General features: G+C 37.0%; 3 protein-coding genes and 1 long non-coding RNA gene across 12 annotated transcripts in view; 1 reads left to right on the top strand and 3 right to left on the bottom strand.

Moving 5' to 3' along the window:
- The window catches only part of SLC9B2 (solute carrier family 9 member B2), a 54246-nt gene extending 51378 nt beyond the window's left edge, over positions 1-2868 (bottom strand). For all 7 annotated transcript variants that reach the window (XM_082728986.1, XM_082728990.1, XM_082728991.1 and 4 more), the window contains exon 1: positions 2744-2868. The gene's annotated coding sequence lies outside the window, so the exon portion shown is untranslated. The remainder of the gene's footprint in view (positions 1-2743) is intronic.
- A 1950-nt stretch (positions 2869-4818) lies between these two features.
- On the bottom strand, positions 4819-27087 carry BDH2 (3-hydroxybutyrate dehydrogenase 2). Its single transcript, XM_082728998.1, has 10 exons — positions 26911-27087; positions 23902-23993; positions 22927-23005; positions 20685-20781; positions 19001-19109; positions 13019-13079; positions 11948-12061; positions 8604-8662; positions 7966-8058; positions 4819-5940 (listed from the first exon to the last, which is right to left on the bottom strand). Exons 2-10 carry the CDS (start codon positions 23971-23973, stop codon positions 5887-5889), a joined length of 738 nt encoding a protein of 245 aa, XP_082585124.1. The 5' UTR covers positions 23974-23993; positions 26911-27087; the 3' UTR covers positions 4819-5886.
- A 4818-nt stretch (positions 27088-31905) lies between these two features.
- CENPE (centromere protein E) lies at positions 31906-108922 on the bottom strand. 3 transcript variants are annotated; one of them, XM_082728971.1, is made up of 51 exons: positions 108768-108922; positions 107182-107273; positions 104819-104908; positions 104587-104705; positions 103568-103687; positions 103072-103153; positions 102847-102914; positions 102709-102774; positions 99057-99108; positions 96963-97050; positions 96499-96628; positions 95316-95435; positions 94176-94334; positions 90914-91058; positions 90192-90280; positions 89350-89517; positions 85305-85379; positions 84740-84859; positions 82480-82602; positions 82231-82396; positions 81702-81856; positions 79656-79970; positions 79269-79541; positions 78951-79115; positions 74705-74908; positions 72949-73107; positions 69022-69312; positions 68739-68897; positions 67203-67493; positions 65551-65793; positions 65231-65389; positions 64523-64810; positions 64268-64372; positions 63801-64088; positions 63064-63222; positions 62615-62896; positions 61783-61941; positions 60468-60737; positions 59654-59812; positions 59185-59475; positions 57620-57724; positions 55072-55290; positions 52783-52980; positions 51920-52123; positions 49868-50080; positions 47679-47864; positions 40439-40551; positions 38282-38379; positions 36015-36198; positions 34791-35077; positions 31906-32469 (listed from the first exon to the last, which is right to left on the bottom strand). In XM_082728971.1, exons 1-51 carry the CDS (start codon positions 108821-108823, stop codon positions 32375-32377), a joined length of 8445 nt encoding a protein of 2814 aa, XP_082585097.1. In that variant the 5' UTR covers positions 108824-108922; the 3' UTR covers positions 31906-32374. The 3 variants fall into 3 exon arrangements, with proteins under 3 accessions (XP_082585097.1, XP_082585099.1, XP_082585098.1); XM_082728973.1 differs by lacking the exon at positions 59185-59475; XM_082728972.1 differs by lacking the exon at positions 85305-85379 and having other exon boundaries at positions 108768-108911.
- Positions 108923-109066: 144 nt separating this feature from the next.
- LOC309863829 lies at positions 109067-118297 on the top strand. Its single transcript, XR_014311287.1, has 3 exons — positions 109067-109355; positions 114708-114876; positions 118249-118297. It is a non-coding gene; the product is annotated as an uncharacterized lncRNA (long non-coding RNA).
- The last annotated feature ends 25882 nt before the right edge of the window (positions 118298-144179 follow it).

Below are 144179 nucleotides of genomic sequence, written 5' to 3'. Positions count from 1 at the left end.
CCTCTGTCACAGAAAATCCTAATACAGTATTAATAGAGTACTCCCCGTGCTTTATTTTCCTTTCATAAGATTTTCCTTGAGAAAAAAAGCATATACTGTACTGAAAAGCACAGATAAGAGTGCCAAATTCAAGCCTTTTAATCTAAACTAAATAAATAAAAATCAATAAAATAAACAATAAATAAAAATAAATTTAAAAATAAATTAAGTAAAATAGAAAATAAATAAAATAGATTTCTAAAAAAGGTAAAGAGATTTTATTATATGGATAAGAGACACTCAATGACTTTAGAAGGCTGTTAAAAACTCTTTAAAATTTCTCATAATTGTACTCTTAACATGTGTGACACATAACTACAAAACACTTAGAACACTCCCTCATTACACAAGTGCATATATAGGTAGCTCTGTTTTCCCATATATAATGTTCTGAGGCTTTGTGTAGAAAAAGCTATAAATCCTTTTCTCTCAGAGGAACGATGTGTTCTATCATTAGTGTTTGTGTGCTGACCAAGATTCGCTGGCCTACCAGTTATCAACAAGGCTAGAAAATACTAAATAGATATTCAACAATCCTTTGTTATGGAACATACTCTGTAGAAGTTTTAAGTGAAGCATTTTATGTTACATTTGTAGAGCAGGAGAATTCAGAGTTAACCTAGTCAGAGGGTAACAAACTCAAATACCTTCAGGGGCCAAACTCAAATGTGTGGGGGTCGTCTGTGGCAACTGCAGAGGGTGGAGCCCAACTGAGGGCATTCACATCACTGCAAGCACCTGAATTAATCTCATGGTTTCATTTCCCATCTAAAGAAATGGGAGAGAGGGGTGCCTGGGTGGCTCAGTGGGTTAAAGCCTCTGCCTTGGCAAGGTCATGGTTCCAGAGTCCTGGGATCGCCTGCATCTGGCTTCCTTTCCTCTCTGCCTGCCTCTCTGCCTACTTGTGTTCTCTGTCTGTCAAATAAATAAATAAATAAAAATCTTAAAAAAAAAAAAAACACACAAAGAAATGGAAGAGATAGGCTATGTGACAGAAGCCACATAGCAAACATATTAATCAGTCAGTACAGGAAATTGAAGCCACTTCAGGTATTTTAAACAGGAAGAGGATTTACACAGGGAATTAAGTGAATTATTTAAAGGCTAGAGAATGTTGAAAGGGCTAGAAGTGCAGGTTCTAGACTGGGCCTCCAGGGATGACATCTAGAACACTAACCAATGAGCCACTGAAGAATTTACTATTTTTGCTACAATCTGAAGGGCTGGCAAGGATTATGGAGTTCAAGAACACCACTGTAGCTCTTACTCCAAGGAGCTGGGATCTGGAAGCTGCCTGGACAAGGAACATAAGGTTCACCACTTCCCTCAACTGCTTCTTGACAGCCACAGAGTTGGTGATATGACATGACAATGCTGAGTCTGGTTGTCACTGCTGCTGTTCAGTCTCTCCCCATACCCACAGTTCTGAAGACAAGGACTGGCATTTCCTGGACCTTCCCTGCCAATAGCAAACAGCCAAAAATAGCAGGGAGCTTGCTTGTACCTCACCTCTGCTTTTGAAATTTCAGACAAGTTCATCTACTTGCCAGACCCTAATTTTACACCTAGAGCTCTAGCTGGAATGGAGTCTAGGAAGTGTTTTTAGTTTTCCAGTTTGTTGTGTACATGAAGGCATACTAGATGCAGGTAGGAATGGATGTGAATGCCAACCCTCTATATGCAGCACAGCAATTTTTAGAGTAGCTCCAGACAGACCTACATCACAGACTTTTTCCCACTTCTATAGAAATCCTTAAAAAAAAAAAAAAGCAAAACTCTAGTCAATAGGGTTATAATTCGAAAGATATTAATATTCTAGAAAATATATTATGTGAATCAGCCACTTTGCTCACATCAATAGTATAGCACAAATCACAGTACCTAATCACTTAAGTATATTCTGATTCACTGGATTTTGAGGTGCCGAATGGCAGAAACAAATAATTCATATTTGTATTTCTTGTTCCTATGTCTGCTTGGCCCAGAGAAGATACGCAGGTATTTGCTAAAGCAAAATGTTTCAAGAGCGCCTGGGTGGTTGGTTAAGCATCTGCCTTAGGCTCAGGTCATGATCCCATGCTCCTGGGATCAAGCCCACACAGGGCTCCCTGCTCAGCGGGGAGTCGGCTTCTCCCTCTCCCTCTGCCTGCTGCTCCACCTGCTTGTGCGCGTGCTCTGTCAAATAAATAAATAAATAAAGTCTTAAAAAAAAAAATAGAGTGAAATATTTCATTCTTAGAAACAGTAAGCCAGAACTTTATGACAGCAGTTTTCAGCAGCAATAACGTCAGGTGGAGTTCCCCTTATAGAGTGGAGGAGTGGGGTGTCAGTCTTCCAATGAAAACAGAGGTTAACCAGGCTAAGGAAGGTAGTTGTCTTCTCTCTGTCCACTGGTGTCCGTTTCTTGACAGAAGGCTAAAGGAAATGGTGGCTTTCTGATATTAATCTTTTAGGGCAACAAATCACCAGAGTGGAGGGCGAGATAACAAGCCGATGGCTGATAAGTTTTTTAAAAAGCCACAGGCAGTGTGCACTTTGAGCAGGCGGTTGTATTTTCCACTCAGTAGGATCTGGTGGTTCTCAGCTTTTCGCGATGCTAACGAAGCCCACAGTAGCAACACCCTCCAGTTCTTTTGAGAACTAGAACACAAACAAACAACAAAAACTCGCTCTGGGCCCTTAGCATCCTCTGAGGGCTACTCACCTCGCGGTCTCCAGCGCAGGAAGGGTGGGAAACAGGGTAAAATGTCTGCGGAGAAGCCCGGTCCAGCCAGGCGCGCAGGGTCTCCAGACAGAGCATCTCCCCAGGCGGAGCCCGAGGCTGCGAAATATGCAAATATCCGGGCGCTGGGCGTGCCGGGGGCTTCCGCACGCGCGGAGCGGCCCGGCGGAAAGAGGTCTGGCCAGGTGGCGCGGGAGGGATTCCTCCGGGCCCAGCGCGGCCGCCCCAGGCGCCCTCTGCCTTTCCAGGCCGGGAAGCCTGGCGGACCGTTGGCCCCCTTCCCGAGACCTCGGTGCGGCCCCGCTATGTTTCAGTCGTGGGTTCTGGCCTGGCGGACCGCGGGTGCCCGGACCAGCGCGTCCCCAGGAAAGGTCGCCCCGCGAGCTCGGACCGCGGCGACGACGAGACCCTGGCGAGTGCACGCAGCGCTGGCTCTCCCAGAGCCAGGGGTGGAGGCCGGACAGCCACTTAACGACGTTTAACGTTCCCTAAAACGACTTCTACATTTTGGGTTTTAGCTCCACCTTTCAGATGTGCTTTTTAGAAGTGTCTTCGCAGGAGCGGTGGGAAGACAGGATTCTTTGGGTGATCCAATTAGGTGGGATGAAGGACTCCCCCCCCCCCGCTTCTTTATTGCTTTTTTAACACCAGCCCGTCTTACTGTATCATTTCAGATTTTAACCTTCCCGTCAGCAGTTTCTTTTTTCCTTTAAAATTCCTTCCAGGGGCACCTGGGTGGCTTAGTTGGTTAAGCGCCAGCCTTCGGCTCAAGTCGTGATCCTGGAGTCCCGGGATCCAGCCCGGCATTGGGCTCCTTGCTCAGCAGGGAGTCTGCTTCTCCTCTGATCTCTCCCCTCTCATGCTGCCTCTCTCATTCTTTCTCTCTCAAATAAAGAAATTAAATCTTTTTTTTTTTTTTAATTCCCTTCCATTTCTGTCTTCCTTTATATTTCCGCTTTTCAAGTGAGTGTGTGTATATGCACATGTCTCTTTCGGGGTAATTTTCATTTCCTTCAGGAATAAAAATCATCTTACCTGTTTTTCACTCGTTGGGTCAGTTTTAATCACCACTTTTCAAGCAAGAAGGACAACATCAAGGCGATGTCTCCACCTGATAGAAACCACTCACTCTCAGGCCCTCCTTTGTGAGTCGTGTGGGTTCATGAACCCACCTCCATCTAATAATGTTCAGGGCATCTAAAGTGATTACTGTATTTTCCTGAACTGCTCTTCCTCTCCTAAAGCTTGCAGAAATTTCTGGAGGTATCCAGCTTCCTCTTACCACAGGAATGAAATATATTTTTCCTTTTCTTTCAGTCATGTGCTCTTCATTGACACATCACCCCATTTGATTAACATGACTTTGGAGAACATTGAACTTTTTGGTGATATGTTACCTCTGCTCTTATTTATAATGTTTTATTGTTTATAGTTAGCTGAGAGAACTCTGAGAAAGCCTTTTTTTTTTTTAAATGTTAGAATTCATTTTGCAGAATTCATTGTGTGCTTATTTAGAATTCATTTGTCATAGCTATACATACTCATGTATACTGGCTCACAGCAGAAAGTACCTCATAATACACTTAAAAGCTTCAGTCTTCCATCACTTCACCTGATGAGAAGTTACAGCATTTTGATTATGATAATATTATTAATAAACTAAGTGCTCATTTATTATCTATATGTGCATAATACCATTTAGTCTTCTGAAGTAGCAACAAAAGACAAACATAAAATGCTAAAACTAAAAGAATATGAAAAAATTTCTTCCCAATAATCTCTTATCAAATTATCATTCATGAATTTGCTTACGCTTTTTCTTTTCTATTCTTTTCTTTTTTAAAGATTTTATTTATTTGACAGAGAGAGAGAGAGCGAGGATAAGCAAAGGGAGCAGCATAGTGAGAAGGAAAAGCAGGTTTCCTACTGAGCAGGGAGCCCAATTTAGGGCTCCATCCCTGGACCCCGGGATCATGACTAAAGCTGAAGGCAGACTCCTAACAGCCATCCAGGTGCCCCGCTTAAGCTTTTTCTTGGAAAAAAAAAACAAACCCAAAAACTTTGTAACCATATTTTAATTGAATTATAATTAATGTACGATGCTGTATTAAGTTCAGGTGTACAACTATTGCGTCAATAGTTCTATACATTATTCAATGCTTACCATGGTAAGTATAGTCACCATACAATGTTATTACAATACTATCAACTATATTCCCTATGTTGTACTTTTCATCTTTGTGACTTATTTAAAACTGGAAGTTTGTTTTCCTTAATTCTCTTTATCTATTTCACCTATCCCTTGAAAATTTTATTTTCTTTAATTTTGTTTCCTGTTATATGAATCACTTACATTTATTTATCCAGAGACTGTTTCTAAATTTCATGTCCTTTTACTATTAACTAGGAATTTGGTGAAAAAAAATCTACACTTAACCTAAAAAATATCACTCAAATTGATAATATTGCTAGTTCATCATAAGTTTCTTAGGCTCATACTAATTATCATTGCTTATTTTAAGAAAGATTTTTTTACTTAAGCTAAGAAAACAGTACTAAATTTTGAGTGATAACATCCATTAAGCATAAACACTTGATGATTATTTTCTTTTATATAACAGATCAATAGTATAGTTCTGAATCTAAACTCCTTTTAATGTAAGTTACTGAAGCTGACTGAATTCCTTCCTACTTTGTATTCATTATAATGGTGAAAATTTTAAAATTAGTATCCATGTACAGACCAATGCAGAATTGTACAAAATAGTTGAATAGTTTGAGATAGAAGTAAAATACAAATTAATACCTTTTTCTTAAAAACCTTCCATTTTACATATTCACATTTTCATTTTATATGCTTGCAAATTGTCATTTATTTTAAAACTATTCATTTGAAATGAGTTCATTATCCTTTATGTCATCTCTCTACAATGATTTCAGAAGAGGTTAGAAAAAGATTAATATATTTAAAGAATGTGACTCCCGTGAACAATGACATCATTAAAAAGGGGTTGTTTTCATTAATATGCCATTAATAGGAAAGACATGATGGGTGAATTTTCTTCATAACCAGGTTCACTGTGGACAGGAAGGGCCTGCCTTCCTTCCCAGCAAGGAGATCAAAATCACAAGCTCCAGCCTCCATCAATGATGACAGGATTACCTGTTACATAGGCAGACTGCAGTGATAAACACAAGGAGAAAGAATAATTACTAGGTTTAACACACGTTGTGTTTTTTCCAATTTCCCCATGACTGAGATAGCTAAACAATGTATTCATAGTAATAGGCATACTCACCTAACAAACATTTTAGGAAAATGTCAATTAAGTTTTGGATGATTTGAAACAGCTGCATGTTCTTGAGATCTGGAGTTAACTGGCCTCTGGCTAGTGTTTTAGCACATGTCACATTCTAAGCAGGTATTTGGTCTCAGAATCAGAAAATTAAGTTTAGAGATATGCAGCCACTCCCTAAATTAGGATAAAGTATAGGCTAAAATAGCACATTTTCATTTTAAAATTCAGAACTATTCTAAAGTAGCTGAGTTTTATTACATTAATAAATTTTTGAACATCATCATCAGTCATAAAGTGATCGTGTCAATTACCAAACAGAATTTTTTATATAAAATACTGTATATTTAGTTGATCAAAATAGATAGGTATTTCCAAAATAGATATGTATCTCCTAAAGCACACTAAATGTGTTTTCAAATTTATATGAATAATATTATTATAGCTATTAAAATATGAAAAAATATTCTACACTAGTTTCAGATATTTAAATCTGTACAAAACTAAGGGAATTTTAAAAATTGCTTTTTTTCCATAAAATCTTTCATTTTCCCAAGAAATAAAGCTGAAATGATCATTGTGGTAGGGGTTTCAAAATCGTTTAACTTAAGCATGGATGTTAAATTTCTTTTCTTACTTTTAAATTTATCTAAAGTCTGAGACAATGGAAGAGACAGGAAGGAAAGACTTCATAGTATGAGAACAGAAATTTTTAAACCTATGAAAACTGATAAAATATTATAGATAAATTAAGGGGTTATCAGGCACTTTACCAAGAAATGACCCCAAATCCTCAAAGTGTTTTTTTAAAAAGTAAGCTTTCTGATACATACTTTTAGAGGAATCCTCTGGGTTCCTCTAAAAGTCCAAAGATCTTTTTATTGCACATTTCAAGCCAGAACATTTCCAAGTATTTGGTAACCTAAGATCTGACTAAACAAGGGCATTTTCCTCAGCAGCACCCCAAATCAAACAAGCCTTTCTGTAGATACAGAGTCAAAGAGACCACAAAGGCCCATGAACTTGTTCCATTAGTAATTTGTTTAGCAATTCCCGCAGCTACGAAAAACTGTAGTTAACAAATCTGAGAAGTGGTAGCTTCTGCCAGTAACACATTTCAGCCACTGTATTTGTCACATTCACCAAACGCCTGGTGTGTACCAAGTTACGTAAAGAAGAGCTCATGCATCAATAACACACCTCCTTATTCCCGCCTGGGTCCCTTTCTTCCTCTCTCCTCATACACGGCGGTTCCCTGGTCATGTCATACGCAAACATAAAACAGAGGGGGATTCTCTTGTGCTCTATGCCTTATAAATGTAGTTTCTGCTTTCGTAGTTCTGTGCCATTTAAGAATATATACAATAGCTATTAAGGGAGAAACTGGTTATGAAATAAATGCAAAGTGGAAAGAGCTAGAAATAGGAATTCCCATATGTGATGACAAACAAGAATTCATAGGAAAAAAGAGCCAGTAGGAGTCTCCTAAACTAAAAATACCAGATGCCAATCCTGGGTCTTCTAGAGACAATTACATCTGTTGAACTCTCTCCCCATTTCCCCTAAAGCTCTCATAATTTTGGAGGTTCATTGCTTGACTTACGTTTAATCAGGCTTTCCCCAATTACAATATTTGAAAGCAATTGTTTCTCATAAAATTGAGCAATTTAATTTTTTCTATCCTCCCCATCATTTGCTACAAGATTTAGTGACATGTAGAGTTGAATGAGGAAGAATTGGTGGCTCTGATCACATGGTCTTTCTTTGAGCAAATTAAATCACAACTGATCCCTAGCTTGTAAGCGCAACCTCTTAGTGTATGTTGCAACTCTCTAATGTGACCTTATTTTGATAAGCCAATCATGGCCAAGTGAGGATAATGAACTCCCTGGGAAGAAGAGTGCTTACTTCATCAGAAGCCAAATACACACACAGTAGAGCTATTTCTTCTGCGGTTGCAAATCTTCCAGTCTTCTGTCTCTTCAGGAAATCGTTCCGTGCCTAAGACCAGAAACATACCAGGTATCGGTGACATGAGGTGTAGTGAGAACTCTGAAGGTCAAAGGCAAGAAGAGTCTATAGAGGTACCAGTGGTGTGCTACCTTGAGTAATCATGTATTATAATGAGAATATCATTAATTTCATTCATTATGGGCCAAGTAGGACTAAGTGACTTCCAAGGTACTCAAACTATGTGTTATGCTTAAACCTACAGACACTATATCAGATCAGTTAAAGAAGTGGGTTTTTTTTTTTAATTTTTGAAACTGTGGTAAAATACACATAGTATGTTACTTACCATCTTAACCATTTTTAAGTGTAGAGTTCAGTAGTGTTAAGTACATTCACATTATCATGCAACAGATCTCTAGAACTATTTTCATCTTGCAAAATGGAAACTCTATACCGATTAATCAATAGCTCCCCCTTCTCTCCTCCACCACCTCCTGGCAGCCACTCTTCTGTCTCTACGAATTTGTCTACTCTAGGTAAGGAAGAGGACATTTTTCAACCAGATGATATAAACACATTTAAAATAGATATACCTCTTTGGGATTTGGTCTGGCTTGTATTCTTTCTTGCAGAGATGGGGTATCAACCGTTCCTAAATCAAAGGGGGACATTCAGCTTGGTTAATTACTCAAACTGAAAAAGACATTGACAAACTTTAAACTTCCTTTACATATGATACAACAATCGGTGAAACCCTTTTCCATGAATATGAATGATAGTTTCACCTCCATTTTCTATGATATTTAAAAATACAGATCATAATTCCTTGTGACATGAGGCAAGGATTCTGGAAGAAATGCCCAGCATTCCCAAGACATATTTTAGTCACAGCACACTGACCTGACACTTTAAGGATTTTAGTCACTTTTACATGTATTATCTCAGTTACGTCTCAGAACAACCCTGAGATGTCCACACATCCATATAAGTGCTTCACAGTACAAGAGAACAGGATGACTTCATGATCTCAAAGCCATTCTTTGCTGTCAGGTTCACTCTGGGGATTCCTGGGGACAGTGCCATGTCTGTTGTGGTCCTCAGTAATTAAGATGGTTCTACATTTTCCTGATTATCTTGCCTATATTCACCGGTTTCAAATTCCTATATTTAAACATAGTTTCATGTTTCTCGTAAAAAATATAATTTGAAATCATTTCATTTAAAAAAAAGTAAGAATGACGCTAAAATTTAAGAAATCCCACTCAGTTCAGGCTCCCACAGAGCAAGTTGCCCAAATTTTTTTCTTAATTTATGTAATCTACAAATTGTCTTCAGAAGGCCTTTTTTTGTGGTGGGCTGACCACATGATACATGTAAGGTTATAACAAGTTATTTTAGAGTCATACCCTCTGGTCCTGAGAGTGCCATTGGGTTTTACCAGGAAACTGTTTCTCAATTTTAGCATCATTTGTCATTTCCCTGGAGAAGGTGGGAATCTTCATTCAGGAAGTTCTATCTAGCTCCTTTGTGTTTAACACCCTTTCTTTAGGTTACCTGTCTCCTCTCACATTCTGCCAGAAGCGGGCAGCCCTTTCGACCTCAGGGTGGAAAACTGCCTTTAGTGGGTCACCTGGTTCATTAGGAACATTTTCTAGGGGCGCCTGGGTGGCTCAGTGGGTTAAAGCCTCTGCCTTCGGCTCGGATCATGATCCCAGGGTCCTGGGATCGAGCCCCACATCGGGCTCTCTGCTCTGCGGGGAGCCTGCTTCCTCCTCTCTCTGCCTGCCTCTGCCTACTTGTGATCTCTGTCTGTCAAATAAATAAATAAAATCTTAAAAAAAAAAAAAGGAACATTTTCTACCTTCCATATCACTGCAGGCAATAGTGCTGATAAACGTTCTAGAGCCACATAAAAAGATTCCGCATCCAATAATATTTTCCTCACTTCTCTCATCCATAGCCTCCTAACAGTCCAAGATCCTACCAACAGTATGCTTAAGACACCCGAAGCCTTCACTAAACAATATCATTATCCTCAAAATCCAGTTTTAAAATGCAACTTTGGTACCTTCCCCCCTGCTCAGACAAGTGAGCATCATCTCTTTCATACGGCTGCTCTTAATGGCTATTAAATGGAACCACAGAGCCAGCTTTCTACTTAATTCCATTGTGCTGAGTCTCCTGTGTCACGGCACAGACTGACATGGCGTGCGCCAGTCTACACGAACCTGGTGGAAGAGTTGTGACTCTACCGCTGTTGGCGCCACCCCAGACACACTCATCCCTTGTCAGGTTTTCTTCTGTGACTGGCTCTTGAGTCACAGCTAGTTCCTTGTTCCAGACAGTTTGATAATATATTTTCCAGTCTTCTGAAAAGTCCAGCTGCTCAAACAACCACATTTTCCAAGTCATTTTGCCATTTATTCCACTGGGTAAATGGCACCCAAAATAGCTAGAGCCAAGTGTCACCAGTGGTATGTTAAAACCCAGTGAAACCGGCTTGACTATATCCTCCTTTTTCTTGGTGTTACCTAGGTTTACTTTTCTAGTCCAAGAAAAATCAAACAGAGCACTTTAACTGGAAATTCTGTAGCTTGAAGGGTGTTTTGTATTCCTCTTTCAAACTGATAAATCAGTGGTTTTTCACTTGAGGGGAGAGCATGGTGGAATATGTAAAAAGCTGGTATGAACTTTCCAAATGACAAAAATTTTCCTCATCCACTCTTTCCCCCAATTCTGGCATGCATTTTAGGTTTCAAAAAATTCCACAAATAAGCGTGAAATCCTGAACTCCCCAATACCAGCTGTAAACCCGAGGGTCGCTTTGATCCTGGAGATGTGATATTTAATTCCTTTTCAGAGAAGAAGTTAGTAATTCTTCTTAGGCTCCCTGTATTCATTTATGTCAGTGGAACCAGTGGAAGGGCCTATCTACTTCCTAGACAACACACAGTTATTACGAAAGTAAGTTATTCCTATGAAGTAAGTTACAGAATGCATTTGTTTGGAGAGATTGAACATCTTATCTAGTAAGTTCTGCTTTTCTTCTTTCTTTTCAATGGGAGGTCAGCCTACATTTTGATAAAAAGCCAGATAGGGAATAATTTTGCTTTGAGAACCATTTATTTGGTCCTTTGAAGCAGGAACATGGTCATAGACAATATGTATGCAAACTCAATGGGACGTCTCAGACTATGACTGTCTTTACTCCACAGGAGGTGGGCCAGATTCCTCCTGCAGGCCACAGTGTGCTGATCCTCTTTTGATAGCATCAAGGAAGGTGTTAATCTCTCCTTTTTATTTATGGCTCGCCCCAGGTGATTGACAAGACTCAGTAGCTCCCTGTGTCCTGGGAGGATGCTCTTTCTTCCTGTGGTCCTGCGAGCATGGTCTACTTTTTGGCTTCCCCTTGACAAGGTCATCTCTGGTCTGCTTGCAGAACAAGAAGCTCTGGCCAGTTACGTGTCTTGGCCATGAGATTTGGAATTGTTCTACACACATGAATACCACTTAAACCCCTTGCATCTATGGTACAGTCCGACTAAGTATCTCATTCCCAACCCACTGTTGGACTCTTATCTATTTTTTTAAAAGATGTTATTTCATTTGAGAGAGAGAGAAAGAGAGCACCAGAGCGGGGAGGGGCAAAGGGAGAGGGAGAAGCAGACTCTCCACTGAGCAGGGAGCCTGTCCTGTGGCTCAATTCCAGAACTCTGGGATCATGACTTGAGCTGAAGGCAGATGCTTAACTGACTGAGCCACCCAGGCAGTCCTGTTGGACTGTTACCTTAATAAGCCTAAACCCTTTTCCATTTGAGCTTTTCCTCAATGACAGGATACAATATAACATGGTATACAAGCTTCCATGGATAGGTTTCACAGTGGCAGCCAGGGTGTCAGGAAGGACAGGTGTGCCGTCCTGTGGTGCCCACCTCACCTGGACACACGCAGTTGCACCTGATCCCCTGCTGGATGAAGTCTGCAGCCAAGGACTTTGTGAGGCCAATCACAGCTGCCTTGCTTGTGCTGTACACACATCTGTTCACAACTCCTGAGGGTGAAAGGAAGGCAACAATGGAAAGAACAAAACAACCGTCCCCTTGAGAAAGGGAACATAAATAACTGTCCCCAGTAGCCCCTGTCATGCTTCTTCCCATTCCCATTTAAAAATTTGGTATCAGATTTTCTCCCTGAAGAGGGCTGGTTTCTGGAATTTCTGGGAAAATAGTATCATTCTTGGCACAACTCGGTCGAGACTGAAGTGTTGAGAACCCACACGTAGGGGACAGCAGTGGTCTTAGGTTTTCATCATTGGTGGGCAGTACTCTTGGGCAGATTCCAAAAGAGAATCCGGGGAAAGAACAACAGAACAAACCGGTCCAAAAAATCTAGAGGCCCACCCTTTCTTTGCCTTCCTGTCTTGGGCGGGCTTCCCGTGCATTCTTGTGCAGAGAAGGGACGCTACCTCAGCAGTAGTGCTTTCATTTGAAACTCGCAAATCATCTGCCAGACTGTGACGTCATTTCTACTTGGCACCACAGTTCTGGCTCATGGACTTGACTTGTTTAGGGCCCAGATCAGCTGACTTTGTAAAGGACTCCCCCGTATCGTGCCAGCACTTTGCACAAACCCGTGTGGTAATACTATCACACTACAGAAGACATGCATTTGCCTGACTCTCCCCCTTTTGGACCATGAGGTGCACATAGTGTTCAATACATTTTTTTGGTTAATTAAATGGACAAATATTTCTTTCTTCCAGCTTGATTTTCATTTCCATATCCATTAGAAGGAATACAAAGAAGAGCAAATAAAACAAATTCATTTTTTACGATTGGCTTACAGTGAAAGCAAAAAGGATTGACAGTAAGGAACATAATACCAATTTTTAAAAAAGTGGTTTTGAAATTATGTGTGGGCTTTATAATCAATGCTATTTGTGAAAATCCATAGATCGTGAAGTTATGGGAGTCTGTGCATCGTGATTCCCAGAGGAAGACAGACCTACCTTTGATGCTAGAAGCCACAGACGACATGTTGATAATGTTGCCAGATTTCTGTGCAAGCATCTGCCAAAACAAAACAAATTAAAAAAAAATGCTACTCTGCAAGATAAAAATATGACCTCTTTAAAAGATTTGCATTTACTTATGGTTTGCAGAAGCATCTTATTAGCTATTAACATGAAGTGCTCTTAAGCAGTCTTAACAGTGCCACCCAGTCATTACTGGGAGAGGGTGGCATGCTCACGCACTCACTGGCAGGAACATTTCCCAGGGGGATTACCGCCTTCCTTTGGCACAAGAGCGTCGGCAAGACCAAGGAGCTCTGAGCTAAATGGAAAGTTAATGAACATTAATCATTACTTTGTATTCTTGTTGTTGGAAAACTCTTACCTTGACACATGTTTGTTGAAGACCTACTATGATCAGATATGTGCTAGTTCCAGGAGTTTGGAAGATAAACCACACACTCCCTGCTTGTAGACAGCTGCCTGCAGACTGGAGGGGTTGACACAACCACTATCAGGCAACAGACAGCAGAGGCCTCCACAGAGGGGGATTAGGGGGGTGGGGAGAGACCAATCCAGGTTGCGGGACACTCAGAGGAGGAATCCAAAAGAGGAAAGAGGTGGCCTGAGTTTTGAAAACCAGGGCATTAGTCAGAAAAATAAAAGAGAAATGTGTTTTAAGGAGGAAGAACCACATGTATAAAGGCTGTATCATGGAGCTGGGACGAAGGGATGGGTCTGGTTGGAATGTCGAGCATGGGAGGAATGAGGCTGCTGAGGCCGTTGGGGACTAAATTTAGGAATTTGGGCCTTACCTTGAAGGCAGTGTGGTGGTGACAATGAGGGGTTTAATGCAGAGCAGAGGCATGTTTGCATTTGGGGAATACTAAGACTACTGTGGCACTACGTCAAGGAGACCCACTGGAAGCTGACAGAGATGCAGAAATGTCTGTGGGCAACAGAGGTGGAGAGAGCTGAGGTAGTAAGTGCAGGATATGGTGAAGGGTTACACACAGTGAGGCCTGCCTCCCTCAATGAAGGAGTGTTTCCTAAGAACACCTCCCTCAGAATTGTCTCCTCAACAGCCTCGTCTGTTTCATCAGAAATTACCATCTCTCAACACAGGACTGCCCGTATCCTTGCCTTCCAAGGATACGGTCCCTTAAATCTAGTTGATGATGATCTCTAGGATACCTCTGCCAATCATCAAGAGGGGGGATATGAGGTGGATAGAGACCCCCGGGCCTCAGCCCCTTACTGTCCACTGCTCTCCATTGCTCCTGCTGAGACAGAAAAAGACCAAATGGCTGCCCTGCTTAGTTAAGAAAAGAAAACAAGTCCCCTGGGATGATTTAGCACTCTCCTGAGATGCTTCCATATAGATTATACTTCCACATAAAGGGGGCCAATTGGCCCTGAGAGACTGTGAAAAACGTCCTGTTACCATCCCCCATCACTGGTAACCATATAAACTCACCCCTAACCCTGCTGGGTGCTCCGTCTTTGGGAAACAATCCCACTGAGCCCACCAGTGAAAATAAAGGTCTGAAGGGGAGGGTCTGCGGCTGTTTTGTCCTCCTAGATGTGGTATACAGTAGGTGGTCCTTACACTGGGATGAATTAGAATCTCTTGGGGTGGAAGCTTCTTTTTAAAATTAATTAATTTAGAGAGCTCATGGGTAGGGGAAGCGTAGAAGGAGGGAGAGAATCTTAAGCTTAAGACTCTCTGCTGAGTGCAGAGCCCTACAAGAGACTGGATCTCGAAACATTGAGATCATGCCCTGAGCTGAAATCAGACACTTGGCCGACTGTGCCATGCAGGCACTCTGGGATGCTAGTGTAAAGTGCAGGTTGCTGGACTCTGCCCCAGACCTAAAGGAATAATATAATGAATGAAAAAAAATTGCTATGAATTAACAATGTTTTCAGATGAATTTATACTTAAGTATAACATGTATGTGTGTTTTCCAGGGCATGTAGGGATGTCTGGGGGCATGTGGACCCATGAATGCTTTGGGGGAAGAAGCAAGAGCTGGAGAGAATCCCTGCCCAATGGGCGTTACCTTCTCATTGAAATCAGAGGCTTGGAGGATGACCATAAAGAACAAGAAGGGATGGTGGACACTGAGAGTGGTAAAGGGGAAAAACAGCTGGTCAGAGGGAATGGAAGACCACTCCAGAGAACAGAGGAAGGAAAATTGGGACACGATGGGCCATCAGAGTCAAGGAAACAGTTTCTAAAAAGAAAGTGTCTCAGCCGTCAGTGTAGAGAGAGAAGTTGCTTTTGCTGGGGTGAGTTGCTCTAGCAGCTTTCAGACACAGAGGTGCAGGAATGGAGGTGAGTAACTGAGTGGTCCAGAATGAGCTTCCTCCGGGGACCAGAGGTCTCCCCATAGTATTCTCCTCCCTTCTGTTTTGATACTTAGTTACCATTTGCACTCTGGAGCAGAGAGTCTAAAACAAGCTAAGGCATTGTGTTGGATTAAAGGGTGGAAGGGGGGGCTGAGGCGACCCATCCAGGTCAGAGACAGCAGTAGCCATGAAAATATTGAACCCAACTTGCTTAGTTATGTGATAAAGAGGATCATAATGAAATGGGGTCCTCATAAAAAAGACCAGGAGAATAAGTGCAGGCTTGAAAACAAAGCCTTATTATTCTTTAGTATCCAACTTTGCAAATAACCCATTTTTACATTTTTTAATTTTTTTTTCATTTTACTGAGCTATCGTTGTCATATGTAACCCATTTTTAATGCCTATAGGACACATAGACTCCAACTGGATGTATAAAGATGAACTATTAAATAAGTTCAGCCTCTCATCTTCTGAAATGCAGCAGTTCCTCAGGCAAAACTTTAGAATAGAGTCACCTAGGAGATCTTAGTGCTGCCCCAACACTTGTGCCATCCATTCAACCAGGTCTGTCTGCTGGTTCTCGAGCCCCGTCCTCGCCTCCTTCCATGCAGTCTTCTCAACGCTGGCTCAGTGTCTACTGGTAGAATGTGGTGCTCTTCCTTGCTCCCCACTCGACAGCCCTCTCTGGCAAATACGACTTGTATAAAGTGAAATGCCTCCTATGTGGGAATCCTCTGTAGGATTCACCTCCCAGAAACTCAGGCAGAGGCTGGGAAGAGCTCTGAAAATTCCCTCGAACTGTACATCAACTAGATCAACTAGTCCTACCCTGACCCAGCTTTTTGTCCCCACTGACCTCAGCTCCTAAACCTGGGTCTTTGGTGAGTCCATGTCTGACCTTTTCCTGGACTGACAACCTAGATTGATTGATTGATTCAACAAATACTTGACGAAGCACTTCTATGTGCTAAGAGTCTTCTAAGATACAACAAAGGAGAGAAACCTTCACATAGCCAAGATTTCCCTGACTTTGGATTTTGCACTGACCTCTTCTTAGAGTATTTTAAAATTGTTCTTTGCCTCTTGACTCATATTCCAGTTCTGGAATGATTTTCAGTACGTCTACCCATGAACAAAAATTTCCAAAAGTGTTTCTTTGTTCTGACCACCTGACTTTTCAGATCTGCCTGGACTCTAAATACTGGCTTCCCCTGGAAAGTCTTTTTTTTGTTTTTTTGGTTAAAGATTTTATTTATTTATTTGACAGAGAGAGAGAGAGAGAGAGATCACAAGTAGGCAGAGAGGCAGGCAGAGAGAGGGGGAAGCAGGCTCCCTGATGAGCAGAGAGCCCGATGTGGGGTTCGATCCCAGGACCCTGAGATCGTGACTGAGCTGAAGGCAGAGGCTTAACCCACTGAGCCACCCAGGCGCCACCCCCCCGCCACCTGAAAGTTCTAACCTGGAAATGTGCATCATAGTAATTGAACCCAGAGGATCCCAGACCATTGGAGCTGGAAGGGATCATGTAATTACTCACTCTCATTTTATTTTATTTTTTTAATTAAAAAAAAATTTTTTTTAAAAGACTGTATTTATTTATTTGAGAGAGAGACAGTGAGAGAGAGCATGAGCGAGGAGAAGGTCAGAGGGAGAAGCCGACTCCCCATGGAGCTGGGAGCCCGATGTGGGACTCGATCCCGGGACTCCAGGATCATGACCTGAGCTGAAGGCAGTCGTCCAACCAACTAAGCCACCCAGGCGCCCTCACTCTCATTTTAAATAGAGAACAAGTGCCATCTCCCAAGGCACACAGTGAAGGAGGGGCAGAGTTCAGGCTGTGATGCCAGAGTCCGAAATCTGGGGTCAGGTTGGTTACTGTCACTTTCATCCTGCCTATCCTAGTCATTAATATCTCTTGGGACTTTTTAAAATAAATGGGTGTTACTGCTTATATAGATTACTGTTAAGATGCTTTCAATCATAGGTAAACTCACAAATTTGCAAGTTAGTGTTTGCTATTTCAAAAGTTAACACTTACTGACAAGTATACATTTTAGCTCCATGGGACCATACCTCACCCTTGCTGCCTTCACTCATATTTGTAAAGCATTCCAGACATGAAGGAGGCTGGTTATGTTGGTGTGACTGTGACCTAAGCTTTCTCCTTTTACTATAGCCTCTGCTTCTTTCCCATATCTTAGAATCAGTCTTCAAAAAATAATCCATGTTCCAAATAGCATATTCTCATGAACTCTAAGTAAGTAGAAAAAATGAGATTTATATTAAAAAAAAATTGCTAGTCAACATCCTATGGACCCACTGAGAGATCCTTTTTAGGTGCTAAACAAGCAGATTAAAACAAATTTCTTTGTTTCTAAGTCAATTTTTCCTAACTTCCCTTTTAATGTTCATCTGCATCCTTCTTAATTAACATTAGGTTGAATGTTCAGAGCAAAGCATCAGCCCTGCCTTGCCATTAAAAAAGCTCTTCTCTGTGCTGGGCTGGCAGCATTCAGCATGTTTGTCATCTAATCCGGCTGGGCTGAAAGACAAGAATGGCTCCTCTGTATTTCACTAGGGTTCTGTTGGCAATCTTGGACTGAACTGGTTCTGTTCTGAGTCTGCCCCTTCATCGTCTGAGCTTGTGCAGTTGGCTTACTACTGGCTTGTAAGGTCATTTGAACTCATTGTTTTTCCTATTTACTCTTCCCTCCCCCCAGAACACCTAGTGTGTGCTTTATATCAAAAGGCATTTAACACTTGTTTCTAAAATAAAATGAAAAACATTGATGAGTTGTGTGAAGGCTGTGGAATTCTAGGGCAGCAGACCCAGGAGGAATGCTCTCTCTTTAGCATATACTGTCTCTCACCTCTCTGGTGCCTCTGTGCCTCACCTAAAAACAAGAAGAATATTCAGAGAACAGAAAAGCAATGGTGGTACGTCCACCTTGAGAGCATGTGCCTGGACACTGAAATCTGAAAAGGGGCCTAACTTCCAGGGTTCAGATCCTGCTCTAACCACTTGCTAGTTATGTGACCTTGGGCAAGTTATCTCACTGCCCAGTTTTATCCTTTGTACTGTGGATGTGATAAAGTAGCACTTACCTCATCACATTCTTCTGGTCCTGCATGCCTCTTTGCTGTCCCTCTCCCTGGGGCCCTCTTCCTCACATGCCTGAATGGCTAGCACCCTCATTTCAGTTGGAACTCTATGAAAATTCCAGCTTCTCAGAGAGGCCCTCCTGGACTTTCCTGAGATCCTAGCTTCTTCTTCATATTACTTCTAATCACTCTCCAAGCTATATGTCTCATACCCATTATCCTGTCTCACTCCTCAAAAATAGGATCTCTCTTAGAGAACGGACTTTGTTTAGTTTTCTGATGGATCTTCTGCACCTAGAATGGAGACCTGCAAATAGAAAGTGCTTAATATTTCTTGACCATTTCTTAACTGGAAGGTTAAATGAGTTAATTCATATTAAATGCTTGATATAAGTGTTCAGTACAGGTTAGTCATTATGATAGCTACTGCCACTGCTTGGCATATGCGAGGACCCTTTCTGGGTGCCCGGTGTGGAGGCCTACTTATCCAGTGGTGCTTATCCTAGTGGTGGTGGTCCTTACTTTAGGAAGAAATGCCTTGATCATCAAGTACATGCTGCGGACATTGAGATTCATCGAGAAGTCCCAGTCTTTCTCCTCGCAGTCCAGTATGGTTCCATGATGGACAAAACTGGAAGAAGGATTGATCAATGGGGAAAAGTGATCATTTAAGAAGATCTGTATTCCATTTCCTTACCATATTTTACTGTCATATATTGACTCAGGCCATTGACCTTCCCTTTTGAAGATTTTTAACAATTTGGAATATGACTTAGTACATTAGGTTAATGAGTATCCAACTTAATCTAAATAAATTTATTGGAAAACATCTTTCTTTTAAAAAAGAAAGGCAGAGGTTTGGGGCCACCAAACATAAGCTGGACAGCAACTGCACAGGAAATAATGATAAACAAACGTGAGACTAGAACGCCAGCCCTGACTCCTATGTCAAGAGCAACAGTGCCCTCTGGTGACACAGATTTAGTGTTTTCAAAGGGAAATCAAATTGCAAGGAAAACCAGTGTCTCCAAATCTCAGGGCTGCAAAGTAATATTGCTATCATACAGTTCTAACATATTAAGTAAACAAAGCAGAAAAAGCCCAAACTCTTCAAGCAGCCTTTACTCCTTTTCCAGTCACACTCGTAAATAACCTGCTCATCTTTCATATGATAGCAAGAACCACACGCTCTATTTCTATACCTCTTACCTTGCTGAAAATTTAATATATAGATGTTCAAAACCTAATTTTCCTGGTTTTCTTTTTGTGATAGCTCTCAGTATATTCTCATATAAAGAATGAGCAGTTTATAAAATAGATTATCATAAATTTTTTTTGACTTAATTTCCACACATTGTAACGTATGACAAACTACAAATGGACTTTTTTTTTTTTTCACTGAAACATGATTAGCAAGAAGAACAAAAATATATTAGAAGGCTCTGGAATTTTTCTGTCAATGCGGCAGTACAAATACAACACAACATAAGAAAAGTGGAATGTCACTTAGTTCCTGTGTAAACGTCTGTTGGGCTCACCTCTACTAGGCTACGTCTGAGTAGCGAAATAGTAGCACTGCCTGTCCTCGGTGTGGCTGCTTCAGTTCCAGTCTCCTCTCATTCACACATGGTTCAGAACTGTTGGTACCACCCTAATAAGTTCAATTAAGCCATTCTCTTTGCACTCTATGCAGAAGTGCAACACGGAAACTTCTTTTGCTGGGTGGGGCTCATTGTTCCAGTAAGAAACCCTGAGCTTGGGCAGTGTAGAGGACTGGCTGGAAGGTTGTGCCAAAAAACGGGGAACACCTGCATTTCAATAGGCTGAGTACTTGGTTTGTGGTAAATATACTTGTTTTAAAGACATCTACTGGAAAACAGTTTTTCATTTTATCTTATACGTCTTAGTGGAACATCCATAACCCGTCCAGTGTGAGGCATTACCAGCCTTAAGAATGTCAACAGGTTTGGATTACTACCAGTTCTCTTGAGCAGACCTTAATTCCCCTTAGGACTCAGCCCATGTCCACTTCTCTGGCTTGGTCCACTTGCTGAATCTTGGAATAAAAATTCTGTCTAAACTCTAGCTGTATTTCCTAAGAAATATATTATGGTTCATGATGACTCATTTCACCATAGTACCAAATGTCATTAAGTAAAAGAGAAAACTTTCTGTAAGGACAGTGAAATTAAAGTGTGTGCATTACCCAGCAACATTAAAGAGAACATCAAGTCTCTCAATTTCACTGGCAAACTGGTCAATTTGTTTCTTCTTTGTGACATCAAGGGTCCTAATTTGAATACCTGAAAAATAAAACAAAAGACACGATTTACCTTTACTCATAAAAATGTTAGCTTTGAAGATTTCGCTGTTTTGAAGTGTAAAGACTATAATATTTGTCCAGTTAGGCTTCACAGGATTGTTGGCCATTAGTAGGGTCTTAGGAATCTCAGAATCTTACAGTCCTCCCCATCTAGAGCTCTGTATCAGATGCCTCTGTAAGCCAGCAGTAACATCTGGAAGTGGGTCCATTCCAGCCCTTCCTTTCCCCAGAGGTTGAATCACTGCTACAGTGATCCTGAATTCTGTCTCCAGCGGAAGGACAGGGGTGGTGGGAGAAGTGATTGTTTCTGTTTGTGCCCTTTACCTTTATGTCAGTTCTTCTATTTACTAGAAATGACTTTGTCGGTCATGGGTACCATCACTTATTTCTGGACTGAATTGCAAGAAGAAACATGAGGCCAGAAGAAGAGATGGAAACACTAACCATGAGAGATCTGGCATGGGGTCTGAGAAAGACATGTTGTACTAGCTACTAAAATAAAACCAAAAAAACAAACAACCCCCCCCCCAACCTAAACCAACAAATATGCTTCAATGAAAGAAGCAGTTACTTTCACGATTTTAAAACTATATGGTTTATTTTATTCTTCCGTTTTGGATATAGAAAAGAAGGATTATAAATGAAGAAAGGGAAAACTAAAACTGAGTTTCAGAAGAACTTTCTTTGCTTCTTGCTTTTCTAGGACAGCAGCTTCCCTTAGACTTGTTGAAATGGTAACTCAACACGGTCTAATTCAGTTAACTAATTCAGTGGACTAAGTTGTATCTGATCATGTAACCAGTTCTACTTTGCTGAAACAGCTTTCAAATGAGTTCTACGTCCTGATTTCTTTCTACGTCCTGATTTCTTTCTGAGTAACGCCACTAGAAGACCTCTGATGCTGGGATTAGGTTCAGTGTGGTACGGTGAGGGGCAATACGCACCCAGACAACTTAATCTTTTACAGTTTCTCATCATGACACGTGATTTTACGGCTGAGCTATCTCCAGTATGGTAGCCACTAGCCACTTGTGGCTACTGAGCATCTGAAGTGCAGATAGTCTGAACTGAAATGTACTGGAAGTGTAAAGTACACGTACATTTCAAAGATTTGGTATAAAAATGTAAAGTATTCCATTGGTAACTTTTTTATACTGTGTATGTAAAAATTATAATATTTTAGATATATTGAATTAAGTAAATCTATTGTTATTACTATTATTTTAAGATTTATTTATTTATTTATTTGACAAGGGGAGAGAGAGAGAGCACAAGCAGGGGGAGTGGAAGAGGGAGAAGCAGGCTCCCTGCTGTGCAGGGTGGCAGATGCGGGACTCAATCCGAGAACTCCAGGATCATGATCCAAGCTGAAGGCAGATACCCAACCAACTGAGCCACTAAGGAGCCCCTAAGAAATATATTATTAAAATTAATGTCCCTTGTGTCTTTTTACTTTTTAAATGTAGCCACTACAAAAATTGACAGTCATCATTGACATCAACATTGACATCATGTTTCTATTGGACAGTGCTTCCCTCACAGAGAGGCACTCAAATGGAAAGTCATCATTAAATGTTAACAGTAAGGGATGCTTGGGTGGCTCAGTTGCTAAAGCGTCTGCCTTTGGCTCAGGTCATGATCCCAGGGTTCTGAGATTGAGTCCAGCATTGGGCTCCTTGCTCAGCAGGGAGCCTGCTTCTACCTTTCCCCCTACTTGTGCCCTCACTCTGAGAAATAAATAAATAAAATCATTTTAAAAAAAGCTAACATTAACAGGGGCACTTGACTGGCTCAGTTGGTAGAACGTGCAACTCTTGACTTCAAGATCATGAGTTCAAGCTCCATGTTGGGCTAGAGTTTACTTAAAAAAAGTTAGCAACTGTTAAATTTTCGTGTTATTTTGTCACTGAGTACTGAATCTTTCAACATGTTTCAGAAAAAAATATTTTAGGTATACATCTCAAAATGTTGCTTATACATTTAAATATATAGATTTTTGTGGGTTCGCACAGTATGGATTGGATATCAGGGAATCAGGCTCTGAAGAGAAGGCCAGTGTAACTAAGTAGCTAAGGAATTTTCTTTCAGCACCTGAATCCCAAGTTCACACTGTCAACTTGCTTACCGGGGCACTCTTCAAGTTCCTGAAGTTTGGACTCATTGATATCCGTGGCGATGACTTTGGCACCTTCTCTTGCAAAAGCCTGGGAGACACAATGTGCAAGTAAATTCTTTGTTTATTTGATTTGATTCCATTCTTGTGAGTAGAAAGTCAGTTAGCCTTTCCCTCTTCATCTTATTTTCATTGTTTTCCTTATAAAATAGGTGGAATTTCAAGCTCTCTATTCTCACTTCACCTTTCCCATTGTTACTGTTTTTATCATTAATTAGAACAACATGACATACATTGTGCTTGTCAGTTGGCTTTTCCCTTTAAGCATTATCAAATAAAATCGTGTTTTTAAAAACTAGGACTCTGTTACTGACACCTTTCAAAATACTATTCTGTGATGTGATAGCCTGTACTTCATTTCTGAGCAAGTTCTTACTATTTTCCATTTCCTATTATATTCCAAGTAATAAGAGAAAACGGGTTATTTCAATACTTTTTCACCTAAGAGTATACTACTGTTTTCATAAATGTCAAACCATACCTAATACGACTATACCATAAGTGCATTAATTAGCTCAGGTGGGGGTTATAATGTGCAAGAAGTTGACATAAATTGGAAGGTAAAGGTAATCTGGTAGTCTTGTAATTCTAGAGTCCTGTACTTGAACTGCCATAATTTCAGAAAGCTATGCATTCTGGTAGGGCCCCTGCAGCAAATATATCATAATGCACAGAAACTGAGCACAGAAAGAAGTCTCTCAGAGTCAAAAGGTACCAGTAATGTCACATAATAAACATGTGACGTGTTCATTCCTTCATCTGCCCAGGGTGAGGGATAGCGACTTTTCTTTTTGTAACTTAGGACAACAGAAACACAAAATTGAAAAAAAGAAAAAAAAAAGTAGAGCAGAATTAAATAGCTACAGGATCTGTCCACATAATTCAATACCTCAAAAGCTAGTAAGCAAACAACAGATAATAACTTACTAAGGCGGCTGCCCGGCCAATCCCCTGAGCGGCGGCTGTCACGACGATGACCTTCCCATCAAGGCGACCCATAACGGAGCCTGCAGTTTAAGCTAGACACATGTGTGTAATGGCTTAGTATATAGTCCTGTGCAGTGACTTCTAGATTCAACAGTTCGATGAACTCTTTAAGAACGTAATGACCTGTCATCTGAATTCTCCATGAATGCTGACTCTAGATACCTAGCTTAGTATATAGAAAACATTTAGCATAACCCATTGAAGTGATAACTGATATTGGACTTTAATCCACCATTTGGTTTCTTGAGGACTTAGAGAAGACAGCATCTGATACTGACATAGCAGAGGCAGGGTCCTTCCCCTCACTAGCATCACCATTGTCCCCACCGTCCCTATACAAACTGCTATGGTGTTATATGTGTCCTTGCTAGTGGGGGCTGCTTCTCAATTTCTCTGCTGTATCTTTTCTTGGGGTTTGCACTATCAGTTGTCTCTGGCTTTTCCTTGTCACTGGAAAGATTTCATGGTTGGCCTCAGAGAGTCATTGAACAAAAGAGCTGGAAAATCAAATCATGTCCAATATTCCTATTTTATAGATGAGAAAACTGATTTGACTTCCTAAGGTCGCAGACCCAGTTAATGACAGAGTGAGAACTAAACTCAGGCCTCCTGACTCCTTTGCTATGTAAGATTTCACCCCACAACGCTGCTGATCCTCTCTTAAAGTTTAAGCATTTACTTGAATTTTAATAGATACCAGCAGTAATTTTCAGAACAGAGGACTGAGGAATTCTGACCTGGGGAAATAAGATACGCATAAGGTATTTGGTTCTTGGGATGCCTGGGTGGTTCAGTCAACTGGTTAAGTGTCTGCTGTCAGCTCAGGTCATGTTCCCAGGGCCCTGGGATCCAGCCCCTCATAGGGCTCCCTGCTGATAGGGGAGCCTGCTTTTCTCCCTCTTTCTCTGCCTGCAGCTCCCCCACTGTTTGTGCCCTCTTGTGCTTGCTCTCTCTGTCTGCCAAATAAATAAAATCTGAAAAAAAGAAAGATATTTGGATCTTGGACGGTAGCTTTTCAGGATGAGAGGAATGCCTCATGATGAGGTTGGGGTAGTTAAGGTCAAATGATGATCAACTCAGGGTTTCTTCAAGGAACTGAGTACATTTTCTCACCCCACTATCCTTAATGGGTTCCTATGATCTCACAACAAGTCACACAATGGCTGCTTTGTCCCAAGTCATCACATCCCCATTCCAGGAAAAAAAAAAAAAAGGTGGAAACTAAAAGCCTTCCAGAGGAGTCCTCACTTTCTATTCAAGAAGGAAGCCCTCCTTAGAAATTCCAACCCTCATTTCACAGGCCAGCTCTAGCAGCAGAGGCAAGGAATTTGAGAGTTTTGTTTTCTATTCTCTAAAAAGAGAAAAGCTGGTGGGGGGGGGAGCGAGCCCCCTTAAATGGGCCATGTAAGATAACCTACACAATCACCCTGCTCAATTACCTGCCTGATAAAGAACAGATAGGTAGCTGGTCTTGCCTAGAGAACTCACATGATCCAGTCCTTTCTTTTTGAACCCATGTCTGTTCTCCCCAGCCAACCTTGGCTTTCTGCTGTAACCAAGCCTCCATGCTTTATCTAAGCTCGGAATGCCGAGGCGCCAGTTACTCTTGTCGGCAATGGGATTAAAGGAATGATGGAAAGAGTGTGACACGAACTGACACGTATTTTAGAAAGACCACTGTGGGGCAGACCCCGGGGACGGGTGGTTTCCTTGGGAGCTTGTGCTGTGGCCTGAAGGGCGGGTGAAAATCGCAGGGAGGAAGGAGACGGAGAGCGGGCTGGGCGACAGCCGTGTTTCAGGTGGAGACTGAGTCCGGTCACCCGTGCACTACCTTCAGAAGGATTAAGTGGTCTTCCCCTTGTCTCCGGGCTGTGAATTCAAACCTAGCCCTCCGGGTTGCACGTGCAAGAGAAGACCTCGCGGGTCGCACGCCCTCCCGCGCTCTAGGTCCGCACGCGGCCGCGCGGAGGCCAGGGCGCGAGTTCCAGGACCCCTTCTGCGCGACACAGAGACCTCGGGGACCCTCCCGCCCCTGCGCCGCCCAGCCAGCGGCCCTCGCTCCCAGCCGCGCGGTGCGTGGTCCTGCCTCGGGATCCCACGGCCGGGTCTCTCGTTTCCTCCCACCCTAGCCTCTCCTCTCGTAACGCGGGGCGAGCTTAATCGGGGGTTGGAGTTTTGCTTCCCAGAGGGCCCCACCAGCAAGCGGCTCCGGGGACCTGCTTGCAGCTTCCCCGAAGTCCTCGGAGTGAGTCTGCGCTCGTGAGGTGCCCGGGAGGCCGACGTTTACAGAGCCCGGGAGGATGCCAGGGAGTCCCGCTGTTTTTTCGCTTTTCTTTATTCTTACGCGAGTGACCCATTTGCACTGTAAACACGCCGAGAGCTGAGGGATAGAAGAGACTCCGATACCCACCGGCCCGCCCGCGCCCCGATCGAGGGCATGGTGGGCACGGTGTCTCAGGAAGCTCTTGTTTCGCACCCCGTCACCGCCGGCCGGAGGCGCCCGACACAGAAGGCGCGCACCGGAGGTTCCCCCACAAATCTGGGGCGCCCGGAGACGCGCTTGCTGAACCACCGTTCCAGCACGGAGCGGCCGCCTCGCTCGCTCTGAGACCTCTCCCTCGCCGGCCTTGCCTCTCGGGAACCAAATTTTGGGGACAAATCCTTACTGTTACAAGAGACGATACTATCGAACTAAAATGAATTTGGGAAAGTGAGTGCAGACGCGACCTGAAACGGTAAAATGAGGCAACTCTCCATAAATCCCACGTGAAAGCCACATTGAGAAACTTAGCTATACCAGAGTTTCAAACTTGTCAAAAACACACCCTTATCTTGATCTAACTGCTAAGATTAATCTTGAAATAGGGACCCTGCAGAGCAAAGCAAATCGAAGCCCCCCCCCCCCCCCCCAGTCTGAAGTGTAACTTAAAAAATATTAGGAAATCTTACTTTAGAGCAGCAAGTGGATGTCGTCCTCCGGATCCCTGGGCCAGCCACAGACTTGATGAGACCTTTGTGCAGAAGCAAGTCAGGCTCATCATGCACGCCGGGATTTGTAGTTTCCTTCAGTTTTAAGAAAAGGAGGCTCACGTTTGTTTACTATACGTGTGTGTGCTGCCATCTAGTGGACCTCTGGTAGAACGGCCGACTCCAAGGAGAAGGTGAAAAATGGAAGCGCCCCTCAGGGGCTTACTTAGGAAATGGGAATAATTTACGTCACTTTAATCCAAGTCTTTGTTGTTTGTTCGTGCCTACTCTGTGCTGTTCTAGGATATTAAAAACTTAATGAGTCAGAAACATCATTTGGAAGACAGCAGGTCAGTGACATAGAAGGACCCTAGGTCATTTAAGATAGTGGAGCCTTCCTTCCTGGCCCTTCACCAAGATTGTTTTGAGGGAGAGAAATAAAAATTCCCTTCTGTTTAAGGTATAGTTATGGTTGTTTTGTCACACTCTTTGTCTTCTAATACTTGTTCATATTTGCTGGCGGGGTGCAGGCACTGTGAGTACATGGAGGGGCAGGGTCCAGGTAACGCTGAGATTTACAACGTGGAGGCCTGAAAGGGAACATGTTGGGTAAGAGCAACAAATCAAGTTTAGTCGAAAAGAACGGACAGTACAGATTGAAAAAAACTAGGTCATGTGTACTAGGCTTATTAAGTCATACTATAGCAGGTGTATAATTGAGCAGAGTGGTTGCGTAGGTTATTTTGTACATGTATTGTTTTCGTTGGTTCACTCAACATCTACCCACCACACTTTCCCCTGTCTTTTATTTTATAAAGACCAGAAAACAAAAAAACTCTCACATTCCTAGCCTTCTTTGTTGCTAGAGCTGGCCAATGAAATGCTAGTTGTGGAGGATTTCCTTTTGGATAGAAAGGTAGAGCTCCTTTTAAAGATTTCCCTTCTTTTTTCCTGGAATGTGGATCTGTCTTGGGACATGGCAGCAATTGTGTGACTTGGCAGGAGGTCAGAGGCACCTATCAAGGACAGAGCAGGATAAGGAAAGGAACCTGATTCCTTGAAGACAGCCTCTGTGCCACAGCCTTAGACTAACTCCTCTGGGATTCTTCTTCTTTTTTTTTTTTTTTTTAGATTTTATTTATTTACTTGAGAGAGTAAGAGAGAGAACAAGCAGTGGGTGGGGGTGCAGAGGAGGAGAAGCAGACTCCCTGATGAGCAGGGAGCCTGCCGTGGGCCTTGATCCCAGGATATGGAACCATGACCTGAGCTGAAGGCAGAAGCTTAATCCACTGAACCACTCAGGCATGTCCCCCATTGGAATTCTTAGGTGAGAAAAAGTAACTTCTTTGGATTACATTTTCCCCAAGTTTTTTGTCTTTGGAGCGAAGTATACTCATAACAGGCATGGTGGTTCAGAAGAAACGCTGTGCAGTAAGATAAGTCCCCCATTCTTCACTAGCTCAGTAAATCATTTAACTCTCCAAGGCCCAGTTTCCTTTTCTGTAAAGAAGGTAAACATAGCACCTGGCTCAGGCATGTGAGGAGAAATGACCAGGCACTCACAACTACCAGCACACCATTTGTTACATTTGTACTTAATAAGTGTTAATGATGACTATAATTACAGCAGATGGCAAAAATGGATTGAAAAAAACCTCTGATCTAATTTCTGCATCTATAAGCATATGCACATAAAGTCTTTGGTAAGACGGTCTCTCATTGCCCAGGGTAGCTTCTAATGGAGTCTAATGATCTCTAAAAATACTCAGCTGTGGGACGCCTGGGTGGCTCAGTTGGTTAAACAGCTGCCTTCGGCTCAGGTCATGATCCCAGCGTCCTGGGATCGAGTCCCACATCGGGCTCCTTGCTCCGCAGGGAGCCTGCTTCTCCCTCTGACTCTGCCTGCCACTCTGTCTGCCTGTGCTTGCACTCTCTCTCTCTCTGACAAATAAATAAATAAAATCTTTATAAAAAAAAAATACTCAGCTGTGCTCCTTGCTTTAGTAACAATGTCTTTAACTTCTGAGGGTTTTAGAATACATTTTTTATGGATATGAGGATTCTCTAATCAAGGCCAAGTCTAACACTTCTTTCTTTGTGCAGCTTTCTTGAGCCTCCCTTTGTCCTGATTTCCAACAATAATGCTGACTCTCTGACAGACTAAGTAACGTGGTGTTGCAAAAATTTTCTTACCCATGTGTATTTTCCATGGACTAAATTTCTTCAAGGTTAGGGACCATATCTTTTTCGTCCTTATGTTGCAGTCAGCACATATTATGAGATGTTTGTTTTCCAACTAAATATGTTTGCAAAGGCAGTAACTTTTGGTGCCTAGCTCAGTGACTGGCACACAATAAACAGCAGTTAAATATTTGCTGAGTATAAATGGTAGGCTTTTACTAGGTTTTCTGGATATAATTTTGTCAGGCTCTCCAGAAAATGTTTCCTACGATTAATGATCTATTTGTCTTCTTTGGTCTTGACTTTACTTTCCAGACCATTTTAGTGTCTGACTACATTACTGCTTTTTAACCTTTTTGCATGTTTCATTGTTGACTTTCACAGACATTTATCACGATATTGAAACCCAGATCATAAGAGTTAAGCAACATTCTGAGGGAGATGTTGACAACACAGAGGACTAGAAAGCTCTACCTCTATTTCTCTCACAGAGACACCAACTTAAAACAATATACAGACTAAAATAGCTTTATGAGAACTCAAGTCAGTTAAGAAGCTGCAGTACCCCAGGTCAGGGGAGAGCTGAGAACAGCTGCATTGAAATGGGCAAGAAGGGTCATTTCCCTTTACCTCTTGTTCCACCGACCCCACCCTTTGCCCAAGCCATCACAGCTCAGCCTCTGGCTCCTGGTTTCTCCAGGAGAGTAGTGGGAAAGAGAAGGGTGGAAAACTAACCCAGAGTTCTGGCCTTTTGTAGGGAAGCCCAAGGGTTTCTGTCTTGCCTGACTTGGAGTGCTGATGGTACTGGCAACAGTTGGCACTATAGGGCTTACAGTGCCCCAGATGGAGGCTGGAATGGTTCATCACGGTTGGGAGAGAGTGAGAAGAGTGGAGTATGTTCTTTGTGTTCCAACTTTTTGCAGGGCTGTCGAAGACTGATATTTGTCTTGGCTACCTGGGATGCTATTGGGGAGCTGAAAGACGGGATTCCTGGGGGCCAATGAGAAGAAAGGAGCAGGGAACATGCTGTACTGCAGACAGACACCAGAGGGAGCAAGAGATCCAGCTCCTAGAAGAGAAATTCGTAAACTTCTCTAATTGGCAAATTATACTCACAGCCCAGAAGTCACACCCCCTAAAAAGGTTTCAGAGATCCCCAGAATCTCTGTAGACTAGAATAGGTGGCTGCTTTTCCAAATGCATAAAACTCTGCAAAAACTCAGAAGGTGCGCGCACACACACACACACGAAACATGACCCAAAGGACGAAATAAATTTCCAGAAATCAACTTCAAAGATACAGTGATCTATGAATTACCAAAGAATTCAGAATGATGGTTTTTAAGAAGCTCAATGACCTACAAGAGAATGCAAATAGGCACCTAAATGAAATCAGGAAAATGAGGTATGAACAAAATGACGTTATTAACAAAGATAAAAACTATTACGAAGAACTAAACAGAAATTCTGGACCTGAAGAATACAGTGACTGAATTAAAAATATTTACTAGTGGGGTTCAATAGCAGACCTGATCAAGCAGCAGGAAGAATCAAAGAAGAAGGGAAGAAATTTAAAAAAAAAAAAAAAGCAGAAAGAAAAGTGGAGAAATACTGAGGTACTTATGGGACATCAGCAAATGAACGGATGTATGCATTATGGTACTTCTAGTAGAGAAAAAAAGGACAAAAAACTTATTTGAAGAAATAATGGCTCAAAACTTCCCAAAGCTGAGGAAGAATATGGACATCCAAATTTTAGAGTTAAGCAACATTATGAAACGGACTGGACGGATACTTGATGACTGATTATACTTTTAGTGGCCTTAGTTTTATATTCAGGTGAAATTACTACTTTGAATTACTTTTATTCAGCAGAGGAGCAGACATGGTAAAGAATCACATCTATAGCTCTGTCATAGTATCTTATTTGCCGAAGAGTGAAAAGGAGAAACAAGACTCTGAAGAGACATGCAGGCTTGGGGGAGAGAATTAAAGGAAGGGACACCTTCCCCTTACCCCTGTTGAATTCCTATGATAGTATATTAAGGGAAAATATCCATCCATGGATTGTAAAATGATGGCTATGATGTAATTCATAATCTTTTTCTTTGAATGAATCTTACCAAAGAGCCAAGAATGAGTTGAAATCACTAACTCTGTTCTAGACCTTATGCAACTTGCTGTTTTATATGGTTTTTCAACATCTTATGATACAAAATTAATATTATAAAACCTCCCTAAAACCACAGTTCTTAACCTCCCCTTTAATAACAAGATAAAAGTATGGATCCAAGTATCCTAGAAAAATGACAAAATTATCAAATTAACATAAAATTTCCCAGGTTTTACAGACTGCATGAAGCCCATCCATAGATGCCTTATATATCTGTGGGGACTCTCAGTTTAGAAGACTTTCTACTTCGATAGAAACTCTGGTGCTGTTTCCTCATGCCTGAAATAAAAGGGTAGACTACATGGTCCATAAAGTTCTTCCAGCTGGGAGTAAAATGCAGTAGACTACAAAATCTGGTAACAAACCAATTTAGAGTGCTTGTCTAGGGGGCTAGTGGATGACAGAAAAGTGAGAGAGAATTTTTGTATTTATTATAGCAAAAGAAAGATTAGCCTAGAAAATGAAGAGGTCATAGCACTTTGCTATCCCTTAGCCACTTAAATCCCGAAAGCATGTATATATTCTCATAGCAAAATTCTGAGATTCTGAAAAATTCAACAAACAAGTGGAGCCAAATATACCCTGAGTACCCCACCAAGAAACCATTAAACCATTATAGGGAGTTGTGATTCAGAACCACTAATTAAACATTTATTGAATGTTCAAGGTACTTAAAAAGGAGCTTATAATTCTGTTAATTAAATGACACTTTAATGTATGCATCATGCCTTGGAATTATCTAAGTCATATGTGGATAACATTACATTAATAAAAATGAATACATTTTATGTATACATGGAAAGACTGGAACATTCCTTCAATAATTTTATTCTTTACAAAATATATAAATAAATACAACATTTCAACTTCTAAAGTATTACCACATTCAAGAAGATATTGCTATCACCATTCTAAATTACTGGAAGGCATTAATCTCTATTCCTTCATCTTCGATTTCAAGTGGCAAAAAGAAAACTGAATTGAGATTAAGTTGTGCTGTGATAACATTGCCAGGGACAGGCACATGAAGGAATAAACAGTCATGTCCAAGCAGGGAATGCTGGGGCCCCAGAAAAGCAATAGGAAAGGAGTCTACTGTGTCTTGCACTCGGGTGCATCTTTTCCTGAGGAGGTGTGCCACGGAGCTGGCTGAGGACCCACACTCTCTGCTCCAGCAGTTTGTTCTTCTGAGAAAAGACAAGAAAATCCAAAAGTAATCTTATTAAAAACCACACACACACACACACACACACACACACACGCACACAGACACAGTTTGAATACAACTGGAAATGGAAACGATTTTAAGACAGTAGAGATATAAAGCATGAAAAATGACAATATGGTCATTAATGTCCTCATGTTTGGTCATTAAAAAGGTGAATGTCACTTCATCTGAGGTGGAGAAGTTTACTGTTTACTGTCTATTTTCTCATAAAATCAACTGTTACAGAACTGTTATAACCCTAACCCGTTTTGTATATAAAGCCAAGAAGTAATAAAGTGTCACTTAAGTTTGAGATTAAAAGTGAATCAAACACAGATTGAGTCTAATTTTCCTTGGCCCTAAATTTAGGGGGGGGGGGAAGCTGTGTTAAGCAAATAGTATATATTTTGGAGAATATTTAGTCATTCTTTGAACACTCTGAGGTTTTAAAAAGCACTTCAACGGTATTTTTGTTTATAAGCAATATTCATTTTCAAATGATTAATTAAAATAAATCTCACATACCTGGTCTTTGCAATTATCTCAAGTTGTTGAGAAAATTTATCTTTTTATAATTCAAATTAAAAACTAACATTAAAATTCTTTTTGAATGGTATTTTACTAATTCAGGCTGGGACTATATCCTTTAATTCTGAAAAAAATTTTTTTTTTTAAGATTTTATTTATTTGACAGACAGAGAGAGAAGAGTGTGCACAAGCAGGGGGAGCAGCAGGCAGAGAGAGAAGGAGAAGCAGGCTCTCTGCTCAGCGGGGAGTCTGATATGGGGCTTGATTCTAGGACTTGGACCATGATCTGAGCTGAAAGCAGACGCTCAACTGAGTCACCCAAGCACCCCTGAATTGGTCAGTTTTTGATTCATATATTCTTCTAGCTTACTCTTTTATTTACGTCAGTTAAAAACAGTACCAGAGTGATGCATATATTGATAAAAAGACTCAAGCATTTTTATTTGTGGTTGAATTAATTCATATCAGTCTATGTCCCTTGCACTATCAGATGAAATCAAAAGGTGATTAAAAGTTTCTCAGTTTTTCAGGGCACCATAGTAGGACAGAGCACTCTGCCAATCCTCCATCCACCCCTCTGTGTCTGGCACCTGGGCTGAGGTGGGGGTGACCCTTGACACGGCCTCCCTCCAACCAGTCAGGAGCCTAGCACTGCTGATTTTACTCCCAAATCTCTCCCATCCATCCATTTCTCTCTATCTCCCTTGAGCCTGCTCAAGTCCCCGCTACTATCACACCTCTTGCTTGGACAACTGTCATCAACTCTTGCTCCTATTAGTTGTTGGTCACCATAGAGCTAAGGTTCTGTGTTCAAAATTTATAACTCATTGTGATTCCCCCCATCATGTTGTTTAAAATCTTTAAAAGTCTTTGTCTATATGTTTTCAGGAAAAAGTAAAAATTCCTTTATACAATCGACAAATTGCTACACACCTGGCTCTTCTGTTTGGTGGCACTGCCTCCACCCCCAGCAGCTTGGGTTCACTGTGCTCTGGCCAGTTTGCTTTCTTTCAGCCCCGACCCTGATTACAGTCTGTCCTACCCTGGGGATGTCACTGTTCTATCTGCCTGAAATACGTCTTCCTCCTCTCTTTGTTAAACTGACTCACATTAACCTTTTAGATCTCAGCGTCCTTCTTCAAGGAAGACTTCCTTACTCTTCCTGAAACAAAAGCCTATTATATGCCTCACAGCCTTTTATGCTTTAGAATTTTACCTATTTTTATTTTTATTTTTGATTACTTGATTACTGTATCTCTCAGCAGGACTGTAAACTTCTGTAGGGTGGGGACCATGTCTGGCTTAGCTTATTAATGTACCATCAGGGTCTCATCTCTGACACATAGTTGGAGACCAAAATTTTTTGCTGATTGTATAAATTAATAAGTAAATGAAACAAGTCTATGATCTCGCTTGTGTAAAATGAGGATAATGCTATTGGAAATACTGGCCCACTGCATTGATAAGAAAGGCTTCTTCACTGAAAGTTTTGTTTATAGGGTAGTGTCTTCATATTTTTAATAGAGTTTCTGATATCTTAGGGAAAAGTTGAAGGTTTAAGAGGTGGAATAAAGACTCAGTTTGGGGTAAAAAATGATGGACATCAGTGCTGTGCTTTGGAGAAACTTTCTTACAACAGAAATGCCAAATGAAGTCTGTGCACTGTAGCTTGTTCAACTATATCCTGTCTAACCTTGCCCTTCAGGGCCACAAATTAAAGATAAGTTCTGACAGTTATCCCCTGATTTCCAAAGAACCAGTATATTTACGTACCTGGGCAAAGGCCTAAACCAGAGTTATCAAAATAACGAACTGGATGAGGCGTTGGTAAAGACTTCGATCGGCTGTCAAAAAACCACGACTTTGGTGATTCCCTTGGCACAGGATCTTGTAAATTCCGTTCCTTGCATTGAGAAGGTGTATGTGGCCTCTTTTTGGTAGGTGTTCTAGTCACTTTAGGAGACTGTGGAGAATTCTCACAACTAACTTCTCTTTGAGTCTCTCTCTTAAGGATTCTTGCCTTCCATGTTTTGACCTCATTGGAAAGATGATGATTATTGCTTGAACAGAGGAGAAAAAAAAGAGAGAGAGAGAGAAAAAAAAAGAAAGACTGTAAGTCTGTACAATTCCTGCATTTATTCACCTGGTACATTCGTTCTCTATCCCCTGGCCACATTCTGTGTCTTTCAGTTCCACTAACTGGTTATTTTTTGTGACCAAAAGCCTGTGCACTTATTGCCTGCTGCCTAAAAGGCTTTCCAGTCTCTCCTTTCATCTGGCCTAACTGTTGCCCTTTTCCACAGCTACTCTTTTATCAGTTTCTTCACCATCACCCCTCCCCACATTTAGAAAAGGTCCTAGTTGTAGTTTTCTGTTCTTGCTGTTCAATAGCACTCACTGCAAAAAATTAGTTGTACAGTTATTTGTTTACTACCTATTGTTCTTCTATTGTATCATTGATAAAGTGCTTGGCACAAGATTCTAATTGTTGATAAAAGCCAAATATTAAATTTGTTAGAATTGTTTATAAAATAAAAAGAAAATAGGCTACAATAATAATGGACTCCATGAGTTCTCCTTTGACTTGGGTATGCAGACTTGCGGTCTATTTAAGTGGCTCTCTGCTCAGCAGGGACCCTGCTTCCCCCTCTCTCTGCCTGCCTCTCTGCCTATTTGTGACCTCTCTCTGTCAAATAAATAAATAAAATCTTAAAAAAAAAAAAAGGAAGAATTTAAGTTGCCCCTTAAAGATTTTTCTTAACTTCCTGTTTCTGGCTTTGTTAAAAATAGGTCAATTGACAGATAGCAAACATCTGGAATGGGCGTAGTACAGTCTTATTCCTTTTAAAAAACATTTATTACATATATTCTAAAAGTTACTTCCCCATATGCGTGAAGGGTTGCCAACTGCAAAAACTTGTATGAAGGTGTATATACCAAACTCCCCACATGTAATAGCCAGAAGCATACTTTCAATATCACGTAAGCATATCTTACCTTAATAGTTCATTCTTTTGCTTTATTAGCTGTTCGTTTTGCTGCTTTAACTTTGAGACTTCTTTTTCTAGCCGTATATATTCGCTTTTTAAAATAAGAGCTTTTGTGCTCTGTACAATGCCACTACCACCTCCACAAGTTAAAGGTTTATTTGAAGGCTGAGAGTCCGTACATTCTGACACAACTGTGAGGGGGGCAAATACACCAATAGGGCATCATTTTCATTATCTCCAAAGTTTAAAATAGAGGAAATACTACGAACAGCCATTAAGTCACTGCAAAAACCAGACTATCTCAATCACCAGGTCCCTAGAAGCCATCCTTCCTTCCTCCTTTTACCTCCTCTGCTAAGCCTGCTTGATCAACACTTCTAATTGTCCCTAGAATCCTCCCGCTTCTCTCCAGCCACCAGTTCCATCAGCACAACACTGCTGGCTGGAAGCTTCCACTATGAGGGCAGCAGCGGGCCCCACCCCCCCATTAGTGTTGTCCTTCCCTGCTCTCTCCTCTGCATCAGTGGACACCCTGGAGGAGCTTCTCAGAGCACAGAATGTGTGTGTGGGGTCCACCACCAGTCATTCAGTGCGCTCTAAATTCTCAAGACATAGTTGTAACTAAATAAAATTCAGAATGATACAAAAGCATATATTATTAAGTATTCTACACTATATGTGTGAAAAAAAGGTAAGGACATGTTTTGTAAATTTTAAAATTTAAAGGCATTTAAAAATTTAGGCATTTAGGGCGCCTGGGTGGCTCAGTGGGTTAAAGCCGCTGCCTTCAGCTCAGTCATGATCTCAGGGTCCTGGGATCGAGTCCTGCATCGGGCTCTCTGCTCAGCGGGGAGCCTGCTTCCTCCTCTCTCTCTGCCTGCCTCTCTGCCTACTTATGATCTCTCTCTGTCAAATAAAATAAAATCTTTAAAAAAAAATTTAGGCATTTAAAAATGTCTAAAAATTTAAGGCACTTATAGAGTAGAACAAGCCACCACTTAACTGACAATTTACAAAAGAGGGTGAGGTGTGTGGGGATAAGATACTCAAAGTCCATTTTCTTTCAAATTACTCTGAGTTCAGATATAATATGTACCGGGGAAAGAAACAATTACAACAAATCATGCTTGTTTCTAGTTCTGTCTCTTAAAGTTTTCCAGGTAGGGGTGAACTTCTCCAGCAACAGACACTAGAGAAGTTCAGGCCAAACATGTATGAGACAACATCTTTAAAACTATCTCATTTTTAAAAAAAATGTGTGGATAATAATACACACAAGTATTACCTTATGTTGGACTGACATTCAGAATTTTCAGTGTGCTTTTACACATAACTTTCAGTTTGAGCCTTACAATACATATATATGTATTATAATATATAATATATTTACATATATACACACATATATATACACAATATAATATGTAAAAATACATAACACATATATACAATATGTAAAAATATAAATGTATATATGTAATATGTATATACATGCAAAAATATATATGTATACATATACAATATAATATGTAAACTATATATAGTTTATATATATCACATATATATATAAATATATATATGGAGGTCAGGTATCATCCCCTTGATTTCATAAAGCCATCAAATGAGGACTGGTCCTGACTTAGTTCACTGCTTGTTTACTACACAAAGCTGTCCCAAGTACTGTTCAACATCCTCTCTTTTCAAATGAAACAAAGAGATAGTTATATGGAAAAAGGTACATGTTGAGGAATGCACATGCAGAAATTTGATCATTAGACTTGAAAACTGTATTGAAAAGATAAATTTGAATGACTTTGCAAGTAAGCATTAACTCTATTTTCAGTACGAAGAACATGTAGGATATTATTTCCTTTTTTCCACGGTGTGCTGATTGAGTTTTTGCTGTGCATATGGTTAAAGTCTATTACAATATGGTTGTATCTTTATTGGGAAGGTTACTTTTACCTTGCTAGTTACATCATTCTTTTATAGTACCGAAGATATATTCACCCACATGTAAAGATCTGATAACGCAAAGGTAAAACTCTTATTTTTTTAGAATCTATAATGGATAAATAGTTGAGATTACAGGAAACTAAGGAGATATGACAGGATAAATATGATCCCAATAAATTCATTTCAAAAATAGTTTTTTCTAACTGAGTCATTAACAGTTTATTCTTGACTGTCACAAATATAACAGTCTTCAAAAGGTCTAAGTATATTGAGAAATAAGATGGAAAGGATCTGGCAGTACCAGTATTTTCTCCTTACTTGAGGTATCTTGGGCTTGTTGATTTCTTCTCAGATTTTCTCTCAATACCCTTATAACTTCTTTTTGATATTCTACAGTGGCTTTTGTAGAAGTAATTCTAAAAAGAACAACAGAAACATGTAAAAGCTTTGTAACTAATTTTTCATGGAAGAATAAACAGAACTACTATCAATAAGTTATATCACATTGACATAAAACCCATAAATGGCAGTAGGGTATCAAGTATTTTATAGGTGTAATGCCATCAAATTGGAAATATTCTATTTGGTTGCAGGAGTAATTTTTAAAATTCTTTTTAAAATTTCTGGAAGCCCAATAGCTTTGTTAATCAGATACAATTACCAGAGCATAAAAGTGAAAAGAACTTTTACCTATTTCAACACTGTCAGGGAAGCAAACCCTGACTGCAGCTCTAGTCTAATGTGATACAAAGGTCAAATTCTGCTCACTGTTCCCTAGTAGAAAGTGACATTTTAGGAATTGTTGGCCTAAGTGTTAATCAGCAGTGTTAAATCATGAGACTTTCTGCTTTTAGAGACTCCGAAAGTATCTGCTGATTCTATTCTATATGTAAAATTGCCTTTTTAAAAAAGATTTATTTATTTGAGAGAGAGAGAGACATTTATTTATATGAGAGAGAGAACGTGCGAGAGGGAGAGGGAGAGAAAAAAGCAAATAGACTCTGTGTGGAGCTGAATACAGAACTCGATCTCAGGACCCTGAGATAATGACTTGAGCTGAAACCAAGAGTTAGATGTTTAACTGACTGCATCACCCAGGTACCCCTGAAATTGCTTTTTTGTAATGAGGAAACTGATAGGTGTAAATTTCACTAAAACCCATAGTCTTATCAGTGGAAGGCTGGTTAGAATGCATGAAGCTTCAGAGTGTTACTTTTTGGGCAAATTTGGTATCATTGTTAAATATTTAGAGGAAGAACAAAAAGCATTAGGAGTCAGAAGGAGTCTTAAGAAATCATCTAATACAAACCTGTACTTACTGATTATGAATACAAAGGCCAGAGAGATTAAACAGCTTATATGTAAGGTGATATAATAATAAGTGGCAATATTATATTTCCAATTCACTGTCTCTGACTGTTTAATGTTCATTATGTTATATCATTAAGAATCTCAGGCATGCCATTATATATAGTACATATAAATAAAAAGAACTCAGTCATGCTCTTTGGGTACTAGGTACCAGAATTTAAAATGATATACAATTTTACACAAAAACACAATAGGAAGAGCAAGTTAAAATAAGAGAACCAACAGAAACCTTGGTCAAACTGCTAAATACACAAAGATACACATATATTTAGGTTCTTAACATTCAATTTCAAGCATATAAAGACCGTTTTTTATGCTGTTTATTTAAGATAGCAAGAAGCATCAAAAGACATAGTGTGTTAGTAATTGATCATTTGATTATTTTTAATCAAATGATCATTGATTATTTTTAAAAAATTTTGCTGATGTAATGAGAATTTAGCAAATTTAAAATCTGTGGATGTTTGTATTTATTTTAAAAAGCAGTAATAGGGGCGCCTGGGTGGCTCAGTTGGTTAAAAAGCAGTAATAATACTTTCATATATTTTAAAAAGTTAACTTTTTAATGCAAAAACATTTAGATGGGAAAATTAACTTTTATTCCTTTTAAAGATTTATTTATTTATTTGACAGAGAGAGAGAGCAAGAGAGTGAGAGAGCACAAGCAGGAGGAGCAGCAGGCAGAGGCAGAGGGAAAAGCAGGCTCCTTGCTAAGCAAGGAGCCCAATGTGGGGCTCAATCTTAGGACCCTGGGATCATGACCTGAGCCGAAGGCAGATGCTTAAGTAACTGAGCCACCAGGGTTCCCGAAACTTAAACTATTAAAGTCATGTTCAGTTAAGGCAAAGACATACTTTTTTTCTTTTTTTTAATGATAATTATGAGTATTTATTTGGCATTTTCAAAACATGATATGCTAACTAATAACTGTCTAAAAAAGACAGAAAAACTCACAGATTTTAAAACATTTCAAATAAGTACTTATATCCAACTACAGGTAAAAGAAATATGTAATAATACAGAAGGTTTCCATAATACAAGAAAAAAATACCTATTTCAACAGTATGGTAAGCAACCTGAAAAAGATAAGAAATTCTGACATACTCTTTTTCAAACTCTTTAGCATTTTTCATCTTCTCTAGGTCTATTTTCACCAGCTTCATTTTGAGATCTTCAATTTCTTCTTTATAGGGCTTAGCTCCTAAAGCAACTTTGTCCTAATTTTTTTAGAGAAGAGAAAAATAATTTCAGAGCAGTTTTAAAGAGCTGTAGGATTTGGCAGGAACATTTTAAAACAGTAAACTCCAAATACATGAAAAGTGAAAAGCACAGAATTTAACCCTAAAATGAACAACATGTACATATTTGATGTGAAGTATACATGAAATTATTGGAAGCTAACAGGGAATTAAGAACACATGACTTCCACTTTTTAAAAAATTTTATTCATTTGAGAGGGAGAGTGAGAGAGAGCATGAGCAGGGTGAGGGGCAGATGGAGAGGGAGAAGTAGACTCCTCACTGAATAGGGAACCTGACAAGGGGCTTGATCCTGGGACTCCTGGATTATGACCTGAGCCAAAGGTAGGCACTTAACCTACTGAGCCACCCAGGTGCCCCTTCATTTCCTAAAACAAATTTTTCTTCATTTAAAAATGATAGAAACAAAATGAAACAGAAAGGTTGAAAATAATGGGTAAACAAAGGTAAATCAGGAAAATGAAATAAAAAGATGTCAGAATGGCAATATAAATATCAAACTAGAATTGAATTCAAGGTACAAAGTACTATAAAATGTTGGGATATTTGTACTCAAAGATGGTTCATTCCAGTGCTGAAAATACATCTACTTTCTACTCAGAGAAAAAACATCATATGTAAATACATACATATATTTAAACTTTTTTATAAATAGACTTTTATTTTTAGAGCAACTTTAGGTTTATAGAAAAATTGAGCGGAGAGCACAGAGTTCCTATATATCCTTGTCATGCTCCATCTCCCTCCTCATGTTGTCCATTTCCCCTATTATTAACATCACATTTTAGTGATGGGCCAATATTGATACATTCCAGGCTGCGTTCGGGTTTATTGTTTGTATCGTATAGTTTATGGGTTTTGACAAATGTACAAAGACACATGTTCTTTAGTACGGTATCATACAGAATACATTCACTATCTTAAAAACCCCATGTTCCACCTATTCGTCCTTCCCTCCCTTACCCCTTCTGGACCATTGGCAATCATTGATCTTTTTACTGTCTCCCTGGTTTTTTCTTTTCCAGAATATCATATAGTTGGAATCACTTTTCAGTTTGGCTTCTTTTAATGAACAGTGTGCATTTAAGGTCCATCCATGTCTTTGTGGCTCAATAGCTTATTTCTTATTACTGCTGAATAAATCACTCATTTCTTTTTAGCACCATACCACAGCCATAGATATTGAACAAAAAATAAAATCCATTTAAATAGGGACCTAGAGGGGCACCTGGGTGGCTCAGAGGGTTAATTAAGCCTCTGCCTTTGGCTCAGGTCATGATCTCAGGGTTCTGGGATTGAGCTCCACATCGGGCTCTCTGCTCTGCCCCCACCTGCCTGCCTCTCTGCCTACTTGTCATCTCACTCTCTCTGTCAAATAAATAAATAAAATCTTTAAACAAAAATAAATAAATAGGGACCTAGAGAGCTCTCTTTATTCCTCTAGGCTTTCCCAACCCAACGCCCAGAGAAACGTTTACACGCATACCATGGCTAGCAAAGACGAAAAAGATGCAAAACCTCCGGGCGCCTGGGTGGCTCAGTGGGTTAAGCCGCTGCCTTCGGCTCGGGTCATGATCTCAGGGTCCTGGGATTGAGTCCCGCATCGGGCTCTCTGCTAAGCAGGGAGCCTGCTTCCTCCTCTCTCTCTCTCTCTGCCCGCCTCTATGCCTACGTGTAATCTCTGTCAAATAAAATAAATAAAATCTTTAAAAAAAAAATGCAAAACCTCCAAAAATGAAAGATGATCAGCTTAAGGAGGTGGATGACAGCATAAGATAAGCTCGTTCTTGGAGGAGCCCAGTGTTTGCTGCATCCCAGCACCAGTTCAATACCCCACCTTCTGAGTCAGATGCTGATGTCAGTGCCTCCCTGAGCATGTGACTGGCTGGAGTGTGGGCAATTTTGTAAGAAACTGCTGAACTCTCTTTCAAATGGACTGTCCCAGTTGCTGTCCTACAACAATGGATTCTTACTGTTCTACATCCTCACCAGCATTTTTAGTGTGGCGCATGGGATTTTGGCCATGATGGCATTTTGAGATACCATAGTTGTGCAGTGGTATTTTGTAATTCTCTAATGACATACCATGCTGAGAATCTTTTCATATGCTTATTTGTCACACATATATCTTCTTAGATGGAGTGCCTGCTCAGAACTGTTGTCTTTTCTTTTTTTTTTTAAGATTTTATTTATTTATTTGAAAGAGTGAGAGAGATCACAAGTAGGCAGAGAGGTAGGCACAGAGAGAGGGGGAAGCAGGCTCTCCGCCGGTAGAGAGCCCGATGCAGGGCTAGATACCAACCAGGACCCTGAGATCATGACCTGAGCCAAAGGCAGAGGCTTTAACCCACTGAGCCACCCAGGCGCCCCTGTTGTCTGTTTTTTAATTGACTTTTTAAAAAAAAAGATTTTATTTATTTTAATCGACTTTCTTTTTTATGATCAAGTTTTAAAAGTTCTTCGCATATTTAGGACAACAGCTCTTTATCAGATATGTGTTTTGCAGAATTTTTTCCTTTGGTCTGTGACTTGTCCTTTTATTTTCTTAACTGTCTTTCACGGAGCAGATATTTTTAATTTAAACGGAGTCCAACTTAAAAATTTTTTCTTTAATGGATCATGTTTTTGATGTTGTATCTAAAAAGACACCATCAAACCCAGTCACTTGGGTTTTTTATTTTATGTTCTGAGGGTTTTTTAGTTTTGTCTTTTACATTTAGATTTTTTTTTTTTTTTTTAATTACTTAGAGAGAGCACAAGGCAGCGGGGGAGAGGGAGAAGCAGGGAGCCTGACACGGGACTCGATCCCAGGATCCCGGGATCATGACCTGAGCTGAAGGCAGATGCTTAATGACTGAGCCACCAGGTGCCCCTACATTTGGATTTTTGATCAACTGAGTTAATCCTTTTGGAAGATAGAAGGTCTGTGTTAAGATTTGTTTTTCTGTTTGTGGAAGTCCAGTTGTTCTAGCATCATTAGTTGCTAAGACGAAACTTCTCCACTGACTTGCCTTTGTTCTCCTGTCAAGGATCCAGTGGCTGCGTTTGTGTTGGTCTATATCTAAGCTCTCTATTCTCTTCCATTGATTTAATTTTCTTTTAAAAGTTTAAAGAACTCTTAAAAAAAGGTATTCATTTATGACACTAGAAAGAAAATTTCAATATATTTGAGAAATGCAGAAATTAGTTTTTTGCCACAATATAATGAAATAAATTAGTCATATATAACATTATTTAAAACATTCTCACGTAAAAGAAATCAAAACTGAAAATACTGAATTAGAAATGAAAGATAACAGAATTCCATATTTCAGACATATAGTATGTGACCAAAGCTGCACTCAAGAAATACTGATGGTCTTAGATTTACTGAATAAATGGAAAAGACTGAAAATATAAAGTTCATGGTTAACAACACCTATTTATCATTTGTATTTTTAGAGAGTTTCAGTTGAGAAACTCTAGTGGCTCTATCTAAAAAAGAATTCCTTTGAAATTCTGATTTGAATTACATGAAATTTAGGAATTAATTTGGGAAAAATTTAGGATTGTATAGTATTTAGGTTCCAATCTAGGAAATGGTGTGTTTCTTATAAACCACATGCTCCTCTATATTTCGTTTTAAAGTTTTATTTTTCTTTTCATATATGTTGCCCTCATTTTGTTAAGGTTAGTCATTCAATCATCTTATTTTAGATTTTGTGGCCATTATAAATAAGATCTTTTTTTTTTCCCCTCATGCAGGATGTCCATAAAGTTCTACTACAGTTTAAATTTTTGATCCATTCACTGCTACTTGACATAAACAATTTGTAATGATGTAACAGAGGAAATGTATCAAGATTTAAACAAAATTTTCAATGATTCATTTGTTCAAATTACTTTCTTCTCTATTCAATTAACAAACCCTACATTATTATAAATGTTTATTATTATAAAACATCTATATCTAAGATGTTTTAAAATAGTGGTGAATAGGTTAAAAGTGTTTTCTTATGCCAAGTCTTGAGTTAAAAACATTGTTGCATTTTATAGAATGTTTATATAATACCAAAAAAAAAAAAAAAAAAACTATATGAAGATTTTATGAAAGTCTTGTGTTCTTTCTTTCCCTGTAGGTAATATACAATGCCATACCCCAGAAATAGTTATTTCTGGTAAGCAGGAAAGATGTTTATCTCTCCATAGATGTCTGTATCAATTTACACAGAATGTGGAGAAATTTGTTGCTTACTTCCTATCTTGATCCACTTCCTTCACTTCTGTGCAGAGACTGAAACCGCTATCTGCACTGTGTTGTTACCGCCCCCCACCCCCACTCCCAATCAACTAACTGGCTGCTCCATCTTGGTATCTTTTGGTTACTCCTTATTTCTTAACCATTATGCTCATGGCTTTGTCCAGTCTCATGACTTTTATATGCTGACAATTCCCCAAACTCACACGTCAAGTCTATGTGTATACATACATACATAGATTTGTGTATACATATGACTGCTTCAGTCATATCTCAAGTTGGGAGTCCCCAATAGCCATTTCAAATTCAATGTGTCCAAAACTTAGTTTTGATTTAGCTCCCACGGTTTCAGACTTGCTCTTCTGACAGTCTTTCCCTTCTCCATAGATGGCAAGTCCATCCTTCTAGTTGTTCAAGCCAAAAAATCTGGAATCATCTCTGACTCCAAGAAATATGAGGAAAGAGTATGTACCACTTCTGGGTCAGGGCCTTTAAGAGTAGAGATTTTAAGACAATTTTAGCTTTTCCATCTGTCCCTTTCCTGTGAACCCAGGCACGGACAGTTTACAACTTGGCTTTAACCATACACATAAAAACAGCCCCTGAGGGGGTGGTGGAGAAACAGGATGGGAGAGAAGTAAGCCTCTGAATGATCACGTGGAAGGAAGCTAGAATTCACATGGAATTCACACTTTTGTATAGGACAGAGAAATAAGATTCCCTTTTGTTGGAGTTGCTATAGTTTGGGTCCCTTTGTTGTAGTAGTTGGTATGTCACATTAACAAACACGCCCTCCTGGACTTTATTTTCAAAGAGCAGGCTTTAAAAAATTACATCAGACCATTATATCCTTTTGCCAAAATCCTCTGATGACTTCCCATCTCACTCAAAATAAAAACCAAAGTTCTTATAATAGATTGCAAGACCTTTTATGATTTGACTCTCTGCTACTTCTCACCTTATTTCCCATCTCTTCCCTTTGCTCATTCTGCTCAGGAGAATGTTTCTTAAACATACATACTTGTTTTGTACGTTTTCTTTTTTCTTTCTTTTTTCTTTTTTTTTTTGCACATTTTAATTAATTTTTTTTAAATAAACATATAATGTGTTTTTATCCCCAGGGATACAGGTCTGTGAATCGCCAGGTTTACACACTTCACAGCACTCATCATAGTATATACCCTCCCCAATGTCCATAATCCCCGCCCCAACCTGCCTCCCCCCAGCAACCCTCAGTTTGTTTTGTGAGATTAAGAGTCACTTATGGTTTATCACTTTCTTGCTTCTTAAACATACATACACTATTTGTGATCTCCTTTGCTTGGAAGACCCTTCCCCACCACATAGCTCACCCATCCCCTCAAGTCTGCATAGCGGTACAGCTCTCCTCAGCTCAACCCTTTGTAAGATCATATCTGCTTCCCTCATGCCCCCACTCTCACCTAGTACCCACACACTCCTTGTCTAGTCTGGCTTAATTTTTTCCTACCATACTTTTTACCATCTGACACACATATATAGTTTCTTATTTTCTCTCTTCCTGAACCAGAATGTAAGTTCCTTGAAAGAAACGAGGGGCTGTTATTTCTTTCCACTGCTGTGCACATGACATCCAGAGCAAAAACCAACATATACCGGATACTGAACAAATCTATCTTGATTAAGTAAAAATGTGATTTGACATATTAAATAATTACTCTTAAAAATTATAAAGCTTTACGATTGATGTTCTTATTTTTTTTAGCTTTACATTTAATAAGATTGAGACTGTTTTTTATTGCCTCTTCTATTTCATGTCTTATTGAATGAACCAGAACTTCTAAAACAGTGTTAAAATGATGAAAGGAGCAGACATTCTTGACTTGCTCCTGATTTTAACTGAAATGAAGAGATAGCAAACTTAAGTGCCTATTAGGGTCAAACTCAAGCAAAAGAAGCAGGAGAAGGGTAGGAACTAAAACAAAAAGGAGTGGTGAAGATGTGATGAATGAAGGTACGACTTGTGTAATGGCATTCACAGTCAAGACAATTTACTATGCTTCCTTTTTTCCCTTTCACTTACTTAATTTTTTTTTTTTTTTAAGATTTTATTTATTTATTTGACAGAGATCACAAGCAGGCAGAGAGGGAGGCAAAGAGAGAGAAGAGGAAGCAGGCTCCCTGCTGAGCAGAGAACCCGATGCGGGCCTCGATCCTAGGACCCCGAGATCATGACCCAAGCCGAAGGCAGAGGCTTTAACCCACCGAGCCACCCAGGCACTCCTCATTTACTTAATTTATCTATCTGAGAGAGAGAGAGAGAGAGAGAGAGAGAGGAAGAAGCAAACTTCCCACAGAGCGGAAAGCCTGATGTGGGGTTGGATCCCAGGACCCTGGAATCATGACCTGAGCAGAATCTACTGAGCCACCCAGGCATCCCAGGACAAATTACTGTTCTTTCTAAAGTAAACAGATCAGATTCAGCCCAGAGGCAACCACGTGGGGCTCAATAATGAGATTAAATTAAAAAAAAAAAAAATTTTAAAATACACTTATCTAATAAAGAGTAAATATTTAGATGAGCTTTATTTTCTGAAAAATAAAAATACACATCTTAAATTATAAAGAATATATGTCTTTAAAAAACATATTTTCTAGTAGTATAGAAAATAATCATTATCTTACAAGAAAATCTACTCTTGCATTTCATTTCTAAATTTCCACTTGCTTTTTTAAGCTTGAGTACTGAACTTTAGATGTTACATAAGTAACAGGAAGTTCAAAAGATTGGAGTTCCAAATTATCCTCCAAATTCAAAAGTAAAAGAAAAAAAAAACCCATTTATTAGAAAATGAGTTAGTTAAGTTACCTGAAGTACTTGGATCATTTCTTTTGTTTTTTCAAGGCATTTATTTGATTCATTAACTTGTGCTTGAAGTTTCGCTATTATGTCATTAGTCATCTCAAGTTCTTCCTGCATCTTTATAATCTTGCTTTCCTTGTACTTAGCACTTTCCTTAGCTTCACGCAGTGAAGTTTCCAGCTCCTGAATTTTCTGTTAGAAAAAGTCCACATATGAGATGTGCCATGCAGGCAGAATCACAGTATGTAAGTGTAAGACAAATATGGTTATATATAGGTATTAATGTTTCAGGTTGCATTAACAAAGGATAGAAGAGAAACCAAATGTCACTCAATTTATACATGTATTGTTTTCTTTATTTAGAAGCTGATGATTCTTGGATTAAAAAGACCCAAATTTTATATTATAAGGGTTAGTGTTATTTTATTTACTGGTTAGTATTGTGCTAAGCATATTAAACACACTCACATTTTAAATTAACACCACTTAAAGGAAATACACTCATTAACTGACTCTCTAAGTAATGCATATAACATATCTTTTCCTTTATTTTTATTACCTAGTTTTAAAATTAAAAAATACAGGTATGTGGAAAAATTTGAAGGCATGTAATGAAGGGTTAAGTTTCCCTGTCTCAGAACCCTAGCTGACCCAGCAGCAACCACTACTGAACTCTTTCAAGTGTATCCTTCCAAAAATTTTCTATGTCTATCTGAGCATTTGTGAATATATAGCTATAAAAATGGTCAGTCATACATACAGTAAAAACATACTGAATATATAGTTTTGTTTTTTTTTTCAACCTGACAATGTATTTCCATTATCAACACATACAGATCTCTCCACGTTTTGTTTTCATGGATACATACATCCTGTTTCTTAGAGGTACTATAAATTAGTTAACCCATAACCTGCCAGTGAATATCTAGGTTATTTCCAGTTTTTTACAAGTAAAAAATACCTGAATTTAAATACCTGAATTTGTCCATATTTATAAGATTGTTCACCTACAGGTTTTTCTAGAAAATATCTGTTTCTTCTTGCCCCATCCAGAATTTATTTTTGTTTGAGTGAGGTAGAAACCCAGATTTTTTTCTTCCCAGGTGGCTAGCTGGTTGTCAGAATCAAACATTAATTAAATCATCTTTTCCCCACCGAGTAGGCTACTGCCATTATCAAACACTGAATTCTCCTCCCTGAGTAATATGCTGCTAAACTCTCTACTTGGGTCCACTGCTCTATTTGTCTATTTCTGTATCATTACCAAACTATTCTATGATACTCTAATTTGTCATAATTACCAAAGTAATAGCAGATAATAATGATCTGATAGAGTATTTCCTGGGATTACTGAAGATGGAATTTCCTTCTGCTTCTTTATTGCTTTGGTAGATGGGGTTAATATTTCTGCTATTTTTGACTCTACTAGCTACTGAAGTCTGTAGGGATGAGCAAATCAATAAACTGTACTAGTGATCTTCTAGTTTCTACCAGTAATTGATCATTAAACTAGTGGCTGATATTTTAAGTATTTATTTTAAGTATTTATTTTGGTAAAAATGACAAATTACAAATTACTTTTGGGTCCTTCACTAAGTCATTTTGTGAGCTAACAAAATAAAATAGCATGTTTGCTTCACAGATTTCCAAGTTAAGGCTAGTTAATAAAATAACTAAATCATTCAAATAATGTATTGATTCTTAGATCCAGGTAAATCTGCACTAAGACATCTGTTATATTTTTAGTCTCTTCCATTTTAATTTTGATATAATATTAACCAATACTAAGGCTTTGATGATATTTAGATAAAACCTGAATTGCCCTTTCCCTCTAAGCTAGTTCTATCAATAGACACAGATTATAGTTCAATAAAAAGTTACATGATTGAAAAAATTTATAATGTACAGTAATGGCACTTTAAGAGGTATATATACCTCTTAATCAAATTAAGCTATGAGTTACTTCTGTTTTATAATTCAAAGGGAAGATTTCATATAATATATATAGCTCTGTAGTTATTTGAGTGATTAGGCACAATAGAATTCAATTTAAAAAGGAAACCCATCACATCACAAACATGGTTCATGTTGTCTAATACATTTGATACTATAATTTTGCTCTGAAATGTTATATAAAATATAGTTTTAACTAATCAAATTGCAAATTGAAAAATATCTTATAAGAAATCATATACCTCTGCGTGTGTGGCTCTTGCTGTAACATGAAGATTCTTATTGTCTTCTGTAGCAGAATGAACAAGGATACCAGACGGCAGGGACATCTTCAAAGTTTGGTAGTTTTTGAATAGTTGTTCATTTTTCTCTTTCACTGATTTCAGGTCATGTTCCCATTCTCTGGCTATAGCAGCATTTCTTTCCTCAAACTCTGTAGATTCATTCATTATAGCCTATTTAATAGTAAAACACCATTATAACTCTAAAATGAATTACGTATAAAAAACACTATGAAAACTACTAGAATTCTAGGACAAGGCATATGCTGAAATTCATTATTTAGAACATCCTAGAACCGTACTTTATAAGAATGTGACCATTTGTGGTTTGCCTCAGTTCCTGGAATTTCAGAAGGCATTGGATATTGATGATGAGAATAAAAGAAGAATAAGGACTTGGAGAGGATTTGTATGGATTTGCAAGATGATTAAATCTCACTTTATTGGATCAGTGCTAACATATGAAGCAGAAATCTACAGAACCGTGTTGGTTAAAGTCATTATGTTATGACATTTATGATGTCATATATGAACATTAACTGACAAATAATGGCAGAGTATATCCAGTAAATTTAACAGCAATCTATTTTCCTGTTTCATTTTAAACCTCAGTGTTTAGAGGGAAAAGAATTCACTGACTTTTGGTAATTAATCTGAAAATCTTGTATTTCTGTTCATGGAATAACAATCACTACCTTCCTTTACACTGAAGGCTATCTCTGAAATTACTCATATTATCGTTTTATTTCCTAATTCTTATGGGATATACTTTTTGTTCTCATCATTAATGCCTTATTGGTTTTTATCTATATCTTTAAGGCACTTCTATCAGACTTGGATGCTAAATTAGTTGTGTTCTTGCTGGGATACTGGACTCTTCTTGGTTCTGGACTACTGGCTTCATACCAATAAATGTATCAAATCCTACATTCAAGGTGCTAGAAGAAGCTACATCTCTATGCTCATTCAGATGGTAGGAATCCTACCTTCTATTCACAAGTAGGTCGTCAATATTACAAGAAAAGCACTAAATTTTATGGGGATTATCTTATTCACATATGGGTTTTTATGCTTTTCCTCTGCTGTGAACTTTTTTTTTTTAGGAGGTAGGTCATTTACTGTTTTGATAGCTTGAGGTATACAACAAATGGGAATATCCACAGGAAAGCATATTTTAAAAACATTATCTATATTTCAGTGTGATTTAAGTATAGTTTTCAGATGAAATTAAAGTGTCAAACAAGATCTACACAAACATATGAGATGTAAAACCAATTTTAGAGGTTTTAATATTAATCTAGCTCCCTTTGCTCCCGCCACATATACAACAAGTAGCTTTCTGACTACTGCATATTTTACCAGGTATATGAGATAGGGATTACTTGAGAGCAGAATGAATATTCTGATCGGTGGAAAGCAAAACAAATTAACAAGCTGGTCTTAAGCCATATTGGTTCTTGTGAATCTGTACACTAGAGCCAGTTGCTTTGGGAACAAAGATATACACCACATCTCTGAACCTCAGAGCTGAAGGATCAGGGCATAAGGCAGTGATAACCACCAAGATGAAAAGCACATCTTTGTGACGTCGCTGCACAAACTTGTTTCTGGCACGGCCACAGCTGCTGCCTGTAGCTCTGAAAGAGGCTCAAGTCTCACTTTGTCTGAGACTACTTGGGGGAAAGCTCAATTCCTCCAGAGGCAGTGAGAAGTGAGAAAGGAAAGAGCATTCAAGATTCCCTAAGTGGAAATTGATTATTACACCCCAAGATTTTATCTTCTTTACAAGTGTAAGTGGTTATTTTTATTATCTTAATAAGGAAGCATATATAACATGTTAGAGGAAGAACATGTTTACACATTTTTTTTCAAACAAAAAATAAAGTATATACAAATAAATTAAAGAAGTACACCTAAGATTAAATTGCTCTTCTAAGTCTTTTTTAAGAAAAAGGTACAAATTAGAGCAAACAATAAAAAGAATGAGGTGGCCACACAAAAATCACTACTTACAATTATTTTATTATTATAGAAGTTATTCACTTGACAAATCTTCTCATTTTCTTTCTGGATGCCATTTTTAAGCTTTTCTATATCAAAATGAGTATTTAACCATTCTTCCAAAAACTGGGTCATTTCTTTCCTATTACTCAGCACTTGCTGAAATTCAGTCTTTATGGAGTGGAAGTCATTTTCTGAAAGATCTTTGAGAATTTCCTGTTTGAAAAATAAGTATTGAGTCATCTGTACATTAAGAGTTTTTATCTAAATATCATACAAATATCAGGAAAAGGGGAAAATATCTTACTGAACTCTCATCTTAATATTTTGAGTATATTGAAATAAACATAATTCTAATTTAAACCTTTGTTCTAGTTATTTGAATAATAAAAATCTGGCAGTATAAGCTATGTAAGGAATGTCTACAAATTCTTCCTGCTGGAATTAAAAACCACCAAAACTATCTGTGACTACTACTCATACATATGCAGGCCTTCTGCATGCAGCTCCTCTGTGCACCAGGCCTTCCACACATGTTGGGACTGGATGCCAGCCTCACACTGCTGGGGGAGAGCAAGGATACTCCATGACAAGTTATAATAACATTGCTCCTGACTCCCAGCCACGGATCTAGGACATTTTAGAAAGCATTTGGAAACTTATTGTGGGGTTCTTTGAATTCCCCCTTGTTGGGACTAAATCCATTTTTCTGCGTCTGTGGAGTCCTGGTACTCCTTACATCTGGCCAGTTGTCACCCTGCAGCATATTTTTAAATTTCCGAAAAATAAAAATGGTTCTAAGCGCATGCAAAGTTACCTTCTCTATATGATAAAAAGGGTTAAAAACTAATTAAACCATTTAAAACAAATAATACCTCAATATGTAGATCCATATTCTGGCTCAACTTGAGGTCCGTTAATTCTCTGGTTGGTACATCATAATCTTGTTGAAGGTGCTGTATTTTAATTAGCCATTCATTTTGCTTTTCCACTTCATCAATAAAAACCACTTCAAAATTATTGATGGATTCATGTTGTTCTTCCTTTATCTTTGTAACATGGCTTAACACATACTTGTGGAAAACAAATTGGGAAATGAACCTTTTATCACATTTAGAGGAAATTTTAAACTCTCAAGACAAAAAGGGATGGCATCTCTTGTTTATCTATATCTTCTGGTAAGTGAGGAAGAAGGAAAAAGCCTCTCTCTAGCCCCAGTTTTCTTTTCCCAGTATCTTGAGAGGTAACTTCTAGACTTCATGTTCCTTACTTCAGATTCCCTACTGGCTACATCTCATGGATGTCCTACAATCACCTCAGATTCACTGTTAAAATGTAACAAAATCTCTTTCCCTATAAACTCACCTTTCCCTTCTGCTAACTTTTTGGTTAATTCTATCACCAATCACGTAGGTATCCCAGCTGGATACCTGGGATACATTTTCAACATCCTCTCCTGCCTACCTTGGTTGGGTAACCAAAGTGGGTATACCAGCTCAAGATGTACTTCTCACATGTAGTTAGTTGTTTGGCCTCAAGGTGACAATAATTTGAATGTCATATATTCCATGGATCTCCTGGATAAATTCTGGATATCTGATTGCCAGTATTTGTGGAAGAAAATCAGGGCCTGAGAGGCAATCTACCTAGAAAAGACAGACAGGAACTCCCTACTTCCTCAATTTCCACAACTCCTTAACCTCTTAGAATCTGGCTCTTCCCTAACCACTCAATTAAAAGTGCTCTGACAAAGGTCAATAATAAGCTCTATTATCAACAAACGGAGGGCATGGTTCCTGATTCATATGCTGGCTGTTTGAAATATGTCACTCTTTTTTCTAAAAAAGGATTTATTTATCTACTTAGATAGAAAAAGAGCACAAGTAGGCAGAGTGGCAGGCAGAGGGAGAGGGAGAAGCAGGTTCTCTGCCGAGTGGGGAGCCCGATGTGGGGCTCAATCTCAGGATCCCGGGATCATGACCTGAGCCAAAGGCAGTTGCTTAATCGACAGAGCCATCCAGGCGCCCCAGTATCTGCCACTCTTGAGCACTTCATCTGTGACATGCTGTCCTCCAGTGACTTGAGCAACACTGCTTTTGCTTGATTTTCTCCTGTCTCTGCCATTTCCAACCTCAAATCCATTTGTTGCTCTTTTTTCTGCTACTACCTCTTGAAAATTTATCTTTTCCAGAGTTCTCATCTTAACCCAAGGCTCTTTTTTTTCTATTACACTTTCTGGGTGACCTTATTCCTATGTGTATTATCTAGCATCTATATGCTGATGAATTCCAAACCTTTATCTCTAGTCCTGACTTGTCTCCTGACAAACCTCAGACTCACAACTAAATGCCTACTTGTTTCTCTTCTTGAATGCTCCATCATGGCTATTTCTACCTCAAATATCTCAAACTAAACACCTGATTGTTTTTCATGCCTTGCCTGCCTTGCTCCTTTTTCTTTTCTCTTTGTCAGTTAATGGTAACCACTCTCCACAAATCTGGCCATGCCCAAATCCTGGCACTCAATCTAAGCATCTCCTGCCTTACCTCCACTCTCCATCACATGAACCTACTATTTTAAGCTGAGTATTTAATTTCTTTTATCCTTCCTGTGCCTATTAATCCTTTTTTTAATAATATGGTCACCTAAAATATCTCATCTGGACCACTATAACTGCCTCTTGTCTCTTCTCTCTGCCACAAATTCATTGCTTTTCTACGGTGCAGTAGCTAAAATGGTAATCTGGTCATGCTACCGCTACCACTTAAAAATATCTGCCCAGTGGCTTCTCCTGCAATCTCCTTTTTTGTAACTCTTTATCTGATATGTCACACAGCCTGCATGCGGTTCTATCACATTTACTGGCTCCTTATACGTTTGCCTCATGTGCTAGAGTAGGATATACCTGAGACGTTATTCCTATCTGTATCTGGAGCACCATGAGGGTTACTAGGCTCACAGGTAGAGCTGAAGTTTTGTTGAATGAACAGGTCCTAGAGGCACAGTGGGTCTCATACATACTATTCTGAGATGTACATTAATTAATTCAGCAGTAAATATACTAAATAGCAACTCCCAAAGTAGGACATAGGACTTAAATACACTTATGTTAAAACTAAAATTTATAGCAATATTTACAAAGATATTACTAAAAAAGATGGTACCTGAAGTTTCTTCATGACTCTGTGGAATTCCATTGAACATCTTTGGTTTGCGGTGAGAAGTTTTTGAATTTGTTTGATTTGTGGATATGGAAGTGAGAGGTCTGCTTTTACTCTAGCTGAAAGCTCTTTTTGGGTTTCAACTTCTTTCTCCAAGTCAAGGGATAGTCTATTTAAGCACTCATAATGATTATACATCTCTGAGTATCTCTTTAGAAGCTCCTAAGGAAAATTAGAAATCATTCAGTTTAACAATTCATCCTAACTTAACAACAAATAGTCCTTGCCCTAGAATTGTTTTTCGTTTTCATTTTTAAATTAATTTCTTTAATGTAAATTCAGTTAATTAACATATAATGTATGAGTTGGTTCAGGGGTACAGGTCTGTGATTCATCTGTCTTATATAATACCCTGTGCTCATGATAACACATATCTTCCCCAATGTCCATCACCCAATTACCCCATTCACCCAGCCATCTCCCCTATAGCAACCATCAGTTTGTTTCCTAAGATTAAGTCTCTTATGATTTGTCTCCCATCTCTGGTTTCATCTTGTTTCTTTTTTTCCCTCTCTTTCCCTATCATCCTTGCCCTAGAATTGTAATAAAACTTATGCTTTAACATTTTCTATAGTACAGAAATTAAGACCTTTGTGTTAAAAAAAAAGTCTTATTGTTGATTTTGAATTATAGAAGTAATATTTAGTTATTGTGAAATTAGGAAAATTTAAACAAAACAAAGAAAACCAGAAACAACCACTGTTATCATTTTGATACATTTTCTTAAGTTTTTTGAGTACTCATGATTCAAATGACAATCTACAAAGAGTGAAGATAAATTTGAGTGAATTCAATCTAGTATGTATTATAGTTCAAGACTGAATGCTGGCTCACAAAGAATCACACTAGCTATTTGCCAGCTTGGTGTAGCCTCTTTACATATTTCTATTTATCTGCCTAGAATCTGAGTTTTCTAACTTTTTATCAGAGTTAGAGTTCAGGTTCTATCTCTGCTACTTCCTGACTAGGGAAATCACTGAACCAGTTTCCCAGTTACAAAATGAAGATTATGGTAATTGCCACAAAGTTTTCTGGGGGAAAGTTAATGTTATAGGATAACTGTATCTATTTGTAATCTACAAATTATATATAGACATTATGACTTTAAGGAAATTAAATTTTATTTGTAAAAATGTTTCCATATTTAAGTTTTAAACTTATACCTGATTTCAAATCCTGATTTCAAAGATGATCTTTCGAAGGTCGGCCATGTGAACTTAGGCAACTACTAAATTCCTCTCTAAGCTTCAGTTTATTTGTAAATGGAGCAATAAAGATCATCTCATGAGGTAAAAGCACCTGGTATTAGTGCATATGGTAGACACTCAATAAGTCTGGCCTCTGAGCTCAAATGACTAGAGGCCATGCAGAGGACACACCAGTCAAAGTATAAGCAGAGGAACACAGTAGTTCAAATTGTTAGTCATATAAAAATAACACATTTAATTCGGGGTGCTAAATATGGAATAAGGGGCTGTTGACAATAATGAACTTCTTGTTCAATAACTTAAGGAAAAGCTAGGTGTTCATTTATCTGGGATGTTGGAAAGGGGATTCCTGCCTTTGGTCTTAGTATGAATCACATTATGATATGGAACAGCACTGTGTAGTCCTTGATTTGTACTTTTAATACATATTACTTTTTTACTTTCTAATATGTATTTTTTTTAAGACTTTTTAAAAATACATATTACTTTTTATTACTTCTTTTGTACTTTTAATACATATTCTGATAGGAATGTGCTAAGTGAATAAACACACACAAAAATTCTTTAGGGATCTTGCATTCAGAGAGGAGTAACAGTTAGTCGTGTTGGCCTTTTCCCTCAGCATATATTCAGAATCCAAGTACTTCCCACTGCTTCCACTGATACCTCCTTAGGCTGAGTCACCATCATCTTGGCCTGGATTATTGAACTTAGTCTCTCAAATATTCCTCCTCCTTCCACTTTGTGCATTTTCAACACAACAATCAGAGTCATCCCTTTAAAATGTAAGTCAGATCACGTCTCTCTCATGGTCAAAACCCTCCAAAAGGTCTCTGACTCACTCAGAGTAAAATCCAAAGATCTTTCAAGGCCCCACAGCTTGCATCTTCCCCATGAGCTCTCTGACCTCATTTCTTATCAGCTTTCCCCCTTCTTAATGCTCCATGAATCCATTAGGCAGGCTTCTGCCTCAAGAGCTTTGTACGCCCTATTTTTTCTTCTCATCCTATTCTTGCCCCAGGCAGCTTTAAGGCTTAATCCTTTACCTCTTTTAGGTATTTGATTAAATACCACCTTTCCAGTAGGGCCTTAAAATCATAACCCCCCACTGTTTTGTGTGTTTAAGTATGTACATATGCACACACATGCACGCATACACTAGATCATGAAGTTTAAAAAAACACTGAGCACTTTCTATTCATTCCATAGATGTTCCTTGGATTTCATTTAGGCCTTTGGAAGAATACCAATATTCATTTGTAATTTTAACACAAGGCACTTACTTTTATCCTAGAGCACTTTTCTCTCAGGCTTTCTGTGAGGTAGTGTTTTTCATTACATTGTAACTGTTTTTCATATTTTACTACCTCTTTATGGTTCTGTTGGTCCTGTATTGGTACAAAGAAATAAACAAGCTTCAACTATAATTACATCCACATATAATGTCTGTATGTTTTTCTAATTACATTTCCCCCCATCATTTCAATAATGGAATTATAAACTTATAACTCAAAAGCAAAGTTAAAAATGTCTAGAAAATGAATAACACTACTACTAAGTATTGTAGTGAGTGGCCTCAACTCATTGAGAAAAAATGTGGAAGAACGACATATTTTTTGAGGTGGGATTTATTCCTGTAACCATCAGAATTGAAAACTAGATATTAGATTTATACCTGATTCTTACAATTCCAAGTCTCTGAATTAGAATTAGTCTCTAGAATTGCTGCCAAATAATACATTAGCAAAACCACCTGAAATATCTCTATTCATACTCTTCCCCGTACCTTGGAACACAAAATGCATATCCTGTTACATTTTGTACTTCTGATTAGAAGTATAAAATAAAACCTTTTCTCCCATTTATTCACTACACTACTTAGAAGAATGACTGTTTAATAAATATTTGTTGAATGAATTAAATTTCTTTACAAATTTAGTCAGGGTCCTCATAAGGATGGTTCCTAAGTGTTCATGTTTCTATTGATAATACTGCAAATGATACGGTCTTCTATTCTTGTTGAATTATGAAAATAAAAAAAGTTTTATAGATTTTATAGAATTTCTTTTTTATCTGAAATTTATGTTATTTTCTAGAGGGTTAGCTGAGTTTTTTAAGACGTGATTGTAAATACATTAAACAGTCACACTGGCTGAACTTCCTTCCTCTGTGTGTCTGGCCACCTCCCTTCAACTTTACTGAGAAGGGCGCATGCCTAAAATTCTGTCCTGTGGAGGCAGAGAAATGGGCACTTATTGTTTTATAAATCTAGTCCTTCATATCTTTTACTATTGAGGTTAATGCCATTTTCTGGTTTAAAAAACCCCTTTAAAAATTACACTAAATAAAACAGTCCGCATTATGTAACAAATCTTTTATTTTTTATCTTTTTCTTTCTTTTTTTTTTTTTTTTAAAGATTTTTATTTATGTTTTTGACAGACAGAGATCACAAGTAGGCAGAGAGAGAGGGGAAGTAGGCTCCCTGCCGAGCAGAGAGCCCTGGGATCATGACCTGAGCCGAAGGCAGAGTCTTTAACCCACTGAGCCACCCAGGTGCCCCAACAAATCTTTTCTTAAAAGTAAATAATAAAAATGATATTTCCTGAAAAACATTTTGGCTTCTTTTAAAACAGTATAATCTTCTATTTGTGTAAAAAATTATAGCTTCCCCATTATTCTTTATTGTTAGTAGAAATTTCCAAAAAGAAGAAAAAAAAAAAACCACAAGTCCTCCCAAAACAAAAACAAACCCCAAAACACCACAACAATAAAACCAAATTATTCCCCTTTCAAAAAAAGCTTGATTCTTATAAACAGTTACTAAATAAGGGAAGATTCTGAACTCACGCTAGCTATCATTCCTCTTAAGATTTCTCTGAATTGGTCTCTTTCCATTTTGAGAGACTCTTTTATCTTCCTTAGCTCATCTCTTTCCTTAGCTAAAATTCTTATTTCTTCAAGGCTTTTATGAAGTTTCTTAGTCAAGTATAAGTTATCCATTTTCACACTTTGCATAGATAAATTTTGGGCCTCAAATTGCTGCTTCAAATGTTCCAGTTTGTTTATAATTTTATGAGTTTTATTGACATCTTCTTTCATTTTAAGAAATTGAAGCTCTTTTTTCTGAAGTTCTTGTATCTTGAGATAATTATAAAACAAGTTAGAATGCAAATAGAATTCCCTCAAGGAAGGAAAATAGTGTTTACTGGTTATACATGTACATCTATGTCTCTATCTATATATCTGTATCTATATCTTTTCTCATACCACAAATGGTTTTAGACAGTTATACCCCAAAGAACAAAACAACACATACCTTCTTCTGTAACTCATCTTTAGATTTATTTAAATCCTTTTGAATATTTGAAATCTGAGTTGTCTTTTCTGAAACTCTCTCTCTGAATTTATCAATAGTTTCTTGGTGTTCTTTCAAATGCATATGAGCAATTTTTAGTTTTTGTTGTGTCTCCAAATCCTTTATTAGAAAAAATTGAAAAATATCATTATATCAAGGCACATTACCTTTCCTTAGTGATGGACTAGTTAAACAAAATCTTAAAAAGTGCATGCTCATAATTAAAAACAATCAGCACACCACCCCCAGATTAGAATTGTATCCAGAAGGATATAAATTATATCCAAAGGATACAGAATTGTATCCAGAAGGACACAAACTAAAACCCCTTTCCCTACCCTCCTCCATCCTCCTTGGGCTGCCTGGTGCACTCTGCCACTGCTTTCTTCTCTCTCATACCACTTGGACATCATTCTAAATCACTAACACATAAAAAGGGACCCCACTTAGCCAGTGCCTTATTAGTGGATACTTCTAGATTTCTGTCAGCACTAATAATGTTGCAATAAATGTTGTATTTTTGCCTAAATGTGTGAATATGTTGGTAGGATAAATTACTACAGATAGAATCACTGTAGCAGATATATATGCTGACAAATCTTTAATAAGGCAGTATTAAAATGTCTCCTTGAAAAGATTAAAACATTTAAATTTTCACCAACAGTATTATAAGAAGGAAGCTTCTGGCATTAAAACCACATATACTGAAAAAAAAGAAAAAAAGGAAAAAACCCCCACATATACTGGGTAGATATAAAGAGCACACACAACTCACTCTACTTATCATTTCCTGTAGGTTTGCCTGGAGCTGGTCTCTCTCCAATTTCAGATTATCTCTTTCTTTCATTACAGATTTCATTTCTTCAAGGTTTTCGTGAAGCTTCTGAGCCAAATTTAAGTTCTCCATTTCTATTTTATCCAGAGTTAAACTTTGGGTCTTAAGTTGTTTCTTCAATCGCTCCATTTCAGACATTTTCTTCTGTGATTCACTGACATCTTCCTTTAACTTAAAAAGTTGCTGTTCATTTGCCTTAAGTTGTTGAATCTTAAGATAATCATAAAATAATGTGTTAGAATACAGATAGTTTTTAAGCAAAGAATAAAGAATAGTTTTTTTTTTTATTTGACAGAGAGAGATCACAAGTAGGCAGAGAGGCAGGTAGAGAGAGAGAGAGAGAGAGAGAGAGAGGAGGAAGCAGGCTCCCCGCTGAGCAGAGAGCCCGATGTGGGACTCGATCCCAGGACCCTGAGTTCATGACCTGAGCCGAAGGCAGCGGCCCAACCCACTGAGCCACCCAGGCGCCCCTAAAGAATAGTTTTTAAATGAATTAAGACAATAGTCTTCCTATGTTGCTCATTAATATTCTGCATAATTTTACACAAAATTTATTTTTCTTTGAGGTATAAATTTTTTTAAGACTTTCATTTATTTATTTATTTGAGAGAATACAAGCAGGATGAGGGGCAGAGGGAGAAGTAGACTCCCTGCTGAGCAGGGAGCCCGATGTGGGACTCAGTCCTGGGACCCAGGGATCATGACCTGAGACAAAGGTAGACATTTAACTGACTGAGCCACCCAGGCACTCTTGAGGTATAATATTTTTAAGCACATTAATCTTAAGTGTAAAGTTTAATTATTCTTGATGTATGGTATACATCTATATAATTATAACCCAGACTAAAATTTAAAAACTGTCTAGCACTCCACAAAGTTCCTGTGCGCACCCCCTCCTAGAGCTCACCACTATTCTGAACATTTTGCATCCTAGATGAGTCTTGCCTGCTTTGGAACTTAAAATCACAATGTACTTATTCATTCTCCTATTGACAGGCATTTCACTTGTCTTCCATTTTTTTTGCCATTATGATTATAAAACTGTTATGAGCATTCTTGTACATAACTTTATGTGGAAGTATTGTTTCCTCTTATGTACATAGTCAGGAACAGAAATGCAGAGCCACAGGGAGGTATATGTTCAGCGCTAGTAAAAATTCCCAAGATGTTTTCCAACGTGGCTAAACAGTTTTACATCCCCAAAGGACTTTGGGCACAAATAAATCAAATATCCAAACAAGCAAATTCTCCATACCTTTTCTTGTAATTTGGCATGTGAATTTTCTAATTCCAACTGCATATTTGATATTTCATCTGTCTTCTCAGAAACAAGGCCTCTGAGCTTATCAATAGTTTCCTGGTGCTGTTTCACATGCATGTAAGCAATTCTTAGTTCCTCTTGTTTTTCCAGGTCCTTTATCATTAGAGAAATTTTAAGAATGTGACACAGCTTAATATTAAGTAGCATTTTTTTCCTGAAAATGATATATTTCCTTAGTATAAATAATAAAACTATTACTTTTTAGTCTATATCTTTGTTGTAGAATAAGTTAAGGATAAGGATAAGTTAAGAATAAGTTTAAGAAGTTTTAGGATTTCCCTGTCTCCCTTTCCCAGTCCTTACCTCCCCACAACCTACTTCTACTTTAGGCAAACACATGATCCATATACTATTCAAAATTTGCTTTTCCCTCTGAGTGATTTGGGCTTCCAAATCAGGACATTCAAATCTACTTCTTGCTTTCTTTTCTTTTTTTTTTTTTTAATGTGTTGCATAGTATTCTGAAATATTTACAGTTTCCTTCTTATGGACATTTAGATGGTTTCCCACTTTTTATTACAAATCACTACAATGAACAACCTGTGAGTATGTGTGTTTGTGTAGTATATAAATATACATGTAGGATGAAATCTACAAAAAAAAATACTGCTTACAGAATTTGATATTTTTAGAACAATACCAAATTACCCGTCTGAAATTTTGTTATCAGTTCACTCACACTAACACCTCCACTTACGTCAAAGAAAGGCTCATTGCTGTCAGGAAAACATCACGTTTACTCACTAGTATAGGAAGAGTGACTTACTTTAGTTTCTTTTTCTCTGAGGCTTTCCCTGAGCTGGTCTCTCTCCATCCTAAGGGTTTCCTTCGCACTTCTGAGGCCATCTCTTTCCTCAGTGACACATTTTATTTCTTCAAGGTTTTTGTGAAGTTTCAGACTTAACCTTAACTTCTCAGTTTCTACACTTTCCAGGGTTGAATTGTGGGTCTCTAATTGCTTCTTCAATTGCTCTGTTTGATCCATATTTTCTCTGAGATCATTTTTTACCTTCAGAAGTTGATGTTCCTTCTCCTGAAGCTCTTGGATCTTGAGATAATCATAAAATAAAGATATAGATAGATATCGAAAAAAATGCAAAATAACCCTTTTGAAATTAAGAAGGCTCATCTTTGCCTTTAATTGTAGGATAATTCATATCCTCTTTCATTACACAGAAGACCTAATTCAAACTCTCAAATTGAAAAATAAAATACCTGTGCTTTTAGGGCAGCATTTGAGTTCTCTAAATCCACTTGTATATTTGATATTTCATCTGTCTTCTCAGAAACAAGGCCCTTGAGTTTATCAATAGTTTCCTGGTGTTCTTTCACATGCATATAAGCAATTCTTAGTTCCTCTTGTTTTTCCAGCTCCTTTATCATTAGAAAAAGGAAAATGATATATTCAGAGTAACAAAATTTAAACAGTGAGAAGGTAAGAGGTAATTATGCCCCCTGCCTCCATTAGGACTCATCCTCTAAGTTCATCTTAAATGTCAATACATGCTAGATATATTACTCTACAATTTACCCATTTCCTTAATAGGATATTTCCAAATCAGCACCATGGTGCTACCTCTTTCTTTACTGGTGGCCTAGTATTCTATGGTCTGGATGTGTGGCACTTAATTAACCAGTCCCCTGCTAATGGACATTAAGCATTTTCCCTATTTTTTGGTTTGCTTTGTTTTATTATTATAATTTTTGCAATGGATATCCTTCTACAGGTATCTTTGCACAATTTGTGTTAATGTGTACAAGATAAATAGCTATGACTGGACTTTTGGGGTAAATGAATAAATTTATCGAAATATTTGAAGATAGTACCAAACATCCCCCCTCCAACCTTCCCCAAGGTTGGACCAGTTTTACGTTCCCACCAACCCTATCACCCATGATTCTTTTAGGACACAAAATCGTATTTATAGGATGGGGGAAAGACGGTAACTTACTCTAATTACAGTTTCTCTCAGGTTTTCCTTGAGCTGGTCTCTCTCTACTTTGAGAGTTTCCTCTATATTCCTAAGATCATCTCTTTCTTTGATAACAGATCTCATTTCTTCAAGGTTTTCATGAAGTCTCTGAGTTAACCTTACATTCTCCATTTCTGTATTTTCCAGAATTGACTTTTGGGCCTCAAACTTGTTCTTGAAGTATTCCACATCACATATTTTTTCCTGAGTCTCACTGACAGCTTTCATCATAAGAAGCTGATGTTCTTTTTCCTGAAGTTCTGGAATCTGAGAAAATAAAACAAGTTGGGACACAGGCAGAAATTTGTAGGAAAAAGAGAAATTGTTTCTAAATTAAGTCAGTCATCTTTACATTTTATCTAATGTACATACTGTTTTCTTCCACAGGGAAATGAGCAACACAATAATCAGATGTCATTTTCCAACTTAACAAAATAAGACCTTACCTTTTCCTGTGATTCAGCATCTGAATTTTCTGCATCTCTTTCAATATTTGCTTTTTGTTCTGTCTCCTTTGAAATATTCCTCATACTAACGGTTTGTTGGTACTCCTTCAAAAGAACATAAGTAGTTTTTAGTTCCTTTTTGATTTTCAGTCCCTTTCTGATTGAATAAAAGTTAATAAAATAACACGGAATATCACTGTTAACTATCTTAGCATTATTTTTGTACCTAAAAAAAATTAGAAGAAGGACACTTACTTCAGCTACAGCTTCTTTAATGTTTTCTTTGGGTTGGTCTCTCTCCATCTGAAGAATCTCCTGCACCCTTTTCAGTTCATCTCTTTCCTTAATTATAATTTTTATTTTATCTTGACTTTCCTGAAGTTTCTCAGTCAACTTGAGCCTCTCACTTTCTATACTTTGCAATGATGAATCTTTGACTTTGAGTTGCTCCTTTAATTGCTCCAGTTCACTCATTTTTTCCTGCATCTCAGTGATTTCCTTGATGCTAATAAATTGTTCCTGTTTCTCATGAAGCTCTTGGATCTTAAAATAATAATAAATTAACAACCAAAATATACATACATGTAAAATGTGTGTATTTATATATGTGTATGGGTGTGTATATATACAGATTTATTTTCCTTTTTTTTTTTAAGAGATTTTATTTATTTGACAGAAAGAAAGAGAGATCAAGAGGATGGGGGGAAAGAGGTGGAGATAGAGGGAGAAGCAGGCTTCCTACTGAGTGCGGGACCTGATCCCAAGACCCTAAGATCATGATCTGAGTTGAAGGCAGATGCTTAACAGTCTGAGTTACCCAGGAGTCCCAGATCTGTTTTAGTTTCTAAAGGAAAAACACCCAGAATGTTCTGCATAACAATCTAGCATGCAAAATTAGTTTCTGTAGTTCAGTTAACTAGTTCCCTCAGGTTTTTTCCTACATGCCCTTCATCCCCAATTTACCTTTTTCTGTAATTCATTATTAGTTGTTTGTAATTCCTTTCGAAGGCTGGAGAGTTCAGTTTCCCTCTGGGAAAGATTCATTCTCAGCTTATCAATAGTTTCCTCCTGTTCTTTCAGGTGACAACGAGCAACTTTCAGTTCCTCTTCAGTTGCCAGATACTTTATTATTAGAGGAAATTATTGAGAAATTTATAGAAACATTATAGCCATCATACTCTAACTCCTTTTCCCAAAGGTTTAATTTTTACAAAAAATACCTGCTTATAAAATAATTAAAAAAAAAAAAAAAAAAAGCACATGGGGGAAAGGATGAAACTTACCATAGCTGTCATTTCTCGCATGTTTGCTTTGAGTTGGTGAGTTTCAGACTGAAGAACTTCTCGCAGCCCCTCCGCCATCTCGAGCCTTTCCACGCCGGCTCGTGGCAGTGCCGCCTCTCTAGCTTCGAGCTGCTCTTGCGGTAGCTCCAGCTCACTCAGAATTTCCTCAGCCTCCTCGTACTTTTCTTTCACATTGAAGGACTGATCTTGTTTGTCTTGAGGATCCTGGATCTTAAGCGAATCCTAAAAACAATAATGTTGACAGCCAAAGATCTTTTAGTCTAGGGGAAAAGAAATCAGGACCTTTTCTAAAATGATTAAGTCAGGATTCAGTGGCTCATTACAGAGCATTCTTTTCACTCTCCCACTCGTCATTACTCAGGTATTGAGCAGGTATTTCCTGAGGGCTCAACTGTGTTGTTACTACCCTCTTAGAGGCTGGAGATACAATGGTAAAAGAGACTTACATAATCTTCGCCTTTTTGAGACTTGCACTTTAGAGGGAAAGAGACATTATGCCAAATCTTACCAAAGGAGTTTCTGGGTTCCTGCAGGGTATGTGGTAAACCTAATTTACCCTGAGTGGTTAGGATGCCTTCCTGGGGGATGGAAATCTTCAGTTGAGAACTAAAGGGTGAGAGTATTAATTAGGTGTGGGTGGAGAAAAATGCTGCAGGCGGTGAGACCAGAACATCTGGAAGCCACGAGATGAAGAAGCATAAGCTGGAGTATCATGAGCGGGGCTAAGAGTGAGCAGAAATAAGGCTGGAGACCAGCAAGGAATGGGACCCAGGGCCTCAGAGGCCATGTGAAGAATTCCAGTCTTTGGTTCAAGAGTAGGGATAGACTATTAAAGCGTTTTTAAGAAGAAAATATTGTTTGGGTTCAGAATGGCAAATGAATTACAGAAGTACAGGAATGAATATGGGTAGACCAATAAGAAGGCTACCGCAGAAAGCCAGGGACAGAAATAATGATGGCTTGGATTAAGGTGTTGGCAACGTGGGGAGAAAAGGTGGAAGATTTCACACACACACATACACACATGCACCCAGACACACATAAGCAACTTAAAATCAACAAGGTTTGGTGCTTGGATTATAGAATGAGTGGGAGGAAAGGATACTGGGAAGGAAGGGTGATTCTCAGATTGAGGAAGTGCCTTATGAGATGCTGTAGGAATAGATTTAAAGAAGGGAAAAATGTGGTTTTTCTGGCTTTATCCTTTCCTGTAATTGGTTTTTCTAAATCATTTTTAAATATTTAAGAAGACTGCTGTCGGAGTGCCTGGGTGGCTCAGTGGGTTAAAACCTCTGCCCTCGGCTCAGGTCATGATCCTATGGCTCTCTGCTCAGCAGGGAGCCTGCTTCCCCTTCTCTCTCTCTGCCTGCCTGCCTACTTGTGATCTCTCTCTGTCAAATAAATAAAATCTTACAAAAAAAGAAGACTGCTGTCTTTTCTGAAATGTTTTCTCTCAATTTCAGCATTTTTTTAGTATTTATAATTTTAGTTCTATTTCTAATCACTTCATAATCAAGAGACATTTAAATAAAACATGATCATAACATTGTAACTATAACACAGCACCTTCCTTTCCCCAAGATTGATTCCCATAAAACACTTATTAAATGGAAGGAAAGGATGAAACTTACTTGAGCCAACATTTCTCTAATGTCTTCTTGCCGCTGATCTTGTCCAACCTGAACCGCTTCTTTTATCGTTTGAAGGTTGTCTCTTTCCTCAGTCAGAGATTTTGTTTCTTCATGACTTTCTGGAAGTTTTTCAGTCAACTTGATCCTTTCTATTTCTGTGCATGCCGGTGTCACTGACTCCTTGGCTTTGGACTGCTTTTCCAACAGCTCCACTTCATCCATTGTTCCCTGAGTACTACTGACTTCTTTCACATTACGCAGTAGCTCCTGTTCCTCAGGAAGCACTGGGATCTTGTGATATGCATAAAACACCAAGGTTACTATCTAGAGATTATTATCATAATTTTTTGTGTGTGTGCAAAAAGGTGATTTTATCAAAATAGGGGGACAGGACCCATGGCCAGAAAGAGCTGCTGCCATGTTATCATAATTTTTATTTATTTATTTATTTATTTATTTTTTATTTTTATTTATTTTTTTTAAAGATTTTATTTATTTATTTGACAGACAGAGATCACAAGTAGGCAGAGAGGCAGGCAGAGAGAGAGGGGGAAGCAGGCTCCCCGCTGGGCAGAGAGCCCGATGTGGGACTCGATCCCAGGACCCTGAGATCATGACCTGAGCCGAAGGCAGCGGCTTAACCCACTGAGCCACCCAGGCATCCCATTATCATAATTTTTAAAAGGGACAAGATGAGAATACTATCCACAGAAATAAGTGATCCTGAAACCATAGCTAACTGTGGATCATAAACTCCATCTTATTAATTTTCTCTTGATTCCTACTGAAGCTATTTATGACTTTTCTGCTGGTCATATTCTGCCATAATTTTCTTTTGCTCTAGCTTACAACCAAAGTGAATCAATTCTTATACTTGACTAACACACTGTTAATTCTGTCACTTGCACACTTCTTCATTTCTATACTAGTTCCCAAATGCCACAGGAGAAACATAATCACTGAGCAGATTACATCTCAATAAATAATGGTCCCTAATTCTCGGATGAGCTCCAATGCTATCTGCCAATTTTTTTGTTTACAGATTAATTCTTCTTTCCTATGGTCATTTGTGGTTCCATGTAACTGTGCATATTGTATTTCTGCATTTGTCCTACTCAAATTGAGGGATTATTTTATATGCCCATACTGGGGTGTGTGTGTGTGGAGAGAACAATGTCTTAGTCATATCCATAGTTTCAATGGCTTGCACACAGCAGCCTTTAACGTAAGTTGGTTCACTTATCCCAATGTTTTATTTCCTCTACAGTACTTGCCATTATGTTAAATTATCTTATTCATTCATTTACTAATTTACTAGTTACCTCTTTCTACTAGAGTAAGCTCTATAATCATAGAAATTTTGTTCACCTTGTTCCCATTTTATTTCTATAACCCAGGACTCTGCCTGCCATATTACACACTCAATAAATAGTATCCAATAAATGGATGAACTATTAACATAGTCACTACTTATTGCTCATCTTTCCTTCAAAGAAAAAAGGAAAGAAGGGACAAATGAGAGAAGAAGGGACATACCTTTTCTTGTAATTCAGTATTGGATTTTTCTAAACGCTTCTGAATATTTATTATTTGAGCTGCCTTCTCAGAAATGTTTTTTCTTAGCTCGTCAATAGTTTCTTGTTGTTCTTTAAGATGCACGTGGGCAATTTTTAGTTCTTCTTTTGTTTCTAGACCCTTAGTAGGAAGTGATATTTAATGAATATTTCAGCCAGATTAACTTAACATTGCCTCCCCCTTTTCCAACTGGCTCCATTTTAAAGAAACATTCAATAGATGAAAGATAAGGGTAATAACTTACTGTATCTTCGATTTCTTTTATGTATCCTTTAAGTTTCTCTCTCTCTATTTCAAATGATTCTTGTAATTCCTTTAGATCATTTCTTTCTTTGGTTATGGATTTCATTTCCTCATAATTTTCATGGAGCTTCTGAGCCAACTCCAGCCTCTCCATTTCTATACGTCCCAATGTTAATTCTTGGTTTCTTAATTCATTCTTCAAATTCTCCATTTCATTCATCTTTTCCTGCATCTCATTCATTTCTTCTTGTACACTAAGAAGTTGTACCTGTTTTTCTTGTAGTTGTTGGCTCTTAAGAAATAAAATTTTTATTTATTTATTTATTTATTTTAAAAAAGATTTTTATTTATTTATTGACAGAGATCACAAGTAGGCAGAGGGGCAGGCAGAGAGAGAGGAAGGGAAGCAGGTACCCTGCCAAGCAGAGAGCCCGAGCAGAGGACCCTGGGATCATGGCCCCAGCTGAAGGCAGAGGCTTTAAACCACTAAGCCAGGTGCCCCAAGAAATAAAATTTTTAATTATCAATTTCCCTATATACTCTTAAAATCTCATGTGAAATATACTTTGCTGAACTGAAATAATCATTATCACAGCCCTGGCTACACTCCCAATGTATACAGACAAGCAGCTTTAAAAGTAAAGTATCCTTCTAAGCATGGTGACGGTAGTGGGCTGAATAGTGTCCTACCCAAAATTCAAGTCGATTCAGAACTTCAGAATATCACCTTACTTGAAAGTACAGTTTTTGCAGATGTAATTAATTAAGCATTGAGAAAAAATCCTATTGGCTTAGGGTGGGCCCTAAATGCAGAATGTCCTTATTAGAGACAAAAAGGACACACAGAGATACAGAGAAAGTCCAGTGAAGATGAGGCAGAGATAAGAGTGATAAAGCTATAAGCCCAGGACACTAAGGGCAGCTGGGAGTGAAGGACAGTTATTAGATGCAAGGAGAGATTCTTCCCTAGAGCCTTCAGAGGGAGCATGGTATTGCCAGCAACTTGATTTTGGGCCTCTAAGATCCAGACATCTAACAATAAATTTGTTGTTCTTTAGGCCACAAAGTTTATGGTAATTTGATAGAGGGTCCAGGAAACTAATACAGTGTCAGTAGGTTAATCAAGGAAACAAAGTGAAAATGAGAAAAACTTAAAAAAAGATTAATTAAATATAAAGGTATAGTTGACAAATAACTATAATTCCTCATCTCCTAAAAATTTTTGGATAATCTATTTTTTACTTCTAATAAGGTCCTTATGGGGTAGCTCAAAAAACCACTGAGACACTAATTTTTTTAAACTTATTTAAATTCAATTTAATTAACATATAGTGTATTAGTTTCAGAGGTAGAATTTAGTGATTCATCAGTTGCATATAACACCCAGTGCTGCTTACTTCAAGTCCCCTCCTTAATGCCCATCACCCAGTTACCCCATTCTCCACCCACCTCCCCTCCAGCAACCCTCAGTTTGTTTCCTATAATTGAGAATTTATGGTTTGCTTCCCTGTTTTTGTCTTATTTTATTTTTCCTTCCCTTCCCTATGTTCATCTGTTTTGTTTCTTAAATTCCACCCATGAGTGAAATCATATGGTATTTGTCTTTCTCTGACTTATTTTGCTTAGTATAATGATCTCCATCCACATCATTGTATATAGCAAGATTTCGTTCTTTTTGATGGCTGAGTCATATTCCATTATAAATATATATACCATCACATCTTCTTTATCCATTCATCTGTCAACGGACATCTGGGCTCTTTCTATATTGTGGGTATTATGGACATTGTTGCTATAAATATTGGAGTGAATATGCACCTTCGAATCTGTTTGTATTCTTTGGATAAATACCCGGTAATTCTATTGCTGGATTGTAGGGTAGCTCTATTTATAACTTTTTGAGGAACCTCCATACTGTTTTACAGAATGGCTGTACCAGTTTGCATTTCCACGAAGAGTGTAAGAGGGTTCCCCTTTCTCTGCATCCTCATCAACATGTGTTGTTTCCTGAGTTGTTAATTTTAGTGAGGCATTAACTTTTTTAAGTTAATAAATATGCATAAGTCTATATCTCTTTATTTTTTTAAATTCAACTAACTAACATATAATGTATTATTAGTTTCAGAGGTAGAGGTCAGTGATCCGTCAGTCTAATGTAATACCTAGTGCTCATTACTGAGGCATTAAATTTACATAAGCCTATTAATTTAACTTCTTTAGAATGAGTATGAAACAGGTTTTAGTAAATTTAGTTAGGTTATAGTGAAAGGAAGGAGAAATAAGAGAATACTTAGTAGGAGAAAAACACTCCACAAAAGTGCAGTGGAAATCTTAATATATCATTTATAATGCATGTGGCACTGTCCTTAGAGTAAATAGAAAGCTCTTACATGGGCAGTACAATTATTACAGTACAAATACTACAACAGCACCTTACTTCCATAAAAGAAACGAGACAGGAAACTGTAAACGTCTAAGAGATGGTAATAGTCATAAAGCTTACATTTTAAAGAATCACTACTGTATCTTAATAAAGGCAGGATCTTTGTGTTATTGACTAATGGATCTCAAGCACCCAGAACAGCATCTAGGCTATGGTAGTTTCCAAAAAGTTTCTGATGAATGAATATATTATATGATAATTTAAATGAATCAAGGCCTCTCTCATCTGAAGATGAGAATAATATAATCCTCACAAACAGTGTTGGTTAACAAAAGACAACTGACAGAATGGGAGAAGACATTTGCAAATGACATATTGGATAAAGGGCTAGTATCCAAAAGCTGTAAAGAACTTATCAAACTCAACACCCAAAGAACAAATAATCCAATCAAGAAATGGGCAGAGGACATGAACAGACATTTCTGCAAAGAAGACATCCAAATGACCAACAGACTCATGAAAAAGTGCTCAACATCACTTGGCATCAGGGAAATATTAATCAAAACCACAGTGAGATACTACCTCATACCAGCAGAATGGCTAAAATTAACAAGTCGGGAATTGACAGATGTTGGTGAGGATGTGGAGAAAGGGGAACCCTCCTACACTGTTGGTGGGAATGCAAGCTGATGTAGCCACTATGGAAAGCAGTATCGAGGTTCCTCAAGAAGTTGAAAATAGAGCTACCCTATGACCCAGCAATTGTACTACTGGGTATTTACCCTAAAGATACAAAGGTAGTGATCCGAAGGGGCACATGTACCCGAATGTTTATAGCAGCAATGTCCACAAATAGCCAAACTATGGAAAGAACCTAGATGTCCATCAACAGATGAATGGATAAAGAAGATGTGGTATAGACACACACACACACACACACACACACACACACACACACACACAGAGGAATACTATGTAGCCATCAAAAAACCAAAATCTTGCTATTTGCAATGACGTGCATGGAACTAGAGGCTATTATGTTGAGCAAAATAAGTTAATCAGAGAAAGATAATTATCATATAATGTCTCTGATATTTGAGAGGCAGGGTGGGGGGTCATGGGAGATAGAGAGGGACAAGATGGGATCAGGAGGGAGACAAACCATAAGACACTCTTAATCTCAGGAATCAAACTGAGGGTTCCTGAGGGATAGGGGGAGGGATAGGGTGGCTGGGTCATGGACATTGGGGAGAGTATGTGCTATGGTGAATGTTGTGAATTGTGTAAGACTGATAATTCACAGACCCGTATCCGTGAAGCAAATAATACATTATATGTTAATTAAAAAAAAAGAAAAAAAAAAAGAGTGTTGGTTTGAATATAGGTATGAGTTGAAACTGTCCACAATATTAGCATTAAGATGTGTTCACTTGGGAGATACATGCTATTTTTAGAATTTAGCTCTAGAGCAATCAAAATGTGTTAAAAAAAAAAAAGTTTAGTCAGGAAATATAATATGGTTGGGAAGGTAACTTAAAAATTCACCTTTTCCTTTAGCTTTTCTTCAACTTCTACTAATTTCTCACAGGTCCTAGAAATCTCTTCCTCTTTCTTTATGGTGTGGTTCTTTTCTTGTACGACGAGCTCTTGCTGCTTTTTAAGTTCATCTCTAAGAATTCTTAATTCTTCTTGGTTTTCAATAGTCTAGAATTTAAAAAAAGTTGAGATTAAGATACATATTACCTTATATTTATAAATCAGGTAAAAATCAGCATTTACCTCAGCCTAAAAATGAAGAAATCATGGGTAAACTCTATTGGAAAAGGCTATCTTAGAGAGTCTTTAATTTAATCATATAGATGCCAAACATCTATTTTTTATGCTGTTTCATTATTACTTCACTTACATTCCTATCATGAAAATTAGAACTGGATTTAATATTTTATCTTGAGAGGTTTGCCCATTTTCTACCCTTAAGCCAAAGGAGACTATTTCTAACTTTCATGGGCTGATGACAAGACTAGTTATGGGCTCTTCATACGCCAGAATAGTTATGATTTAGAGCACCAGTTAACAGCAAGCTCAAAATGGCAACTATCTTTTGCTAGCATGATGTAGGCTAACCCTAGCTTAAACAGTGACAGTCTCAAGTCATGACCACAAAAACACCACAAACATGAGACCAAGAACAGACTATGACTTTTGTCTGTATTCTTCTTTGAACTTAGATCTTTTGACCAGAAAACCCCAAGAAATATGGGAAATTACACAAAAGTTCAGGTTCTCCTATAATCCACAGCAAACTTCAAAAAAAATGTCAATTTCAAATCTATACATATTATATTGTCTCTAAATACGGAATCAAAAACTAAAGTAGATTTGACAATATGGCAAACATTAACAATGAAGTTTAAAAATTACAACAGAATAAATGAAAAGAAATATTTAGAGACAAATATAACAAAACGTGAATAAAGACATGTACACTAAAATCTACAACACATCACCGAGAGAACAGATAATTTATAGATAGATATGCAATGGCCAATAAGCATATGAAAAGATGATCAATATCCTTAATCGTTAAGGAAAGGCAAATGAAAACAATGAGGTACATACCCAATAGGATGGCTAACATTGAAAACACCAATAATATGAAGCATTGGTGAGGATGTGAAATCATCAGAATTCTCTTAATTTGCTGCTGGGAATGTAAAATGGCACAACTACTTTGAAAATCAGTCTAGTAATCTGCTATGACCTTGCTATTCCATTTAGATACACTTGAGAACTTTTAAAAAAAAATGTTCATAAAAAGTTTTGTGTAAGAATGTTTACAACAGTTTCACTCAAAATAGCCAAACAGTGGACAGAACTCAAATTTCCATCAACAGGAGAAAGGCTAAACAACTTGTGGCCTATTCATACATGGAACACTACCCTGCAATCAAAAGGAGTGTAAAAAAAGTAAGGTACAAAAGAGTACATGCTGTATGATTCTATTTGTATGGAGTTCTAGAAGAGACAAAGTGTCTTACGGTTAAAAACCATCAGGACAGCGACTATATGGGGTAGAGAGTGAGATCAGAATTGCAGGGGTCCAGGCACAAGAGAGCTCTGAAGGGAGAGGTGAATGTTCTACACCTTGACTGGGGAGGAGGGTACACAAATAGAGACATTTGTCAAAAGTCATCAAACTGTACACTTGCATTTCTCACATGTAAATTATGCCTCAATAAAGTTGTAAAAATCCACAACATGCAAGACAAGAATATATTGCTAATTATGTGCTAAATCCTACCATTTCAATATTTTCCCTTAGGTCAGTCTGTAATTGTTCCTTTTCTGCTGTAATACTCTCTAACATTTGTTGCAGTTCATTTTTCTCCTGTATTAAAGAAAACATCTTTCTCTGGTGCTCAGTTAGCTCATTATCTTCAACATTCACAATCAGTGCTTGAGTATTTTTAGCTTTCAAATTCTGTTTTTTATTTGTGTCAACCATCTAAAATGTAAATAAAGAATTTCTCAGTTAATTACAATTTTAATAGTAATGAAAATTGCCAAAACTTACATTACTTATTATTTACCAGGCATTCTTTTCATTTATTGACACATTTACTCTTCACTCTAACCTTATGAGGTAGGTAGGAATATTATTTCCATTTGACAGATGTAGAACATGAATCTGAGAGAGGATGATAGGTCACTTGCCCAAGGTCACTCAGGATTTGAAGCCAAGAGGTCTGGCTCTAGAGTTTGTGCCCTTAAGTGTACTCTTTTTCATGGGTTAAGAACTACCTGAACAGCTGTAGATAATTAACAATTATCTTCATGTATGATGATGGGTCAACCTGATTTTAAGAAAGAGTAAGCCACCTTGAACTCCACCATGTTCTTTTCATCCAAAGCTGAAAATGATTCTCTATGCCCCAACTCACAACAAATCATTATTTTCAGAAGCAGTCGTATTCACAAAAGGTTGGAGTTTTATCATATGAGAGGGCAAAATAACTTTGATAAAAATAGATTTAATATTATAGTAGTAAAATCCACCTTTTAAAAATACATACTTTTTATGTTCTGCTTAAAAAAAGCATGTTATATAAATTAATTTATCCATAAGTAAGTCTTAAGCAAAGGTAACCTAACATGTATCCTTCTTGATCAAGTGAGATGAAGACTGGCATTAAAATCATTGGTGTGAAATTAGGTTATCACTATGTAACTTTACACACCCAGAAAATAAATACAGCTCCATATTGGCTGTATTTGATGAAGTTTTAAAAAATTTTAATAATGGGGTACCTGGATGGCTCAGTTAAGCATCTGATTCTTGATTTGGCTTGAGTTACGGTCTCAGGGTTGTGAGATCTAGCCCTGTGTCAGGCACCACATTCAGTGGGGAGTCTGCTTGAGGTTCTCTTTTCCTCTCCCTCTGTCCCTACCCATGCTCTCTCTCTTGCTCCAATAAATAAAATCTTTAAAAAAAGCTTTTTAAGCTTTTTTTTTTTTTTAATTTATTTGACAGACAGAGGTCACAAGTAGCCAGAGAGGCAGGCAGAGAGAAAAGAAGGAAAGCAGGCTCCCTGCCGAGCAGAGAGCCCGATGCGGGGCTCGATCCCAGGACACTGGGATCATGACCTGAGCCGAAGGCAGAGGCGCAACCCACTGAGCCTCCCAGGCGCCCCCAAAAAAGTTTTTATAATAATCTACAATTAAATTGGAAAAAAACTAAAAAATAACGAGAAAAAAAAATCATCCAACATACCAGCTTCACACAACCCACTACCAGAATTCTAGAATATTTCCTTTTAGAGTCTGTCCTTGAAAAATTTCTTTTGAATACAGTAATTTTATATATATATATATAATATTCAATTTTGCTTTATTCCATTTAGATCACATACATTTTCCCATGCTGTTACCTAATCTTCAAATTATAATTTTGAGTAGTTGCTCAATTCTCTAGAATGGGTTTGGACAAATCATACTTTATTTTACTATTCTCTTACTATTAGCATATGCTTGTGTTTCTAACAATGGCAAACACAGATCTAATACATTAGAACTTAAGGTAAAGAACAAAGAGTCATTGGGATGAGTTTGTCAGATACTGTACTTCAGAATCTTACATCTGTGCTCCTAAATATAGGACTGTACACAAGGACAAAGCAGGCTGAGACAAAGTATGTGAGAATACCCAAAGGATATTTTAGAACTAAACTCAGCCTAGAAAGTATTTCAGCTACCATGAGAAAATCTAACAGATTTTATTATTAAATAAAAAAAAGAATTGTGTCCTTTACATGAGATAAGCTTACTAATCATTGTTTAAACTTTCTGTTGCAAGACACTAGAGAAACTGCCTTTCTAGAGAGAGAAACATCAAGTAGGATTCAATGTGGACACCTTTAGGGGATTTATGAGAGACCTACTAATGCAGCCCTGTGGGGCCCAGATGAACAGAGGGGTCCATGTGGGATTCCATCATTAACAATAGTAACAGAAGACCAAGCTGACCCCAGCCTTCCATCCCAGATTTGAGAAACCCCTGGGAAACAAAAAAGCCTGTTGGACCTTTTTTATCAACACAGATGCTTCTAACATAAACTTAATACTACACACCAGCTGGTCCCAGTGAACAGAACTCTCCTTTTCCCTTACTCTTCTGCTATTACACCCCTTCTCATGAGGCCCTATGACTGCATTTTTGCATTTGTTTAAAAGCAGCTATTAATTATTGTATCTTACTTTCAAAAATCTTTTCAAAAAACCTTCCCCCAATGAAAGTGAAAGCTATAAATTTTAAATCAAAGTCAAATGCCTTTGGCTCATTTGATTGATCCAAACTATAGATAAGCTATGAACATAAAACATACAGAACAAGTGAAAATGCTTTTCTACGAGAGAAGTACTAAAGCATAGGGAGAGAGAGGAAAAGCTTTTCCAAGGCAAAAATACTGTACCCCACGGCAAATGGGGGAAAAAAGCACATTATATAAAGTCACATTATATAAAGCATATACATCTATAAAGAGATTTATTTATATAAGTTGAAGCTTACTGAATTATTCTGAAGCAGTATTTGTTTTTAGTTAATAATATGTCCATCCTGGTGATTTTTCTGTTTGCATGTAATATGCAGTTTTAAAAAATTTTATGACTGTATAAACCCAGTTGCATTATCTATGTACATAGATACATATTATATATACATATGCAATTCCAAGCTATGGATGTATGAAAGATTATTTCACCAGTCTTCCACTGATAGATGTTTTAAATTCCTAGTAGCAAATATTTTGGATTAAATAGTATTAAGTGCATAAAATTGAAAGAGAGTATAAAATACCTTGTTGATAATATATATCAAAGGCACTTTTGAAAAACAGAAATGTATACAGTAAATGAATCCATTGGGTAAAATTATAGACAATTATCTGTTACGGACTGAATTGTGTCCTCCCAATATTCATGTTGAACTCCTAAACCCTATGTGACTATATGTGAAGAGAAAGCCTTTAAGGTGGGTAATTAAGGTAATTAAATGACCTCATAAAACTGGAGCCCTAATACCACAGGACTGGTGTCCATTCATTCATTCATTCAGCTCCATGCCCAGCGCAGAGCCAGACGTGGGGCTCAAACTCACAACCCTGAGATCAAGACCTGACCCGAAATCAAGAATCAGTCACCCAACTGACTGAGGCACCCAGGCGCCCCGGGATTGGTATCCTTTTAAGTAGAGGAAGAAACACCAGTGCTCCTTCTCAACTTGAGCATAGGAGAAATGTTTTGGGAGAACACAGAAGGAAGGTGCTATCTGTATGCAGTGAAGAGAAGACTTAATGGAAACTAAATTTTCTAGCACCTTAATCTTGGACTTCTAGCCTCCACAACCAGGAGAAAGTAAATTTCTGTTGTTTTAGCCAGCAGTCTGTGATATTTTGTGATGGCTGCCCTATTGGACTAACACATATCTCTTTAAAAAAAAAAAAATCATCATTAGCATCTTGTAGCCTTTCTTAAAAAACCAGCTAAGACCTTACTCTCCTAAGATCTCAGAACAAAATAAACCATACTACTTAGAATAAATTAAGGTGAGATTTAAAAACCTGATAGTTAAATTATGGCATAAACCCTAGAAAACAGGCATAAATAAAATATACACATTGATTTTATAGGGATCTCTAAGCAAGTTTAATATGTAAAATCTGTCATAAAACAAATATTTTAGACATGGTTAATAATTAGTAATCTCTCTTATATTCTTAGAATTCAAAGGGGTTTTTAAAGACATTTAAAATACATCAGGCCTCAGAAAATATCAGCTCAAAGTTTGAATTAATTTTTGTTTATTTTTTTAAATTGATTTTAAGCAATTATATCTGAAATTATCTTAAAGACATTAGGGTTACAGCTTATAAAGTATTGTTAGTTAACAGCACTGTGAATAATAAACAAGATTGCAATTATCAGTGTTTGAGGTAGAAGAGAAAGCTCATCTACACATATATAAAACTTTGAATGGAAACACCATTTACCTTTTCCTGGAATTCATCCTTAGTTTCTCTTTCTCCTAGGTTCTCCTCTGTATGCAAACTCCTGGAAGTTTCCTCAGAAACTTTCATTTTTAGTGTGTTAATTGTTTCTTGGTGTTGTTTCAAAGATTCAAGAGCATTTCTTAATTGTTCTTGGGTATCTATATTCTTTGTCAGAGAAATAAAACAATTTCCATTAGAATAATATGAAATAGTGGAAGTAATTGTATAGTGACTACTAGATCATTAATCACGAGTGATGGCTCTGGTACTGTTTGTAAAGAGGCTCTGCGTTTTCAGTTTACTCAGTCATAGCCTTACCATGTTTACAGTATCCTGAATGTCACTTTTGAGTTGGTCCCTCTCAATGTGCAGGCTCTCCTGGAGTTGTTTTAGGTCCTCCTTTTCTTGGGTTAAGGTTCTTACTTCTGCTAAAGTTTGTTGAAGTTGCTCAGCGATCATTGTTTTTTCCTTTTCCATAGTTTGCAGCCTCAAATCTCTTTTTTCTAATTGTTCCTTCAGCTCTTCCACTTCATTTGAACTTTTTTGACTCTCAGTTGTTTTTGGCTGAAGTTCTTCAGATTTGGGAGCAAGCTTTAAAATAAGAAAAAGTAAATGTGAAAAGCAGAGCATTCTGTGGTGTATACATATGGAAGCCAAACCTCAGAAGGCTAAAGACTGCTTCCCTAGAGGATGTCTTGTACCAACCTCTGTGTTCAAAGCATCCAAACTTAAACCGAGTTTTTGAGCTTGTTTGGAGAGATTTCCTATTTCCTGATTCATTCTTGCATTCTCCTCAAGGACCATTTTATACTTTTGCTCAAATTCAATATGATGATTTTTAAAATCTTGGAATTCTTGATCAGTGTTTTCATAATTCAACTGGGTAGTTGCTAGGTCATTTTTAGTTTTCCCAATTTCTTCAAGTAAGTCTTGAATTCTACTTTCCTTTTGAACTACTTCTGAAAACAATCTGTCTCTTTCTGATGTTATTATACAAAGTTCTTCAGATTTATCATGCATCTATGGAAAAGAAGTAAAATTTAGCTGTGTTAGCATTGTAGGATCTACTGAAGCAGCTTTTAGGTGAAACAAAGTTTCCTTGGGGTTGGGGGAGGGGAAGACATTGAAATTAAGCAAAGATTTTACTAAGTAAAGGCAACATTTTTTTTTTAAAGGTTTTATTTATTTGACAGAGAGAGATCACAAGTAGGCAGACAGGCAGATAGAGAGAGAGGGGGAAGCAGGCTCCCTGCTGAGCAGAGAGCCCGATGTGGGGCTCGATCCCAGGACCCTGAGATCATGACCTGAGCTGAAGGCATTGGCTTAACCCACTGAGCCAGTCAGGTGCCCCTAAAGGCAACATTTTTATTGTTACCATCCCTGTATATTATCCTCTTTAACTTTACCTTCAGTTTTGTTTTCTAATCTCTTTGGGTTCTAATAAGGATTACATGGAGAAGGATACTCAGTAGAAAAACATTATTTCAGGATGTGTCTTTATTTCCTTATCTATCATTCTAAAGTATTTTCTAACTTCTTGGTGTATCATTTTTTGTTTTTTTTCTTAGAATTTGACACATTTTTTCTAAAGCCTTTGAATGCAGCTCCAATTTCTAAAAATGTAATCCCTGAATGATTTAAATAATTAAGGTTTATTTGAATTATTATTTAAATAAACCATATCCAGCTTATGAACATTACAATCCTTGTTAATGGTAAAGTAGAAATGGTGCGAAGAAGAGAAGCAAACTTAAAGCAGAGACTAAGGACAGGGGTAACACAGCAGGGTTGTTTCAATCATGGGCTCAGGATAGGAGGCACTTCTGTTTGGCTCAACTACTGGCTTCATAACTACTTGCTGAGCTAAAAAACAGCACCTACTTTAAAGAGTTTTTAGAATGACTAATTAATGTTCCTAGAGTCCTTTAGCATGATATCTGCCATTTGGTCTTCAACCACTTGTCAGTTTTATTTCTTTTAGAAAGGTAAAGAGAAAGGAAAGCTTGGCAGATGGTTTATAGGACTGTTCACTAGCCTGCAAGATTTACACTGCAAGATTTACCCCTAAACTTTATCAATTCCCTCCTTTATATCTCATTGCTCTTTTTTATTCAACATAGTGACAGAATTAGTACCAAAAAAACGATGAAAAAAGTATGGACCATAGAACTCTGTTCAAAGATTTTATTTTTAAGTCATCTCTCCCCCCAATGTGGGGCTTGAACTTACAACCCTGAGATTAAGAGTTCATACTCTCTACTAACTGAGCAGCTAGATGCCCCCATAAAACCTTGCTTTAAAAATTTTTTTTTTTTAATTAATTTCAGACAGTGAGTGAGCATAGTGGGGAGGAGCACAGGGAGAGGGATAAGCAGACTGATGCTGTGGGGCTGGATCCCACGACCCCAAGATCACAACCCGAGCTGAAATCAAGAGTCAGATGCTCAACGAACTGAGCCACCCAGGTCCTCCTAGAATTCTGTTTAAGTGAAACATTAGAGGACTGTAGAAATGGTTGTTACGTTGATCAGGTTACTATGCATACTGTTAAATAGGCTTTGAAAATGTGCTTTCTAATAATATAAGGAAATTAGAGGAGGAACTACATTCATTTCTATTCCTAACAAGTTGAGTCAAATCTTTACAGTCTCTTGATTGCTATTTTAAGATACACTACAGCAAAATATTTAAAGTGCTATTACAAAGGTTTTTATTTCAAAAGAAGAGTTATTTGCTTAAAAATGTGTTTACCTCTTTCCTCAGCATTTCTACTTCTGAGGGTAAAGATTTCAATGCTGAGAGCAAATTAACTTCCTTATGCAAAGCTTCATTTTCTTCAACTTCTTTATTAAGTTCTTTCTGGAGGTCAGTAATCTTTCTTTCCAGTTCCATATTACAGAGCAAATCTAGGACATTTTGGGTAAATTAAAACAGCCTGCAGTTATTGGGACAATCTAAATTACATGCAAAGTTAAATTATTTAATCAGACTGTATAAAATTTATGAAAGAAAGAGTCAATGTTGGTTAACAGGTGAACAGTTAATAGTTCTTCAACCACTTATTGAAAATCAGGTCTAATTTATTTGAAAAATAATTCCTAAACCCTTATGAATCAGAATTTCAGGAAAGCAGTTATAAATACTGATCTCAAATAATATTGAAACTCATTATTAGGCTATTAAAACAATTAGATAAGATAATAAAAAATTTCTAATCCTTCAGGTAGGTTTCTAGACAAAGTCAGATCTGCAAAGAATTAAGTCTGAAATTATGAAATACCTTTTGGAACTTTGCCATCTACAAGGGAGGTGAGTTTTGTTATTTCATTAAAAGATGATTGTAGTTCTTTCTCCAGGTCAACTTGCATTTTCTTTTTTGCTTCCAGTTGACTTTGGTATAACTGAATATCATTTTCCATTTGCTTGTATGTACTTGTAAGTTCTTTCTGTTAGGAGAAACACTACAAATTCACAGAAATGTACTGGTTGTGACAACTGTTTTATTATAAATATTACAGAAAACAATTACCATTTTCTCTTTCAACTCCAGATTTTCACTTCTAAGAAAGGCTGATTCTTTCTTGGCATCAAGGGCTACAGTTTCAGCATCAAGCAAAGTCTGTTTCATTTGTCTTAGGTCTTCAGTGATTTCCTATATACACAACAAAAAGAATTTAGTGAAATCTAACTTGGTGAGAGTTGAAAAAGATTTTAGAGAACATGTACACAGACGTTATTCTGAATAAATAAAGAATGGTGAAAATATGCTAATTATCAAGTTCATTATTTATGAAAGCTGAAATAATATTTTCCATTATAAAAATATTTAAAAAACTCTGATTATGCTTTCCCAAGTTATAGAGGCATTATGTAGACTAAGGAAACTTACTGTTTAAAAAAGGTTAACACAATTGTTGTTCAGCCAGCTTGTTAAAATTTCTTGTGTAGTTTTAAGTCATTCTAAAACATGGCAGGTGAGTAGTCATAGTTAAGATTAAGGATATGAAATCACAAATTGAAAATTAGCTTACATAAATTCAACCACATATATCCTTGGCAGCATATTAATGCACAAATGAATGAATGAATGAACTGGATGAATAAAGAGAAAGAAATAACAACTTTTAAAAAATGGGCAATTCTGCTTGCCACTCTTATCAACAGACACTCCTGGATGATACGAGCGTGCCTATCTTCCCAGTGCCTTAAAACAGTAAGATTACTTTTACAAAGGATCATTTGTCATTGATAACAGGTAACCAAAGAGTCCTAATAGAACGTAATAAAAAGTACTCCAGAAAAACTCAAATGGAAACCAAAGAATGACAGAAACCAAAATTTCAGCTAGAAACTGTTGCCTTCTTAAAAAGAGTGTTAAAGGGGCACCTGGGTGGCTCAGTGGGTTAAGCCTCTGCCTTCGGCTCAGGTCATGATCCCAGGGTCCTGGGATTGAGCCCCGCATTGGGCTCTCTGCTTGGCAGGGAGCCTGCTTCCTCCTCTCTCTGCCTGCTTCTCTGCCTACTTGTGATCTCTGTCTGTCCAATGAATAAATAAAATATTAAAAAAAAAAAAAGAGTGTTAAAAACTAGAATCAAACTGATACTTTTCTTGAAGTAATCAGGAATATCAAAGCAAATAGAATAGAAAGCACGTAGCAAAAATTAACAATTTTGCCATGAGATTAAATGTTATTTAATGCCATTATTATTATTATTTTTTTAAGATTTTATTTTTTTATTTGAGAGAAGGAGCACACCTGTAGGGTGAAGGGCAGAGGGAGAGGCAGACGCCACTGAGCCTGATGCAGCTTGATCCTGGGACTCTGGGATCATGACCTGAGCGGAAGGCAGACCTGCTGAGCCACCCAGAAGACCCTTAATGCCATATCTTTTTTTTTTTTGAAGATTTTGTTCTCTTTGATAGAGAGAGAGCAGGAGAGCAGCAGAGGCAGGGAGAAAAAGGACCCCTGCTGAGCAGGGAGCCTGATGCGGGGGCTTGATTTCAGGACCCTGGGATTATGACCTGAGCCTGAAGGCAGTCATTTAACCAACTGAGCCACTCAGGCGCCCCAGTGACATATCTTATACCAACTAAAATCATCTAGAACTACAGTTTCCAAAAAATACCAAACTGTTAAAATAGTTATTTAAATTATAAGAACGCATTAATATTAATAAAATTTATAAAACCATGCTCAATTACATGCCATATGTACAGTTCTAGTTAATTATCAATACCAATACAAGTGTTCACCTGAATATACTGACTACATACTTCTGCACGCATTTATATAAAACAATTTAAAAAATAAAAAATTTTGAATTACTTTTTTTTTTTAAAGATTTTGTTTATTTATTTGACGGACAGAAATCACAAGTAGGCAGAGAGGCAGGCAGAGAGAGAGGGGGAAGCAGGCTCCCTGCTGAGCAAAGAACCTGATTCGGGGCTTGATCCCAGGACCCTGGGACCATGACCTGAGCCAAAGGCAGAGGCTTCAAGCTACCCAGGTGCCCCTGAATTACTGATTTTTAATGGAAACTCGTCCTTGACTTACTAATATTCAAAGAAAGATATCCTCAACTCTGTACAAATGATTCTTTACCCAAAAACAGCAATGATACTAACAGTCTCTCTTTCAGAGTCATTGACAAATTAAATAAAATACTATATGTAAAAAAATTACAACATCTGGCACATGGTGAGTTCAATAAAAGCATTTGCTATAATAATGGTGATGGTGTACTATAAATGCCTACATGATTAAACAACAAAATAAACCTAATTCTTACCGATGAGTACGACAAGTCCATTTTCATATCTTCTGACTTCTGAGAGTCTATGTATTTCTGTAGCTTCTTAATCTGGTCTTCCTTTTCTCTAAGCAGCTCTACTTTTGAGCTTAGTTCATTCTATAAGTGGAAACAAAAAAATAAAGTGAAACATATTTTATTGGATTTAAATTTTAGGAGAGTAAGAAGAACTTATGTTTAATAGTTAAAACTGTTAGTAAAATTTAAAAAGTTGATATATATATATATATATTTATTTATTTTAAAGATTTTATTTACTTATTTGACAGACAGAGATCACAAGTAGGCAGAGAGGCAGGCAGAGAGAGAGGAGGAAGAAGGCTCCTTGCTGAGCAGAGAGCCCGATGTGGGGCTCGATCCCAAGACCCTAGGATCATGACCTGAGCCGAAGGCAGAGGCTTCAACCCACTGAGCCACCCAGGTACCCCTAAAAAGCTGATATTTAAAAAACAAAATGATCCTTTTATTTTCTGAAATAATTATGTATGATGTACATTTTATAGTTCTAGTTCTTTATAATAGAAATACCAACATAAATGCTCACCTCAAGATCTTGATTATACACTTCTGCATGCTTAACTAAATTCTTTAAGTTGGAAATTTCATGAATTAGTTGCATCTGTAAGAGCATGTGAACAGGCAACAGAGCAAACCATAGTTAATAAAGCAAAAAAAAAAAAAAAGAAAAAAAGAAAAATAGAAAATAGAAAAAAAGAAACTCCCCCCAAAAGATAGCATTTATTCACTGCTTCAGAATCACCAAAACAGTTAAGAAGGGATTGAGAGATCAATTGTTCAAGCTACTGTTACAGAGCATCTCATTATTTGAAGAGACAAAACAAACAGGAACCCAGTAAGTCAAACAAAAATATCCCCAAACCTTGTAAAACAAGCAAACAAGAAAAACACCTCAGCATGACCCAAGTAACAGTTATGCTGTCTGTTAATAATGCTATAAAAATGTCAAAAGCAAATTAGTATGCATCCCTTGGAGGAGATATACTGGTAATTAAACTTTAAAACTCTTAATAAATTTTTGTTTTGGGGAAGTTAAGTGCAGAAATGTATTTATTCTACAAGATTTTTTGTTTTCTTCCCACAAATTAGCCATTTAACTTTATACTGGCGTACTTTTTAAGGATTTAGGTTTTAAAATTTAGGTCTGGATTAGGGTAGTTTCATGTGGTGCTTTTAAAATAATATCACTATTCACTAAAGCCAGAGATATATATAAGATTTTCAATTATTACCTTGTTTGTTCATTCCACAGAAAATATTAGAAAGATATGTTATTAATTTTATATTTTTCAGCTGTCTAAAAGTATAAAGAATACCTAAAGATACATATATTTCTATTAAAGTTTCCTTTCCATCAAATATCTGGAGCATTAAATATTTGAATACTACATATTTTTGTGTCAAAACACATAAATGACAACTTATCATAGATAAACATACTTTCTCTTAGAATTATGAAATCTTCATAATTCAATGAATCCTGAAAAAGAAAAGGCAAGGTGGGTGGGGGGATGGGCATTAAGGAGGGCACATGATGTAATGAGCGCCGGGGGTTACATGCAACTGATGAATCACTGAACTCTACCTCTGAAACTAATGATATACTACCTGCTAATTAACTAAATTTAAACAAAATAAAAAAAAATAAATAAATAAGAAGAAAAAAGTAAAGGCAAATTCTTGTAGAATGTAAGGGACTTATGAAAATAGCATCTTTTTAAAGTAGTATTTTCTGAATGCTTAATTCAGTTCTAACTAGTTTTAGATTCAGACTAGTGTTGACATTCCTATTGTAGGCCAGTATCATCTAGAAATATTATGTGAGTCATTGAAAATTTCCTACTGGCTGCATTAAAAAAATAGAACTAATTTTAAAAATATATTTGAACCTAATATATCCAAAATATTACCACTTATTCATGTAATCAATATAAAAAACTAAATAGTTTACATTCTCTTTTTTTCATGTTTTTAAGTCAGTTCAGACCAGCCACACTTCAAGTACTTAATCGTCACATGTGGTTAGTGGCTATCAACTGTTCTGCAAAATTTTAGACATTTGTGTTGGTTGTAATTTAAAATAACTCCATCTTTTATCTTTTTCTTCTTGTTTCTAAATTCTGTGTAACAAAATCACATTGACCAATAAGGAAGAACTAAAAATTACTCTTATTTTAGAAAATAAACATCTAGAAAGAAAACTTCTCTCACCTCTCATTTAAAATAGCACTTTAAGTACTAGTTCTCATTAACCTAAATCTAAAGATGAACTTTTGTAAGGCCCGCACAACAACGTCTGAATGAGGTATTATTTAGGATGCTAAGCATAAAGAGAAAATATATGATATGATTAAAAGTTAGTTGGCGGCTATATAAAAAAAAATTACAGATTTCAACTGTAATGTTCAGCAGATTAAACAAAAATATTTAATTCCTTAAGACAAAAACCTCCAAGTTGTTAAAATTCTAAAATTAAGCAAGTTAAATCAGGTAGATGGTTGGAATTTCTTTTGTTCCCTGAGCTTGATGATACTGGACTTTGTTTACCCCTCCTTGTAAAAATTATTATTTAAGCATACTGTATTCCTATATGTCCATTTGAAAATGATATAGGGCTCTGGTGATTTATAAGATCATTAGGGCAAACCAGGGCAATTACCACATGTCCCAAGGCCATAATTTGATTTTTTACTTCTTTTGGCTAAGCTTTTCCCCAAAATGGAGGTTTGGGAACATATTTTACTGTATACACAGACTTGTATTTTTAGTTTAAAATAGAATAGAACTACCTTTCAAAAGAGTAAGTTTATATTACTTAATATTTTAGGTTACCATATAGAACCTAGAATTTTAGTTGTGTCCAAATGAAGATGAAAAGAATAGGATTATTTTCCCCCTTGACTGTGGATAAAAGGAAAAAAAAAATCAGGATGTGAGTCAAGTCATATACTCTATGAGCTTCAGTTTTTATTATTAATTGACTATATAAATCATATAAAAAACTTAGAGAAATTATTGCTATACTTATGCCCAAAGTTAATTTTATGACATATTATTTATAATAAGTAAGATACAATTAGATGAAATTTGGAGTTAGAAAGGGCCTTGGCAAGCACCTGGTTCAACCTCCAGGGTGGAGAGAAAAAGGAAGTAAATCCTAAGAGATTCTGGGACTCGCTCAAGGCGTTGTATCCTACTCAGAAGCAAATTTGGCTCCAGAGACCATGCTCTTAGCCATGACACTAGACCACCCTCTTCCTTGAAAAACTCCACTTTTATTGACTGAAGTCTACAGGTCAATATACAACATTTTGTATTTTGTTAACATGCAAATTTTAAAATAAGTTAAATGAAACTCTGTGGAAAACATACAGACTTTGCATCTTAGGATACATACTCATGAAATGCAGGATTAACTTTATTTTATTTTTTTAAAAGATTATTTATTTATTCATTTGTCAGAGAGAGCAGGAGCATAGAGAGCTGCAGGCAGAACAGGCAGAGTGAGAAGCAGGCTCCATGCTGAGCAAGGGGCCCGATGTGGGACTCAATCCCAGGACTCTGGGATCATGACCGGAGCCGAAGGCAGATGCTTAACCAACTGAGCCACCCAGGCGTCCCAGGATTAACTTTAATTTGTAGGTAGAATGGAAATAATACTTTTGGCACTGAATTCTTTTTCCCTTATGTAAAAAAAAAAAAAAAGAGGGTAAGAAATGAAACAATACCGAGGTAAAAACATTGTGGCCTTTTGGGTTATCCTCACAGAAATCTCAGAAGTAGCTGCAAATTAACTCATATTTTAACTACACCAGAACACTGGCTCTTATTTTGAGGGGTAGGGGGAGCCAAAGATTGCTTCATCATCTGATAATGGCTATAATTTTTTGTTCCAGAATAATGAATAAGCATTTAAAAATTCTGCAGAGTAATTTTATAATGTCTGTGACCTCTAGGTTAAGGACAGTCTGCTCTTAAGAAATCTCTTGAATTTCTTGGGCAATTTCTAAGTGTCTGAAGTCTGAGTGTTTCTGGATTAGGTTCTCTTAACATGTAACTTAATATTATATATTTGGAAAATTTAAGTGATCTGTTTCATTTCTAAAAATTTTATTACTAGTATTTAGTATTAGTTACACTAATTTTCATAACTCTCTGCTATGGAAAAAGACATGATCAAAATCAGCTTTACTAGCTATTCTAATAATGTTCTAAATATTTGGGAATATACTTTTAAAGAAAATGAAATCCATTAACACAGAGTATCCATGAATAAAACATTCAGCCAGATAGTAAAATTCATATTGGTCTCAGCAGGAAATGGTTATATTCTAGACAGTATTTCTGGTGTGCTCAACACATTAATGTTTGAGCAAAATAATTCATATGTGAAACAAATGATTTAAATATTTAAAAAATAATATAAATGAATTACTTCTTAAATTCTCTATATTGTGTGTACACATAGAAAATGGTTGGATTTTCCATACATCACGCATAGAAATAAATATCTTTAAGAGAATGATACTTCTTTTAAAAGTGTTTTAGTTTCATGTTTCCATATCTCTTACCTCCTGATCTTTCTCTGCTTTTCTTTCAAGGGCCTCAAATTCATCCAAATCATTCTTTTCTTTTAATTTCAATTCCATTTCTTCATTTTCTCGTCTTAGTTGTTCATAGTCCAATACCAGATTATCATAGTTGGCACGAAGTGAATTCAGCTCACTTTCTAAGTTTTCCTGTTGTAACCAAAACCAGATTTAACTATAACATCTAACTTTAACCATAACACCTAATTTTAACTAATACAATGGTTAAGTAATGATAATAATAATTCCCAAGAATCACTGCAATTTTATTCTAAAACTAAAATGAAATTTTCTTAACAAATACATTTATAAAACTATACTGTACTTCTTTGGACATTAGTAGTCTAGAAAGTCAATATGGACTCTATATACCTACTAAAGTATTCACTGTAGTATTCCCTAAAATTCTGGTGAAACCATATATAATACATTTACTTTTATTTTTCAGTATGATTTAGCAATATTACCCCCTTCCTGCTGTGTCATTCTACTATATACCTGAGAATTTTGACACTTTATAAAACCCTTAGGGGATTGTCTAAAGAAAAAGAGAAACTAAAAAAAAAAAAAATCATAGATACCAAGATCTGCTGGGAAAGAACTAGATGCAAAGGTTTACTTATTACCATGCACCTGCGTTACAAAATTTTTAGTTTCCTTCTACATGCCAGTTATCAACTAGGAGTGTAACGAGTGATTAGAACCAAAACTGTTACTGAAATTAAGTCAGAGCTAGCAATGTGGTGCTACAACAATTAAACATCAACAAAAAGTGAATTTTAAAGAGTAAGAGGATAATGTTTTATAAAATACATTTAAGATACCTGACTTAGTAGCTTTGTTGCCGGATTCCACTCTGTCTCATTTAATGTATCAAAAGTATTACTGAAAATATCAGACTCTGAGCAGAAAGCTAGAATTGAGAGAAAAAGAAATTTATCCATAGATTCTTAAAAGTCAAAGACTAAAAAAAAATCTGATCAGGGGTAATACTAAGCTCTAATTAGCTAATGTGCTCACAATATGAATGCCAAGAATACATTAACATATATGATCATTTATATTATTATATTATTATATGAATTGAGATCCCTGGTTAGAATTAGCAATAAAATATTTGATCCTTGACACAATATAGGTAACAGGGACAAATACTAACTCTGAGATTTGATCCCTATAAATAGATTTTAAAAATACTGCTGATGTTGGAGACATTATTATGAAACACACCTGTGTAATGCTACGCTTTCAAGATTAAACAAAGTTTAAGACAGATGTTATATGGATACTAATTTAATTGGATAATGATTAGAACCAACAACAAAATGTCTCACGTTTCAACTAAACTGTATCATTCTTAAGAGTGTGAAAATAATATAGAATGTTCACTTTCTTGAAATCACTATTATTTATCATTATCTCCATTGTAATTGCATCTAAAATGCATACATTTATTAAATGTGTTTATCACATTAACTGAGTTATAAATAATGTAGTTCTTTAAAGGGATGCTTCTGTAATTAAAAACAGCTGAAAAAGCACTCACATTCATCAATTTCCCTCACTATGTTTACAGCCGCCTTACGTGTTTTTGTTACATTTGTTGACATATTAAATTCATTTATATAATTTGAGTCTTTCATTTTGTTAATTTTACCAAGGCACCAAGTGACTCTTCGTTTTCTTTTAGCCTAAAGAGGAAAAAAAATCAAAATTACCTCACACAGATCTGGGCTCAAATATCATGAAATGAGGGAATTAGTTTACATTTTTTGGAAACCATGGACTTGGTAGAATTCTTTTTAAGCCTACTTTAATAACATACCAGTCTAAGGATGTCCTAAGAAAACAAATTTTAAAATCAGTTTTTACCCCATAAAATATTTGATGAAACTATTATTTAAAATTCATGTTTTATTTGAAAGTTTCCCTACAAACTTTTCTGGGATTTAATGGAAAGGAACAGGTTTACAACTTTCCAAATAATCCAGTGTTCTCTAGCAGGGAAGCTGCTGTCACCATACCACAGCTACCAAAAGCACTTTGGGGTGGCCAGCTCTAACTGGAAAGGGACAGACGGTCTACTGGAACTTCCTTCAGTGAGTCAATCTCCACACAGCCTTCACAATGCCAGTTCTCTTCCAATTAAGTAAAACTAATACCTCCTTCAGTGCTCCTAACCTCATTGTTGCTTTCTCCCTGGGGACCTTGCTCCCTGGGTTATCTATTCGTCTGTTATCTTCGCCAACTCCCTCATAACAGCCTGATGAATGAATGCTCTAGTTGGTTTGCTTTTGTGGTCGTTGTTGTTGTTTTTTAAAGATTTTATTTATTTGATAGAGAGAGAGAGATCACAAGTAGGCAGAGAAGCAGGCAGAGAAAGAGGGGGAAGCAGACTCCCTGCTGAGCAGAGAGCCTGATAATCCATCCCAGGACCCTGAGATCATGACCCGAGCCGAAGGTAGAGACTTAATCCACTGAGCCACCCAGGTGCCCCTGCTTTTGGTTTTTAAAAAACAAACCCTTCACTCCTTACTTCTCTCTGGCTACAAGTTTCTTTTTGATTCTCCTTTGTGCTCTTTCTTCATCATTTGTCTACTCCTTCCGCATCCTTTCAGAAACACCTGTCTCCTGTTGCTAATCCCACCCAGCTAGCTGTCCTCACCACTCATTTGGCTTTGCTGGTTTCTCCTCCTCTGCTTGTGTTTTTCCATATTGCACAGCTACCATTCTTCTCCTGAGCCTCTGTGAGATATAAGTACTATCTCCTCTTACTTGATCCTTCTAACTATCCTATTACTACATCTTTTTTATAGGTGAGCTGATCTATAAATGATTCTTTTTTTCTGAGATCAATCCCCTCTACTATGTTCATGATCTCATCCCTTGGGGTCATCTCAACCCTCTGTAAGGTGGGTTTCCCTCCTAGTTCGTAACTCAAATTGCTTTGTAAATGAGTTTTTGTTTCCAAATCCCAAAAGTTTTTGTCTATATTTATCTTAATTAACTTCTTAGCAAAATGGGACACCGCTGACCACTACCTCTCTGAAATATTCTCTTCCCTAAGTGACCACAATTCACCCGGCTTCCTTCTTAACTCTAGAACGAATCCTGGCTCCCTTCGGGATTCTTCTACCTTTATCTAAAAGTTGTTCTGGGGTATGGTCTTCTTTTCATTCCTAACATGCTCTCAGAACAAGCCCATTCATTCCCATGACTTGACTTAGATCTGCAGTAGCTAATGTCCAAATTGATAACTCTACCTCACATCTTTCATTGTCTGAAACCTTAAACTGGAGATGTCCCAAATAAAACCCCGAGAGATGCACTGCTCTTCATTCGGTGTTCCTTAACAATGACTACTGCTACCAGCTACCCAGCAATGTTTGCAAATCATTCTGGATACCGTTCTCTCTCTCTCTGCCCCGTACATGTAAATAATCACGAAGTCCTGTTGAGTCTATCTCCCACATAGGTCTCCAATTTACCCATTTTTTTCCATCTCCAGAGTTACAGTCCTTGTAGAGCCCCAACCAATCTGATGCACATAAGCTGCCATACCTTTCTGAAATACAACTGTTATCCTGTTACCTACCAGACGTTTCCTTGCCCTTAGCATAATGCAATGTTCAAATCCTCAAATTCTAGGATTTAAAATGCTCCTGCCACCAAAACATTTTAAGTCTAAGGGATACATTATGTTGTTTTTATGACTCCAAGATTTTTTACATGTGGATCTCTTCCTGAAATATTCTTCCCTGAAAGTTCCACTGGGCTGCTTCTTATTCAACACTCAGTCAACAAATAGCTCTTGGAATGTCTTTTATATACCTAGTATGGTGACTTGAATATAATGTTTATTCATACTATTAATAATTGTCTTTAGACCATTCATTTATTGAGGATTTGGAAAATGTAGTATTGAGCACATTCTACGTATTATTTCACCTAATTATCGTAACAATCCTAGGAGTTGGGAATCAAGCTATCTCATAGATAAAGAAACTGTAGCAAAGTCGATTTAAGAAATTGCCTAAGGTAAAGAATTAGGAATTGACAGCACCAGGATTCAAATCCAGACAGACAAGCTCCAGAGGCCATCCTTTTTTTTTTTTTTTTAAAGATTTTATTTATTTATTTGACAGAGATCACAAGTAGGCAGAGAGGCAGGCAGAGAGAGAGAGGGGAGAAAGCAGGCTCCCTGCCGAGCAGAGAGCCTGATGTGGGGCTCGATCCCAGGACCCTTGGGATCATGACCTGAGCCAAAGGCAGAGGCTTTAACCCACTGAGCCACCCAGGTGCCCCCAGAGGCCATCCTTTTAATCATGATACCATCAGTCAAAAAGTGCCTACTGGACTGACAATACCCCCAGCTCTAGTAAAAACAAAAACTACATATACTAGAAGTCAGAACTGTGATCACTATGTTGATCTATATTCTAGATCAATTTTCTTGAGATTAATATTTCTGTATCTTTAAATAGAAAATATTATCATTCAACCTAGATAGGGATGGTTCTTAATCACCTGATCAACTTCATTAGAATTTCTTGAGAAGCATATTTATATAGATTCCTTGTATTTCAGACTTCTTGAATTAGGATCTCTAGATTCTAAGGGATTAGAGATCAGTATATTTAATGAACTCTTAGGTTTTGCTGATGAATAGACTAACACACAAAATGTTCTGGGTTTTCTGAATATACTATATTAAAGGATAAGAAATGTGTAACTATGTAATAAACATACAGGAATACCAATCCTAGTCTTTGTATAACAAGTCTGAGCTGTCATGTTTTAAGTTTTACCTTTAACTCCTGTTGTGATGTGAGGGAAGAAGAGGTTACCAGCATCCGTGTTAAGTTCTGAATTTTCTCAATCTGTACTTTTTGAAGCAAATCTTTTTCTTCTAGAAGTTGGGCCAACTGGTCTTTTTCCATGGCCTGGGCCCGAGTCTCTAAAGAAACCTATAGAATGTAATATTAAGTTATGTTAATAATAAATGTAGTAGATTTTAAAATCTTGAAAGTAACTTAAAAGAATAGAATATTAAATTTGTATGTGGGAGCTCTTGGGTTGCTCAGTCAGTTAAGTGTCTGACTCTTAATTTGAGTTAAGGTCATGATCTCAGTGTTGTAAGATCGAGCCCTGCATTGGACTTTATTGAAATGAAATAGACCCTACCTACAAAATACTACTACTATGGCAGTTACTATAATCAGTAATTTCTCAAACCTAAAATAAAGTAAAATACACATTTCTTCCTGTGTATTCTAGATACTATATATAAGATTATAGCAAGGCTGTTAAAGCCATTCTATTAACTGCCTATAAATATATAAATAATAGGCAGAAAAGTCATAAAAGCAGAGACTTAAATACCTATGGTAAAAGAACAGATGTTTTCATAAGACTTCCATTGGGTATTTTAGCTCATTCTATTTTACTTTTTTAAAATTTTAACTTATTTTAAAAAAGATAACTAAAAGACAAGGTTTTTACAAAATATAAAACCACAATGGTTAACACAAACAAATTACAATGACAACTGATTATGCTACTTTATTAGACTTTACCTTCAGGTAAGAATTCAAGATACTGTGAAAATACAAAAAATAAGGTTTTAAGTAACTATACATGGTCTTTTTAACCTAATTCCCTATGTATTTGTGACATTTTAGAAAGAATGTTTCTACTTGGCTCATTTGAAAATCTCAAATTTTGGAAATGAAAAACAAAATCTAAAATAATTTCAAGAAACCTAAGTTTTTAGTTTATAGTAAATTAAACCAAAATTTTTATGAGTTGATTTCTCTGTCCTTGAAGGATGTTTTAAATTGAGGTTACAGACCTTGGATACTGATGAATTAAGAATCTCTGGGCATGTGGGCAGATCTTAGTTCTCAATCTGTCCCTGATCTTTACTGAAATACATGGTTCATACATACCTCCTCTAACTGTTTCTTAAGATCCATTATTTCTTTTCTATATCTTTTCAGGAGAGCTTCATCACTTGATACCTCATTAACATAAGGAGTATTCTTCATATATTTGGCAGTGCTGGCAAACTGGGGAAAGATATGAGTGCTAAGTGTTCAATATAAAAAATTAACATAATTAATAATATTTAGGTTTTTTATAATTAAGTTTTATAAAGAAAGATCAATACTCTTCCTTGGTGGCTTAATACTTTTGAACATGGTAGATTAGTCCATGTTCTTGTAGCTTACCTTGGCTGCTAGTCCTCAGAAGAGTGAAGGAAATATCTTGAAGATGGATGGATGCCAACAGAGAGCCTACAAACACTGGCTTACTGGAATCCCAGCCACCCCTCAAGTCCAGCACAACTGCCCCCTCTATCCTGAAGCTTTGCTTCCACTTGAACTTATCTCTCCTTCCTCTGAACTCTAGTCTACTTATTAATAGTTAATTAATCCAAGGCAATCACATTGGAAAACAGGTCTCATCTTCCCTCTAAGGCTCTAAATTTTGATGCTATAAATTGTGAAGTCAGGGACTATACTTCCTTTGTTTCTCTGACACTACCTCGACGCAGTGCTCGATAACTATTTAGAATAATATTTCTTAGCGTGTGAACAGCAGAAGTAACTGTAAGTGGGTCCATGAAGGTGACCACTAAATAACACTGAATCCTTGATTGAGACAGCTGTTCACTGACACTTCTCATCCCCCCCACTTTTTTTTTAACAGAAAATGTAAGCCATAGGCTCAGAGCAAAGATAAGCAACAACCAGCTAGCAGTTCAAGAATTACTTTGTTATAAATACACACAGACACACACCACACACACACACACACACATGTTTTTTGGTTCACCTATTTGTTGAAAGTGATACTTTTTCATTCATTGGACTGACACAGTTTCCTTCTTTAATAAATAGAAAAAGTGAGTTTTTTTTATAAAGAAGTGTTGGATGTGTCAAAAATTATGGAGCTGGGATATGAATGATTGAAATTTGGGAAAATAAAGGAATAGTATTTAGTAGGCAATATGTCAAGTTTTATTGCAAAAGGTATGTTATGTAATTAAAAAAAAAAGTCTAATTTCAGTGTGTAATTTTTCTGCTTAAACATGATTTTCCCCCATATTGAAATAAAAATCAAACTCACCTGTAGAGTAGAAAGGGTTTCATCAAAAGACACTGGAGTAATTGTGCAGATAATACGTGTCTTTGCATTTCCTCCCAAGGAATTCTGGAGAATTCGTGTTAATTTACTATCTCGATAATTTATGAAACCGCTTAGTGAGAAAGGGGTTTGGGAAAAAAAATAGTAGAATTTTTATACAACAAATGTGATTGGTTTTAATGCAGAACCTTAAATTAGGTATAGTTTAAAAATTAATTCTTTATAGGTTACACGAGGCATATCAAAACTACTAACTAAGTTATATTTAAGATAAAAAAGTAAATTTAGTAGGTTACAGTCATATGTCTAAGAAGCTAGCCATGCTCACAGAATCACAAAAGGTTTTTAATACAGGGAAGATATCAGTACATTATTTGAGTGTTACTAAAGTACTATAATTTTCAACCTTAAGTACAATAGGTAAATGTACAATGGAATAAACTTACCCAACTTGTCCATCACTAAGTTTCTTGATCACTTGTCCCAAAATAAATAAACTTCTATTTATATTACAGCCTTCCTTGAGTCGCACACCTGCATTTATTAGGCAAATATGAAATCTAAAGTTAACCTCTGTATTAGATGATGAACTTATTTATCAGTAAGTCATAAAAGAAATTAGAAATTAAAGGGTCAGATTGTAGTCTCTGCTTTGGATTAGATCTGAGCCCACTTTTCTTTTCTTTTAAAGATTTTACTTACTTATTTGACAGAGAGAGATCACAAGTAGGCAGAGAGGCAGGCAGAGAGAGAGAGAGGGGAGAAAGCAGGCTCCCGGCCAAGCAGAGAGCCCAATGCAGGACTCGATCCCAGGACCCTGAGATCATGACCTGAGCCGAAGGCAGTGGCTTAACCCACTGAGCCACCCAGGTGCCCCCTGAGCCCACTTTTAATACCTCTAGTAAAAGGAGCTCTCTCCCTATTCCTCCAGCCTATTAAGTAAACTAGAAATGTTATCACCTGAGAGAAAGAGCAAAAAGAAACAGATGGCTAAGAAAAAAAAGAATTAGAGGGAAGAAAAGTTCATTTCCTAAGAGAGCCTAACTCCTCAGTTCAAATCTGTTTTTTTCCAAACCTCCAAATATAGGCAACTATAGACTAATCAAATTAATTCCTATCAGCTCACCACCAACAATATTCTAATTTTTAAATTAATGCTCACATGGCTCATATGTCCAAAAAATCCAAAAGAGCACTGAAAAAGCTCTCTCCTACTCCTGTGCTCCATCCAAACAGATCTATCCTCCTACCAGGAAACCACTTTTATTAGTCTACTCTTGTAGAGATCTTTACAAATACAAGTTCACATACATTTATTTCTTCCTTTTCCTTTTTATACTAATAGTAGCACATTATATAGGCTAATTTGTATTTTTTTTTTTAAGCTTGGCAATATAGCCTATCAGTAAACATTGGTGTTTTTCATTCTTTTTTATAGCATAAAATTCCACTGAATGGATGTATCAGAATTTATTCGCTCAGCATCCTATTGAGGGACATGCAAGATTTCAATCTACCACATATGCAGAAAGTATTACAACAAATATTTTGGACACCTGCTATTTCACCCGAGCATGATTCAGCTACTGCTATTACACTACTGTAACATGCCAGCTTAAAACACGAGCATGTATTTCTTGTTCACAGAGGGCCATTAGATTAGTTCGGCCAATTAGTTGCAGGATCCACTGGTTTGGTGGATGTAGGCCATGCTCAGATGAGCAGTCTCTGTGTCAGGCTATAGGAAATTGACATAGAAAGGTCTGACATCTTCATGATTATGAAACTTCCCATCTAAGTATGCTTTTCCATTTGTTTAAGTATTAGATTATGTCCTTTAGGTCTGTTTTAAAGTGTTCTTTATTTTGGTCTTGGGTAATTTTTGTTGAGTTTCTACTTAGGTATTAGATCTCTTAAGTCATTATTAAGACTGTAAATGGATGGAGTCTTTTTGTACACTAAATGTTCCAACTTGTTTGTATTATGAGTTATTAATGTCTGTATATTAACTTTGTACTCCACCACCCTTCTGAATTTCCTTACTAATTATGAAAATCTATATGGTTTTCATGGCACTCTCACAAGCTTTGCAGCTATGCAATCCTATCAACTGCATGGTTTTAGTTTTTTAACTGATGCTATAGAAGCCCAAAACAGATAATTTGCCAGATATAGAAGCTGCTTTTAAATGGACTTAAAAAAAAAAATTTTTTTTTTTGAAATTTTTGAGAGAGAGAACATGAGAGGGGTAAGGGGAGGGAGAGAGAAATCTCAAGCAGGTTCCATGCCCAGTGGGAGCCTAATACAGTGCTTGATGTCACAACCATTAGATCATGACCTAAACTGAAATCTGAAGCTGGACACCCAACTGATTGGGCCACATAGGCGCCCCCAGAAGTTGCTTTTTATGTTAAAGACTTTCATCACAAAATTACTAGATTTATTAGTTTCTAAAGTGTAAGTAGCATTTTTTTTTTTTTTTTAATTCTGTAAAAGAACAAGATGACAGTGAGAACAACACGTTTATAAGTTTCCATTACCTTCAGCGCCTGTTTGAGCAGCTCTTTCACTGCCTGCAAGGTCAACCAAATTCTGTAAGATAGACGAAAGGTAGATAACTTGAACTAAGTCTAACTTGAATTAAAAAAACCCAACTACTGAAAGAACAAATTTTAATACACAGCTAATTTGCATGCCCCATCTAGATGCTTGTCTTTCATTGCGCTAATTAGGCTTTCCCCTTTCTGAGTCAAATTCATCTGTATACCTTGTTCCTTCTTTATGATATATCCCCCATAATGCTCTCAGAATAGGTTCTCCATTTCACACACAAATTTCAAAACCTTACCAGTGAATATGATTCTTCACAATCTGGCACTTGTGTTGCTCCAGCCTTAAATCTACCCATTAGTCAGAATTCTAGCTGACCTACTCGCTATGCCTTAAATGCCTCATGTATTTCTATACTTCCAAGAGCTACCTTTCACCATTCCCTTGTTTATTCAGTTCTAATGTTCTATTCTGTCCCTACTCTTTATTCAGGACCAAAGTTGATTTTTACCTCCTTAATAAAACTTTGCCACCTTTATCCTTCCTCTCTCACACCTTGAATGAGCTGTTCTTTCAACAGCGTACCCAGTGGTCTTTAAAGATACGACTTAATCCTTAGTACTTCCTGTGCCGAGCTAGTCATTTATGTCTATGACTACACTGCAGCATCTTTAAAAGCATGGGTCTCTTCTTCATTTCACAAATATTATTGACAAAAAAGTGACTGCTTGTCATGTGTTAGGTCCAAGGGATATGGTAATGAACCAGACAAATAAGTTCTCTGTTCTCACAGAACTTTTATTCCACATGAGGCAGGATGGGGAGAGGAGGACGTTCATGAGAAATGAGAAAAAGACAGATAAACACATCATGGTAAATGTAATAGAGATAATTTAAAAAGAGTGCTGGAAGAGGGAAGAGGAAAGTACAGAGCAAGTTTTTTGGACGAGGCATTAGGGAAGGCCTTGCATCAAGCTAGGATCTGGAATGACAGAGAAGAGAGGGCCAGCCAAGCAAAGACCAAGGGAATCATACTCTATATAGAATGAATAGCTAGTACACTCAGTCATAAAGCAGTAATGAGCTGGGTGTATTCAAAAAATACAAGAGCAGCATGGTGAAGGAGAGATAGGACAATATAAGGTAAGAGAAATAGGTAGGGGTCAGACTGTGGAGGGTAGTGTAAGGAAGAGTATGAACTCTGGATTTTCTAAATATGACAGGAAAGGGTTTAGTACGAGAGTGACAGACATCTCCTCATTTAACTTTCTGAAGGATTGCCTGTTGTCCCTGGGTGGAGGACTGGAGAGGGGCAAGAGTGGAAGGAGGGAGTCCAATGAGGAGGGTCCTGCAGGAATCTCAGTGAGAGGCCTGGGCTAAGGAGGTAGTCATGGAGACATAAGTGGTGGAGGGATATCTTCTTTACTCTTTGAATCTTGGAGCTGTACTATGTACAGAACATGATGAAGTTTCGGCAAATATTCTTAATGCATTAAAACAAGGTCAGAGATTTAAATTCTCTCTCTCTGTGGACACTTTCAGGGATGGACAGTAATTATGTACTCCTGCTTTAATTATGTCCTATCTAGACACCACTTTCTCCAAAATGCTCAAAGTGTGATCTTTCTTGTATGGTATCTATATTACAGAAGACCTAGAACCATAATAAAGGGGCAAAATGGTGAGAAAGGTAGCATAAATTAAGGAATAAAGATGGGAACCAGTATCACTGTTCAAAGACACTAGGAGGCCCAATGTATCCATAAGAGAGGAGCTCACGAGGAGTAGAAGGAAGTATGTTAGTTAAGAGTGGCGAAACAACATGGGCAGTACATAGTAATATCAGAAAAATTAAAAATCTGCAAACAGATTGCAGAAAGGAAAACCAGAGTCTTGAGGCCAGGTCTAGGAGAATGATATAGTAATTCAAGGGATGAGAGCCTAAATGAGTGTGACACCCATTGGAATAATGAATAAGAAACGTCAATACCTGGACAAAAGGGGAAGGCAGAAAAAGATGAGTCAGAATTGACTTGGGTCTGACCTAGGTGACCAGGGTAACACTAGTACTACTAGAAAACAGGAATACTCATTACTATAGGAAGAAATTAATTTTGTTTTAGACACACTGAAGTTTGAAATAACAGTGGGGACACACAATTATAAACATCTTTACAGTCATGAATTAGAACTCAGAAACTCTAGATAAAATAAGTATTTGACTATCATCAACATAGCAATGATGTCTGAGGGCAAACAGAAGTAAGAAGGCCACAGCACAATACTCCTATGTTTTTGGTAGGAGGGTAGGAAAAAGAAACCACAAAGGGAGTAAAGAAGGAATGGAGCTGAAAGAAGCGGGGTATTAAGAACCGAAAGAGCAAAAGACACTAAAATAAATAAGTAAGTAAGTAAGTAAATAAATGCATGCATGCCACCTCCAAAGAGCCTGAAAATGACTTTTTTGGGGAAGATTTCTTCTGAAGATGCTTAGAGTAAGTGAGAAGGTGAAACATTGGACCAGAAGGTATCTATAGTACCATTTGATATAGCATCGAAGAATATGGAAAAAGTTACCAAATGTCAAGAGTATGTCAAGAGTATTAAAAACATTTATTAAGAGAAATGTTAAAATTGTAGTGAAGTATCACAGATTAGGTTTAGAAGACAAAACAGAAGTTAGGTTTTGTGTTATTGTTGCTAAATCAAAGCAAGGCCATTAACTAAAATTTTATGCTGTAAAGTAAATAACTGAGGTGAACTAGAATTAGATATTTAATCAAGACTGATTTTTCAAATCTGAAAATGAAAAAGCATATTATAGATTTTTTTCCCTGAAATTTTCAAATAGTATAGAATAATCCTAAGTCATTTCCCACATGCTAAAAAATTTAGACCTTGAAAACAGAGAATATTGGCAAGGAACGGAAGGAAGCACAGAAAAAGAGAGAGAAATAATATATTGCAGTAAGAAGGAAATGGAAGGTTTACTTGGTCCAAAAAAAGAATGTTTCCATAATGTATATATTCACTATTCAACAAACAGGTATTGAATATAAACTATGTATAATGTGTTGAGGCTATAAAGATGACTAAGATATCATTCTTTCCTTCAAGGAATTTATAGTCTAAAACACTATGTTTATAACATAAAACATTTTCTTATTATATTTAAGAATATACTTAAATGATGTGATTTACTGTTTAACAGTCCCAGCTAGGTTTTTGTTGATCTCATGAGTCTCAATTCTATTGGCTGAGACAAAACCACAACAACAACAACAAAACAGAACGGTTTCCACTCTTGTTCCAAGAAACCTCTTCCCACACTGTTCCAAGAACACTCTTAACTCTTAAATGAATATCGAAAATCTCCCTCCAACAACTCTGGTTAGGAAAAGTCCTTCCATCTAAATTTAGGAAAGGCAGCCATAACATAACAGGAAGAAAGACCCTCTGAATTCTTCCCATGTTTTAGCTAGTAATCCCATGTTTACTAATGAGACTAGTTAAACTACCAATTTATGCATGTTTTTGCCTGTTTGATTCAGTTAACAGTCCTTATGAAACCAAACATTCAGCAGCCAAATTAAATTACGCTTTGGCCCATACAGTACAGTACTGTGGTCCATCAATACTTACCAAATGGGACACTTTGACGGATCCATCACAATTGGAAGGTTCCCCTTTCTCTCTACTTTCCAAAATCTAGAGAGAAAAGAAAGCTTGTAAAAAATTAGTGTACTTTTAATTGGAAAGGCCAAACAGAGAGTTACTTACCATCCTAAAAATGGTATGGGAGCGACTGCTTCTTTGATTCATTTTTGTAATTCCATAATGTCTGTTCTCTGTAAAAAGTAAGTCATATTTCAGCTGTGTACATTAAAATCCAAAGAAAAACATTAACTTCTATTTTTAAGAGTGAAAAGTGTGACTTGAAGCCTAAATACGTTTAACTGAATACTTTTTATAAGTGTTTTGGGGAAATACACTATAAAGTCTTACTTTCTCCTTTTGTGATCCACTTCAAAGCCATTTCTGATGTGTAAACAACTTCTTCTGTGAGATCAGCCACATACACATTCCTCTGAAACAAGTTTAATTATGAAAAGAGTAGAGGAGAAGTCACTAAAAAGTGTACATCTCAAAAAGAAGTTGTCAACTATAATAGAATTCATTTGTGGAAGTTACTGGTGGAAAATGTATGAAAATAACAAGTAAACTAATGATATGTACAATTTATTTCCTATACCAAAGCACAGCAAATTCTAACCTGATACTTCCATCTTGTTCTTTTTTAAGGTATGTACACCAAAATATTACAGTTGCCAATGTTTAAAATTATACATATTGTTCAAATGTTATCTTTATAAACACGAAAGAAAAAATAAAACATAAAACAGGAGATAGTTTAAAAAATATAGTAATTAAAGGTAAATGTTCAAGAACAATAATCCCAATAAGCAACTATTTTTAGAGCTATTTCAACTCTGTAACTCACATTGAAGTCTTCCCGAATTATTAAAGGCTTCATTTTCTGAGTGTCACAGAGTAAGTCTGTAATGGTTTCGTTGTATATCTCCATGTAAGATACACGTAAGAGAAACTCCCTGTCAGGAAACTAGAGGGAAAAATAAATGTATAAAAACATCAGAGATCATCCATTTATAAAAACCTAATATTGAATACTTATGTGCTAGCATTAAATATTAAAATATTCTCAGAAATTATCTTTGTGAAGCAAACAAGAAATGAAACCTCATATGGTTTAATATTGATGATAAACACAAAAATATAAAAATATGTTTCAGAGATAATGAAAAGTATAGTATCAAATAATTAGGGGAATGCCCAGTCCAACTCTCTAAACTCAAAATAAAACCCCACCAGGGCGCCTGGGTGGCTCAGTGGGTTAAGCCACTGCCTTTGGCTCAGGTCATGATCTCAGGGTCCTGGGATCGAGTCCCGCATCGGGCTCTCTGCTCAACAGGGAGCCTGCTTCCCTCTATCTCTCTCTCTGCCTGCCTCTCCGTCTACTTGTGATCTCTCTGTCAAATAAATAAATAAAATCTTTAATAAATAAACAAATAAATAAATAAATAAAACCCCACCAACAGATACTCAAATAAGGACATTAAAACAGTAACGAAAAAATAAACCTAAAACAAACTTTTAGTTAGGTTGCGTATTCTGGCCTTTTTCCTACCTCTACTTTTCTCTACTCCTTAATAATCACTGGTAGGTAAACAAACAAGTAAGGAGGAGCTAACCATTCTGATAAGATTTTCTTGTTCCTCAACAACCACTTTTTGGTGTGATTGGCATTGTTTCAGGATTTAAGTGAATGACCGAAAGGCCTTTAGTCTCTACAAAGTTTGTGGGGAAAAAAGTGAATCTATGTTATGCCTTCTTTACCCATGGCTAATGAAGAGACAACTATAAATCTACTTCCTTTCGTCATTACAAGAGACTATTAATACTTTTACCTATATGTAACAGAAATTTAGCTAAGGTATTTACCTTTTTAATTTTTTGGAAAATGTCATGAATTGCTCTGGGTATTACTCCCAAATAATCTTCTGAACCCATCATGGTATATGTTTTTCCTGAAGCAGTCTGACCATAGGCAAATATGGTACCTGTAAAAACAAAACACACACACGCAAAGATTAAAAATGAATCTATGGGGTGTAAAACGATTAATACTTGAATAGAGAACTCATACTAAGATATTTCTACAGTGAATACAAACCATTGTAGCCTTGTATGGCAGAATCTATGATTGGTACTGCTATTTCTTCATACACATTTTTAGTAGTTTCATTACTGTGAAAGACACGATCTAAAAAAAAAAAATACACATACACACTGTGGTTAAATCAAACAAATCAACTTTGTTTTCTTAGTGGTTGTCCAAAGAAATAAGATTATCAGGCTATGGTAAGATAAAATATTTAGGACACAATATTCTCTTCATCTTACTGGTCCTTTGAAAATATACTTCTCTATAATGTAAGATGTGTTGGTCCCCACAAAGAAAAAATACACATCAGACTTCTCAGCTATCCTATGCATTTTCAAGAGACAGTAGGACATAGTGGCTGAGTTCAGGCGTATAGAATCAGACTTTTTGCAAATCTGGTTCTACCACTTATAAGCTGTGGGACTTTGGGCAAGGTGCTTGATGTCTCTGTGCCTCACTTACCTAATCTGCAAAATGGATATGTGTTCTCTTCCTCATAGAATTATTATGAATATATGGTTAATACTTATGAAATGTGAACTATTACTATGCTTTGATAAATTTTAAAGTTTATAACATATTTGACAAGAAGGTCTACCTCAAACTTAACTGAGAAATGCACACATATGGAGGAGACCTGAGAAAAGCTGAAAGGTTACAGGGAATGACTAGTTGGCTGGCTGCTAAAGGAGGCTGGGTTTACAGTGCATTCATGCTGATGAGTTCACTAGTTTAGGATGTGGTTCTCTGGTTTTGTTAGCATAATCAGCACATTAAAAATGGCCTACTCTTTCAATGCTGGTCTCATATTAAAAATCTCACAAGAAATGGATTTGTAAATCAGGAAGGAAATGTATTCATCTCTAACAAGAAAGTCAATGGTCAGACTGCTTACATTCTGACTACACATCTGCCATTTTGGCAGAACAAAATGGAAAACCAAAGTGCCATCTGAAGGCAGCTTAGGGGTTATGATTTCAGAGCAAGGAGAATGGTAGGATGATTCAAATCTTAATGCCATTTGCTTTAGATGGGTGGATAACTCTAAATCCTCTATGGACATACACAGCTACTGGGAATCTATAGTACATGTGTCTGAATGCTTGTGTATCCCTCACTCTTGGTTTTTTAATCTCTGGGATATATTGTTTTACCTTTTAAAAAATTATATTAATGCTCTAAAACAGTCCTTTAACCAGAAATTATTTTCTCTTCCATAGATCTTTCCTCCAAAACCTTTTTTTAAAAAAAAATTTATTTATTTATTTATTTATTTATTTAACAGACAGACATCACAAGTAGGCGGAGAGGCAGGCAGAGAGAGAGAGGGGGAAGCAGGCTCCCTGCTCAGCAGAGAGCCCGATGCGGGGCTCAATCCCACGACCCAAGCCGAAGGCAGAGGCTCAACTCACTGAGCCACCCAGGCGCCCCGCTCCAAAACCTTTTATGATGGCTTTCTAGTTTAATGTTAGTTCAACAACCTAACCATTCTTACAAGTTGTTGAGAAGACCTCAGTGCTGTTCTAAGGTGTCTAAGCGGCAGCATGTTAGTGTGGCTGGATTTAGAGGCTGACTCTTCCATTTACTTGCTATGTGACTCCAGGCCTATCTCAGTTCCTTACTGAAACAGAAAGGTACCTACAATATAAACTTGTTAGGAGGATTGAGTTAATCTGTATGACACGCTTAGAACTGTGTCTGACACGCTGTCACCAATGCATCTATATTAAATCAATACACAAATCAGCCTTGTCAACCTTCGGAATCTCCACGTCCCTCTGCCTTTGCTAGGTCTCACTTATCCTGCAGGTCCCAGTATCAGTGGTACCCTTTTAAACATCCTTTTAGACTAGTTAGACCTGCTGTAAACTCTCCCGAAGCTTATGTCAACACATGTATAATTACTCCTTTAAAGTCTTTCTCACCATATGATAAGTTCCACAAAGGCCAGGGTAGGTCTCTGCTGTATTCCAACAGAAAATGAAGGACTATCTTTACTATTTATTCTTTAAAGAATTTTCTCAAAAATAACTGTGGGAAATATATACTAAATTGAAAGATCATAAACATGAATTGACATTAAGCAACATACTTTAGGGTTTATGGGGTTTTAGTCCACAAAAAAACTAGTGAAGAAAGGAAAGAATGTTAGTTTCAACCATAAGGCACTATGACTATAACTTCATTTTAAATATCAGTTTATTATCTTACTTATCATACATGATAGATGAACGATTTTTTAGTTTCTACTGAAGCAGTTTATATAAGGCTTAGTCTGATCTTTAATGACAAATCCACTATCACTGATAAGCCTTTTAACTCCTAATAGGAAAAAGATAACAGATTAACTTTTGATGCTATGATAAGCCTACCAAAATTGAAGGATTTACTGCCATCAACTTGATAAATAGCATTATTGTCAGTTTTCCAGTAAACTTGGGTATCTCCTCCAAGAGCTTCTTCTCTGAAACAATAAAAACACTGCATTTTAGTATAACTGATCATAGAAGTCATGTTATATGACAGATAAGTTAAAAGATTCCATCTTCTGAAGAATACTTTAAAAGACAGTATTGACTTATACTATATATGAGAAATATGGAAAATCCACCTTTGAGGAGTCTACACCTTTAAGTGGGGGCCAGTGACCTCCTGCCTTCTCATAGAGATTTTCTTGTCAAGTTCTTCATTTCCACCCTCCTACCCGGTACTGGTTGGTAAAAAGATACACTGAAAGTGCAACTCTGATTATGTCCCTCTTGCTCAAAACTTCAAAAAGACCATCTAAAATTTTTAATATGGCACACTAGACTTGGATCATGTTTCTTTCTCTCTTTAATGTTATCTTGCTCTAAATTCTGATATATACCTAACTCCATACAGCTACCTGAGGGTCCCCATTGAAATAAGAAATGCAGCCCTTCTGTGTCTGGAATACCCTGACTAACCTTTGCATTAAGTTATTTAACTATTCTTTAATTCATGAAGTGTCGGGATTTTCCTGACACCCCCTGTCACTAGTGTCATCTCAGAGGGATTAATGACTCCTCTAGCAAACACTCTCCACCTACCATAACACTTGTTTACCATGTATTGTAATGGTTTCTTTATGTAACTGTCTCCTAATGCATTAGATAAGAAGCCCTTTAAAAAGAGGAAATTCCTCGTTTTGATATTGTCATATATTAAACGTCTTGTGATATTTAACACATATTTTTCAAACACATAGTATGTTAGTATTCTGGGGTAAGGGCCAGAGACTAGAGAAGCAAAGACTTCATTTCTTCCCCTTTCTGCTTTTTCTCTATAGCATTTGTTACTCCCGTAACATGAATGTCAACTTAACATTCTCTATTTTTTACTTCATTTCCTGTCTGCCCTCCTAGAATGTGGATCCCCAGGGGCAATGATGGTAGTGTCTGTTTAATAGTGCACACTGAACTAAAAAAAAAAAAAAAAAAAAAAAAGATTGATAAATTTCAGCCAGTCAACGTTCCGGACGTTGAATTCAGTCATTGACTGAAGGAAGTCTTGAGTGCCTAGGAATACAGTGCAATAAGACAGACTAGTCTTTGCTCTCAAGGAGTACACAGCAACGAGGGAGAGACTTAGGTGCAAAATGACCAACTGTGATGAGTGCCAGTAAGAATTACCCGATAAGACATCCTTTAAGGAATGGGGTGGGGTGTGGTAAGGAGGCTCAGATGGAGAAGGTGCGGTGCCAGCGGCGAGGTCTTTAACGTTGGCCAGCCCGAGTTACACGTTTAAGAGACTGCTACAGATGGAAAGTACCTTCCGGATCCTCCGATCCTTCTCCTTCACTTACAGAGAGGGGCACAAAGTCGGTAAGGGGCCGAGATCCCAAGCCGCGGAACCGGCAAGGAGCAGCGAGAACTCTCCGGCTCAGGCCCACACCCGAGGCCCCAGCGGGATCCCGGTCTGGGTCTGGCCTACGTACCTGTTGTTGAGCGGCCGGACCCGCACGCAGACCGCCACAGCCCCTTCCTCCGCCATCCTGCTGGGTTAGACCCCCGAGAACTGGCCCAGACGCTCTACCTTCTGGGTTTCCGAGAGCACGGGTCGCCCCGCCTTTAAGTTTAAAATTTCCCAAACGCTGCGTCTGATTGAGCCGCGGCCTCATGACGTCACGGATTGTTCCACAGCGCCCAGCGCGGGGGGACGCGAGGCCGGCGGCGCGTCCACGGATAAAGGGTGTGTGGGGGGGTTAAAGGATGTGGAGGAGACAGGCTAGGAAGTCGCAGAGCCCGGCTGAGGGGAGCAGGAGGTGAGCGGCTCTTCTGGCTAAAGCTCGGACAGTTATTATCCGCTAAAAGCGCCTGAAGTGCAGGCAGCCGTTTACAAACCCCGTCCTCCACCTCACCCGAAGAGTTTGCAATCTGTAGGGCAAATAAGGCAGAGAAAAAGTTTTTTTCATCGGCGAGAGTTAAAGACCTTTAAAAGAATCCACTCACAGTTTTTGTTTTTCTAATTAAAAACATCTCTAACGACACGAATTCAAAGTCACTGCACTGCACTGCCCAGAAACGTAAGAATCTTGTCGTGCTCCTTAGAAACCGAGTTTAATGTTTTCCTTTTTCTTTCAGCTCCTGTTTCCATTGGCTGTGAGTTCCTAAGAGGTTTAGAAAAAGAGTTATTATTCTTTTTAAAGATTTTATTTATTTGACAGAGCGAGACAAAGAGCGGGAACACAAACAGGGAGTGGGAGAGGGAGGAGCAGGCTTCCCTCAAGCAGGGAGCCCCATGCCGGGCTGGATCTCAGGACCCTGGGATCATGACCTCAGCTGAAGGCAGACCCTTCCCGACTGAGCCCCCAGGCTGCCCAGAAAAAAGAATTATTGAGGGCTAAAAAAACAGAAATGAGGTGAACTTTTATTAGCAAAGGTGGGAAAATAATTCTTTCCCAGAAATAGTGCTGCTTTCTTTTTAAAAAACACGTAACATGGTAAAGTATTAATATTTTCTTGAAGAGTGATTTCATTCGCTTTCTTAGTAGATTTAAGGAGCTTCAGGAATTATTCCCTTTCCCTCACCAAAAATATGATCTGCGGTTACTAATAATTTTTATTATTTAGAGGACTAGAAAATTCTAGTGATTTAATAAAACTATTTGGAAGACATTTGGGCAATATCAATAAAAAACTGAACGCACGGGGCGCCTGGGTGGCTCAGTGGGTTAAAGCCTCTGCCTTTGGCTCAGGTCATGATCCCAAGGGTCCTGGGATCGAGCCCCGCATCAGGCTCTCTGCTCGGCAGGGAGCCTGCTTCTCCGTCTCTCTCTGCCTGCCTCTCTCCCTACTTGTGATCTCTGTCTGTCAAATAAATAAATAACATTAAAAAAAACAAAAACAAACTGAAGGCACATGTGCCTTTTATGAAGGCAATTCTGCTTTTAAGAATTTATTTATACATGTATTTAAAGGACTTTGCAAGGATATATGTATATGGGTTACAGCATTGTTTACAATAGGAAATGGCTGAAAACACGTTAAATGCCAATAAATAATGCATGTGAAGCTAGTTAAATAGATGGCATTTTATCAATACAATGAAATGCTATGTAGCCAGTAAAAGAATGATACAGCTCTTAAAGTGAACTTTGGAAAGCCATTCAAGGTGTTTCATAACCTGAAAGAAACCCAAAGTGTTTAATTGTGTTCACAATATGATCCTATTTGGTATGTCAAAGGATATTTTTATGTCTGGATATGCATACACAATTTCTGGAAAGATACACAAAATATACCTGATTTCCTTGGAGAGGGAGAACAGAGATAATATATCTACCTTATGTTGTGTAATATTTTATAATTATTAATATTTTAACCATGCAAATATTAAGTAGTTTTGTTCAACTTGAAGAAACTAGCTAATAGAAAAAAATAGTAAATAAAATGAATGATCATTCAAGATTTGTTTGTTTAACCAACTGTAAGCTAGTATATCCTTTTTTTTTTTTTTTTTGTAGCTGCCCTGTGAAGATACTCAGCTATACTTAGTAAGACAGAGTTAAGAAAAATATATTTTAACTGATTTAAAAAAAAATACTGGTGAAATATTGCATATTTTAGCTGAAGGGTAGGAGTCTGTAAAGAGGAAAGAGGGACATGCAATTAGTGAGAAAAAGTCTCTGACAGCACGAAGGGGATTGGTTCAAGAGCACAGAGGATTTGCCTTTCATAGTTGTGCTTGTGATTGTTGCCATGGTAGTCTTTGTTGTCATCATCGTAGCAGCTAATATTTATTGAAATTTACTATGTGCCAGGTGCTCTGTTGTGTGCTCTACATGCATTTTTTCATTTAATTTCCCAAATATGTTGATCTGGAAATACTCATTGAGTATCTACTGTGTGCTGGATGTAGCTATTATTCTCTTAGGGGAGATGGATATGCCCTATATATACAGTGGTAATGAGTATTGAGAAGAGTTAACAGCAGATCAGGGGAGAGAGAATGAGAAGGTGGAGGCGAGTTAGGGGTGATGGTTTCTCATGAAACATTCGTGGGAAGAAGCAAACAATAACACATAAGTAAAATAACTTTTGATAAAAGGAGGTGCTACTTTAGATGGGATGCTCAAGAAAGGCCTGGGGAAGGGACTTCTGAGGTGGGATCTAAATGATAAGAATTAGTCATACTTGGGAAGATAGGGTACCTCTTTTACTTGTCCCAGACAGAGGGTCCCGGTCAGAGAACCCAAGGCTTGTATGAGTTTGTCTTATACATGTCTGAGGCATGGAAATAAAGGCCCATGTGACTGAAACATTTTGGGTAATGGAGAGATAGGTGAGGGGTAGGCCCTGTGGGGTCTTGTGGGCTGTGGTAAATGTTTGGCTGTTATTCCAATGGTGAGAGAAAGTCAATGGGAGGTTTTAAGCAAGGGGATAGAAAGGTTTTCGTTAATTTATTGAAACAAGATTTTCTTTTCTATTTCATTATGAAAATAGAAGTAAATAGCAGAAACTTACACTGATTCCTGCCAACCTGGTTACCCACCTACTTGTCTGTGCCCATTTACTTCATCTTCCAGATTGTAACTAGATGAACAACTATCTATCCTTCACTCTGAAAAATTTTCCATGTTTGCATTAGACCCTGCCCCCTCCTGCTTAATTTCTCTCTGTCTGATGTTATTATTTCCCCTTCTCTAATAGACTGGTCTTTAGCAAACATATGCTTTAATTTCTTCCATCTTGGATATCTAATAGATACTGCAAACTTAAAATACCAAATTTGTGATCTTCCCCTCAAAATCTAGAGGATCTGCAATTTTCAACATCTCAGTTGATGGCAAGTCCACCCTTCCAGTTTCCCAAACCACAGCTACTTCCCTTCTCCCAAAGTCTACATTTGGCATGCCTGAAAATTCTGTTGGGGCTACCTTGAGAAAATTCTAGAATATGACCATCTATCACAACTTCTGCTACCTGTTGGTCCAAAATACCCTTATCTCTCACTGAACTCATCTCCATGTTTTTATCTTTGCCCACCTTCCACTACCAGTCAGTCACAACACAGTGATTTGAGTGATCCTTAAAAAATATGTTAGGGCATGTTAATTTTCTCTTAAGACCCCCAGTACCATCCTAAACTTGATTTTTCTCAGAATAAGATCCATAGTCTCAGCTGTCTCCCTGACATGGTATTGTCCCTTGTTATCCCTCTGGCTTTACCCTCTACCATTCTTTTTGCTCTCTCCACTACAGCTACAATGGTCTTTTGACAGTTTCTTAGATACTGGACAGGTACTCTCTGAAGGCCTTTGCATTGGCTGTTCTCTGCCTGGTATGCTCTTACCCTAGATATCCATGTTTTCCTTCTTCCATTTAAATTTGGTATCTGCGGGCGCCTGGGCGGCTCAGTGGGTTAAGCCGCTGCCTTTGGCTTGGGTCATGATCTCAGGGTCCTGGGATTGAGTCCCGCATCAGGCTCTCTGCTCAGCAGGGGTCCTGCTTCTCTTCCTCTCTCTCTGCCTGCCTCTCTGCCTACTTGTGATCTCTCTCTGTCAAATAAATAAATAAAATCTTAAAAAAAAAATCTGGTATCTGCTCAGATGTCACCATCTCAGAACTCTCTCTATAAAATAACAACACTCTTGTCTGTGACTTTGCATTCTTTACTTTTCTTTTAAAAGATGACTTATAACTTTCAGAAATAATATGTATGTATCAATGTATGTATCAATTTATGTAAAAGTTATTTGTCTCCTCCCACTAAACTGTCAGCTCTATGAGGTTAGCAACTTGGTTTTTATCCTTTACCACCTGCACCTAGAAAGAGACTTGGAGTCTAGGAAACATTCAATTATAAAATTGCTTATTCAGTCACTTTTTAAGTACTTATTTAACATAATTTCTGGAAAGCTACACAGAGGACAGTTAATCTTTGGAGGGGAGGAGTGTGTTAGAAAATAGACCTACCTTTCATTGGATGCTATTTCATTATCATGAATATCTTAATTAATGAATATTAATTATTTCCCTCAACTTTAAGAAATTAGTTAATAGATTAAAAACTGTGTGTAAAATATCTACTCATCCAGGATTGGTTTTGGTTAACTAGTATAGACTACTTTAAATTGTGAACATGCAGGGCTGTATCTAATAAGATAAAACAAAGTGAAGGAAGCTATGTTTTAATTTGTCAGGGAGGGCAGAGAGATTTGTTAGAAGATAAACTGGCATATTAAAAATTTTAAGTTAATTTGAACAAAAAGTGATTCGAATTGAGCAGCATCCAATCTAACAGAAAGGAGCCCTGAGGAGCTGTGCAAAATGAGTCTTCTGTAGGCAGAAGGGAAAGGGAATAAGGAAGTCATACTAAACCAAAGAAAGGAGGTCAGTTATTGAAAAGTTACTTTCCTTTAGGGGATAGTAGGGGCTTATTAGGCGTATTACCTATTTAGTGCAGATTAGGTGATTCCTGATTGATTGATTGATTTGAAGATTCCATTTCTGGGAGAGCTGAAACCATAATTAAGTCTCAGTTTGGTGATGCGAGTATTGGCATAAATGACCTTATTTTGGGCCCTTTTTTGTTTTTGTTTTTAACAGATTGAACAACTTGTCTGAAGTTATGGAACTTCTAGAGAGTGTAGCTTAAGATTTGGATAAATATCCTTTCTCTAAAAGGTACTTAAAACATTTATTGATTGATTTTTTTCTTACCTGGAAGATTAATACATGCATGTGATGAAAACATTTAAGTAGTACATGAAGAATCACAGTAAAAAATAAAACTTCTTGTCACATCTGACCCCCAGGGTGCTGCTGTCTTCCCAAAGGCAATTTTGCCATTTCCTAGAGTGTTATCCTCAAATTAATCTGTAGATGTGCACATGTATTTCTTTTCCCATATTGCGTATCTTTTTACAAAAATACCTGCTGTACATGCTTTGGTGCACTTTGCTAAAAATGTGATCTTTACATAAATATTTTCATTCAGTTTTGGAAGGTAAAGTAAATTTTTGAGGCATGTTAATTGCACACACTTCCATGTTGATGTTTAAATTACTGTTTTTCCCTTCAAACAGTGTTTATTTCTGCTGAAGCTGCAGAGGGCACTGTACTCCTTCCAAAAGCATGGCATAGCCTTGATTGTTTTGCAGTTCTTAAATGTGGAGCAAATTTTATGATTCAGGGAAGCTCCTGATATTAGAAATAAGCATCAATTCAAATTATCCTCTTGTCCTCACTTGCTTTATGGATTTCATATAAAATAAATTACAATATGTATTTATATCATATATTACCTTCACCAAGAATGCTTTTTTCTTTAATAGACATGATGCTTAATTTCCAAAGCACAAGTCTTATCTTTAATTTTGCTATAACTATTTGTAATGATCACAAACCTAGTATCCTTTTCCTTTTAATCATAGTTACATGGGATTTGAATGGCGTCATGGAAGTAGCACTGACCTCGGTCAGCCCAACTCCACTGTTTCCAAGCTATGCCACAATACCAGAAAATCATTTATTTATGTGATTTCTTCATCCACAAAATGAGGAGATTGGCTGAGAGAATATCTAGGATTCCTGCCAGCTTCAGTAAGTCTATGACGTCTTCATGAAAAGAGGAACTTGTTAAAACTGAGTTTGGATGCGTGTCAACTAGAATAGGAGTGAGTGAGGGGGTAGGCAAAGCCATGCAGCATGCTGAGGGTAGCTCAGGTAGTCACAGTGCTGCAGACCAGATGTGGGAGTCCACCAAAATCCATTCTTTTCTTTCTGGCCAGAAAGCAGGCCTTGCACTTAAAGCTGCTACTTCTAGGCCTAGATAATAAAAACTTCATGAGCTCACATTTCCTCCCTTATCCTTGGTAAACATTCCTCCTCTTTTCCTCAGAGACGGTTCCAAACCTCCCTCACTCTCCTCATGCCTTCGTCCCATACTCATCCTTACCGAGAAACCAGGCAAGATATCTCAACTCCCAGCTCTCCTACCCTCTGTCTCCCATGGTCTCCCAACTGACCCATATCCCTCCCATTCTATTTTCACGCACTTCTGGAGAATGAGCCATTTTTCACCTCTGAGAGACTGAGGCGGATTCTTCTGTTTACACGCTGATTCTGTCCTCTTCAGGCTTCTCCAGGATCTTGCTTCAGGAATTATTCTCTATTTCAGAAAAAAGGCTATAAAATAATAAAAAGAAGAATCACTTTAAAAAAGTTATCTTAAGTCCTTGAGTGGATATTCCTTATCAGGTATCAAATTTCATCTTCTTTCTGTACTGAGAGAAGTAGCTGTAAATACACATGAAGTAACCGTCTTCTTGAAAATGTTTAGTAAGTATACTATAACTAGAATGGACCCTAAACACATAATTTTTTCAGGCCTAGTGCTGTCTCTGAAATGTAATCCCAGGAATATGTGTATACCAGTAATATTGAGAAGCACATCATTTCATTCTAGGATCCATAAAAGGCATTGCATATATAATTAGCAGAACAAATCACCATGTGGGGCACGTACTTTTACATTTGCATGGTGGGTAAGAATGATTGTTTTGATTATGATTTCTGTGTATTAGGTTTTTTGCTTCTTTGACTTTTACAATCTTTAATGTGTATTTCTTACTACCAGAGGCTACATTGACCTTTTAAAGTTAATATTTATTTAATTTGGTAAGTTTAAGATCACTCACTGGTAAAACATGCTGGTTTAACCTTACTGTTATGAATATTTCTCTTAAGTATTGTAAGCATGACTGCTTTAGTTTTTGAAAGTTATTTTGAAATATTTTTGCAAGTATATATATGGGAGCAGCATGGATTTTTTTGGTACACAGAATAATCATGGAATGGGTTTATTTGAAAACCTAATAGTAGCACTTCCCCCAGTAAAACACTGAGCTTTTTGCTGGCATGTACTCTTAATTGTTTTTCAGTTTTTTTCTTAATGGGTTTGTAATTTGATCTCTTTGTGAGATAACCTGTCATTTTATGAGAACTGTTGGAAAGTTAACTGAAAGTAGAAGCAAATCCCAGGATATCCCTAAGAAGTAGCTAATCACTTTCTCTTACTGCCGATTTTGGCTTCTTCAGACTGAAACAAACAAATAACCCAATGATAACAACCTAATCCTGTAGAAATTTGTGTATGTATTAACTAGAAACATGCTTAGTGCACACATTACAAGTTAAGAGATTTGAAAGTCGCTGTCTCTGAGGAGTGGGAGTGGATAGTAGATAGGGAGTAGAGGGCATAAGGGAACTGCTCTTTTTGTTTTAAGCTTTTTAGCACTACTTGATTTGTAAAATATATGCCTATGCTATTTTAGTAAAAATAAAACAACTTATAAAAAAATTACAAAAAGAATTTATCAACCCTAAATCTGGCCATTTGTTCTTATGTTATTTCTTATGGGTTAGATGTACACCAACAGAAAGGAAGCTGGATTCATTCTCCCTAAGCAGGTCTTCCTCCAAAGACACTCCTAGAGGGAGGGGACCCCAGAGGAGAATGAAACACAGGGGATCAGTGGCCGAGGCAGGAGTCAGTTATGACCAAATAACACGGAGGAATCAGTACTTTATCAAATGAACCATAGGCAAGAGATTCCTTAAGCACTCCCAAAGAGAAAAGGTTGCTTTCCAATGCAGTCCTCTCCACCTTGCTTCCAAAAACTAGTGTGGTGGACTGATGTTTCCTGTCTAAAAGAGAATGAAAACCAAACATTAGTAGTTCTGGCATGCTTGGGTATATGGATGTGGATCCTTCACTAAATCTAGTCTTGACTTTGTGAGAAGCATGAAAGTAGAATTCACCTGTACCTCTAAATGTGCTTGATCTCCTTTGCTTGCTAATTGAAGAAATAGTAAAATAAAATAAAAGTGTTTCTAGCTTGTCCAAATTATAATTCTTACCAGTCCTTGTTTCTTTGATCAAATTATGTAATTTGACCTAGGATGATTGAAGAGAAATCATCATGAAGTCTGGAGAAAGTTAGCTAGAATGATTTATTTTATGGTTCATGGGGAGAGCTAGGAAAGATATAGACAAGAATGACATTTCCCCTCCTCTGCCTGCTACCTGGGTAGAGCTTACTATGAACACATTGTTCTCATCAGTGAAATCCATTTGGGTTGCCAGACAACCCAGAGCAGGTCTCCAGGTAAAGTATAAGGGAAAGGGAAAATAGAATTTTGGCTGGTTTCCCTGGATTATGTAGGGAGCAGCCTGTTAAAATAGAAGGCAACTCATGTAGCTAATGACACCTTGTTAGAGGAAGTGCCTCTAGATGGATCCTATCAGTTTTTCCAGATGGGTGACTATAGTTGGCATTCTTCCTGTCTGTCCTGGAATTAGATTGTCTGTAACTGTTATTTTATTTTCATTTTGATTCATATTACTTCAATTCACTAGTAAATGAACATTGAGGAAGATCAGGAACTAATGATTAGTTTATGTAACTGTACTTGTTATTCAGTCTTATTTCTATAATTGTTACCCAGGTCACAAGAGCCTTGTTAATTATGTTCATGAAATCAAGATACAGTATGTCAAGCCACATACTATTGATTGATCAACAATTAGTAATTGAGTATCTCTTTGTGCCCAGAACTAGGAATTTAGGAATCATCTTTCAACAAAACATAAAAATATTTTGCCCTAATTTTGCATGTTTTGTTTTACTCACATTTAATAATGGCTTAGACCAAAATATTCAAAATTGCAACTGCATTTTCATTCCTTGTAGACCTGTTTTTCCTCCTTATATAGACATATAGACAGACACACACACGCATGCACTCACTCACTTATTTAAAATTTGTAGTATTTAATGGTAAATGCTGAAATATAAATGTACTTTTAATTAGATTTCCTTTCACTCCTCACTCCTACTTTTTTTCTGCTACACACCGTCAAATATATTCTTTCTGAATCTTTGTTATGTTTGCTTTTGATTTTTATTTTAGCTAAGCTGTTGTGTATTAGGAGTTGTTTTCAACCAACAGACAATGAAAGGTAAGTGATCATTTACATGTCTTTTATTTTATGTCTCTCAAGCACAGTGTTTTTGCATTTGAAGCATTATGTACATCATTTTATTTCTTTAAGTATCAATTAAATTAATGAAATTGGATTTTGTCTTATATAGTAATGAATGTGGTTCCCTTATTTTATAAGAAATATTAATTAATAAATATAAAACAGAAAGAACCAAGATTATAAATTCCTTCTTTTGAGTATTTCAGGAACTCACTCTACTCTCTGCATCCAAAGCCATTTTTAACGCTAGGTACAGTATAAGAGGAGAAAATTAAAATAAAGTCAGAATTTCTATAAATCAGAAATGATACAGCAGTATAAAGGAGTGAAAATTTAAAGCTGAGGATCTTCTGGATGTTTGACTCCTGTGAGGTAAAGGGGTAAGGACCAAAAAACCCCCCCCAAAAAACAGAAAAACAAGTTGGGTTTGGTTTGAATCCAGAGGCTACAACAGGACTTCTCTATTCAGCTGGGAAGACTGGAATCTTACTACCATTGACTGCCTGGGGCTGTGGTTTATGCAAAGCTTGAATCTATGGAGATTTCTGGAAATAACGTTTTGACCAGTCTTGAGCAGCAAACTGATTTGTAGTATGCTCAGATTTACTGGGAGCGAGGAACTTGGAGCTGCTGATAGGAGATTTAGTTCTGGAGTGTCAAAATACTGGACAAGAGAGAGGTGAGAAGAGAAAAGAGAGAGTCATCAAGAACTTTCAAGTCTTTCAAGTAGAGAACCCAAAAGCTCCAAATTCCAAAATGTGGAAAATTTATTTTAGGAAACACTTTCAACAAAAGCTGTAGGTAGAAGTTGACTTCCTCCTAGAGAGGTCAAAATCAGAGAGAGAACTAGTGAATTGCAAGATAATACTAATTGCAAGATATATACTAATAATAATACTAAGGAATTTGCTCAGAATGTAGCCCAGATAAACAAAATGATTTTGATTAATGAAAAGACATGAAGGATAGCTAGAGAAGCTCCAATATTTGCACTTAATACTAACAGTAATTCCAAACGTGAAATAAACAAATATTCAATATTCAAATGACTGAGGAATTTTCAAAATTTGAGGAATTTTCAGAATTCCTGAGATTGAAAATGTATTGCAAAGAGCAAGTAGAATAATTAAAAGTAATTTCAAACCTAGTCACAGATTTGTGAAATTGGGTAACATTGAGGAATAAAAAGAAATATTTTTAAAGCTTCCAGAAAGGAAAAAAAAAATTTACCTAGGAGTAAGAGGATTGGCATTAGACAGCAAATTTCCCACCAACAGAAACTTGTAACAGAAGGTGATATACTAATTATCCTCAAAATGCTGGGGTGAAATAACTGTCATCTAAAATTTTATGTCTAGTGAACCTATTACAAGAGTGAGGGTAGAATTATACTGACATTTTCAAACATAGAAATAATAAGAGGACTTAGATATTCATTGAAAAACTACCAAAACATGTGCTGTGGCCGGGCTGGGTGGGGGAGGAGGGGAGAAGTGGAATGGGAGAAACAGTGACAAATTCAGGAAATGGCAAATATTCTGATACATTTAGCCAACTACTGATTCTAAAAACGAATCTGTTTTTTAGGGTCTTTTAAAAAATTAAAAAAAAATTTTTTTAAAGAAAAGACAAAACCCTTATAAATAATAAGGGATATGAGAGAGGAGTAGTGTTCAATGGGTAGTTGAAACATGCTAAGGTTCTTGTTTGAAGATCCTCAAATTTTATATTTAGATAAAAAATTAGAGTTAAAAATGTGTAAGTTAGGCCATATGGATGAACTAAGAATGTCCTTTATTGTGACATCTAAATATCCTTGTTTTAATTCCACTTCCTGAATGCAGAAATGTGCTTGGACAGACTTTCTTTGGGGAGGTAAATGCAATGGAGACATTGAGATAAATGGTTGGTTGCCAGGTGTTAGGGATGGGAGGTGGGTGTGGTGTGAGAGTTGGTATAAAGAGATCGGGGCTTTGAGGTGGGGAGCTTGTGATACAGCAGTTCTGTATCTTGATGGTGGTAGTGGTAACAGAAATCTACACGGGTGACTACACACAGCCGTGAGTACATAAAAAACTAGTGAAATCTCAATAAGTTCTGTAGATTGTGCCAATGTAATTTACCTGGTTTTGGTATATTGCACTGTAAATATGAAAGATGTTATTGGGGGAAACTAGATGAAGGGCATATGATACCTCCCTCCACCTTTTCTTTTTATAATTTACTGTGAGTTTACAATAATCTTAAAATTAAAAGTTGAAAAAGCTGTCTACTTAATGTTTAGCAGTTTTGTAATGATTATTTTAATCTCTATGTTAAAATTTTGAACACCCTGAATTAATATTTAATGGAGAGGTTTTCTATGAATGTGGAAGATGGACTCTTCATGCTATAGGTAATACATTTATAAATGTTTTGCTTGTTATTTTGTTGTTTTGTTATTTTGTATGTTTAAAGAAAGCTGTATAGGGGTGCCCGGGCAGCTCAGTGGGTTAAGTGTCTGCCTTCAGTTCTGATCAAGATCTTTGGGTCCTGATGTTGAGCGCCTAGGGCTCTCTGCTCAGTGGGGGTGGGGGTGGGGAGGGGAGTCTGCTTCTCCCTCTCCCTCTGCCTGCCTCCCCTGCCTTGTGCTCTGTATTTCAAATAAATACATAAATAAAATCTTTAAAAAATAAAGCCATATAACTTATAAAAAACAATTTGCTTAATATTTATAGATTGCCAATTATATAGGACTTCAATGTGGAACTGTATCTTGCTTACCTTTGTTTGCTTCCATAGTCCATAACAAATAAGACACAGTCATTGCTTCAGACACTCAACACATTCGCTTATTTCTTATTTTTGCTGTTCTGTATTCTAACTCTGTTCTTAAATTTGCTGTGCTATATCACTCTACATGTGTAGTAACTCCCTCTTTTTTTGCTATTCATGAAAGAAACAATTTGACCAATTTACTCACAAAGGCATTTGCATGAGCTGCAAAGTTTTCAGGTGGGAGTAAACAGAGATGGTTTACACATTACAGTTCATGCAAGGTAATATTGAATGTTTAATATTCCTCTTCTTCAAAGTTCTTTGGTGACTTCTCATAGACCACTTACATCTATAGACTACAGCCTTCTGCCATATTGTCTTATCTCTCTATCTCCATAAATTCTTTCCTCTTCTCTTTTGCTTTTTCTTACCCATACATTTCTTCATTAAAAGAAAAAAATGCAGAGTGGTTTTTTTTGGTCTCATTATTTCTCTCCAGTTTGTACTTTCAGAATCTTACTACCTTTCATTCCTAACAGACAATTCTTCTTTAGGTAGAGTTTAAACAGTAGCTACTAATAATACTTCCAACCTGACTATAGCAATTGTTAAAACTGTCTAATACTCTTTGGGGAATAAGTAAATATATCATAGAAACTTTTGTATATGCCACAAAAATCCATACATATGTGCACAAAAGACACATAAAAATGGTTATAACAGGTGCACCTGGGTGGCTCTGTCAGTTAAGCATCCAACTCTTGATTTCTGCTCAGGTCATGATCTCAGGGGTCTTGTGTTGGGCTCTGTGCTGAGTACGTAGCCTGCTTAAGGATCTCACACCACCCCCCCACACAAAGTGTTCATAGCAGCATTATTTGCAATTGCCAAAACATGGAAAGAACTACAGGCTTATTAACAGTAGAATGAATAAATATAGTATTTTCATACAATGACACACAATACAGACATGAAATGAAGGGAGTCCTGCAACCTACAGTAACATGGGTAAAACTCACAGATGCAACACTGAGCAGGAGAAGCTGGACACAGAAGGATATATATATACTGTCTGATCTACTTTAAATAAAGATAAGAAATAAGCAAAACAAATTCATAGTGTTAGAAACCAGCAATAGTGGTTTTTTAAAAAAAGATTTTATTTATTTATTTATTTATTTATTTATTTATTTGACGGGGGCTGGGGAGTGAGGTGTGGAGAGCGCAGAAGAAGGTAGAGCAGCAGGCAGAGGGAGAGGGAGAAGCAGGCTCTCCGCAGAGCAGGAAACTGGATGCCGGGCTTGATCCCAGGACCCTGGCATCATGGCCTGAGCCCAAGGCAGATGCTTAACTGACTGAGCCATCCAGGCACCCCAACAATAGTAGTTTCTTTTTGGGAAGAGGAGCATTGTACTTTAGAAGGGGGATTTTGAGGGTCCTGTTGTATTCTATGTCTTGATCTTCATGGAGGTTGTAAATGTGTGTTCACTTTGTGAATGTTCATTGAGCTAACTCCTGTAGTTTGTATATTATGTATATTATACTTCAGTTACATAGTTAATTTTTAAAAAGTTCAGTTAAATATTCTCATTTCTATTTCATGGTTGAGCTATCTAAACTTTAAAGACTGAGTTGTTGGCCACTGAATGAGAAGTGAAGTACAGTTCCGATTCTTCCGTCCCACTACCACTGGTTTCAAAAGTATTTACTAAGCATCTATTTGCATGATTAAACTTTTTCTGAGACTCTTCATCCTTTATTTCTCCCTAACAAGCCATGGCCATGCCATAAATGTTTTAGGTTTTGCAATTACTCAACTCTGCCATCACAGTGTGAAAGCAGGAATATGCAGTTCATAAATCAATGGTGTGGTGATGTTCTATAAATAATTTTCAACAACGAAACTTAAATTTCAGTTAACTTTTACATATCATAAAATATTATTTCTGTTTTGTTTTTATTCAGTCATTCAACATTCAAAAAATGTAGAAAATATTCTTAGTTCCTGGGCCATCCAAAAGTGGGTAGCAGCCTGGATTTGGCCTGTGGGCCTGTTTACCAAACCCTGTCTTAGGGGTTCTATTTGTGTGTTTACATAAATGGCAGTTTGTGTCCGTAATTTATTTCTTTATGTACATGGGCAAGGAAATAGCCCACACTATATTGTGAGGATTTTTAAATTATCAAATTTCTACGTGTTTAGCACATCACTAATTTCATGGCACATAGATTAAGCTACAGAGTTCTCTGAAAAATAGTTTTGTCCACATTCTCTCTCTTGGGTTTTCTTTCATTTCTTCCCTTTACATTTAGTGAGAATACACAAAATTTTCTGGGATAAGAACAAAAGGATTTCTCAAATGGTAACAGCTGTTGAACCATCTGTTATTGAAAACGAGTTTGATTAGCATCCTAGGGCAAAGAAACTGTTCTAGCTCTGGGTGGACCAGGGTAAGGAGGCAGTAGAAGGCCTAACTAACCAATGATTGGTATCACTATTGACAGCAGAGCATACCTCATTTGGAAAAGGATGTAAAAAACAAAGTGTTAATTTGAAGACTCTTGATAAATTATCATTCTTACAAGCTTTTATATTCATTTAGGTGAAAAATATGAAAGGAAGGCTTAGCATAAGAAAAGAAAGAGCTTGGGGAATTTACTTGCAGATTTGTAAAATTAAAATTTGATGGTTTGTACGTCCTTGATTCTCAACTGGTTTCCTGTGGCATGCATGCTATAAATCCTCCCAAAATGTGTTCCTAGAGTTTGCTCACTGGGTCTTGACTATTAGGGAGAATAGAAACTATTGTAGGCATGTCTGACAGACTGAACCTGTGGCTGTGAGCATTATAAGATGTGAGGAGTGGAGCACAAGGAACATATAAGAGGTGTCATATATCACTGAGTTAACACCATGAACAAAAAGTTCATGTTTACTGGAACAAATTAGCAGTTGGGCTGGGGAGTTTATGGGATAGAAATCAAGGCAATAAACACCTCAACTTTCACAGTTAAGATAAAGGTCATCCAAGAGAATACTGTAATAATATGTGGATACAATTGCTTTCCTTTAAATTTGCAGCTAAAAATTCTAGTATTCACAGTGTGTCATGAACACAATCATGGTCTAAACCTGTTTCTCTCAACATGGCAACTATTGGGAGTTTGGGCAGAGTAGTTTTTGCTTGTTTGTTAAGGTATCCTCACATGCTTTCCAGAATGTTTATTATCCATGGTACCACCCAATAAGTAGGAATACCATCCTTAATTATTGTGACAATCAAAACATCTTCATATTCTTCCAAATGTGGTATGGTACCACCACTCCTGGCCCAAAACCACTAGTTTAAATGATGCAGTTCTTCTATGTCACTAACCTTACTCACATTAGACATGTTGGACTTTGTGTTAGACAGGGGGTTTCTACATAACCGGAGTTTGCAAAAATAGACATCTTGGTAATAACACATTGAGATATAAAATGTTTCTTTTGCTTTTCAGTTAACAAAGGAAAAAATACACATTAAATAAATGATGTGCTATCTCAAAAATTAATATACATTTTTCTTTATTCTCTCTTTATATATAGGCTGGCAGGTTAAAATTTGTGTATGGCTATTTCTAATAAGCATAGCTTTTCACTAATTTCAATACATTGATCCTATTTTTTCCTTTTGGATGATACATACTGTATCTGTCCTCTTTCTCACATGCCAGATCTTCAGATGTTTAATTAGGACCTCTATAGGTAAATCACTTTTAGTTATTTAAGTCACACCCCATATAAAGTAGACTTTGTATACCTCATTGTTTTTGTTGTCCTCTCAATGCACTGTTGTCAATGTCCTTCTTATGTGTGGTGCCAAGAATTAAGTCAATTAATGTTGCTGACCATTGTCAGGTTACAGTGGGTATTGAGTACTATGACCTCCTTTGATCTGGATGTTAACTTCCTGTTAATGCAAATGAAGAAATCTGTTAGCTATTTTAGATTTCACGAGTTATTATTACTTAATGTTGTACTTTTGGGCATGTACTTTTTTTGGTTATTTTATTGGAATTGCTGTTAGTCTTTCATTTTACACTTAAGTTATTGAGGTTTTGGTTTGTTTCAAACTTTATATTTTACTTTTATATTTTTTCTTGTTGATTTTTAGTTTAAGTAAACTTATGAATCCTGATTATGTCACTCATTGCATTAGCAATTCCTCTTATACTTGTGTCAGACAATTTTCAGAAGCATGATTTTTATATCACTATCTAAATTAGCAATAAAGATGTTGAATAGGGCAGGGACAAGGATAGAATTCTACAGCAAGTCACTAGAAAACACTCTCCAGAACACAGCACTCATTAATCAGCAATCTAGTTACTATTCTCAGTAACAGGAACCAGACCTAGCTATTTTATCCAATTCACACCTCTGAGTCTTGTGACCTGTCTAGTGACTTGAAATAATTAAAGAATCTGTCTTTGGTACAGTTAAGTACTTTGAATTTATAGTTGAGTAAATTGAAAATCATACTGTGGGATGTTTGTAAAATAGGATTATAATTTGTATCTTTGTACCTATATGCATATAATTTTATTATGACAAATATTGTTCTCAGCTTCCTTCCCACCCTTTGGTGGCTTCTGCTTTCTCACATTTTTTCTTCTCTCTAATGGTCCAACAGCAGTCTAAGCTGTGAGTACTTCTTGTGTTAGCGATGTAGAAGTGGGAGAAGGAATGAGGTAAAAAGAGTGTAATCTGGGAATGGGGAAGAGATAATTCAGAGGATTGTTCCTAGAAGTTGATGAAGGTCCTTCATTTGTACTAGAAATTGATGGAAGAAGGGGAATTTTGAGGCACCTGGTTGATTTGTTGGCAGACTTTTTGTTTCTTTCTTTTTTTTTTTTTTTAAGATTTTATTTATTTATTTGACAGAGAGAGATCACAGTAGGAGAGAGAAAGGGAAGAGATCACAGAGAGAGAGGAAGGGAAGCAGGCCCCCTGCTGAGCAGAGAGCCTGATGTGGGACTCCATCCTTCTGACTCTGGTCAGATCATGACCTGAGCCGAAGGCAGCGGCTTAACCCATTGAGCCACCCAGGTGCCCCAGACTTTTGGTTTCTGCTCAGGTCATGATTGCTTGGGTCCCGAGACTGAGCCCAGTGTCTGGCTCCACGACTCAGTGGGGAGTCTGCTTGCAGATTATATCCCTCTGCTTCTCCCCACCTTCCCACTCTCTCTTTCTCTTAAATAAATAAATAAATCTTTTAGATAAAGGGGGGGATTTTAAGAAATATTACTATGAAGCATATGTCTTGTTTGCTTTATTTGAGAAATAAAAGAACTTGATATTAGCTTTTGGTTACTTTAGGTTTCTCTTCCTTGAATTTGAATTGTGTGGATTCTTGGCTTTACCAAGGAGAGGATGGGAGGAAGAAGAAATAGAAGAGGGATGAAGAGGAGGAGGAAGAAGGGGAGAGGAGATAGAAAGAAAAGGGAGGTAGGAAATAAAGGGAGAGAGAGAGGAAGGGAAGGAGGAATGCAGAGAGAATTTATATGTTATAGGCAGTCTGGGACTATGACCATCAAAGTACTGACAGTGATTTCGTCTGAAAAGTAGGCTTGGGGAGGGGGTGGAAAATTTTAACCATCTATAGCAGTTGGTTTGATGTTTTTCAGTGGATATTTATTTAGGCTAAAAAAGTAATAAATAAAAAAAATACCTAGGTACTCTTTTTATTTACAGGTTATTGAAATAAAATTTCTGTGTAGTGACATGTAGAAATCTTACATGTGTAATCCCATAAATCTTGACAAGTTCGTGTTACTTGCATATGCACAAATCCAACAAGATACACAAAGTATTTCCATCACTTCAGAAAATTGCCTCCCCTAAGTGTGCTTTTACTATTTCCTTTTCTGATGGGGCTTCTATTTTTTTCTCAGTGGTACTTGTTTTACTCTTCTGATTCATGGCAATCTGTTTCCCTTGGCCACATCAACCTAAGCTAAAAATAGGAGCTCTCAAACATAATAAAGCAGTATTTCTTTGGACTTCTTCCAGCTATTATTAAGGAATGCAAAACTGTCTCAAATTCATCTGATATTTAGGAAAATAGTTTGTTAAAGAATCAATAGACAAAATCAATAGTATTGATATTTACACATAATAATCTATTAGAATACAATAGGAATGGAGTATCCTCTTTATGATTAGAAAATGAGATGAACCAGGGGTGCCTGAATGACTCAGTCGTTAAACCTCTGCCTTCAGCGCAGGTCATGATCTCAGGGTCCTGGGATCGAGCTCCATACTGGGCTCCCTGCTTTGCAGGAAGCCTGCTTCTCCATTTCCGACTTCCCCTGCTTGTGTTCCTGCTCTCGCTGTCTCTCTCTCTCTTTCTCTGTCAAGTAAATAAATGAAATCTTTAAAAAAAAAAAAGAAAAAGAAAATGAGAAGAACTGAAAATAGAGTATCTAGGTATGAGCTTAAGAAATATTTAAGCCTAACTGAGGAAAACTATAAAAATGCACAAAATTTGATTGGAAGAAATGGAAAGGCACACTATATTATTAACCAGAAAGACTGAATAACATAAAGATGACAACCCTAACTTTTTTTTATTATTATGTTATTTTAGTCACCGTACAGTATGTCATTAGTTTTTGATGTGGTGTCCCAAGATTCATTGTTTGAGTATAACACCCTGTGCTCCATGCAATCTGTGCTCTCTTTAATACCCATCAGCAATCTCAGCCATCCCCCCACTCCCCTTCCCTCTAAAACTCTTTTTCTCAAAGTACATAGTCTCTCTCATGGTTCAGCACCCCCTCTCATCCCCCACCCCTTCATTTTTCCCTTCCTTCTCCTAATGTCCTCCATGCTATTCCTTATGTTCCAAAAATAAGTGAAACCATATGACAGTTGACTTTCTCTGCTTGACTTATTTCACTTAGCATAATCTCCTCCAGGCCCGTCCATGTTGATGTGAAAGTTGAGTAGTCATCCTTTTTAATGGAGGCATACATTGCATATAGACCATATCTTCTTTACCCATTTGTCTGTTGAAGGACATCTTGGCTCTTTCCACAGTTTGACTATTGTGGATGGGATGTTGCTGCTATGAACATTGGGGTGCATATAGCCCATTTTTCACTATACCTGTGTCTTTGGGTAAATACCCTGTAGTGCAATTGCTGGGTCATAGGGTAGCTCTATATTTAATTTTTAGAGGAACCTCCACCCTGTTTCCCAAAGTGGGTGCATCAACTTGCATTCCCACCAACAGTGTAAGTGAGTTTCCCTTTTTCCACATCCTCTCCAACATTTGTTGTTTTCTGCTTTGTTAATTTTTTGCTGTTCTGACATGTAAGGTGGTGTTTGAATGTGGTTTTGATATGAATTTCCCTGATGACTAATGATGATGAACTTTTTTTTCATGTGTCTGTTAGTCATTTGTATGTCTTCTTTGGAGAAATGAAAAATGACAACTCATCCTAAGTTAATTTATAAATAATTATTCAAATGAAAAGTGGAGATACACTAGTTTATTCAATTTTTACTTGAAAGAACACCAAGCAATAATAGTTAGGGAAGCCCTAAAAAAGAAGAGAAATGATTGGGATGCTAGTTTTAGCAGATTATTATTGGTGCATGAATTAGATAGGCCAATGTAATAGACAAAATAGTGTAATTAGACAAATAGAATAAAAAACCCAGAAATAATCCCAAATGCATATAGAAATTGTTATAAGATAAAGATGGCATATCAAAGCCATGTTGAAAAGATGGATACTTTAATAAATGGTATTGGCATAATTGAATAGCTACATGGAAAATGATAAAATTTTATCCTTCCTTGAACTATATACCAGGATAAATTCCAAATGTATCAGAAATGTCATGCAACTACTGGAAAAAAAATGGGGGAATTCCTTTATAATTTGTAAATGAGAAAATTTTCTTATTAAAAATTCAAAAATTTAGAAGACATTGGGAAATCACAGATAAATTTGATTGTGCTAAAATAAAGAATTTCACATAAGAAAAAACTATAAGAAAATTAAAATAAAAAAAAACTAGAAAAAGTGTGGATTATATTACAGTCAAAGGGTTATTATGTTAAGGCTGTTAGGAACCAATATTTTTAGCATAAGTCAAGTGACATAAAAGTACAAACAGGGCACCTGGGTGGCTTAGTTGGTTGGCAACTGACTTCGGCTCAGGTCATGATCCTGGAGTCCTGGGATCGAGACCCTCATCGGGCTCCTTGCTCAGTGGGGAGTCTTCTTCTTCCTCTGACGCTCCCCGCCTCTCATTCTCTCTCTCTAAATAAATAAATAAATAAAATCTTTTTTAAAAAAGTACAAACAAAAAATTAACTAAAAATAGCAAGCTAAATATGGATTGGAAATACTAACATAAATTCATGATGATATATTTTCTCTTCAAATGAGTTGTTCCCTAGCCCTGTCTGCTATAAAAGTCCTGAGACAATACATAATAGTACCCAACCTGTGGTCTTTAAATATTTTTTTCCCATAAAAAATCCCCACAGTTTTTGCAGAAATGAGTGTTTCCAAGTCCAGGGCAGAGAGTGTACAAGAGGAGTCAGAAAGACCTTGTTATACCAGAAAATTAGGAAGCTACCAAATACTATTATGAATTATGACAAAAATGGCATAGGAACTAAAAGAGCCCTCCTCATATAAGGATTAATGACTATATTAGATTAAAAGGACATCAAATGTGTAGAACTTCATGACTTCATAATGATACTCAAATAAATGGATAAGAAGATGTGGTACACATACACATACACACATACACACAGGCACTGAAATACTACTCAACCATAAAAAAGTTTGAAATATTGCCATTTGAAATGATGTGGATGGAGCTAGAGAGTATTATGCCAAGCAAAATAAGTCAGAGAAAGAATCTCAAGTATCATATGATTTCACTCATGTATGGAATTTAGGAAACAAAACAAATGATCAAAGGGGGAAAAAAAAGAGAGAGGAGCTAAGCAAGAATCAGACTCTATGGAGAACAAAGTGATGATTACCAGGAGGGGAGTAGATAGTGGGGATGGGTTGAATAGGTGATGGGCATTAAGAACACACTTGAGATAAGCACCAGGTCTAGTATGGAAGTGTTAAATCACTAATATTGTACACCTGAAACTAATGTTGCACTGTATGCTAACTAACTGAATTTAAATAAAAACTTAAGAAAAATATTCATTGTTTACCTTTGAAGAATGTTACAGAACCAACTTATTCTTCTCCATCCTGGTAAGGAAGGGAGTGTATCAAACATGTCTTTCCTTTATGAAGAACCTCAGGGTAGCCATATAGGTCATCAGTAGATCTTTACTAAAGTATTCCAGCTAATAAAGAAGAAATCAAATGATGAGACCATTATCATTTTCTAATTTCTAATAAAAAGTATATCTAGCCAATAATAGCTGTTAAAAACAGTTTCATGGAAGAATCAGGCCAGCAACACCTAAACTCACAAAAAGAGGGAAAACTGAATACCGCCTACTTCCTAGTAGAGGTACACCACAAAAATATGACTCATTCTTGACAAAATACCAAACTGTATCTAATCAGACCTCTATATCCAACATAGGAGATGGAATAATATGTTGACACCATAGGTATATAGTCAGCAAAACCTTAGAATGTGGAAAAGTGTAGGAAAAATAGTCCTGTTTTTTAAAGTAATAAAAAAAAAATTGTGGGACGCCTGCGTGACTCAGTTGGTTAAGTGGCTGCCTATAGCTCAGATCATGATCCCAGGGTTCTGGGATCGAGTCCCACACTGGGCCACTTGCCCAGCAGGGAGCCGGCTTCTTTACCTCTGCCTGCTCCTCCCCTGCTTGTTCTCCCTCTCTGACAAATAAATAAATAAAATCTTTAAAATAAATAAAATAAAATAAAATGTGAGGAAAGGAAGAGGGAGAGGGAATGTGTGAATTAAAGAGATTTATGAAACATGTTAACCAAATGCAACATATGGACCTGATTTGGTTCTTGTTTGAGACAAATCAACTCTAAAACATTAAGAAGCCGCTTCTTAAGAAGCGTGATGTTGGTATTTTTTTAAGAATCTTTTTCTGGTAGACATATATCCTAAAACATTTATGGGTGAAATGAAATGTCTGATATTTGTTCCCCACGGGAAAGGGTTACTTGGTCCTGCCTCATTGGCTTGCCATAAGTTGTTTAGCATTTGCAGTTGGTATCTTAACAGCTCAGGCAAGCTTATGAGACAACATATTGATAAAGATTATACTCGTTGGGGAAGAGGAAAATGAAATTGCTTAATGGATCTTTCTTCCTTTCCTTTATTATGCCTTAACATTCCATTCTCTACCTCCAGAAGGGAAATAGACACTCCTTGATTACTGCTTCTTTGGAATTAGCTGAATTTCAGTTCTTTTTGTATTTCCCACAATTTCAGCACATCCTGGGCTTAAACCTTTCCAGAGCTATTTTAAGGCTTTATGTCACTGTTGTGATATTTGTGTTTAAAACTTTGAGATCATCATATTTTTCTCTCCTTTTCTCTCTCAATACATTTTGTATCAGCAGTTTGATTATGATGGACTATTTCCAGTATTTCCTTCCTCTGTTATTATTTATTTCGAAAATGAAGAGGCCATTCTCTATATAAATTTCTATCATATCTACATTACAAATGAGTCCAAAATAAAATATTATTTTTTTTTCAATTTTGTGCATGAAGATATTATCAGAGAAACGAGAATGCCAGGAGAGAGAGAGAGAGAAGAAGAATTTCTAAACAGAGTACTTTATTTCTAAAGAAGGATGTGATTTTTAGCATAATATCCTGATTAATTGAGATTACAATTTCTTGCCTTTGTGCTGGATTTGTAACCTCTGTCAGGGAAGTGTCACTCCTTTCTTCTATATGGGGATCTCTAGTGATTTCATTATTCATTTTCTCCCTCGTCTTAATGCTTTCCACTATCCTGGCACCGTAGGGTTTATGAATGAACAAACCCTATACTTGTGCAACATCTGTGTAGTTGCTGTTCAGTTTTCATTTCCAAAATCATGACCTTCATTTAGTAGAGGCAGACAAAGCACTCCCTGTGCCCACCTTGTTACCTACCTGAGGCTTCAGGGGTGCTCAAGTTAAATTCCTCTACCTTCCCACTATGTTGTTTCTCACAGTGAATCAGCAGAAATGAGTTCACATCCAAGATGGGTTTTACATTTTGGCTCTCTATACAGCTATTTTAATAGCCTTTACTTCATATACTGTTAAGAGAGATAGCACATTATTTGATTTTAGGTTTTAAATAATATACATGCCCAATGAAAATGTGGAAATTGTGATCATTCAGGAAGCTAACTAATTAGCTCAGAATGATTGACATCTAAAAGATTAAATGTGGATTAATGTTGTAAGGGTACGTGTGAGAGAGACAGACAGATTAAAAGAGGACTCTTGAAAAGGGTAACTATTCCTGTAAAATGCAAAGTGGAAGTAAAACTGTGCAATAGTCTATTTTGAATTTTATTATTGAGTTACTTTGCTTATTTCACTGAAATTGGAAAATATCCTGATCGAATCTAAAATGAGATGCACATATCCAAATACTTTTTATCAGGTTAATTTTTATTGGTTCAAAATTCAGTTTAGGTGGGATGAGATGAATGGAAGAGGGAGTGTGAAAATTGTGGGGAGAAATTGATGCTAGATTCAGAACCACCATTTAATTTGTTCATTCATCTCTCTACCCTGGCATCTTTCACACTGGTTAGTCCATAATGGGTGCTCAATAAATCTCTGTTGGATTAAATGGTAGTGATAAACATCAATAAAAATAAAATATAGGTCAGCCACTTTTTTAATATGATGTTTATACTCAAATGCTTATGTGTCTGTAGTACATGTGGTTATGTTTTAGGTTTTTTCCCCACAGTACTATCATTTAAAGATTTTAAGGTTTGTCTTGAATGAAGCATGTTTTCTTGAGCAGGTGGCTGGGCATTTTAGTCTCATTCATCTAGTGCTTTATATAAAATACAGGTTAGTTTTTACTTTTACTTAAAAATATAAAATGCTATGGTAAATAACAAAATTAGACAGTAAGAGAAATATTTCTTATAGTGTTTAACAGGATAAACACAAACTTCTGTAGCATTTGGTACTCTTCTAATTCTTATTACTTGCATATTTCAGTAACACTTTGATCCACAGACTTTAATTTGCATGTATTTAGTAATACATTTGTGATACTTTACTTGAAGTTTGAAGTCCTTGGATGTCCTCAGCGGTTGGAACTGTCAGTCAGCTTAGAGTAAGTGCTTCTATATCTCTTCCTGGCTACTGCCTGTGGTAGTAATGAGTCCTCTGACTTAATTTTTATCTTCTGTTGAAGTAATCCCTCATAGACTTCTACTGAGTTTCAGAATTCTTTCACGTTTGTGCATCATAAAAGCAAAATATCATCTTCAGGTGATTCTCTACATTTCAAGAAGAGTGGAAGCTTGTAGTCTGTTTTGTCTGCTGAGCTTTGTTGAGAAGCACTAAGATAATATTTACATTTAATATAATTGCTTGCTCATATTGCTTACTCTTTTTTATGTGTTTTAAAAAATTTCTCTGAATTTAAAATCACATTATTGAGTATAGAAATTGCGTGTCACATGAAGTTTTTATATTCTCAACAGCACTTAGCAATTGGGTTTCACTTAGTTTATAATTGATATTTGTTGATTTATAAGTAAAAATGGTTTGAGTTCCCTTGCTCCTCTCTCTTTTTGTGAACCTATTCAGTAGCCTGTAATGAATTTTATCATTGGCTTTTAATACTGCTGAATTGACAGGTTGAGAGCTAATACATTATCTCTCATCCACTTTCCCTATGGCTACAGAAAGGATGGACAAGCAAATTCTTTATACTCTTAGCGACTCATTAACATTTTTATAAACATAATACCAGAAATAGTAAAGTCATGAAAGCACAAACCTGGCAATTATTTTGAAAAGTTAAACTTTTCTTCCTATACTTGACCATGTCATAATGTCATTCTAGAGAGGAAAAAATTATTTCTTTTTTCATAATTTACAGAGGTTAAATCTTGTCTGCAATAACAATGTTTTTTTTTTTTGTTTGTTTTTTCTTGTTAGAATGCTATTATTGGCAGAGAATGTCTGACCTTACTTAAATATATGGGAAAAAACCATCTTTTAGAAAATTCATGTTTTGCCCAACCTGACTTCTTCTTAATTTTCCATCTATTAAATAATTTACCCAAACATAGTTTCTGGTTTCTTTGACGTATTTGAAAGTCTCAATACTGTATGTGCTTTACGATAGATATGAGTTAAGAAACTTGGAAGTACAAGAAAGAATATCACACTTATTAATTATATCTCTTTTTACTTCATTATTGCTATGAAAACACTGTAAGTTAAGAGTAATTGGAGTACTAATATATTTTCATAATTTTGGGGTATCTGTTACAACTAATTTAAGTAATTTTCAATAGATGCTGATAATTCTCATAAATAGTATTTATTCACAATCATTCATATATACAACAAATATTAGACACTACTGTCTCTTTATATTAGATGCTAGATCTTTGAAAACATGTGGCCTGAAAAAAAAATATGTGGCCTGCTAAGTTTTTTTTTTTTAATTAATATATAATGTATTATTTGTTTCAGGGGTACAGATCTGTGAATCATCAGTCTTACACAATTCACAGCACTCACCATAGCACATACCCTCCCCAATGTCCATAACCCAGCCATGCTATGTCCCCCTCAACCTCCAACAACCCTCAGTTTGTTTCCTGAGATTAAGAGTCTCTTATGGTTTTGTCTCCCTCCCTGGTACCATCTTGTTTCATTTTTTCCCTCTCTACCCCCCATGACTCCCAATCCTGCTTCTCAAATTCCTCATATCAGAGAGAGCATATGATAATTGTCTTTCTCTGTTTGACTTGTTTCACTTACCATGATACCCTCTAGTTCCATCCACGTCGTTGCAAATGGCAAGATTTCGGGGTTTTTTGATGGCTGCATAGTATTCCTAAACACACACACACACACACACACACGCACATGCACATGCACACACACACACACACCACATCTTTATCCACTCATCTCTTGATGGACATCCAGGTTCTTTCCATAGTTTGGCAATTGTGGACATTTTTGCTATAAACATTCAGGTGCACGTGCCCCTTTGGATCACTACATTTGTATCTTTAGGGTAAATACCCAGTAGTATGATTGCTGGGTTATAGGGTAGCTCTATTTTCAGCTTTTTGAGGAACCTCTATGCTATTTTCCAGAGTGGCTGCACCAGCTTGCATCCCCACCAACAGCGAAGGAGCGTTCCTCTTTCTCTGCATCCTCGCCAATATCTTTTGTTTCCTGACTTGTTAATTTTAGCCATTCTGACTGGTGTGAGGTGGTATCTCATTGAGGTTTTGACTTGTGTTTCCCTGATGCTGAATGATGTTGAACACTTTTTCGTGTGTCTGTTGTGGCCTGCTAAGTTTTGAGAATCTAATTTGAGAAGATCTGATGAGAAAGTTATGCTATGATGATGATGATGATGATTATCAGGATAACTTTTGCTGTCCCTGAGTCTCAGATGGTTTTTGCTGCCTCAGTTTTTTTAAGGCATTTTTTTTCTAGCCTTATTAAGACATAATTAGTACAGAATATTAAGTTTAAGACATACATGCAATTATTTCATATACATACATATTGCAAAATGATTACCACAATGAGGTTAGTTAACACCCTTATCACTTACATAATTGCCTTTTTAAAAAATTTTGTTCTATGGTGAGAATATTTAAGATCTACTTTTAGCAACTTTCAAGAATATAATACAGTATTGTTAGTTATAGTCACCATGCTGTACATTACATCCACAGAATTTATTCATCTTATACCTGGAAGTTTGAACTGCTTGGGTTTAATTCCTGCCCTGCTACTTACTAACTCTTTAGCCTTGAGAAATTACTTAAACTGTCAGTTCTGTATGTGTGTTTTTCTCACTTGGAGAACTCTTAAGTGGATTTTAAAAGAATTTTGGGAATTTCTTGACACTGAATAAATATATATGTATTTTTCTCCTGGTCTATGCTACTTCTTCTTTTTCTTCTTCTTTTTTTTTTCAATCAAACTATTGTTGTTTCTTGAGTGATGCTGAAAAGCTACTTAATAATTCATCTTGAACACTTACTGTACATATGACACTGCGTTAGTGTTAAATATTTGATGTGAAAGTGAAGCCTTTCTTTAGATTTATCATGGGTTGTTTTCACATTTCATATACTCTTTGATTTATCTATTTATCTAGGCAATTAGGGTTATTGAAAATTCATCCTTTGAACAAGTTGCCAAGTCAGAGAACTTTAAGCCAAGAAGATTTATAATCTTAATGAGTCTGTTAATGATTTGTGAATTTAGGACATTTTATTCTGTAGAAATTTTTATCTCAATTATTTGGATTATAATGAGCAAAGATGTTTTCTTGGATTAGAGAATGAATTGGTTTCAGGCATTTGAGGACAATGAATTACACAGATATATCAGTCTCTTCAGAACACTTAGGTTAATGATAAAGAGAGGAATTAAGATGAAGAAGATAACCAAAGAGTAGAAACCATGGATCCTTTTTTTCTTTTTCTTCGGTTTCCCTACTTCTTTCCATTCCCTCTCACCCCCGTCCCCTCAGCCCGCTATCTTTCATGGACACATATCCTTTTGTCCCATAAGAACTGTCTCCAAGAAAGATGTTGCCAAGAGCAGATAAATCATGGTAGGTGGGGCACCATTACCAAATAGACACATATCCAGATAATTTTCTCATTATTCAGGGGCGATATTTTTGAGTAAGGAACTCTCTACTGTTTCTAGTGTTCTCCATATTAAATCTCCAGAGTGTAATAGCCTGGTATACCAGTAAATTTTAATTTAGTTTCCCAAAGTGGAGACACACATTACTTAAAAAAGGAGATAATTTTAGACAGTACACTTGAGGGACATGGTCTTAAATAACATCTAATCACAGATTTTTTAAAACTTTTATAATTCTTCTCATTAGTAAAGAAAGATCTAAGTTTGATGGTAGAATATATTTAACAACTAATACTTCATAATGTGACTTCCTATAAAGAAGGAGCAGGTCTTAAACTGAGCCCTGGCTGACAACAGTAACCAGCTAAGATGTAATAGTATTATTTTCATTTTCTCTACTTTTGGGAAGTGGTGCTGGATTTCTATTTATGATAGTGATATAAAGATCTCAAAAATGCATTGAAATTAAATGGTGATTTGGCTGATTTTAAGATGAAAGTTAAGGAAATAATTGTATAGATTTTTTGAAGTACCAGCTGTGAAGATACTATTGACCATAATTTAACTTTAACCTGATTTAGTACTTTCCATTACAGTGTATCTTGTTGTCTGATACTCAGACTGGATACAGTGCTTCATGAAGAGTCTCACCAATGAAAAATACAGTGGTACTGTCAGTAACTTAGTCCTGCACAATATACTTCAATTACCATCTAAGATTGCATTAGCTCTTTTGTAAAGTCCATTATACTTTTGTCTCATATTGAACTTGAAGTCTACTAAATCCCTCAGGTGTTTTTCATAAGAACTTCTACCAAGTTAGGTTTTCTCCTTGAGACACTAGTACAATTGATTTTTTGAAAACTAGGGGAAAAAAATTCACACTTTTGGACCATCTGGCTGGCTCATTTGGTAGAGCATGTGACTCTTGAACCTTGGGGTACTGAGTTCAAGCCCCACATTGGGTGTAGAGCTCAACACAAAAACAAAAAATAAAAAAAACCCCACACGGTTAAATTTCATTTTGATTACTGCATGCTAATGATTCAGCTTATTCAGACTTTTAGATCTTGATTTTTTTTTTTTATTTATTAGCTATTATCCCAGTGCTATCTTTCTGAAAATTTGTGAAGAATGCTTTCTGTTTTCATACAAGTAATTGATTTGGAAAAATTAAGTGGGAAAGAGCCAAGGGTTGAACTCTACTGTGTTTCATTAGAGACTCCCTTTTAAATTGTTGCCAAACTTTTGATCATGCTAAAATCCCTTCAAATTTATAGTTGAAGAAACTAATAATTCATTGCCTCTGTTTAGTTGCACCGGTTATGCAATGCACAAATATGTGTGTGTATTCATATAGATTTTAATGCACCATTATGTGCATAATTCCAACTTTGGATGCTTTTTTTAAAAAAGATTTTATTTATTTATTTGAGAGAGAGAGTGCGCACGCACATGAGTGGTGGCTAGACAGAGGGAGAGGGAGAAGCAGCGTCCCTGCTGAGCATGGAGCCGATGTGGGGTCCCATCCCAGAACCTTGAGATCATGACCGAGCCAAAGGCAGACACTTAACTGACTGAACCACCCAGGCACCCCAATTTGGCTGCTATTTTTAAATTATTGAAAGTTCATTTTAGTAGTAATTTCACTTAGGTAATACTTTCTTCTTTTTATCATAAAAGTAATATGAACTATTTCATCAAATATCTTGTTAAAAATCTAAAAAAGACCACAAAATCAATAAGATTCTCCTGTTTCCCACTTCAGAAGAAAACTTGCCAGTGAAAGAAATTAGATTAGTTTGACATTATTTACTCTTGACATTTTATTTTCTTAAGTCATCTATTGATCATGTGTGGATAATTTAGTTTTGAATTTTGTTTAGAATTGACATTAAGCTTTGACACTTTTCCAAAGCATGTTATTTTGAATATAAATAATGTGGAATTGATTTTTAAAAATTTACCACAGACAGTATAGAAATTATACATGGAATTGATTAAAATCTAGAATTTCTCCCTTGATTAATAATTTAAATAAATTTTTGCTCTCCTTGCCCTCAGAAAAAATAAGGATTATAAGGATAATAGGTATATATATATTATGTTTGTAAGGAATTGTTTGTACCAGTTTCTGGTTTTTGAATTAGAAAAAAATCTGCATATGACAAAATAATCAGGTAATGAAAAATACATCTGATATTTGAAATTGTGAAAGTTGTTTCTAAGTTTATATTTTCAGAGTATTAATAGAAAACATTTATGGGATGTCTGTTTCCTTCTGGGCACTGTTCTAGGCAGTTTGCATGTATTACTTCATTTAATACCCTCAAGAATTTTATGAGCTAACTCTATTTCACAAAGAAGAAACTGATGCAGAATGGTTAAGTGAGTTCCCTAAAATCACTTGAGTAGAGTCAATGTTGACCCTCAGCTATGGTGATTCTAGCATTCATTAATTCTCTTACCTATTGTTAAATACTGTAGTAAAGCTTATTACCTAAAGACAACTTGCTACCAGCTTTTGCCAATAATTCTTTGAGTTGGAATTTTCTCCCATTTTGTTAGAAAAGTATCAGGAAAAAAGCTTGAAAGTGTACCTATTTGAGTGTGTTATAGAGAATATCAAATGAAAGCTAGTAATATTTAGTACAACAGAAGTTCTCTACAGCCAAATACCATCTCTTAGAGCTTTTTTATTATGAAGTTAATCCACAGTAATGAGAGATGTTTCCTGAGTTTCTAGTGGGCCAGAGAGTTCACATTTATTTTCTTTAACCCATGCAAATTTCCTATCTTGATTTTATAAATGAGGAAGCCAAAGATTTAAGAGGTTTACCAGCTTGTCCAGCATCTTACATGTAATCACAGCTGGGATTCAGATATAAATGTGTCTGATTCTGAAACCCATGCTTTTTCAGGCTCATTCAGAGCCCACAATGGGATGAAGGGAGGTTTGTCTCCAAGTCTGTTTTTATTCCAAGGATTGTGTTATGGTGAGAAGTTACAGGTCTTGGAAAAACCAAACCAAACCAAAATATCTTCTCACATTCTCTAGGAGGTACGTCTTTTTTTTTTTTTTTTTTTTTTTTTTTGGTAAAATAAAGAAGAAAAAAAATACAATGAACTAGAAATTTTATATTATGAATTTTCTTAGTGTCCCTTTCCTAGAATATAAAATCAAGGAGATATGTGTCTTGAATGCTGGATTATAGGTAATAATTGTTGCTGTTAGATGTTATGTTTTGCTGTTTGTTCTTTGTATCTGAAGTATGTTTTTTGACTTTCTGCATCTTGATAAGACCCAAGAATTCAGATATTTTTATTATATTTTGCTTTAGTTTATATAATTTCTAATGACTTAAATAAACTCTTTAAATTCTTTACAGAAAAATATTTGAGATTATTTAACTGCAATAAAAATAAGGCTTTGAACTTTTTATAAGGAAATTTAATTTCCATGTTAAGAGCTATGTCTGTTATGTGCCATGTAGTTTTTATACATTATCTTTAATCCTTAATGGCACCTACCCAAGGTAAATATTATTTTAATTTTATAGGACAGGAAGCCATAGTTAATACATAACCTCAGAAGTGAAAAATATCTGGTATATTAGAGGAACATCAAAGAGGGGCATCTGGGTGGCTTAAGTGTCCAACTCTTCATTTCTGTTCAGGTCATGATCTTGGGGTTGTGAGACTGAGCACCTTGTTTGTGTCAGTCTCTGCACTGAGCATGGAGCCTGCTTGGGATTCTCTCTCTCCCTCTCCCTCTGCCCCTCCCTGCCTCATGCATGCTCTCTCTTTAGAAAAAAGATCAAAGAGTTCTTTATGGATAGAGCAAAGTGAGCAAAAAGGAGAGGAGACATATTATTAGAACAAAGTTGTGGTGGGGGAAAGATTGGTGTGTGGGATACAGATCATTTTGGTCTTAAAGTGACTGTAAAGAATGAAATATACTCTACTGTAGTTAATTTTGATTAGAGGAGTGCCATGGTAAAATTTATGTTTTAACTGGTTACACTGGCTGCTCTATTGAGAATCTTCTTCGGAAGCAGGGAGACCAAGTGGTCCCTGCAGGAATCCAGATGAGTGGTGAGGGTGGCTTGAACCATAGAGGTGGCATGGGAGATGGTTAGATGTGGTTTGGTTCTTGATAAATTGTGAAGGCTGAACCAGTAGAATTTTCAGACACACTGAATGTACTATATAAGAGAAATGGAGGAGTCAAGGAATGGCTCCCAGGTTTATGGTCTGGGCAACTGGAAGGATGAATTTGCCCCTGACTGAAATGGAGAAGAATGTGGCAGAAGCATGCTGTGGGAGAAAGATCAATATGTTAAATTTGAGATGCTGAATAGATAGATAACAGGAAAGGGGTGTGAGCAAGAAACATACATTTGGTTATCATCAACACATAATTAATGCTGAATATCAAGAGGTTGAGACAGATTACCAAACAAGAAGTATATATTGTAAAGGGAATATTTCTGAGGAAAGAAACTGGGGCATCCCGATATGGAAAGATGGAGAGCTGAGGAGGAACTATCAAAGGAAATGGATTTGGAGTCTCCAGTGAAGTAAGAGAAAAACCAGGACAGTGTGATGTGTTTGAAGTTGAATGAGTCTGCTTAGGCTGCCATAATGGACTGCCACAAACTGTACAGCATAAACAATAGACATTTATTTTCTCACAGTTCTAGAGGTTAGAAGTTCAATGATGAAGGTTCTGGCAAATTCGGTTTCTGGTAAGGACCCTCTTAACTGTCTTGTGGATGGCTATGTTTTCCATCACCTTTCCTCTGTGTATGTACAAAGATGAGCTCTGGTGTTTTACCTCTTCTAATGGCACCAGTCCTGTTGAGTTAAGGTATACTCTTATGACCTCATTTAGCCCTAATTGCCTTTTTAAAGGCCCTATTTCAAAAAAACAGTCACAATGGGAGGTAACACTTCAATATATGAATTTTAGGGGGATACAATTCAGTTCATAACAGAAGTCAAGTATAGAAAGTGTTTCAAGGAGAGTGATCAGACATGTCAAGTATGGCTTATGGTTATCTATGTTCAGTGCTAAAGCAAATGTTGTAGGTAGAGTGTTGGATTTAACTAGACATGGAGTTATAATATGTGTGTATGATTAAGGAAGTAATTATAAAAATTGACCTTGAAATTTAAGTTGGTAAGGAGGTAGTGAGTAGATGATCTTCAAGTACATTTATTTTTTTATTCACAAATGTTTATTGAACATCACTATGTTCTTGACACTGGGTTGGAGCTTAGAAATTCATAGATTCAGAGATTCAGAGATCATAGGGCATGACCTCTGCCTTTGAGAAACTTACAGACCAATTTGAGAAGTACAGTATATGAAAGACTATTGCCATGTACAAGAAAGATAAATACACATTTCTGTCTTCAGTATCTGGGTTAGTAGTAGAATATATTTGCAAAAATTATTAAAGATAGGAAGATATTGGGACACTTGGGTGGCTCATTCAGTTAAGTGTCTGCCTTCGGCTTAGGTCCTGGGATTGGGTCCTATCTTGGGCTTCCTGCTCAGAGGGGAGTCTGCTTCACCCTCTCCCTGCCCTTCTGCCTGCTTGTGCTCACTCCCCTCTCCTCTCTGACAAATAAATAAATAAATAAATAAATAAAATCATAACAAAAAAGACAGGAAGAACTTTTTGCATGTGAAAAGGCAGTACTTTCCAACTTCTTGTCCATGGTTTGATAAGGCAGTCACTTCCCCCTTTCTCCTCCTACCCCCCACTCCCAATCTTGTTAATAATGAATTTAGCTTTGCTAATCTTTTCCTCCTGGTCTTGGATCCATAGTAGAGAAAGTTTCCTCACTTGTTTTATAATTTGGATTGGCAACCTCTCAGTGGAAAAGGAAAGGATAGGTGATAGGTATGGTAGAGAAGCAGAATTTGAGGGCCATTTTTGCCAGCGTATTTTAAAGCCATAGAGTGAGGAGTGTGATATACAGTGTCTGCCAAGTTTCTCAGTTTTAGCAGAGAAACTCTTGGAAAATGAGTAGAAAGTAGATCAATAATTAAGATATAAGATTTATTCCAATTCTGAAAAACTATGTTTCAATGGCCATCTTCAGCAGAGAGCTTAGAATTATGGGGAAAATTAAAATATCTTAGAATTAAGAACAATATGAGCCACTGTGATATATGATATATATATATATATATATCATATTAGGATAATGCTAATTATAGCATTATGATCTCTGAGGGGATTATACGTTTAGAAAATTAGAAAATTAAACATCTCATGATAATATAGACTACACCTTTTAAAAATATTTAATTTAAGGCAGAAATAGCTAAGAATAATTTGACCTAATAACTCAAAATTCTTATAACCTGATGTTCTTTACTGCATATAGGGTAATATTTGTTATCACTTCACAGGTTTGTGTTTCCAAAGCTGGTACAACAGAGGCTATTTTCTCCTAAACGTAATGTTTTTCATTAAGAGGTACTTAGTGATAGATGAACTCAGTAATTATTGATGATTAAATAAAAGTAAAGTTCAATAATAGATAAATGGTGGGAATTTTGAGTTTGGCTATAGTGGACTATTTTTCATTTTCTTCTATGAAAGAGTTAAGGATGTTTCACTTGAAGGACCATGGTATAGATTTAATTTTTCTCTAGTTCCTCCTCTTAGGGCAATTAAAAACTCTGGACTTAAATATAACACAAACATAGGAAGACCCTGAAAGGTAGAGGGAACAAGATAAACTGCCTATGTATCTTGGGACCAAGGAATGACACAGTGGTGAATTCCTTGGGTTTTCTTTTTGCCTTGCCTTGTGCATCCCAAACCAGGTCCTGGAGAAGCTTTACACATTAGAATGCCAATAGGCCAGACAAAAATAAAATTAAAAGCAAAACAAACCAAATAGCCCCCACCCCAAACCCAAACAATCCAAAAACCCCCCAAAAACAAAACAAAACCCATACAAACAACAAAGCAAAACAAAGCCCAAGAAAAGCCTGTTCTCTCTTACTAAAGGATGAGGGAAGGGGCAGCCTAGAAAGGCAGAAAATATGTAGACAATAAATGATCTGCCCCAGCCAAATATCACAGAAGAAAACTGCAGCTTTGTGATGACACCTTCCAGTGAAGACTGGGTAGAGTCCTTGGACTTCCACCCTTACCAGACAGTAGGAGTTGCCCCAGTCTTCATGCTGGGGTGTCAGAGAAGGCTGAGTCA

Source organism: Mustela nivalis (genome assembly GCF_964662115.1).
Source record: "Mustela nivalis genome assembly, chromosome: 4".
Lineage (NCBI taxonomy): Eukaryota > Metazoa > Chordata > Mammalia > Carnivora > Mustelidae > Mustela > Mustela nivalis.
The sequence above is the reverse complement of the archived record's forward strand: the minus strand, read 5'-3'. Positions and strand labels throughout refer to the sequence as shown.

Coding starts and splice junctions, on each gene's coding strand:
- BDH2 (XM_082728998.1), bottom strand. CDS start 23,973: ATGGGTCGCCTTGATGGGAAGGTCATCGTCGTGACAGCCGCCGCTCAG. Junction 23,006..23,901: donor TTGGCCGGGCAGCCGCCTTA/GTAAGTTATTAT, acceptor TGTGTCTCCCAG/GCTTTTGCAAGAGAAGGTGC. Junction 13,080..19,000: donor TCAAGGCATTTCTTCCTAAA/GTAAGGACCACC, acceptor TTGTTTTGGCAG/ATGCTTGCACAGAAATCTGG.
- CENPE (XM_082728971.1), bottom strand. CDS start 108,823: ATGGCGGAGGAAGGGGCTGTGGCGGTCTGCGTGCGGGTCCGGCCGCTC. Junction 59,813..60,467: donor TACAGGAAATGATAAGTAGA/GTGAGTTGTGTG, acceptor TTTCTAATAAAG/GATTTGGAGACACAACAAAA. Junction 50,081..51,919: donor TCTATAATAATAAAATAATT/GTAAGTAGTGAT, acceptor ACTATTAAATAG/GCTATAATGAATGAATCTAC.